Here is a 137,880-nt window from a genome sequence, read left to right on the forward strand (position 1 = left end):
GATAACCATATGATTTTTATCCTTCATCTTGTTAATGTGGTGCATCAAGTTGATTGATTTGCAGGTTTTAAACCATCCTTGCATCCCCAGGATAAATCCTACTTGATCATGGTTTATGATCCCTTTAATGTATTGTTGAATTTGGTTTGCTAATATTTTGTTGAGGATTTTTTGCATTTTTGTTCATCAGGGATATTGGCCTGTAATTTTCTTTCCTTGTGGTGTCATTATCTGGTTTTGGTGTCAGGGTGATGCTGGCCTTGAAAAATGAGTTTGAAAGTACTCCCTTCTCTTCTACTTTTTGGATGAATGTGAGAAGGATTGGTATGTATTCTTCTTTAAACGTTTGGTAGAATTCACCAGAGAAGCCATCTGGTCCTGGACTTTTGTTTATTGGGAGGTTTTTGATGACTGATTCAATCTCCTTACTAATAATCAGTCTGTTCAGATTTCCTATTTCTTCATAATTCAGTCTTGTTAAGTTATGTGTTTCTAGGAAGTTATCCATTTCTTCTAAGTTTTCCAATTTGTCGGCATATAATTGTTAATAGTAGTCTCTTATGATTCTTTATATTTCTGTGGTATCAGTTGTAACATCTCCTCTTTCATTTCTGATTTTATTTATTCGAGTCCTCTCTTTTTTTCTTGGTGAGTCCAGCTAAAGGTTTGCAGGTTTTGTTTATCTTTTCAAAAAAACCAGCTGTTAATTTCATTGATCTTTTCTATTGTCTTCTTAGTCTTCCTTTTTTTTTTTTTTGAGGGAGATTAGCCCTGAGCTAACTGCTGCCAATCCTCCTCTTTTTGCTGAGGAAGACTGGCCCTGAGCTAACATCCATGCCCATCTTCCTTACTTTATATGTGGGATGCCTACCACAGCATGGCGTGCCAAGCGGTGCTGTGTCTGCACCCGGGATCCAAACTGTCAAACCCGAGGCCACTGAAGCCAAATGTGTAAACTTAACTGCTGTGCCACTGGGCTGGCCCCTTTAGTCTTCATTTTATTTATTTCCACTCCATCTTTGTTATTCCCCCCTACTAACTTTGGACTTCGTTTGTTCTTCCTATCCCAGTTTCTTGAGATGTAAGGTTGTAAGTTGAGATGTAAATCTGTAAGTTGTTTGAGATCTTTCTTGGTTTCTTGATGTAGGCATTCATTGCTATGAATTTCCCTCTTAGAACTGCTTTGCTGCATGCCATAAGTTTTGGTATACTGTAGTTCCATTTTCATTTGTCTCAAGGTGTTTTTTTGTTTTTGGGGGGGTTTTTTGGTGAGGAAGATTGGCCCTGAGGTAACATCTGTTGCCAATCTTCTTCTTTTTGCTTGAAGAAGACTGTCACTGAGCTAACATCTGTGCCAATCTTCCTCTATTTTTTGTAGGTGGGATGCCACCCCTGCATGGCTTGATGAGCAGTGTGTAGGTCTGCGCCGAGGATTTGACCCCGCAAAACCCAGGCTGCCAAAGCGGAGTGCACAAACTTAACCACTACGCCACTGGGCTGGCCCCTGTTTCAAGGTATTTTTTTTATTTCTCTCTTGATTTCTTCTTTGACTCATCAGCTGTTCAGGAGCATGTTGTTTAATCTCCACATATTTGTGAATTTTCCAGTTTTCTTCTTGTATTGATTTCTAGTTTCATACCATTGTGGTCAGAGAAGATGCTCAATATGATTTCCATCTTCTTAAATTTATTAAGACTTGTTTTGTGGCCTAACATATGACCTATCCTGGAGAATGTTCCATGTGCCCTTGAGAAGAATGTGTATTCTGTTGCTTTTGGCTGGAATGTTCTGTATATATCTAATAAGTCCATCTGGTCTAATGCATCATTTAAGGACAATGTTTCCTTATTGATTATCCATATGGATGATTTATCCATTTATGAAAGTGGGGTACTAAAGTCCCCTACTATCTTTGTATTGCTGTCTATTTCTCCCTTTAGTTCTGTTAATATTTGCTTTATATATTTAGGTGCTTCTATGTTGGGTGCATAAATATTTGCAAATGTTATATCCTCTTGTTGAATTGACCCCTTTATCATTATATAATGACCTTCTTTGTCTCTTATCACAATCTTTGTCTTAAAGTCTATTTTGTCTGATGTAACTATAGCTACCCCAACTTTCTTTTGGTTTTAATTTGCATGGAATATCTTATTTCATCCCTTCACTTTCAAAGTCTTCACAACAGCCTACAAAGCCCTATGTTTCCTCTCTGAGCTCCTCACCTACAATGCTCCTAGCTCAGTCTTCTCCAGCCACACCAAACTTCTTGCTGTTCCTCACACTCCTACCATAGAACCTGTTTATTATGTTAAGCCCTTGAGAATTGGAGATTGTTTGTTGCTGCAGCTAGTGTTAGTTACCCTAATCTAGTGACATGACAGAGAGGAATTTTAAAAGAGCAAGGGGATGTGACTGACTGTTGTGGGCTGAGAAACTAAAGGAGGGGCAAGGAAGTGGAGACAATCTGGACAATCACCAGAGTGGACCTCAGCTATAAAGTGTCAGCTGCCAACATTTCCAGCAGCTGAGGGGATGAGTGCTTCAGTTTTGGGGGTAAAGCGGAGGTTCTGGCTTAGAGTTCTTATGTATCAAAATATAAAGAGCTTCCTCGTTCTTTTTCACAGATGCGTAGCATCCCATTGTATCAATGTACATTAGTTTATTAACTTATCAATCAACATTTAGATTGTTTTAGGGGCTGGCCCCATGGCCGAGTAGTTAAGTTCGTGTGCCCCACTTTGGTGGCTCAGGGTTTCACCAGTTCGGATCCTGGGTGCGGACATGGTGCCACTCATCAAGTCATGCTGAGGCGGCATCCCACATAGCACAACCAGAAGGATCTGCAACTAGAATATACAACTATGTACTGGGGGGCTTTGGGGAGAAGAATAAAAAGTTTTTAAAAAAAGAAGATTGTGGGGCTGGCCCCGTGGCTGAGTGGTTAAGTCTGTGCGCTCCGCTGCAGGCGGCCCAGTGTTTCGTTGGTTCGAATCCTGGGCGCGGACATGGGACTGCTCATCAAACCACGCTGAGGCAGCGTCCCACATGCTACAACTAGAAGGACTCACAACGAAGAATATACGACTATGTACTGGGGGGCTTTGGGGAGAAAAAGGAAAAAATAAAATTAAAAAAAAAAGAGTTGGTGTTTGAACACTTTAAAAAAAAAAAGAAGATTGACAACAGATGTTAGCTCAGGTGCCAATCTTTAAAAAAAAAAATTAGATTGTTTTAAATATTTTGCTATTCTAAATATGTATTAAATATTCTATATATTCTAATATTCTATAATACATAACTTAAAATTTACCAATTTCACACGAATTTATTAATTTCATGGACTTCAGATTTTACTATATGTGCAATGAGAAAATATTGATGGATTTTAAGTGAAAGAAAGAAATGATCCCACTTATTTTTTCCAGTGAGGTTACCTAGGTTGAAAGCAAAGAAACAAAATAACCTGAAAACAAGCCAGTGAGAAAGATGGAGATGGCAACAAAAAGGACCAAAAAAGGACCAAAAAAAGATAAAAGTTACTTTCATTAAGGAGTTTGGCTATGCATCAAAACAGAGAAACAGACTTCCTACTGCAGTCCTCAGTAACTGAGTTTGTTCTGAAACAAAGCAATCTCCCTGAGACTGGCTGAGCTTCTAGCATTTGGAGCACATGCTACCTACCACAAATTGCCTGGGTGGGTCCTGACAAGAGGGAGAAGCTGGATGTGTTCTTTCCATACCACAGGTGGTCTATTACTTAGCACACGTAAGGGCCAATCAACATCAAGAATGTCCACTTATCAAAACCCCAGTTCTGAGAGTCTGAAGATACACAATCCTGATTTTTCCAAGTTCTAAAAGCAGTGCCCCCAGTGGAGGGCCGGCATACGTCTTATGAGAACGGTTTCCTTAAGTTACCAGAAGAATGTTTAAATTCTTGCCAATGTCTAAATTTGTTTCATGCAGGGCTTGCTTGATGTTTAGTTTAGGCCTGGAGAGAATTGCTTGGAGAACGCCTTGCTGGGGGTGGGAGTTGGAATACTGCAGTAGGGTGTAGTTCTTGATTTCTTTTTATCATTCCACTGCTTTATTTTAGAAAATGTATGTTGTACCCCACTGACACATCTGTTGGCCACATGAAGGTCAAATCCAGATCAGTATGAATTAGAATAATTTTGCATCTATCTCAGGAAATTAGATAATTAAAATAAAAGCGAACTTCAGACAAATTTTCTCTTTGTCCTTAGAGATATATATTAATAGCAGTGTTTGACTAATGGTAATAACGAGCCTCAGATCTGAGTCGGGGGCCCTTGTGTGCTCTCAGCTCTTACCAGCATGCTGCTTCCTGTGGGAAGTGCAGAGAGTTCAAATCCCTCATGGTTCAAAATAATCTCACATGTGTTAAGGAAACAAAGCTTTGATTGTTAACTGCTCTAGTGGAGGCCACCAAGCATGTGAGGACTGCTGGGGTCCAGCTTTTCAGATGTGGGATTATAATTATTCAGAGGATATTTGCATTCATTTTTTCTTAGTTTTATGAAGTTAACTTGATATGTGCTCTGATCATTGTTTCTCTGAGCTGTCAAGAGCAGCCACTGTCCTGGCCTGGTTCAGGTGATGCCATCCTTGGGACATGCAACCAGTGTCCCCTTTTCCAGTCAAGAGTGTGTGTGGGGAGATGGGCTGATTGAGTACGACTCAGTTACTCCTCACTCTTATCAGCCCTTATAACACAAAGTGTTGATTCCACTCACTGTCTCCAAGAATAGAACTTGATGTTCGATCAGAGGATGCTCCAGATGTTGGGTGGGGGGGATCCTGGGAAGGGACCTTTTCTTCTTCACCAATGGCTCACCTCCCAGGGAGGAGCAGGGACACTCTCTGGCACATCCCCAGCTAAACTAAAACACCCGTTAACCTATTAAACTAGGTTACATCTCCAGCTAGTCATCCTGCTACAGGATTCTCTATGAATTCCTACGTGCCTAGAACGATGAGCAGATAGGATTGGGGGGTGGAGGGGATGAACCATGAGTCAGAAGTTTTGACTGCTTACTGGGGCCAAACACTGGCTAAGCCTTTTACTCATATCAGCTTATTAATTCCCACAAAAACCCCTATGAGGTAGGAACTAATATCCCCCATTTTGCAGAGGAAGAATCTGAGGCACAAAGAGGCTAAGTACCTTGCCCTGGCTCATAGACTAGGAGTGAAAGAGCCAAGTAGGGCCAGAGGCAGGCTAGCTCTGAAGGCCACACTCTGGCCCATGGCTGCCTCTCACAATTGCTATCATTGCACGTCAGTGTGAACAAGACTTTTCCAAAGCTCTTTAAAAGCAATAGGATACATCATTAAGTTTGAAGATCACAAATACCTACACAATGAATGAAAAAAGCCATGGCTCAGGATAAAATATTCAGTGACCCCAAGATACGAGTGGCTGTGTCTCAAAACAACTTAGATAGAAGGGAAGATAGTGGGAATCAGGAAGATGCCTTTAGGTGACTCAAGAAATGCCTCCCGGAATGATGAAGACATCATTGTTGGAAGATGCATGTGGAGAAACTGAATAAAATATCTTTCATGAAATGTGAACACGGCAAAATGCTAAAGTAATGTTTTACTTTACACCATGTACTTAAATATGTTTAGTGGTTCTCAACTGGGGGCAGTTTTTCTCCCCAGAGGACATTTGGCAATGCCTGGAAACATTTTTTGTTGTCAGAACTTGGGAGTGGGGGTGCTACTGGCATCTAGTGGGTAGAGGCCAGGGATGCTGCGAAATGAGCTTCTGTTCTGACTCTGCGTCCCCAGACCCAATAAGACTCAGCCTTGAGAACAAACAGTTCACAGGGCTGTGATGTCACTCATGATTGGAAGTAATCCGTGACTGATGTAGGAAAACGTTTCTCAGAGCATGTCCTCTAGAACACTAGCTGTGTGAAACATCCCTAAAGAATGGCTTGTGAGGTCTTATGACTTGGGAAAATGCTAGATACCAAATTCTCCCTTGGAACTTGGCAAAGGATAGTACACATAAGTCTCTGAGAAGTCCTGCAAAATGCTGAACTCTGTTTAATCCAAAATCTTCCAAATTTATTTGATCATAGAGGCTTTCAAAAAAAATTCTTTTTTTTTTTAGGAAGATTAGCCCTGAGCTAACTGCTGCCAATCCTTCTCTTTTTGCTGAGGAAGACTGGCCCTGAGCTAACATCCATGCCCATCTTCCTCTACTTTATACGTGGGACGCCTACCACAGCATGGCTTTTGCCAAGTGGTGCCATATTTGCACCCAGGATCCGAACCGGTGAACCCTGGGCTGCTGAGAAGCAGAACGTGCGCACTTAACCGCTGCACCACCAGGCCAGCCCTCAAGAAAAATTCTAATGGGTAGAAGGCAGGTTTGCTTCTAGTGTTGTCACACTTGACTGTTTACTGTTTGAGATATATTTTATTGTGAATTATTTTCATTTTATTCCTTTTTATACTATTATTAGAGCAGGATACCAATTTGGGGGGGGAAAGGATATGTGAAGGTAGCTTATATTGTCTGTGAATTTCATGTAAGGATAGGAAAGTGGGCACTGTAAACTCTGTGTCATAAAAGAGGGAATGGGCCCAATCAAGTGGAGCAGCACTGTTGAGCAGTGTACCTCAGCATAAAGGGAGAGTGGTGGCCTAGGCTACCCCCTCTGTCAGAGATGAGGCCAGAGGAAAGGAGAGGACATTGGCTGAGGTCGCGCTATTGCAGAGCAGAGCTGGAAGCCGCCTTGGATTCCTGTAGCCCCACCTCCCACTTTACAGACAAGGAAACTGAGATTCAGCAAGGTAACATGCCTTGCCCAAGGGCCCTCACAGTCATCACAGAACACAAAGGGCCTTCTAGCAGGGTCATAATACACTCCTTGAGTGGGTGAACAGAAAGTTCCAGAAGCAAATGTTGTACCATTGTATTGTTTCCATAGAATTGACTGTGTTGGCTCGTCCTCACCAGTCTCTTAAGAGCCATAGAGTGATACTATGTTAAACATTTCCCCGTGAGACCTCCGTTCCCTTGAACTACATTTACACAACCCCATAGCACAAAGTGTAAATTGTCCCCCTGGAGACCGTGTGATGTTTTGGAAAGAGAATTGGCCAAGGAGGCAGAAAGCATAATACCAAAAACACCAGCCTTATTCTTAAGGATAACACCTTTTACATTTCTTTAAACATAAAAAGTATGTATTACTCACCTCATTTGCCAAACTTTGCTGAAATGAACCGCGACTCTTGAACAATCAAATCAACCCTAAAAAGATCAAGTTTTGCCACAACTGAGCATTTTCAAAACTGAGAAGTTAAGGGATTCAGAGGCCTGGCTTTGGCCCTGGCTAGTTATGTGTGCTCAAGATTGTCACCTCACTTTTCTGTTTTCTCCATCTGTAAAAGAGGGATGAAAATGTATTTTCAGTTTTTCTCAGGGTTGTTTTGAAGGTAAAATAACACAAGGTATATGAAAGCTCTTTCTTTGTTTTTTTTTCCTTGAGGAAGATTAGCCCTGAGCTAACATCTGTGCCAATCTTCCTCTACTTTATATGTGGGATGCCTCCACAGCAGAGCTGCTGAGTGAAGTAGGTCCACACTCAAGATCCAAACCTGCGAACCCAGGCTGCTGAGGCAGAGTGCGCACAAATTTAACCACTCGGCCACAAGGCTGACCCCTGAAAGCTCTTTTAAGATTTATAAAGCTTCACCAAAAAAAAAAAAGCGGTTGTGGTTATGACATGTGCAGGTAGCTTTTCCAACCTGAAATGAATGCGAGCGTTTCAGGAGATTTCTATGCTGGGTCTCGGACTAATTCAGATTCCTAACTTTGATCATTGCCAAGTAGTCTCAGAGTGACTTGCTGATTAGTCCAAAGCAGTCTGCCTTCCTCCCTCTGGATTAAACCAGCAGAGAAGCCAGTTAGTTCTGGAACTTACATCCAGATGTTTTCATCATGCTTTCCAATGTACGCTCAACTGCAATGGTATTTCTCCATTTCCCAAAAGAATTAGGAAGTAGAAACGTTTCCACATTCAGCACTGTACACTCTCAGCACAGCAAACACGAACCATGACTTGAAGAGACTCTTGGATACTTGGAACATTCTTTCCCAGACAGACAGCGACTGTTAGCCTCTGAGCATTTTCTTCCCTTTATTTTTTTTATCTTGTCCAAAGACCTCTCGCCAAGGACCACGAGGAACACCTACAGCTAACGTGAACTGTTAGTTCAATACCTGTTGTTGAACGTGTTGGGTTTATTGTTCTTTGCCAGAAGGAGAACTGTACACCATGGGGAGCCACTGGGCATCTCAGGAAGAGGTTTTCAGAAAGGACTTATTTTAGGATTTGGGCGTGTGTTAGGTGAATTGGAGGGGAGTTTAAGGAGGTGGGGTTTTGCCTTAGAGTGGATGCTGTAAAGAACTGGGGATAATTCTATGATTGGGTATCTTAAATTTTGTTTCTAAGGCAGAAGGACTAAATCGAGACCAAAGCTAGGAGAAGCAGCAGTCACTCATATTTGCCAGGAGAGGGACTTGTGTGGTCGTTTTTGTGACCTTACAATGCTCACATTTTGTCTTCTGTATTCACGCATGATTACAGGGTGGTCTTTTCATCTTGATCCATCCTGGTCACAGAGTGGCCTCGTCTGACATTGGCGCTCTGTAAAATATTTACGTGCAACAGGAGAACACCAAGACCCAGCTGTGGGTACCTTGCCAGCTTCTAAGAACATCAAAACCTCGCTGATAGTGCCAGGCTGTCAGGGGCTTCCTTTCTCTTTTTCAATCTTCACCATGAAATAAAATACAGATACAAATCCCTACACACAAGAAAAGCAGAACTTAGTGAATTTTTATAAGATAGACATCCTTGTAACCAGCACGCACGTCAGGAAGTCAAGCTTTGCCAGCCATCCCAGAAGCCCTGCAGTCACACCCCATCTCAGTGACAGCCCCGAAAGGAACCACTATGCTTTCACAGTAATCACTTCCCTGTGTTTCTTTATCATTTTGTCACAGTGTCTCTCCCTAGACATTGTAGTTTGGTCTTGCTCATTTTTCAAAACTTGATTTGTCTTTTGAGTCTCTCTGAATCCGTAGGTTTCCTCTCCCTTTCTTTTGTTATAATTTGTCTGTCGAAAAATTAAGGCCATTTGACCCATAAAATTTTTCAATGTCTGGATTTTGCTGTGTCCTATTCTCGGACGGTTCAACCCTGACCTCTGTCCTCTTTATTCCCTTCCACTGCCATCTGGATCCAGAGGCCTGAATGGACTCAATTTCAATGTCTTTGGCAAGTCGGTAGGTGGTGTCGTGTTCTTTCCTCAGGAGGCGTATTCTGTCTCATTGTCCCTTAAGTTCATTTTATAAGAAAAATGTATGCTGTCTGTTTTCAGGTGTGAAACACTGACTTAAACAGCATATCTCCAAGCCCCAAGGAGGCCGGCTGTGCTTGGGTAACCCTGCCCAGAGGAAACCCGGACACGCTGCTGAGGAGGGCTTCTGGAGCCCAAAGGCTCAGCACAGAGCCTGGGATTCTGCTAAAAGTCTCCTCTCCCTACATTTCTGTGAAGAATTTCCTTTTCCCACTAGTTTCATATGTAATGTGGAATTGCCTGTCATTCAGAAAAACTTAAAAAATAGAGCGTGGTGACATCTGGCACAGATCACACTTCTTTGTGATTTGATGAAAAATTCATGGTCTATTATAATGTAAGACTTATGCATTGGAACTATTATATCTCTAACATAGGATTCTGTGCTTTCAGCCCACAATGCCGAAAGTACTCAATTGTCACTTCTTCACAGATTCAATGGAATAAGTAGAGAAAATACAGCTCAGGGTAATGAGGGGACGCTGCCACCACAGATGATGGTGTCAATCCCTCTATAATCAACAGATCTTCATGTCACTTATTCTAAACGTTAAAGAGGCCAACTAACAAAGAGTTCATTAACATTGTGCTCAAGTGAACAAATACTCTGACCCATTCACTGATCTTCAATGTCATACCCCTTGTTTCAGTCATGGTCCCATCAGGAAAACAGAACTCATAACAGTTGCTTTAACAGAGTGAATTTAATACAAGGAATTGGTTAAACTGGTGTTGGAGGATGAAAAACAGGTAAAGACAACACGGAGGTATCTCAGAGACAGCAACTGCTGGAAGCAGCCACTACCCCTAGGGCTTGGTGGGAAGAGGTTGGGGTTATCTGAACCTAGAAGATGGAAGGAAGGTCCCTGTGGGGCTGCAACCCAGATCTGTGACTGGGATTCTGATCTGATGTGATGCTTCTGACATGGCTGAGCAAGTGCAATAAGGCTGGTCTGATGTAGGACAAGAGCAGGAACTGGAACCAACTGCTAGGGCCAGAGGGAAGAGCCATTGCTGGCGAGACGCTAACAGGAGCCACAATAACCAAGAGGGAGCTCAGCTTGCTCCCTCCTCCAGGCTTGCTGTGTCCTTCTAGTGTTCCCTCATGGCAGAGCCTAACAGGGAGCAGCTGGCACAGCAGAAATGGAGAAGAGTGAGTTTGGGGCTGAGAGACAATAGCTTAATAATTGGCACACTTCCCCTTGTTCTTCTGAGCAGATATCTCTGGTGTCCCTTGTTTTCCATGAAAAGTAGGGGCTGTGATGGATGTCTGGATATGCTCAGCTCTGAAAGGCAGCCCCTAATTTGGACGTGTTAAGGAACGAGGCTGGCATGGCATTTCCCAGTTCCTGGCTAGTGAGAATTCTCATCTTCCTTTGCAATAAAGTTCTTAGAAATGCCAGTGTCTTGTTTTAAATTCTTGAGCCTGTGGTCTGTTTTCCATACCATCATGAATTAGTTCCCATGGCCTTTTGTGTCCAGCCTCAGATTTCTGATGGCTTAGGAGCAGTGGACATGTGGTTATTGTGGCCTGGAGCTTTCTCCAGAGAGACAAGTCCTAGGATCTGCCCCTTCCCTTTCCGTGTCATTGCGCCCAAGAGGCTGAAATGAGGCTTCTGCTCTAAACCATGACCTTGGATCCCAAACTTGGCAGGATCTTTCAGAATGTGGGGTTTTTAAGGAATCCTGGGCACTTTGGGGGGCTCCTCAGTTTTGAGCAGAGTGTCTGGGGAAATTCTTTTGGGAAAAATTAACAAGTACAGATACATGTGATACTCTCAATCAACATAGACTGCCTGGGACAAAAGAGATACTCAATGACAGACTTTTCATTCATTCATTTTCTAATTTAGTCAATATTTATTGGGTGTCTATTCTGTGCCAAGCACTATTTTAAATGCTGGTGATACATCAGTGATGAAACAGATGATATCCTGCCTTCATGGGGTTTGCACACTAGTGGAGGAGACATACATTAAAAAAACTACCTATGTAATATACTATCAGGACAGGACGGGTGCTATGCTGAAACAAAGCACAGGCAGGGGCAGCAAGTGACATAGGGAGGGAAGTAGCTATTTTAGAGAGGTGACATCTGAGCAGACACCTGAATTGAGATGGTGGTGTTGGGAGGCAATTCTCTGTAGGTCTCTCGCATTTCTGCCCATCTTTTGAGCAAAGATATTGACAGCTTTGTTCTGGATTATCTCTCCAAGGGTGTGCGTATAGCAATCAGCCTTCAAATGCAGCAATAGTGTCTCCCTCGGAGGCACAGGGCAGATTTATTTCCCGACCGGGATAATAAAGAGATTGTGTCCCTCTAGGGCAAAGTTTGGGCAGGTTTGCTTGCATCCCACTTGTGTGATTAGGGGTTTCCTAAGCTTGGGCTTCCTCAGCATTGACACAGAGCCTCACATGGCTCACTTCCATATCACCCTGTGGGACTTCAAGGATAAGAGAAACAATGCAAACCAGTAGCTCCTGCGGCCTTCTGTGCCTGCCTCCGACCCAGGAGTCTCTGCGTTTCCCACCACCTCTAGGAAACTGTGGCAGCCAAAGTGTGGCTTGTAAGTGGGAATATCTCATACCGTTCAGTTTTGACAGTTGGCGTGGGCTCAAAGACACTGATGGAGGCCTTTGGTTATCACGAGTGCCTACAAAACCACTATTTCAGCGAGTGCTCAAGACTGCCATCTTGACGAGATTAATATCATTTGAAACAAGGACAACTAAGCAAGAGAAAAATTCTTCCAGCTATTGCTAAACATTTCAGATCACTAAGAAAAGACAAGAAGCATCATCTAAACATCTGCTGGATTAAATTAAGGACATGCCTAGAGGTTCCACAAAAGGCTTAAATCTGCTTATCTTATCTAGCACTTTCACTTGCTATTCGCTACAGGGTTCTGGCATATACTCTGGAGTATTAGTGAGCCGTTCTAACGTTGTAAGAAGTCTCTTATTTTTATGTGCTGTACAATTATGCACAAGAATAGGAAACCGTTTGGCAGCCAAGCCCCTTGACAAATCACATCAAGGTAAGGGAGAACAAAATAGCTTCTACAGATAGTATTTAGTCTTCAAGCAACACACAGTTTTTAACAACAGTAGGACAATATAGCAGGATTTGGCCCTCAGAATTTCCCCCAAGTCTTTCCAAATTCATAATAGGTCCAGCTGTATCTCCTCGGCAAGCCTCCAAAGGGAACAGCAGGATTAAGACAACTGTGCATCTCAGACTTGTTAGGACTGTCTGTAGATATTGTGCTGTCTTTCCAGGAATGTCCGGCATTTTCCAGTAGTTTTAAACTCAAAGTCCATCCCCAATAATGATGGACACATGTCACTATACATTTGTTCAAACCCATAGAAGGTACAACACGAAGAGTGAACCCTAATGTAAACTACGGCCTCTGGGTGATAATGATGTGTTAATGCAGGTTCATTGATTGTAACAAATGTCTCGCTCTGGTGAGAGATGTTCAGAAGGGGGAGGCTGTGCACACGTGGGGGCAGGGTTTATACGGGAAATCTCAGTATGTTCCTCTCAATTTTGTTGGGAACCTAAAACTTCTCTAAAAATATTGTCTTTAAAAAAAATCCAGCCCCACGTGGAGAAGGGCTAGAGTAATTGGACAGTTATCTGGCCAACTCTGAATTGAAGACTCAGAGAACCCAAATCAGCTTGCAACGGCCAGAACAAATTTTATTTTTCAGTCCTCATTTTAGGGGTCCAATAAGCTGATAACGACAATAATGGTAGTACATGGGGACTGGAAATCCACAATACACTACCTTAACTGGCAGAACAGGCGTGCCTCCAATCTCCACTCCTCCCGAAAATATCCCAAATCACCCTGCATTCACTGTGTCCACGTTACAAATTCAAGGTGCTGATCCAAAGGCAAAAGGCATGTAGCTAAAAGGGCTGGAGTGAGCCGCAGTAATGTCGCTGAGCCCCAAAAGAAAGTCACCGTAATGCTACGGATGGTGGAGTGTGGCAATGTGAATTTTTAACAGCTTTATTGAGGTGTAATTTCATACCATAAAATTCTCCCATTTGAAATGAACAGCGCAATGATTTTTAGTAAATGTACTGAGCTGTGCCACCATCCCAACAATCCAGTTTAAGAACGTTTCCGTCACCCCCAAAAGATCCCTACTACCCATTTGCAGTCACCTCCCCCGCATTCCCACCCCAGCCCCAGGCAACCACTGATCTACTTTCCGTCTCTATAGATTTGCCTTTTCTGGACATTTCACATAAAGGGATGATACAATTTGTGGTCTTTCTGTCTGTCTTCTTTCACTGAGCGTAATGATTTTAAGGTTTATTGTGGCAATGTCACATTTTACCACAAGGAATTTTGTATCCAATCCATAGGGTTTTTAACAAAACCAACAAACCACAGGCCACACAGCTGATAAGAAGCAGAGTTTGGGTTAGTTCCCTAACCTTTGGATTTATGTTTATCAGAATCACATGCCACAACAGCTCAAAAGTCCTGGAGACATCATTGTGCCCTGAAGTTCAAGGATTATACTACAGACTTGGTGCCATCACATAGAGGGCCAATGAGGGTATGTCAAAGCTGATGGTGTCTCTATTCCTGGTACAATAATGCATTCATCCCAGAGGAGAGTGCAGTGAGAATGGTTTTCGATTGATATTTCCGAGGTACCACTATCCTCTGATTTCTTTTCAGTTGGGTGATTGAATTCTTTCTTCAGGATAAATAGTAGTGCCAATCCTACTGGATTTCAGAATCATTTACATGGACATAATAATACTTTCCTCTTACACACACAACATACACACACATACCCCTTGCCCCTGTGATTGTCTCACTTTTCTCTTCTGTAGATGCAGCCATCCCACTTCCACCTCACCAACCCCACACGCCCCCATCCCCACACTGCATTCTTCATTTGTCAATTTGGTTAAGCTGGGAGCTACATTTCCCAGTGTCTTACTTAGGATAGGCTAACTGGTTATTAAAATATACATTTTATTTTACCTTTTTAAAGAAAGTTCCTTTTAAAATTGAAATCCATCTTGTACATCTATACATTTTATAAACCAGCAAAGTGGCAGATATGGGTAATTCTTAGCATATCCAGATCCATTTTTTGCATCCTCTTACTACTTGGATAAACAGCACACTGCGAAAGTGTGCATGATCCTGGCCTCATTGAAGCCCTTGATTCTCTGAGAGGGAAGCTACCAAAGAACCGACAATAGTCAGCTGAGGGCTAAGTAGTACCGTGACAAATAATTAGTTATCCTTGTGTTAGCCTGTGGGTAGGGCCAACAGCCAGCCAGTCCATGTAAATCTCAATCAGGAAAACATTAAATCCATTTACTATCTCTGGAATGGTTCTCCATATGTCATAGTGGCCTGGGTCAGCCTTAGAGATGGTAGAGACAGCCAGCTTGGAACAATGACATGAAATGTGATTTAGACACCAGTGTGGACGTGTGTCTGTGCAAACGAATTCAGGAGCCAACAAGAGGCACAGAGAGGTAATGTAACTTGCCTAAGGTCACACAACTGACTGGGATTCAAACCCACGGCAGGCAAGCACCGTAGGTCATACCTCGAAGACTGTACTGTCCCGTCTCTGTGTTAGCTAAAGGACTGAGGCAGAGGCCAGAGGGACAGAAGCCACCAAGATGGACGAGCAGAGGATCAAGGTTCAGAATGGTGATTCCAAGGAGAACTGCGGGTGCAGGGAGGGTCAGGAAGAGAATGAAGGGCTCCTAGCTAAAGCAAGAAGAAAATGCCACAAAGAACCCTCCGGAAATTGACTGCTCTCTCTTTAGGGAGATTTCAAAAGCCAGGGCTAGTGAGGCAGAGGGGGAATGGCAGGCTGAATTGAGGTCAAGGACCAGCACTTGGGTTTCCCTCAGGGACAGCGATTGTGTTGCCTGGGCCAGAGCTTCTCAAATTGTAATGTGCACCTGAATCACCTGGGCATCTTTGGTGCGGATTCTGATTTGGTGGAGCCTGAGATCCTGCATTTCTAACAAGCTTTCAGGTGGCGCCAATGCTGCTGGTCCAGGGACCACCCTTTGAGTGTGGAAGACTAGGCCAGTAGGAACACCCTAGACCTAAAATGGCAGTTTAAGGCTCCCGAGGCAGCCCTCTTAGAGTGCCTCCAGGGTTCAAATGGGGTACAGCCTTCAGTGGGATGAGATTCTTGGGCGAGATGTTCTAAAACCAACCTCCCGACAAAAACGTGACACCCGGGGGCCCCAAAGCTCTATGCCCAAGACTGTGCACCAACAACAAAGGCCTCAAACCAGGTGTCAAAGCTTGCTCTGATGATTTCCAGGCGTGGGAATGGAAGGTGACATCCAGGAGAACATGGAGACATAGGCGTTTGGAGGAGAATGGGGGAGCCTGCATCTGGACCTTGTGGCTGATCCATACAAATGTGCTCACACATGCGCAGAGAGTCAGCATTTATTGAACTAACTTTATTGAGCAGGTATTATGTGTAAAGCACTGTTTTTCAAAGCTATACACGCAGTCTATAAGGATACCTCGAACAGTGACCAGTGGTTGTCTTTGGGTAGTGGAATTTGGAGCAAAAGGGTTCGTTTGACTTTCTGCTGTAGACAGTTCTGGGTGGTCTGAGTCATTACCATAAGCATACTTTACACACTGAGGGTCAGAACACACCATCTGGACTGCTCCAAAGCACCAAACTTCTCCTGCTTCCATGCCTTTGGACAAACGCCTCTGTCCAGAACGTCCTCACCCACTTGGCAAATTCCTACTCTGCTTTCAGGTCCAGCTCCCATGCTTCCTCCTCCAGGAAGCCCCCTTGGTGAAGTCCCAGGCTGAATCCGGGCTCTTCATGGGCTGTCATGGTCATCCATCCACTCTTTTATGAGAGTCCTTACCACAGTCTACTCCAATATTTGGGTCTTTTCTGCTATTTCTTCCACTGGACGGTGAACAACTTGAAGACAAAGATTTGGTTTTTTATTTTCAGCTCCCAGCTTAGGTCCTGGCATATAGTAACCACTCAGCTATGTTCTTTAAATTCATCGTTGTATTGATAGATACACACGCTATTGTTTTTCACGCACTTTGGGTCTAGTTTTTAGTTGCTACCATCAGATTTGGTGACCGGGGGCCATTCTGTGATCCAGTTCAGGACCGTAAAATGTGGTCGCAGTGGTTTACCACAGCTTGTGTTCTGGGCCAAGTTCCTCATTGCGCTTAAGACCACTGGAGTTACCATGTGTGGGACATTGAAGTGACTTTGTGAACAAACCCAAATTTAGGGTCCTGTGTTGATTTTCAATCGTCACATAGCCCTGGTTCAAGTTAAACCAGAAGTAGCTGCTGTTAAGCTCACAATTGGTTCAAGCTCTCACCTTGCCAGTGCCCTACATTCCTCATCGGTAAGTAATTTAAATTCACCTGGCGTTTTGTTTGGAGAAGGTAACGGAGTCTCATCAAGGCAGACGGCCCAGCCCTCTGCTGCTGAGATCTGTCTCAGCAAATCCACCCCGAGGGACTAGCTCTCATCCTCCTGAGTTAAGCCATGGAGCAATGCTCTGGGCGGCTGCCCTGTTCTCTGGCTCTCTGTGCGAGAAGTCGGCTAGGAAGAGAGAAAACAAGTTGATTTGCAATGGAGGAACCTATAGCAAGAATGACGGAGATGGACAAGCTGGAGTGCAGACATACTTATTTTGAGTGATACAAATCCTCAGGGACCACAGCCTTAGAAACAGAGAGTAGCTAAGAAATACTGACGGAGCAGGCCTAGCATTTTGCATGTCTGCGAGCCAAATCAACCTCCGTTATCCTCATGAAATTGTCTACGGCCGCGCTGTCCAATACAGTAGCCACTACCCACATGTGGTGATTTACATTTAAATTAATTTAAATGAAATAAAATTAAATATTCAGTTCCTGTGTTACACTAGCCACCTTTCAAGTGTTCAACAGCCACTCGTGGCCAGTGGCCACCGTATTAGACAGCACCGATAAGGAACATTTCCATCATTGCATCTCCTTACAGCGTGCATCTAAGACTGCAGGAAAGTGCTATTTGTGCTCTTTTAACTCCATATGCCCCAAGAGCCTTCTTCCTGGTCATTTTCCAAACCCTCTGAGGGCACCTTGCCTATCACGGCCAGTTCTCTGAATGAAATGGAAGAGGACTAGGAACAATGAAGCAGACGACCCTGTCAAGTGCAAGCTCATCACTTTCAAGTTCCGTTATTTCCAGCCGGCCCCACTCCCACCCCCGCCGCCCTTGCTGCCTGCTCCCAGGGTCTCAGCAACCCCCCACCAGCCTTGCACGTGCTTTTCCCACCAGGACACATTTCACACAAATGAGAGCAGGATTGCCCGAGTGAAGGAAAACCGAACATCTCTGGGATGAGGTTTTAATGGCTTCCCCATATGTGAGGCCTGGACCGTTCCTCTGGGACTGGTCTCAGATGGTGTGGTTTGCGGCATTTTGAAGGCAGCTTTGAACACCTCGGGATATTTTATAGGCTGAGGAAATTGGGGCCCCATTTTATAGTATATTTAAAGGATCTCACCAGGATGGAGAAGAAAATAAGTCCAGATTCAAAGCAGATATTCATAGAATGGCCATTCTCTTATTATTTTGTTTTGCTTTGGTTGGTTTGTTTGCTTGTTTTTTGAGGAAGATTAGCCCTGAGCTAACTGCCACCAATCCTCCTCTTTTTGCTGAGGAAGACTGGCCCTGAGCTGACATCCGTGCCCATCTTCCTCTGCTTTATATGTGGGATGTCTACCACAGCATAGCATGCCAAGCGGTGCCATGTCCGCACCCGGGATCCGAACCAGCGAACCCCAGGCCACTGAAGCAGAACGTGTGCACTTAACCGCTGCGCCACCGGGCTGGCCCCCATTCTCTTAGTTTTAAAGAAAATGCATGTCCGATGTAAAATATATATCATCATAGTCAGGAAATAGGTGTAAGAAGAAGGAATAGAGGATTGATAAAGAGGGATGGCTCCCTTGAAAATGTTATCTTTCTTAAAATACAGTTTATATAACATATATATGTGCATTTATATGCATGTATGCGTGTTTGTGTGTGTAAACAAAAATTGAAAGTTCTTTGTTTGTTTCTGGGCTCCTCATTAATACCAAGAAGACCACTAGAGACAATGATGAATCAGACATTGGTGAGAACCCTGGAAATCTAGAAAGGATCATCAGTTTGGATGTGGCTGAGCAGACAGACCTGAGTTACTCTGTACTTAAAAGGTATTAAGATGCCTCAGTTTCCCCACATGATCCCCTTTTGGGAAGCCCTAGACTTGGAAAAGCCATTTGGAAAAGCCACTGACTAAAGTGAACACATATTGGACTTCACTTCCCCCAACAGTCAGCCATATTGTTTGTAAATTACAGAGTATTTCATCAGTACAGCTGGAAAGCAATAGGATCTATCTGGTTTTTGTTTGTTTTTTTATACCAGGTTATCTTTCAAGAACAGATTTAAGACAAATATAAAGCATTACATACTTTTTAAACTTATCAATTGCTACCAATTTATCAATCATTGTAAATATATCGATTCTTATATGTATACTTCCTATATATTGTGTCAAATGTATGGATTGTTACAAGTGTACTTTAAATGTATCAATTGGAACAATGTTTAAACATAACAGATAAGGTTAAATTAAAAAGTAAGCGAAGGGGCCGGCCACATGGCTGAGTGGTTGAGTTCGCCCGCTCTGCTTCGGCGGTCCAGGGTTTCGCCGGTTCGAGTCCTGGGCACGGACATGGCACCGCTCATCGGGCCATGCTGGGGCAGCGTCCCACATGCCACAACTAACAGGACCCACAACTGAAAATACACAACTATGTACCGGGGTACTTTAGGGGAAAAAAGGAAAAAAAATCTTTAAAAAATAAAAATAATTTAAAAAAGGAAGTAAGCGAAGAAATTGGGCAAAAGAAAATAAAGTGAGCTGCTCAACATCCATGCTGTGGCCACATATTTGGTTGTGAGCTTTCAAGCAGCCAAGACAAAGAGAGAAACATAGGCCACTACATGATCCAGCGTCAATAAAGTATAAACTAATTCTTAGGGAGAAGTTCTGTTCTCCCCCAGTCCTAGCAAAGAAGACTGCACAAAAGTGACCAAGGACCTCATCAGTGACCCCGTAACAAATAGATGAGTTTTATATATTTGTTCTAGTAAGGCCAATGGAAAGCAACTCCGAGTTTCAAAAGTCAATTCATAGACAAAGGGCTTGGGGATCAAAATATTTTTGTGTGGTTAAATAGCTTTCTGATGGATTGTTTAATCCAAGGATAAATTGTAGAGCTGTGATTCTTGGCATAAGTAGGGAAATGAGGAAGCCTGTTGGGATCAACTGAGGAACTTTGTCCTCCTCCCTCAAGATTTGATAGGACTCTAGGATGTTTGTCCCCAGTTTATTAACAATGAGCCTGCAGTAAATCCCTCCCATGCGTTAAGGAAGGAACATCATAGAGAATGGAGGCCGTGGTGAGAGGGTAACCAGACGTGGGCATGAGAACCTCCTAGGGTGCTCACTCTATGAACTGCCGAGACCTGACCCTAGACCTGAGAATCAGTGTCTCTCAGATGGAGCCATTTGTGTGTATTCTTTTTTTTTTAAAGATTTTATTATTTCCTTTTTCTCCCCAAAGCCCCCCGGTACACAGTTGTATATTCTTCGTTGTGGGTTCTTCTAGTTGTGGTATGTGGGACGCTGCCTCAGCGTGGTCTGATGAGCAGTGCCATGTCCGCGCCCAGGATTCGAACCAACGAAACACTGAGACGCCTGCAGCGGAGCGCGCGAACTTAACCACTCGGCCACGGGGCCAGCCCCCATTTGTGTGTATTCTTAACTCCCTTACCAGACGCTTCCAATGCAACACTCCTTTGAGGAGTGCTAATCTAGAGCAATGGATGGACCATGTACTGTTGGCGTGAGCTTCCCTAAATACTTGTTTCAAGGAAATTTTTCGAAAATAGTGAATTTCAAATATTATTCCCAGTGAATACATCTGGAGTGCCACTCCTTGGTCATTCCAGTCCCATGATGGATTTAACACTTAGCTCAGCCCAACATGGCAGAGGTGGCCACTGATTACAGTAGAAGAAACCAACAAAGAGGCATTCCTAACAGGCTGCCCTCTCCTCTGCCTCCCCATGTAGCTCTGGACACAGGTAGAATATTCTATTGGTCAGAATCCAGATTCCATCTGTTTCTTCAGATCCTTGACCTTTCAGGTGCCTTGTGACTTGAGAATCTGCTTCTATACATCTAAGCCCTGCTCAAAATGCCACTGATGGATGGAAAGATATATTGATGTTGTATATTTGAAGCCTAAAAATCTGACACATAAAATATTCTGTTTTCTGAATTGATTTGAATTGAATTCATACACAATAATAATGATAATATGAATGACATTCACTCTTATCAGACAATACAGATAGAGAAACTACCCACCTGGTCTGGGTAATTTGACAGGCCCCGAGATTCCTGAACTGATCAAAATAACAAAATTTTATTTCTAAAATATAGAAGGAGGATGATGAGGAGGAGAAGAAGAAAAGGAAAGAAAAAAGAGAGCAAAGCCCTCAGGTTGTCATGGAGGCAATACAAGCTTGGATCTCTCCTAACAGATACGTGAAAAAGCTCCAGAAATTTCTTCTACCTTAAACTCTGGCCCAGCCCCTAAGTGTCCCAGAGATACTTTCATTAGGGCTCTTTTTCCCTGCTTGCTCCCTAGGTTTTAAACCGTTGTTCCTGGAAACAAGAGTGGCGCGTAACCAGGAGATAAGCGCACCAGGGGATTCAGCCAGCTGGGGGATTGGTTGAAGGCAAGATGACCAGGCACTGGTTTCTCTCCACCAAAAATGAGTGACAGCCAACTTATAACAGCTTGTGGGAAACTCAAAGCCCCATGGGGACAATTCACTCAGCCACTCACCAGTAAAAATAACCCTGATTTCCATTGTAAAACAGTTTTCACTGAAGAAAATCGATGAGTGTTTATTTGATTTGATTTGATGTTCTGTTTTAGCTGCACAGCTGAGAAATCACTTGGGATTAGGATGGTGTGTTTTCTTTTTTCTTACTCTAGGCCTTTATAAGGAAATATGAGCGCCTACATCTTTTACTGGGAGATTCTCCGTTAAGATTTGGGATAGTTAAAGCTTACTGACAGAGGAGGAAAAGACAGATTTCATTCTTTCATTCAAAAGGCAGGCCTGGGATGCTGGTGCTACGTGCAGTAAAAATTCCTTTCATGAAAGGTGAGTGGAAGGACATTCCATCACATTCAATTTCCTATTCCCATTTCAAAGACAATAACCTGGTTTTGAGGAAAGAGAGAGTATTTTGATTATATGGTTCATAAGAAGTCATTTGAAATTCCTTATTTTTACTACCTTGAAGAGTAGTGGGAGAAAAGACAGTAGAAGTGTTGTAAATATTTTGGCATGCTTATATTTCATTTCATTTCGTACTTTTGAAAAATATCATAAAAAAGATCTACATTCTGGCCTCCTAATTTATAGTCTTCAAAGGACTGGAATTTCTACACAAAATCCAATAAATATTCTTAGGAGCATTTAACACTGTACCTCAGGGTCAGGATTTCTAGCTTTTTAAAAAGTATTTTTCCGATATCACTGATGAACATAAAAAGTATTTTCATTATAAAATAAAACATAGATACAAGGAATCACATAAAGTAAATACATGCCTTAGTGAAATATTCTAAGTCAAGCACCCTTGTGACCATCACCAGGTCAAGATGCCTAAAAATCTAGCCACCCCAAAAGCCCGTTTCATGTCTCCAGTCTCAAACCCAGTCCCTTCCCTTGCTCTCCCCATAAGTAACTATCATTTTGGCTTTTCTAGTAACCACTTCTTTGCCATTTTTATTAGTTTTATTACCCAGATACAAGTACCTAGATACGGTATATAGTCTTGCCCATACTTTTAAATTTGATATCTTTTTTAAGTCTCTTTCTATCTATAGTTTCCCTGCCCATTCCTTTCTTTTGCTTACAATTTATCTGATGAAGAAGCTAGACTATTTGAACAGCGGTGTTCTCACAGTGTGGAGTCTGCTGACAGCATACTTGTGGTTTTCAGCTTTCAAGATGGCTGCCAATGATCCTCACCTCCTGCTGTTCATACACTGGTGTAATCCCCTCCAACATGGTATCAGGGTTAGTCCATGTGACCAACAGAAAACAGCCAAAATGATAGTGTGGCTTCTGAGGCTTTATCATCAAAGACATTGTGTTGTTTCTGTTTTTCTCTCTTGGATTGCTCAGCAGGAAAAGTCAGCCACCACATCATGAGGACACTCCAGCAGCCCAGGAGAGGCCTGTGTGAGGAGGAGCTCAGGCCTCGCACCAACAGCCAGCATGAACTTGCCAGCTACAAGAGTGAACCACCTTGGAAACAGCTGCTCCAGCCCCAGTCCAGCCTTCAGATGACTCCAGCCCCAGCTAACATCTTGACTGTGACCTCATGTGAGACTCTGATCCAGAACCACCCTACTAAGCCACTCCTGAATTCCTGACCCACAGAAACTGTGAGGATGTAAGTGTGAATTGCTGTTTTAAGCCACAAAGTTTTGGAGTCATTTGTTATGCAGCAGTAGATAACTAACACAATACTCTTGGTGCAGTTCAATGTGTTCCTCTGTCCTCTGTGTTTCCTGCAATTCAGCATCTGGATCCTGAGACTTGTCAGACTCAGGTCAGATCCCTTTGGTAAGACCACAGGGTGGTGATGTGTTTTCCTATCTGGAGGCTCATAATGTCTGGTTGTCTCTTGTTTGATGATGTTACCAGTCATTGACACTTAATACCTCTATAAATGGATTCACTGGGGGTTGCAAAATGGTGATTTTCTAACTTTATCCTTTCTTTTTCATTTATTACTTTTAAAATCTCCTTTATAGAAAGAGAGTTCCACTCATTTACTATTTGTTACCAGGTGGTATAGTTCATAGAGAAAAGGCAGGATAAATCTTTGATTCATTTCTTTTATTTATCAATTTTAAAGATAACAAATCAGTTCCTGTAAAGGTGACCAATTATCAGCAGCAGCAGCTGTGTTCTAAATATTATTATGAACTCATAGATTTCAACATATTTGATGGATTTCAATCCATTGCAATTATTAGCATTATTAAAGCTCAAATTGTACCATATTTGATCAGTGGAGCTTCATCACGTTGGTTCTTGAGTCTTTTGACATGATCTTAGTTGCCTCTGAGAGTGTCCTTGCTATCTCGTATTATAAAATGTTTCGGGCTCTGTTGTTGGTCTCAGCCTATTAACCGTGATGCTATTTGCTAAGAATTCCTGAGGCACTCACTGGGCCCGGACTACTTGTGGCAGCCCCCACAGACATTTCCCTGATGGGAGTCAGTGTTGTGGCTGGACTGGCCCTTGCAGTCCTTATTATGACCTCAGAATGCACCTTAGCAAAAACCTCCAGGGCACTTTGAGTAACAAGATTTATTACTCACAGGTCCTGGAGGGTACACAGCACACCTGATGGCCACACAGCAAGCTTGCAGGTAGGAAGAGAGGGAGGAAGAGCGGACCTGGTGTTCTGCCTCTATTAGGGGCCAAGGGAGGGGGATCCAGGGTTTACTCCTTATTGGTGAATTTAAAGCACAAGAGAGGGAATGAGGGAGTGGAAGGGAGAGATGGGGTCACTCAAGTGGTCAGTTATCTAGGTTACCCAAGGCTTTCTAAAAGGGGAACTTCATGGGTGGGGGTGGCCTGGTTCCCTATCTGCTTGGTTTGCTAGTAGCTGTGCCATACGGCTGGCAATATGCTTATTCAAGATGGATGTCTTCAAAATGGATGCCTCAGCAATCAAAAGCTTAGTGCCAGGCACTTACACCACAGGCTCATCTAGTAGGTTTCCTGGCCTGGACTTGGAATCAGTCATTTCTCCAAGAAGCCCTGGGGTTTCTTTTAGTGAGAAATTACATTTCAAGACCAGTCTGGCCACTGGGCATGCTTACCACTACTGAGTCAGTCATTGTTTCTAGACCATTTCAGTGGTCCAAGGCTGGGGGTCAGAAGGGGAGTACACACACATGCACACACACATGAAATCTCAGGAGCTCGTAATGACACTGCTGTAGGGGAGGAAGACAATTCCTCTACCCTCTGGGTCCTTCTGGCTGGCTTAAGAATTAAATTGACATGAGACAGAATCACAGGAGAAAATCAAACAAAGTTTAATAACATGTATACAGGGAGAAACTCAGGAAAGCTGAGTAACTCACCAGCATGGCCATAACTGCCACCTTAAATACCATCTTCAGCTAAAGACAAAGGAGGATGTTGGGGTAGTGGTTGGGGGCTTTGAAGAGGAGGCAGGGAATTTACATGGGGATGGAAATGTTAAAGTGTTAGCTGGGCTGGCTATCGACAATGTTATCTTATGGTATTAGCTCCTTCCTGCAACAGGCCTTCTATCTTAAATTCTTTTAGGCAGTTAGGGGGAAGGTCAAAGTCTCTTTCAGAGTCTTGTGTTCTTAAAAATAATCAAGCCAAAGAGACACGTTTTGAGGTGGCCAATTCTGGCTCCCTACACTTCCAATTCACATGTAAGAATACAGAGCATTTGCTTAAGTACTTCTCTGTTACATTTATAACTCCTTTCTTCCACACCAAACGCCCTGGTTCTGAAAGACATAGGAGATAATTAGGCTATCTCAAACTTAATCATTTGTTTTATCTCATATCCCACATCAAATGGTCTCACAATAACAGTCCTAATACTACCACCAATATGATTGTTGAAACATTAAAAAAATGATAAATGCTCTCCCCATTCTCCTCCATTGTAAAAAATAGTTGTACTCTACCTTGTCAGACTATACAGTCATTACATGCTATACACGCTCCCTCCAGCCCATTGACGTGGGCTTGGTGACCCGAGGCATCGAAAGAAAGGTTTCTTGGACTCTCAAGGCCTGGAAGTAGTGCTCTTTTATTCAGAGAACAGCATGGAGTAGCATGGGGACAGGACCCATGGGCAGTAAAGAGCTGCAAACATGGGTTAAGGGTAGGGCTAAAGTTAAGGCATAGGTATGTGAGTTATCTCTTTACAAGACAAAGGGAAGGTTACGTAAAAAAGTCGTTAAAATGGTATCAGTGTAGGTGGGGTCTGGTTATTGGGTGGTCCTATAACTTTAGATAAGAATCAGATCGGATCAGGTCAGGACCTCCTGTGTTTCCCAGAGGGTGATAAAGATCGGCGTGTATCGCAGGACACCCTGGGCTTCTCTCCCTGGGGCAGCCTGGATCCTCATCACCATTAGCCCTCATTTGGTCCGTTTTGTCTAATATGGTAATTGCTATCTACATGTGATTATTAAACACTAAAAGTGTGAGACTAAGGAATGGAATTTTATTTTATTTTAATTAATTTCATTTTTTTTGAAGGTTCTTTATTGCAGGATGGACCACTGATTTTTCAAGTAAAGAAACCTAAGCTTGGAAAGACCTGCATTTATTTTTTTCTGAGGAAGATTAGCCCTGAGCTAACTGCTGCCAATCCTCCTCTTTTTGCTGAGGGAGACTGAACCTGAGCTAACATCCGTGCCCACTTTATATGTGGGATGCCTACCACAGCATGGCTTGTCAAGTGGTGCCATATGCACACCCAGAATCCGAACCGGCGACCCCCAGGCTACCAAAGCAGAATGTGTGAACTTAACCACTGCGCAACCTGGCCGGCGCAACAGTTAACTTCATTTTAATGTAAATAGCCATTTGCGTTTGAGCATTTGAAGCATAGCTGGTGCAACTGATGAACTAAATTTTTTGTTTTATTTTAAATTTTAATTGCCGTGTGTGGCCAGTAGCTACCATATTGGACAGCACAGATCTAGAGGGAGAAAGGGAGGTGAACAAATCTACAAGAGTAGCAAAATTAAATGAAAGTGAAAGACAAATCAGTTCATACCAAAGAAGGGTGTGGAAACGCAGCTCACAGGTGAGTTTGCGCTGGCGGATAAGGTAGGATAAAATGGTACTCAGCTCTGTTAAAGAATTGATCACCAGAGATGGCCAGCCCCCACCCCCAGGTATTCTGATTTAATTGGTCCAGTGGGAACCTTGAGCGCCAGTATTGTTTAAAAAATCACCACAAGGTGATTCCAATAGCAGCCCAGCTAAATCATATAAATGTGTGATCCATCCATTCATTCATTCAACAAATATATGTAGAGGCCTTAGAATATGTCAGGCACTCTGCTGGCCGCTCATGACTTCACCCCAGAGGTTCTTCTGTAGCCCAAGGCATTGGGTCCAGGAATCTGACGATTTATAAAGAACTCAACCTTGCAGAAGAGGATGGGGAACCATTTAAAGTTTCTAGGATAGTAGCAATAGGATTTAGGCTGTCTTTTAAAAAAGCTTCTGCCTGAGTGTGATATTGTAATTTATAATAAGAAATATATATTTAATAGTCTTTGGTGCCATTCCTGGCATACAGCTCCTAAAACTCTTGGAGTTTCTTAAGGGCTGAGAGCAATAACAAAGGTGTCTTTGTTATGTTAATGAGGTGACTTTTGGAAAGCACCTAAGAATGGGGGTGGTTGCCAGGGGAACCAATCATGTGATTGGAGGGTTGGAACTTTTAATCCCACCCCCCTGACCTCTGGCCAATGGCCGATGATTTAATGAATCATGCCTATGCAATGAAGGCTCCATAAAGATCCAACAGGACTGGTTGGAGAGCTTCCGGGTTGGTGAACACGTGGAGAGTCGGGAACGGTGGCACCTGGAGAAGGCAGGGAAGCTCCAAACCCTTCCCACATACCTTGCCCTGTGCATCTTGTCCACCTGGCTGTTCCTGAATTATAAAGGTGAAAGTTAGCAGTGGAATTCAGAGACGGATCTCACTCCTGAGGAGTTGGTTCACTGGATGCATAAGGAAATACAAACTACAGTGATAAGACAAAGGTAAAATTTTCAATCCCTTGGTTATTGCTATCTGTAATAGCTAACATGAAATTAAAAGAGCATGCTGGTTCAGATCTTGATGCCAGACCAAGCTCAAATTTCAGTGAGATTGAGCTTTGGCCACTAGCCTCAAAAGCCACCCCCCAAGGGAAAAATTATGCAGGGACTACAGAAAATACCTCTAAGACCTCTAGTCACCAAGAAGGTAGTGAATGTAGGGGGAAGGCAAAACCAAGAAACTATTGAGAGCCTGGGTATAGTGTGAAGGAATGCTTGCTTTTGTGCGTCGGTATCACCAGCATCTTGAAGCTGTGCTAAGATGGATTGTGGCAGTGACTGGTTTAGGAGGAGTGTCTGGTTCTGAATGCTGCAGAGTGGAAGAGCATGTTTGGGTTGATACCGGACACACAGCTCACTGTGGAACAATCACAGATGGCTATATGTGATCCAGACACACGGGAGGTTAGTCCTGAGGGACAAGCCAGCCTGGTGGACTGGATAAAAGCCTCTGTAAGGCCTGTTTACCCTGAGAAGGGAGACTGTCTTCCCCTATGAATGCCGGGTGAAACACCGCAGATAAAGCAGCTAATCTGCTTCCTATGCAAGCCACGTGGGACTGGCTTTATGCTGACCAGGATATTCGCCCACTGAGCATGCCTGTTACCCAGGTCATGGGAAATGCTGTGGTTAAGGGGGCCCCTTTCACAGGAGCACGTCATATAACCTTATTGCTGCAAAACCGAAAAACAGTTCAGGAAGCTTTCTTGAATTTGCTGTCTCAGCTTCCCCTCGGGGGTCCTACAGATGCTAATAAAAACATTAGGTGAATTAACAAGAGAATGGGAAGGGGCCCAGGGGAGAGTCAGGGACTCTTCCCAAGGTGGAAAATTTTTAAAGGTTATTAAGAAATAAAATGAATAAAAGACTATTGATCGGAGTGAGACAAAGGAAACAAAGTGGAGAAGCACAGGACTCGTCCCCGCAGGGGGAAATCTTTGGATGGTTAAGAAATGGGATGAATAAGACAAACGTAGGTAGGGTTAAACGCAAGTTTTCATACAGACTGCCAAAGGGTGGGTGGGCCAAAGCGACCCCGTTTGTCCCCCCAACATTAAATGGTACCAAACAAGTCTACTCTATTTACCCCAACTTAGAGAAATTTTAAAAGGCAGAAGGTTCATTGTGTCGACGAAAATAATCCATAACCAATCTATAAATGAAAATTTGGGTGAGTTTATTCTGAGCTTAAATCTGAGGATTATAACCCGGGGCCTTTCTTCCCTAAGGAAGAAAGGGCACCGAAGAAGTGGGGTGCACAGAGTGGTTATGTACCCCCAGAGAGGATGTTTCACATAGGATTGAAATGTCCCTTTTACAATAGTCGCAAGACTGCTCTGTCGGCACAGCGATTGATGGAAACAGCAGGCAGGTCTGCTGTCTCGGTGAACACAGCAGGGTGGCAGTCTGTTGTCTCCAGCTGAGTGGTCACAGGTGAGCTGGGTGGTCAAAGGTGAGTGCAGCAATCAGTTCCTAGCCTAAGGAAAGATGCTTATCCCTAAGGAAATGCCAATGTTGGGGGAAGTTGCACCTTTATCTCAAGGGCCTTTGTTCTAGCCATAGGAAATGTCTAAGCAGATATGCAGTGCGTGCACAACAGCCACAGTCAGGCCCTTTTGGAAAAAACAAAGTCAGGCCGAATTAGGTTTATACCAAATGGCTTCCTCGTATACTCCAATATATCCTATTGCTTGCCATTTTTATTTGTCAGTTGGAACTCTTAAATAATCATTTTCCCCCTATATTTTCACTTTTAAAAAGAGGTAGATAATAATAGAACAGATCATGTATAACTGCCAATTTCTAAGGTAATTGCCTTGTCTGCACATTGTAATCACCTGGGCAGCTTTGAAAAATCCTGAAATGACTTGGTTTCCCCCCTGCCCCAGAGATTGTGATTTCATTGGTCTGTGGTGTGGCCTGGCTTCTTAGGTCAACAACCCAGCACTATCTACCAAACTTCAAAATACCCATGTGCCTGAGCCAGAATTCCCCAGCTAGGTGTTTCTCTTGTGAACGTACTCACACAAGTGCAAAATGACAAAAGATGCAAAATTCATTGCATTAAGTTTGTGCAACAACCTAAGTGCCACCATTAGGGGACTGTTTGAGTAAATGATGGTGCATCCGTAAAATGCCATCGAAGACTCCACAGACTTTAAACACAGTAAGGTCATCCATGTATGCTAACAGGGAATAATCTGGAAACTACACTGCTCCATGGAAATAAAGAAGGTAGACATGATGAAAATATTTACAAACATGTTTTTATAAATACAGACTGTCTAGTAAAGATGTGTAAGAAACTGGGAACAGTGGCTGCCTCCAGGGAGGAGAATTGGGAGACTAGTGTCGAATGAAAAGCAAATCCAGACCTAGTAATTAGACTTTATTTGAAAGGATTATTGCATGGGGGTGCGAGAGACCATTGGGATAGGGAGAACTCGCCCAGCTTCCATCTGCAAGCTCTCCACCGTTAGGCAAAACAGGTTTTCTTTCATAGGGAGGAGTAAGCAAGGAGAGAAAGAACTGGGGTGAGGAAGTGGGATGAACGCAGTGGCACCATGGGACAGTCGCTCAGAGAATGGTGTCCCCTGAGGCCAGCCTGTCCTTAGGAGGACTGTCTGCTGGCTTGGGCTGGGGGGGCCAAAGTTCCAACATCGAGGGGAAGGAGAGGAGCTTCAACCAACTTTGGTTAACAAGCATTCTGCTCCGACTGATCAGTGGGGACAAAACAGTTTCAACGAATCATTTTTAAGGCAAAGAAAAATGGGGATTTGGACAGTTTGTGTCTAGCCTTGTGTTAGGTAAACAAGAGGGTTAGTCACAAGTTTAATCAAAGTCCCATGGGGACAGCTGGTTCTTGGAGGTAAGCATAGGGGCATTTCTCAACTTCTGCTGTTCTCCAGGAGCACATGGCTCAGGTAGAGTTCAGTATTGTCATTGGAGAGACAAGGAATGGCATATTTTTCATGGCATGTCCTTTTATAGTTTTGAATTTTATCTATCCCAAAATAAGTTAAAAATGTAAACAAATACAAAAATTTAGATAAATTTTAAATGGATAAGTAGACCACAAATTCCAGAAACTTCTTCTCTTGCTACAGTTTAGAATTCTTCCAAAATGGCTCTGGGTGTAGAAAGACATCTTGGGCAGTGTTTATTGACACTTGGATGGAAGCACTGAGAGATTAGAAGTGTTCCCAGGGGCTTCGCTAACTGGGTTCTGAGTTTCACCCCCACAGATACGAGGGGAGCCGAGTGGGTTAAGCCGGCACACCACGCTGCAGAAACCGCCCATATCTCTCTGGGTTGAATTTCACGGGCAGGCATTGTGTTCCATTCCCACGGATGTGCTGAGTTTCCCAATCTCAGCTTCTCATATAAACTATAACAAATCATGAAACAGGAGAGAAACTCAAGCCCCGGTATGTGCAGACAGATTCCTAATCCTCTGCTCAAAGGGGTTTTACTGAAGCCCTGTGGTTCGATCACACCAGCCCTTGTTAAGGGCAGACGGAGAACAAGTTGGCACAGTTGGGGAATTTTCTCTCGCCACTGGGGTCTGCTCCTTTTCCTAATACACGTTTTCAGCCCCAGCCAGGAGTCTGCTTTTACTACCCCCTCATCAGCGTGCTACTGCTCCGTCATATTCCGGCCATGGCCTTCTGCCCTGCAGGGGCTTAGGCAATGCTTACACACCCCAAAATTCAGGCCTTCTCAGGACCCAGGTTGTACAGAGCATTTGTTAACTTCATCTGCCTCTTCTGAATACCAGAAACTTGATTCCAACTGCCAAAGTTCACCAGTCCAATTCTCTTTAACAATAATTGAAAGGGTTGTTTTACTGAAGATGTCTTAATGACAACAGAAAAGTTAGTCAAAATAATTAAACCCACAGAAGCGAACTATATACAGCTTTCTAAATTGTTAGCTTTAGTCAGTAGAGATTGATCAGGACGAGGCTGGAGATGGACTGCTGAGGACATCAGCTGCCAAGTCAGCCTCAGATGGAAATGGTTGATTCATAAACAGGAAGGCCTGAGAGAAATATCTATGACGGCCATAAGAGTATATCTCCTTGCAGACCTTTAACTGTAGGAGCGTAGGTGACCGAGGGCCCCAGCAGTTGTGCTGGGAAATCCATCACAGTGTTTGTGCTGAGGCCCCCCAGCCCATGCCGCGCTCCCTGCCAATGACAGGGTGCAGTCGGACACTGAGGCAGCCTGTTGCTGGGAGCCACGATTTGTCTTTAATAGTGGACTTAGGCTCCAAGACTTCCCAGCAGCTTTCGAACCCTCCTTAGTCTGCGCCGCAGTCTAGGATGCTTCCACCAACCTGCCTTCCCGCTCTCCTTCGCTCAGGGTCAGACTTGCGGTGGGGTCTGATGACACTCCAGCCCTCCCCAGTGTCCTCCACATTTTCTCCCAGGGGATTTCCCCTAGTAAAATCCTGGAACATTTAACATCATGGAGAATGTTCACAAGGACCAGTACTAACCCATGACCCTATCAAGATTCTTGCCTCTGTTTGTGGGCCTGATTGTGGACCTTGGGCCTTCCCTCCTGTCTCATGCCCCCACAGTGTTGGACATTTCATGCCAGCCTCATCAGGATGGTTACTTTCTTATATCCAGGTGCTCTGTCTGCCCCAATTACAATAAGTCTTAGTCTCTTCTTCTGTGATTTCTGTTCATGGAGTGTATAGCGTTTGTTGACTGTGTTTTTAAGATTTAGTCCCTAGTTGTTAGAGCACAGTTAAGAAGTTCCAGGAAATGACATCTCTCCTTTAATATAGCCTGGAAAATGCTGGTCCGTCTCTGTTGGCTCAGCACATCTTTTGTCTCTCTCTGTACTGTAGAATTTCAGGACATCTGGGCTTTGCCTAAGTTGCACTGAAGTTGTTGCAAAAGGTTAAAGTTGCAGGAGAGCAACTTATAGATTGAAACTGACCCAAAAAGTTTTCCCTGGCGTAGAAGTCGCCAACTCGGTGGTCTCACATTGAAAGGTGCCCACTGACTTACTACTTTGTGCTCATTGTGGGGCGACACAAATCCAGGTCATGTCTCAGTTCAGTTCATTGCAAATGATTTGGTTGGAATCGAATTTTACTACATCAAATACTGAATAATATCAGTGAAAAACAGTTTGAGCTCAAGACTCATGTTTATTTTGAAAACGAATCATCTCTATGTAGGAAGTGGTGACAATCTTATCTCCAGGAGAGGATACTGAATGACTAGAGGACTGGCAAGGGGGAGGCCAACTTTTTCCTTACATGCTTTTGCATCTTTTGAATTCCTTTGTACTGAGGAAGTATTACCATTTTCCCTAAAAGTTTTTAAACAACATCGAAAAGTGGATTGACTCATAATAAGCAGCCAAACAATGAAAATGTGATTCTCCTTGGTTGATTTGGACATTGAGCTTTACAGTGTTGATTGAGTCCTGTGCTTGGCTTGTTGCCATCAAAGCTGGACGGTGACTCACTCACCTCTAACTTGACTGACAACCATTTCTCTCCTCCAGCGCCCGGCTTTTTACGATAATGTGGAATCGAATTCTCACTTTGCCTTTACTCATTTGCCCCTGGGAAGAGGAATTAATTTAACCACTCTTGTTTCCGATGATGGTCAGCATTCAGTTAAAGATAACAAAGTCTTTAAAAAGTCCATATATGTGTGTGTGTGTGTGTGTGTGTAGACACAAAAGTACCTCAAAGAGAGAGTAACCATCTGTAACATTACAGTGTTCTTCGAACTTAAAAAAGTAAAATATCCCTAATATTTTTTAAAGGTGATGGCTTTTTAAGGGAAAAAAGGCTGCTGACAGAAGTACAACATTTCTACACCAACATATGGAAAGTATTATAGCCCAAGAAGTGGAAAAGTCCTGAGTTACATCCAGGAGCTCTCCCTGGTTAGAATTATAAACACTTAGGAAACCACCGATGTCTAAAAGCAGCAAGACGAAGCCCTTGGCCAGAGGCAAGCAAAGATTTTTTTTTCATTCCAAAGCCAATGATTTATATTTATAACACTTCTATACTGAAACGATCATTCTCCTTACATTTATTCGTGAAAGTGATAAATGGGTCATTTCCTGATGAATGAGCAGACTTTCTAGCATTTAATGGAAACTACATACGAAAGAGGGAAAATGTCACTCTCTGTTCCTTTTCTTTCTGGACTGACAACAGAAAATGACTTGAAAAATGAGTGTCTTGCAGGGGTCTAAGTCAGACCTCATTTCGGGCTCTGAAGGGTAAGTCTCAGGTCTAGCAAAGCTGAGAGCACTAACCCACTGTGTCTGGCTTTCTGACTGAGGCAGCGCAAGCCCTGGGAGGAGAGGAGGTTGGAGAGGGTCTGGAATAATAATCCTAGACCTTGGAATGGACGAGGCAGTGCCTAGGAGGTTGCCAATCCATGGTAATGTAATAGGAACTGCTGCTGTCAGACCCGAGAGTTTAGCAGAGTTAAAATCAGCAGCTCTCTCAGAGTTGCAAACTGAATTCACGATTGGTCATGGTAAAATAAGTTCCTCATCTTTATCAATGCTGCTTTTGTATTTCTCCCAACTGCCACAATTCCTTGTCTCTCTCACAGTTCTTCATTCTCTCCCACAATTCCCTCTCTCTCCCTCAATTCCTTGCCTTTCCCACAATTCCCAATCTCTCCCGTATTCTCTCTCTCCCACAATTCTTCACATTATTTTAAAATTCCTGTCTTTCCCACAATTCCCCATTCTCTTTCACAATTCTGATACTTCCCACAATCCCCCATTTCTTCCACCATTCCATTCTCTCTCACAACTCAATTCTCTCCCACAATTCAATTTTCCCCACAATTCTCTATTTCTTCCACAACTCCTTGCTTTTACACAATTCCCAGTCTCCCCCATATTGTCTACCTCTTCCACAATTCTTCATATTCTTTTACAATTCCTGTCTCCCTCACAATTCCCCATTTTAGGGGATCAGAATTGGCCACCCCAAAAATGTGTCTCTTTGCCTTGATTATTTTTAAGAACAAAAGATTCTGAAAGAAACTTTAACCTTCCCCCCAACTGCCTGAAAGAATTGAAGATAAAAGTCCTGTCCCCAGGACAGGCCATCACCAGATAACTCTGGGTATTGGTAGACCGTGAAGGTCCTTGCTGAGACCATTCTCACCACAGTTCTGTCTACCAAACATTTGCTTTTCTATTTCCATGTGAATTGCCATTCTCCCCTTTGAAGCCCCAAACTACCACCCCCTCATCCTCCTTTGTCTTTAGCTGAAGATAGTATTTAAGGTGGCAGCTTTGGCCATTCTGGTGAGTTGCTCAGCTTTCCTGGGTTTCTCCCATGTCTACGTGTTATGAAGCTTTGTTTGGTTTTCTCCTGTTATTCTGTCTCATGTCAGTTTAATTCATAGACCAGCCAGAAAGACCTAGAGTGGGTAGAGGAAGTGTCTTCCTCCCCCACACCATTCTCTCTCACAATTCCCTGTCTCTCCCACAGTTCCATTTTTCCCCACGGTTCTCTATTTCTCCCACAATTCCTTGGCTTTCCCACAATTCCCTTTCTCCCACAATTCCATTTTCTCCCACAATTCTTTTTTTCTTTTTTAAAGATTTTATTTTTTTCCTTTTTCTCCCCAAAGCCCCCCGGTACATAGTTGTATATTCTTCTCTGTGGGTCCTTCTAGTTGTGGCATGTGGGACGCTGCCTCAGCATGGTTTGATGAGCAGTGCCATGTCAGCATCCAGGATTCAAACCAACGAAACACTATGCTGCCTGCAGCGGAGCGCACGAACTTAACCATTCGGCCATGGGGCCAGCACCCTCCCACAATTCTTATTTCTCTCACAATTCCTTACTTTTCCACAATGCCCAGTCTCTCCCATATTGTCTACCTCTTCTACAATTCTTCATATTCTTTTACAATTCATGTCTCCCTCACTATTCTATTCTCTCCCACAATTCCCTATCTCTCCCACAATTCCATTTTTCCTGTGGTTCTCTATTTCTCCCGCAATTCCTGGCCTTTCCCACAGTTCCCTGCTTTACCCACAATTCCGTTTCTCCCACAATTCCCCATTCTGTCCCATAATTCCTATACTTCCCATAATGCTCTGGTGTCCCACAATTCCCTGTTTCTCCCACAATTCCCTGTTTCTCCCACAATTCTTTTTGTCCCGCAACTACCCATTTCTCCCAGAATGTCATTCTCTCCCACAGTTCTCTATCTCCCACAATTCCTTGCTTTTCCATAATCCCTAATCTCTTCTGTATTATCTCTTCCATAATTCTTCATATTCTTCTACAATTCCAGCTCTCTCACAGTTCTATTCTCTCTATAATTCCCCATTCTCTCCTGCAATTCCTATACATCCCATAGTTCCTATGCTTCCCACAATTCTTTGCATCTCCCACAATTCCCCTTTTCTCCCACAATTCTCACAATCGTCTGCTTCTCCCAAAATCCTCTGCTTCTCCCAAAATTCCATTCTCTCCGACAATTCTATTTTCCCACAATTCTCTATTTCTCCCACAGTGCCTTGCTTTACCACAATGCCCAGTCTCCCATATTGTCTACCTCTTCCACATTCTTTATATTCTTTTACAATTCCTGTCCCCCTCAAATTCGATTCTCTCTGCAATTTCCCGTACATTCCCACAATTCCTATACTTCCCATACTACTCTGGATCTCCACATTCTCTGGTTCTCCTGCAATTCTCTGTTTTCCCACAATTCTCTGTTTCTTCCACAATTCCACATTTCTCCCATAATTCCCTCTATCCCACAATTCCTTTCTCTCCCACAATTCCTTTCTCTCCCACAATTCCGTTGTCCCACAATTCTCTATTTCTCCCACAATTCCTTGATTTTCCATAAATCCGTCTCTCCTATACGGTCCATTTTTTCCATAATTATTCATATTCTTTACAATTCCTGTCTCCTTAACAATTCTATTCTCTCCCACAATTCCTGATCTCTCCCACAATTCCCTATTTTTACTGCACTTCTCTATTGCTCCCATGATTCCCTGCTTCTCCCACAATTCCCTGCTTCTCCCACAGTTCTGTTTTTCCCACAATTCCCCTTTCTCTCCCAGAATTCTCTGCTTCTCCTACAATTCCCCATTCTCTCCCACAATTCCTATACTTCCCGTAATGCTCTGGTGTCCCACAATTCTCTTTTTCTCCCACAATTCCCCATTTCTCCCAGAATGCCATTCTCTCCCACAATTCCTTGCTTTTTCGCAATTCTCAAAATCCCCAATCTCTTCCATATTGTATATCTCTTTCATTCTCTTTTACAATTCTTGGCTCTCCTACAGTTCTATTGTCTCCATAATTCCCCATTCTCTCCTGCAATTTCTATACATCCCACAATTCTCCGCATCTCCCACAATAGCTCATTTCTCCCACAATTCTTCTCACAATCCTCTGCTTCTCCCACAATTCCATTGTCTCCCACAATTCCCTATCCCTCCCACAATTCTCCATCTCCCTCACTATTCCTTGCCTTTCCCACAATTCACAGTCTTTCCAACAACTCCTTGTATTCTTTTACAATTCCCATTCTCCCTCACAATTCTACATTCTCTCTTGCAATTTGTTTTCTCTCCGGTAGGTCTCAATTCTCTTTCACAATTCTCTTGTTTTCTTCCAGAACTCTATTCTCTCACAATTCTCCATTCTCTCTCATAATTCTTATTCTTTCCCACAATTCCCTATTCTTCCCACAATTACATGTGGCTCCCACAATTCTTTGCCTCCCATAATTCCTAGTCTCTCTCATAATTTTCTCTCTTCACAATTCTCTGTACAGTAGTATCCCCTTATCTGCAGGGGATACGATACATTTCAACACCCCCAGTGGATGCCTGAAACTGCAGATCACATCAAAGCCCATATACACTGTTTATTCCTATACATACCTAAGATGAAGTTTAATTTACAAATTAGGCACAGTAGGAGGTTAACAACATAACTAATAATAAAATAGAACAATTATAACAATATAGTTTAATAAAAGTTACCATAGATTTTAGCAACCTCAGCATATGACCTTTTTTCCTTCCTTATTAAGTTGAGAACTTTCACCTTTTCACTTAAAGGAAGCACTTTGTGGCTTCTCTTTGGCATACCTGAATTGCCAGCACCACTGCTCTTGTACTTAGGGACCATTATTAAGAAAAATAAGGGTGACTTGAGCATAAGAACTGCAATATCATGACAATCAATCTGATAATCCAGACAGCTACTAGATGACTAATGTGCTGGTAGCATATACAGTGTGGATACGCTGGACAAAAGCATGATTTACATCCCAAGAGAGATGGCATGAGATTTCATCATGCTACTCAGAACGGCATGCAATTTAAAACTTATGAATTGTTTATTTCTTGAATTTTCCATTTAATATTTTTGGGCCATTCTTGACCACAGGTAACTGAAACTGCAGAAAGTGAAACAGTGGATAAAGGGGGACTACTGTATTCTTTTACAGTTCCCCATTCTTCCTCACAATTCTAGATATTTTCGGACAATTCTCTTTTCTCGCTGACAATTCTCTATTCTTTTTCATAATTCTCTCCTCTCTAACAACTCTCCATTCTTTCCTACAATTCCCATTCTTTTGCAGTTCTCTGATTTATTTTTCAACTCCCCCACTCTCCCTCACAATTCTACATTTTCTCTCACAATTCTCTTTTCTCTGATAGTTCTCCATTCTCTTTCCCAATTCTCTGTTCTCTCCCACAATTTCCATTCTTTCCCACAATTCCCAGCTCTCCCAGAATTCTGTGTTTCTCATGATTCCCTATCCTTTCCACAGTTCTATGCAGCTCTCACAATTCCCCATTCTCTCTCACAATTCCCAGTCTCTTCCAAATTCCCTGTACCTCCCACCATCCTCCAATTCTCTTAGAATTCCCCATTCTCCCACACACTTCTCCATTTTCTCTTACACTTCTCCATTTTCTCTCAAAATTCTACATTCACTCTTACAATTCTCTTGTGTGTCTGATAGTTCTCCATTCTCTTTCACCATTCTGTTTTCTCCCACAACTCTTGTTTCTCTCACAATTTTCAATTCTCTCCCACAATTCTCCATTATAGCACTTGACACAATATTTTGTAGTTATGTCTTAAAGCGTATATTTCCCTTACCAATGTGTTTTATGAAGTTGGAAAGTATATCTTATTAAGCTATCTATTCTCTATATCAGTGCTAGTCATAATGCAGCCTGCCCACAGGTGCAAGTTCATACTGTTCTATGATGAGATAAGGAACTGTGCCAGAAGTGAAAGCAATTTCCTTCATCAAGAAAGTCTTGCTATGAAAAAAAAAGTCATCCTAACTAAACACTGTGCTGAGTGACATATCAGATTTACATTCTAGTACAAGCTTCTTATCTCAGCCTGGACCAGTAACTAGCTGTTCCTGTATTGGCTCTTGAGCGGCACTGCCCTATCACTTACAGTCTAGATCCCGCTGTACAAAGGAGCAGTTGCCAACACAGTCAGTAAGCAGGTACTGAAGGGATAAAGCAATTAATGAATCTTGAAAAACATCATTCATTCAGCAGTACTTAAGGAGCATCTGTGCCCTGCCAGGTCCTGTGTTTACTGCTGAGAATACAAAAGTGAACCTGCTGGACAAAGTCCCTACTTGAGGGCCCATCCCCTTAACCAGGGCACAAGACATCTGCTTGCTCAGAACTGTTTCTGCACCAACCACAGCCACCTTTGTGGAGCTCAGTACCAAAGCCAAGATGTCCACTGTGAACCTGGGCACCTGGCAGTCTCCCCCAGGCAAAGTCAAGGAGCCTGTGAAGGTGGCCATTGATCCAGGAAATCACCACATCAGCTGTGCCTGTATCTATCAAAATAAGAATGAGGAGGAGGGAGGCATCCAAGAGAAGGCTGTGAAGCAGGGAGACCTCTTCAGCAGCAGCAAGTTATGGCCCACCTTCTTTGAGAGAAGCCTAATGAGCAAAGCTTGTCAGAAGACACTCAAGGATCTCAAACTGGACTATCTAGACATCTGTCTTATTGGTCACAGGGATTACAGCCTGGGAAGGACTGTTTCCCCAAAGACAATAAAGGCAATGTCCTCAGCAGTAAAGTAACATTCTTGGATGCCTGGAAGACCACGGAGGAGCTGGTGGATGAGGAGCTGATGAAAGCCACTGGAATCTCCAACTTCAACCACTTCCAGATCGGAAAGGCTCTTGACCAAACCTAGACTGAAATGCAAACTGGTGGCTAATCAGATTGAGTGTCACCCATGCCTCACACAGGAAAAACAGATCCAGTGCTGCCACTCAAGGGCGTCATTGTTAGAGCTTGAAACCCCCTGGGGACTCTGGAGAGACCTTGGGCCAAGCTAGAGGACCTTTCCCTACTGGAAGATTCCGCGATTAAGGAGATTGCTGCAGAGCAAAAAATTCATAGCCCAAGTTCTGATCCAGTTCCATATCCAGAGGAATGTGGTTATAATCCCCAAGTCTGTGACACTGACATGCATTATTGAGAAATTTCAGGCCTTTGACTTTAAATTGAATGATGAGGAGACCGTGACCATCCTCAGCTTCAACAGAAACTGGAGGACCTGCGCTGTGGACCATATGTCTCATTTGGAGGATTATCCCTTCAATGCAGAATATTGAAGCTGAATCTCCTGATAAGAGGACCTGGCAGATTTTCTCTCTTCACTTTACTGAAGTGTAACTCTCTCCACCAGAGTCCTATTTTAGCCGAGCGAATCTGAAATCATATTGAGCCTGGCCCTGCTGTAGGCCAGAATCTAGGCAGTGTTGTAGCTAGATCAGTATGTTCAACCAGGAGCGGATTATCACAGGGAGATATGACTCAGATAGGCAAACTGTAATTGTTTTTGACTTATTTGATCAGATCACCAGAGAACTCTAACACTGAGGATACAAAGACAAAAAGAATAAAGAAGAAGAATAGTGCAAAAAACAAGTCCTTACTCTTATGGAATTTACCCTCTAGTAAACGAATAGATCAACCTACCAATGAACAATCCAATACATATACAGATAATTTCAAAGTGTAAGAAACATAAAATGAAACAAGGTAGTGTAATAGAGATTGAGTGGTGGTGCTGCCCGGGAGCTTGTTAGAAATGCAGAATTTTGGCTCTACCCCCTAAAACCACTGAGTCTAAGCCTGCATTGTGACAGGAGATCGCTGTGCACAGTACAGATCGAGAGCTCAGGATCCAACCTCAGATGTGATCGTCAGGAAAGACCTCTCTAAGGAGGTGACATTTTAGCTGAGACCTGTATGATGAGAAAGACGCAGCACGTAAAGGTCAGGACAAGGAGTTGTCCAGATGATGGGAAGAGCAAAGTAAGCTGCGATTGGAATGAACAGAGGAAGACCAGTGTGAGGAGCACAGACGTGTGAGTGAGGGGCAGAAGGGTAGGACTGGATGTGGGGGCTGGATTGCACTGCCTCTTAGGCCGGAGGAGTTGGCATTTTCTTCTAAGTGAAATGTGAAGCCCTAGAAGGGTTTTTGAATAGAAGAGTTATTTGACCTGGCAACTGGGAGAATTTGTTTTTCTCAACTTTGCTCTTCACCACTCTCCAGCTGTGCCTGGAGACTTTCACTTGGCTCCCCGCCAGCACTGCACATGAGCTTCACAGTCTTTGCTAAGGCCCAAATGCATGAAGGCAAGTTCCTAAGACACAGTCAGGGGACTCCCTATACCTCAGTGTTCCACAGGGTCTGCACGGATTCACCAAGACTCACTACATCTGTTCTCAGAGGGACTGTGTCTATATCATGTCTGTATCAAGGGCCCGGGCTACATCTCGCTCTTGGAAATAAATGCCACTGTTCTTCAAAGGGATTTGCTGCCAGTGAAATTACATACTGCCAGAAGTTATTCTGTTTAATATTTTCAACACCATTACTAACAACTTTAGGGGATATACTGCTGCTAGTCAATAAATCCCAATCTTTTTTTGTTTTTAAATCATGGTTCAGTCTCTTCTCAAACTCCTAAAAAGAAAATCAATTTTGATTCACTTTACCTTTCAAAGAATGCTCTAAGATTGTGGATAACTATTTTTAATGCAGATCAGTCCCAACTTCTTATCTGAAGCCTAGTTGCATGCTTCCAGATATACACAGGACGTCACTCTTAAGTTTCTCTTATTTCTAGCTGAACCTATTTAAGACTAGACTCCATCTTTCTCCTACAAATGTGATGCCTTTTCTAACTACTTGCGTTCTATCAGCGGGAGGTTCCCAAATGAAAACTGTAGGATCATCTTCGACTTTTGTTCTTGCTCTTTTATCATTTATATCCATTTTGTTATTAAATGTTGTTCTTTTACTCCTTTGACCCTTTCCTCTCAATTCCTACTGCCAGAACCTGAAAGCCTTCATTTTTGCGACAAAGTCCAGGCTCTCCATACCTACGGATTACAGTCCCTGGACTCCAATTCTAGGAGTGAACAGGACACCTTGGTGTGGTCTTCTTTAGAACCACTATTGCGGCTTAGACTTTAGGGTGAATGCTCTGTCCTGTGCTTCTCCGGAATTAAATGCAAAAAAAGACCCTCAACTCTACAGCTCTAAACTCAAAACAGCATCTTTGTAACATATAGTGTGGGCTGCTGTCAAAATGCATATTTTATTTAAAACACCAGTCCTGTCTCAGCAAACTCCAAACTCCCCCCAAAAAAATCCTTTAAACTCCCTAAAGTCTGGAACTATAACCTGCCTGCTACTAGGTTTCTCACCAAGTATATGTTCTTTCTGGCAATTTAAACCCCACGGCATCCTATGAGCTGCTTTCAGCTGCTTAGGTGATTGATTTTGAATGTCAACATTTATAATACCCTGATGCTGACATTTGCAAAAACTTTATATTTTTTGTGTCATATACAACTCACTGTAACTTTTAAGAGTCATTTTAATCTGACTTTCCTTTTTCTCAGACACTAAGGACAGAGCATTTACTGAAATGACAGTCATCTCTTCTGGGTGTACAGTGGGAAAGGCATTTTGATGGGAAATCAAACATTGCCTCTGATCCCTGATGAGGCCCTCACACTCAAAATGTTTAACGCCCAGTTAAATGTTTGACACTTTCACTTTAGATCAACTACTGTTCTGTCTTTGAGGAGCTTCCGCAGATAAGTGTTAATGGTTTTGTTGTTTTCTGTATCTTCTTTCTCCAAAGACTCAGACCAACTGACATGCTTATTCAGTTAAGGTTCAGTTTCCAGGATATTTTTGTGTTCTGGTTCAAGTTAAAAAAAAGAATATATTTGGAATGGCTTCATTAAGTTTTTGGAAATACCTTCCTTCAGTTTGCAATTTAATGTTTTTAAATTTAAAATTCCACCAAACAGTGACCGATTTGGTCCCACAATTTAACTTCCAAGAGGAGTTAGGTGTCTACCAGCTCTTAATCCAAAAAGAGAAACTGACCATAGCCGAGGACAAATGGTCTTTTCACATCACACCTCAAGGCTGGTCTGCTAAGATGTGGAAATGTGCGATGGCAGAAACAGAGAACGTACAGCTAGAACTGGATGGGGTAGTTGCTTTTCTTTCTACAGCAGCAATCAGCATACTACAGTCCGTGGGCCACAGCCTGCCCACAGCCTGTTTTTGTACATTCTAGGAGCTGAGAATGGGTTTTCCATTTTTAAATGGTTGAAAAACATCAAAAGAAGAACATTTCTTGACACATAAAAGTTATACGAAAGTGAAATTTCAAAGTCCATAAATAAAGTTTTATTGGAACACAGCCACACTCATTCGTGCAGGTATCTATAACTGGTTTTGCACTACAACAGCAGAGTTGAGTAGTTGTGACAGAGACCATACAGCCTCCAAAGCCTAAATTATTTACTATCTTGCCCTTTACAGAACAAGTTTGCCAACCCCGACTCCATAGGATCTTCTTTTCTGTCGCTTTCCTTTCTGTCTTTGAACCCCTGTGGCCAGAGCCCTGGGTTGTCTCCGTCTCAGAAGATACAAATATGTTCCTCTTGGAGGTTAAATTCTGTAGGTCTGCATTAGCCTAGGTCTTAAGGAAAATGAGCTCTTGAGGATTATGTAGATCCTAGACCAGAGCCCTAGCCAGTAGTGGAGAGAAAGAGCATGGATACTTGCCTCAGATGCTTTGAGCACCCCATTTCTCTCAGGAGACTTGCCAGGGTGAGGGGTTGGGGTGGGAGTGGGGCAGTCATGGAAGATAGAGCTTTGGCGATTTGTGATCTTGCTCATCTTTGTTTAGGCACAACAGCAGCCTAGCTGAGCCCATGCGTGATAAACAGAACCTCTCTGGAAGAATCTACATCATCAGGGCGGGGTCTCACCACCCCCCGTGGAAAGCCCGTGTGGGCAGCAGGCTGTGCCACAGCCTTCTCCAGCGTTGTGGCGGTGGGGGATATTTGTTGTGGAGTATGGGGCGGGCATGGTGAGACTAGAGGGTACTGCGGTTGGTCTGTTGGAGGATACAGACACGGGTTTCTGTAGTCCAGATGTCTCCAGATTCTTCAGCTTTCAGAGATAACTCTTCCCTTTCCAAATGACCAATTCCCTCAGCCCCTTTGAATGGTGCAGTCCAGTCTTACCAGATCCCCTTCCCAGTGCATTAGAGTTTGGCGTTGTAAAGAGGTCTGTGCGTTCCCTCAGTCTGTCCTGGTCACTGCTTGTCTCTTTCCCTTGAGGAGCACAGCTTCTGGCTTCCTACTCATCTGTCACCTCTTGCCTTCTGACTTTCAGATCCTGCAGGAAACTACTGCCCTTCTCATACCTTTCTGTCCGTGTCATGGACAAGTCATTGTCCCCTTCCCACTTGGTAGCAGACACTGACAGTGCTCCACTCACATGTCATTGGTACCCTTTACATTTGGGGGCACAGTGCCTCCAGAGTGGTTTCCTCTCAAAAGCCAGCACCTGCATTTCTATGTATGCAGATCAGCCTCCAGCTGCCTGAACCCACTGTAGCTGCATGTGGGAATTTATGTATTCCTCAAGGATAGCCCTGTACCCAGGACTGAGGAATGAGAAGGTAAAAATACCCCAGCTCCCTTCCACTCTGACTGGGACAACTCTGAGAAGTGACCCTTACTGTCTCCGGAACTCTCCTGTGGAAATTTGCCCAATATTGCATCCTTGCCTGGGCGCCTTCCTTTCCTGGTTCTTCTTCCCACCTCCCTACTGACTCCGTGGTAACACTTCCCAGTAAATCCTCTGTCTTAGGGGCTGCTTGTGGGGACCCAATCTTAGTTGTACCCTTCAAAAGTACAGTTGCCCTCAGGACAGATGAGATGAGATGAAATGAAATGAGTGGAGGGAGGAGCTATTTCAGATCTCCAAAGATATCTTTTTGCAAAATGTTCACATCTCCAAGGTGCATCCCGACACTGGCAGGGAATCCTGGAAATCCCTTCACACTGCTTCAGCGGGTTCCAGTTCTGCCAGCACTAGCATTGAGTTTCCAGAAGAGTGCTTTTCCATTTGAGGACCATCACACTTGTTTGCAGATGCTGTCTATTCTTTGGTAGATGGGAGGAAGAAGGTACAGAGGAAAATACGGAAGTAAGACACGGAAACTTAATCCACTTGGATAAAAAAAATAAATCTGTAAAGAGGAAATTAACAACACAGGTCACACTGGATGACAAATTGGTGGTGGGAAAGTCTCCCTCCTGGCCATCCATAATCATGCTCTTCTCTCTGATAAAAAAACTTAATTTGTATTTACCAGGGTTTGATCCTGATTACTCTGCTTATCCACGAGGTGACCTGGGCAAGTTTCTGGATCTCACTAGATCTCAGTTTTCTGATGGAGAAAATGGGGTTGATAATAGTCCTTATGTCATAGGCTGTTCTGAAGGTCAAATGCGAAAGTGTATGCTAAGGGCTTAGAGTTTAGCGCATGGTGAGTGTGCTACCGAACAAAATTGGGGTTCTCTGATGCACATAAACAAGACAATTACAGCATCAGCCTTTGAGGGAGAAATCAGCATTCTGCGAAATCAATTGCAGGAAGGACGGGGGCATGTGCCTTCACATCTGTCTCCCTAGTTCAGGATTTGGGGTGACATGTAAGAGGTTAGGGAGAACAGGCTGGCACGCAGAAACGCTGGTGGGACAGGTGTTGATTGGCGGGCTCAAACATTTATGGTAAGATTTTAAACACTTATATGAGGTTCTAAACTTTTATGATGGGGTTCTAAACATTTTTCATGAGATGGTGAAGAAATTTTAACACCAGATCTTCCTGAATAAGGGACCTCTTGCTTCTGGTAAGAGTCCGACTTTTAAGTTCCAGTTGTGTTCCGGTCCTTGGGTTCCGTGGGAAAGAGGATCTTTGGTTCCATGGTCATTTCAGGCCAAGATTTCTCCTTTTGTGCATGCTCTACCTACGTGACTTTGGAGATTTTCTGAAAGGCGATTCTTAATCACTCTGTTGATAAGAGATGGAGTCAGTTGAACTGGTCCTGGAGGGCCCGCGGTTACAAGGGGTGGCTCTTGCCATCTCTCAAGTTGTCTTTCTCTTTGCTTTAAACTTATTCACAGAGTTACTTGCAACTTTACCGTCACTTCTTCCCAACCCCCTGCCCTTATTTCACGCAGTGGTACATTAGTACATTAGCATCACCTCGGAGGCTTTTAGGAAAACACTGACACGAGGAAGCCAGGGATCCACCCCCAACCAATTTCATCAGAATCTCTGGAGCTACGTCCTAGTGTTTAACTCATAGTTGCAGTAAAGTTTTCCAGATGGCTCTAAGGAATGGGCAGGATGGAGACCTCCTGTAACCTGCCCATAAGCTGGATTCCACTCCCCAAGAACTGTGCTAGAAAGCCCACGCCCAGTGGCCTGTTTCTGTGTGAGAGTGATTTTCACAGAACAGCCATGCCTAGGAGGCAGGAGAGGAAGAGGAGTAGCGAAGGAGCCTTGGTAGGACAGATCAGGGAAGGAAAGAACAGAAAAATGACAGGGAAACTTTCAAGAAAGTAGTCAACCATGTCAACAAATTCCATGAGATCAGGGATGATGGGAAACTCACATCATGAGCCCTAGCTCTCAGCTCTCTTGTGAGCCTGTAACTTGCCTTAGCTGTCTGTTTGACACCCCAGAGGCCCCTCCAATTTAACCTGGCCCCCGGCTCATGATAAGAACTCTGGCTCTGCCATTTATTGTCGGTGAGACCTTGGGCAAGTCACTTAACCTCTCTGTGCCTCAGATTCCTCATCTGTAAAATGGGGTTAACAACAGTATCTATTTCTTAGGGTTTCTGTGAGGAATGAGAATTAAATTAGTTAATTCAGGTAAAGGCTTTAGACTAGTACCCGGCCCACCGTACCCCACAAACGGGAGCTGCTGCTGTTTTTGGCGGTTGTGTTGTCACTGTTATCTTCATTGTTGTTGTTAGCCATCTCACAGCGCCCTGCATTTCCCACCCCAGCCCCACCAGCATTGTGAGCCATGGCGACAGCAAGCTTGCTGAGGCATGAACCTCTTTGGAGTCCGCGTGTTAATTCTCACGACCATTTTAGGAGTCATGTAGTGTTATCCTCATTAACCTGGGCACTGGGAGAGGTTAAGTAATTAAGTAATTTGCCCAAGGCTACACAGCTGGTAAGTCCCAGGGCCAGAATTTGAGCCTGAGTTGGATTCCAAAGCCCATGCTTTTTCTACTATAATACGAAGATAATTGAAAACTTAATATGATTAATATAGTTAGCCTTTTTCAGCAGTTCAGACCTAAGATGACTAAGCATACTAGTTTGCCCTGAACTGAAAACCAAAAAGTCCCAGGCAAACTCAGATGAGTTGGCCACCCGGTGTGATCGAACCCAAGCCTCCCCACCCACCTCTAAAGACAGTGATCCCGGTCAAATGACCTACAAAATTGCCTTGACTTTGTCCACAACGATAAAATGGAAGTGTGACATTGTGATGTATAATAAGAACTATATATTTGGTCTTCATCCCCCTCCTGGCACAGAGCTCCTAAAATCCTTGGAATTTCCTAAGCGAGGAGGGCAGAAACGTGTCTTTTGTTATGTTAATGAAGAGACTTGGAAAGCACCTGAGGATGGGGACTGGTTGCCAGGGGAACCAACTCTGTGATCAGAAGGTTGGAATTTTCACTTCCATTCCTCCCCGCCTCTGGGAGGGGGAAGGGGCTGGAGATTGAATTTAATCACCACTGGTCAATCAGTTGATCCATCATGCCTGTGTACTGAAGTCTCCATAAAAACCCAGAAGGACAGGGTTCTGAGAGCTTCCACGTTGGTGAATACGCAGAGATTTGGGGAGGGTGGTGTGCCTGGAGAGCGCATGGAAGCTCCGTGCCCCTTCCCACGTACCTTGCCCTGTGCATCTCTTCCATCTGGCTGTTCCTGAGTTGTAGCGTTTTATAATAAATCAGTAATCTGGTAAGTAAACTGTTTTCCTAAGTTCTGTGAGCTGCTTCAGCAAATTAATTGAACCCAAGGAGGCAGTTGCATAGCCAGTTGCTCAGAAGCACGTTTAACAACCTGGGCGTGATCAGCATCTGAAGTGGGTGGGCGCGGGGGCAGTCTTGTGGACTGAGCCCTTAACCTGTGGGATCTGACACTGCCTCCAGGTGGTGTCAGAAGTGAGTTCAATTTGTGGCACACTCAGTCAGTGTCCACCCAGAACTGAGTTAATTGCTTGGTGGTGTTGGGAAGAAAAACACACATTGGAGGCAGTAAGAATAACTGCTAGCTGTGTTATGTCCGTCATTTTTAGCTTCTCTGATGAGAAGTCAGTCTACTCCCATCATTGCCATTTAATTTTTTAATAATGCTTCCCTGTCACCATAGGTGATCCTGATATATTCATTTTGAAATTAAATTTCATGATTTCTATTTGGATAAACTTGGATGGGAGAGACGTTTTGTTCAAATTTAAGAACCTCTATTGGAAATAAGTGGAAAGAAGTCGTGACCAAAAAAGCTGGTTCAGAAATCCAAGTTGATGGAAGTAATAAAGACCAAGGCAACAGCAACTAATTATTAAACCAGTGCCCCACAGAGAAAGAAAAACAATATGTTAAAAATATATTTTTGAGGCCGGCCCTGTGGCTGAATGGTTAAAGTTCCATGTGCTCTGCTTTGGTGGCTCAGGTTCGCAGGTTCGGATCCTGGGCACGGACCTACTCCACTCATCAGAACATGCTGGGGAGGCATCTCACATACAAAGTAGAGGAAGGCTGGCACGAATGTTAGCTCAGGGCTAATCTTCCTCAAGCAAAATATATATATATCACATATTTTGTGCCATATATATTTGTGATATATTTCAAAAATTTAAACTATCAGCTCTGATTTTTTTCACTGTTAGATAATTTTCAAAAAACGCAAAATCATGACTCGTAAAGAAATAAGAAGAACACATGTTAGAGATTTTATTTAACCTATTACTGTGGGAACTAGTAAGATATTACAACTACTAGTTCAAAGGAGAAACCTAAGAACAGGCACATTTGTAGATCAGGAATATTCAAATGAATGCACAAATGGAGGCAAATCTGGCCTCTTCTACTGTGAGGGGGGGGAGGTCACTTGAACCTCCTGGGGACAGGATGTACATGTCTAGATATAAATGATTTTGCATTGTTACCAGTCATCTACAACTTGCAGTAAAATAGCTCAGAGACAATGAAAGGCTAGGATCAGAAAACCAGGAAGGGTGCAATCTCAACAGTGCATTGCTTTTCACTGAAGCACAATTGTTTCTCCACGCCACCATTCGATAAAACATTTTTTGACGGCAATTTCCTATTGGCATGGTTGTGACTGTTGGGGATCTTACACAGCTGAAGAATAAAATCTTAGTGAGTTTGTTATAGAAAACAGGAGATTAAATAGGCCATCTTTATAACAAGCTTTTTGTCTGGGTGTGTGAGGAAGATTCGCCCTGAGCTAACATCCCTTGACAATCTTCCTCTTTTTTTTTTTTGCTTGAGGAAGATTAGCCCTGAGCTAATATGCCAATCTTCCTCTATTTTGGATGTGAGATGCTTCCACATCATGGCTGATGAGTGGAGTAGGTCCGTGCCCGGGATCCAAACCCAGGCTGCCGAAGCAGAGCGTGTGGAACTTCAACCACTCAGCCATGGAGCCCCCCTATAATAAGCTTTTTATGTTAGAAAGCGTTAGCAGAATTCTTGCAATAAATACTGGCTTCCTATTTGTCATTATGCAGAAAATTAGACGTACCAAAATGCGTACCTCTTTGGTATGCTAATCAAAAATACAACTGAGAGATTAACTTCTATTTGAACCCCAAACTCCAAAATTAATGTTAGTTTTGAAGGTGGGTCATAGTGTGGTGTTATGGGAAGAGCATTGGGCTGCGGGCCCAAAGCCCTGGTTGCCACTCTCTAGTCGTGAGCCTTGGACACATCTCACAAAAAACAATTCCAATCCCAATGACATCTAACACTTAGTGGGTGCTTACCTTGTACCAGGCACCATTCTAAGGGCAGGGTCTATGTTAATTCATTTGACTTCACAATGACCCTGGGAGGTAGCTTCTTCCTATTTGACAGCTGAGGAAACTAATAAACAGAAATTTAACTCATCCCATGTGACACAGCTCGTAAGCGGTGGGGCTTTAACCCACATTCCGTATTTTTGAAAATGACCCAAGTCATTCACAAGGTCCCACCTAGCTCTGAAATGTTCTGTTACAAATCAGTCAAACAGAATAAAGATGTGAGATACCAGATAAAATGGGATCTATTTCTTTAGAAGTTTGTTTTCCAAAACTTGTCTTAAAAGTTGCCATTTCCCATGCCCATACCTTTATGAATAAGAATGGAAACCAGAGTTCTCAGTTGGCCACAAATCAATTTGAGTTGGACAGAAAGGGAAAGGTACCAGAAGAGAATAAACCATGGGTGGCACGGTTTGACCCACCCCCTTCAAAGGTGATGTCTCATATCTATTTGTACTTACACTTAAATCAGAATACAAACTTTACAAATGTCTCATATCCTACAAGTATTCTCACGGACCCTTTAAGACTAGTAAAGAAATACATCATCGAATGATTCACCTTTTCCAAGAATTAGTAGCAGTTTTATTTTATTTATTTATTTATTTTGAGGAAGATTAGCCCTGAGCTAACTACTGCCAGTCCTCCTCTTTTTGCTGAGGAAGACTGGCCCTGAGCTAACATCCGTGCCCATCTTCCTCTACTTTATATGTGGGACGCCTACCACAGCATGGCTTGCCAAGCGGTGCCATGTCCGCACCCAGGATCTGAACTGGTGAACCCCCGGCCGCCGAGAAGCGGAATGTGCGAACTTACCCGCTGCGCCACCTGGCCGGCCCCAGCAGCAGTTTTAGATCACTTGATTTCTGAGTCTTAGAAGTCCAGCTATATTTGGTCTCAAATACAGGCCTGGGACTCTCCTTACAGGAAAATAGATGACGCAAAATTCAGGGTGATGAGGTTGGAACTAGCCTGTATTTCAACAGTATTGTTGACATGCTGGTGACACCCACCGGCAGGTTTGGGTCAGGTCTCTGGCTCGGTTCTTTAAGAACAATAGAGAATAGGAGATTCTTAACTGAGCTCCCCGAACTGGAAGCTAAACTGGAACAACACACCTCAACTACTGTAAAGGCATTTTGCTTCCTTTGAGGAGGAGGAGGAGATCTCATGCTGCTTTATTGCTGAAGTTTATACTTGTATTATTTTTCTGCGTTTCCTGATGTTGAATGATCCCTTGATCATTCAGGACTTAGTCATATTAAGCTTTGGACAGCTGTTTTGAATGAGCTCCGATGTCACATTTGAAAGGCACACATGCTGTCATTAATACTCCTTCATTTATCCGAAAGAGAGCAAATGAATGTTTTGCTATTATAAAAAGTTTTTTTTAATGTTGCTTTAAAAGATATGTTTTAGAAACCAGCTGTGGTTTAAATAAATGATGTGTAAAGCCAAACATGGACCACTGGCCACTAAAATCACCAATTTTGTTTTTCTGTGATTATAATGCCAAATTAAGAAAACTCATCCGAACGAGTTCAAGTTCAAAGGAAGGATCCAGGGATCCTCACAGAGATCAAGGGCAGCACGTGGATCCAGGCCTTAAAGGAACAGAAGAATCATAAACTTAACTTGAGACAGAGATAACAATAGTGATAGACACAGATGTAGTAATAGAGAAACAGATATAGGTATATAGATGTAGTTATAGAAATAGAGATATACAGATATAGGGATAGAGATAATTATACATATAGTGATAGAGATATAGTGATAGATATAGCATTATAGACATGTAGATAGATACAGGTATTGTGATAGAGATAGTTATGGATCTACAGATAATTAGAATTGTACATATACAGATATAGATAAATTGACAGTGACAGATATATAGTTACATATGTGGAGGCATAGGCAGATACGCCCATATAGTCACAGAGATAGAAATACAGTGACAGAGACAGGGTTCTATAAGTGTACCTAGATATATAGATATCTGTGTGTATAGATATGGAAAGATACATACAGATGTTGAGATGGATGTAGGTATAGATATAGATATATGTCCGGGGCCACACCTGAGCACTTGTTCCCTTCTGACTCATTGGCCTTGCTCCTGCTACCCCACCAGTCCCCTGCCCTACCTTCAGCTGGACGTGCCTTTGACAGTTCCCACCACAACTCTCTGGCCCCGACCGCTGACTGACTCTAGACATTAGTGTCCCAATTCCACATTCCTGGAGAGGAACATGGCTTGTATATCCACCCTGATCCTATCAGCTATGGCCAAGGACAGGTGAGTCACAGGGAACAAACCTCACCACCTAAGCTCACCACTTTAGTAGGATTGTAGGAACTAGTTTTTAAAAGAGGAGGAATCATAAGATGGCCAGGCACCCAAAAATATGTCTACGTATTACTCCTAAGGAGTGGTAGAGGCAGAGTTATATACTTAAAGAGGACGGGGATGCTTGTATTTAAAAGCAACAGAAAAGTAATACCAAAAGGCGTATATACCCCTAATAAAAGCACAGGAGAAAGAGCCAACCCATACTGGACAAGAGGCTCTGAGGTCCAGAGAATTTCTAGGATAGGGCTCAGGATGCCATATACCCCCTCCTGCCCTAAGAAGGTAGCTGCCTTCAAGAAGTAGTCCCTGAGACGTGAATGTGAGTGAAAAGAATTTACTTGCAGGTGATTCTAGGAAACAGTGGTAAACAGGAGGGTAGGTGAGACAAAGAAGGGAAGGCAGCCACGAAAAGAGCGTATTCAGTGAGTTCTCACTGTGGTGGATGGCTAGAATTTAATCCCCGGGGAGCCCAGCAGCTGGTGTTATCCCACCCCAGGCAGGAGGAGGCTGGCCTGTTCATTTTCCGGGTCTCGTCAGTCATTGGCTGCTCCAGGCGGAGTTAATTCCTGGGCACTTCTGGTCTGCTCTACATGGGCCATCACAGGCTCAAGCCGCCAAAGAGGCCATCGTGTCCAAGGTGGAAGTTGGGCTGGCATGCACGGACGTGGAAATGCCGAGGGAGTAGGGATGGCCACTGGCGGCGCCTGCTACAAGGCCAATTCCGAAACTCATGGTGCCTCCAGGGAGATGCCCAGCTGCCTCCTCTTAGGAATCTACCACGTGTGCAGCTTGATGTGTGCAGCACGTGTGAAGCTTTCCTCTATGGCAGTAGTTCTCAACTGGGGGCATTTTTGACACCCCTCGCGGGGGAAATTGGGCAATGTGGAGACATTCTTGGTGTCACACCTGGAGGTGGTTGCTACTGGCGTCTAGTGAGTAGTGGCCAGGGCTGCTGCTAAACATCTCACACTGCAAAGGACAGCCCCCTCAGCAAAGAATCATATAGCCCTAAATATCAATAGTGCTGAGGCTGAGAAAGCTGGTCTAGGAAACCCAATGGCCAGAAACTTGCTCTCCCTGTTACCTGGCAGCCAGAGCTTGGACTCCTACCTTCCAAGCTTGGCCAGTCGGAGGCATCCTCCAGGCAGGACTTGAAATTGGAAGGTTAGAATTTTCGTCCCTCCCAGGAGCCAGTGTTGAGTCAGTGGCTCCAGTGGAGAAATGTAGGATCCATCAGGGGCCGCGGCAACAATCGATGAGTCTCCCATGGCGTGCCTTGAGGTGCTTCTTGCTTCCTACACTCCTTTAGTTTCTGTCCATTTTCCAAGCTGGCACTTCAGCCTTCCTGTAATTTCTGTTAGCAACCCAATATCCTTCCTATAAATTTCTTTTCTGCTTAAGATAACCAGAGGCAGATTCTCGTGTGTAACAGTGTGGCTCACTGAATAACAAACAACCCTACAATTACAGTGGCTTAACAGAATAAAAGCTGCTGCTTCACTCACACAGCCGTCCAAGGAATTCATGTGGCTTTCCTTCAAGCACTGACGTGGGGATCCCGGCTCCTTCCATCTGTTTGTGGCTCTGCTATCCCTGAAGTTCTCAGAGTCCTCTCCAGGATCATCTTCATCTAGGTGACCTATGAAAAAAGAGCCTGAGCAGAGGGTCACATGGGGTGTTGGGGGACCAGGCCTGGAAATAGTGTTCTTCAGTTCTGCCTCATTCCCTTGCTCCAAACCCCACCTAGATGCCAGGAGCCTGGAAGATAGAGTCTAGCTCTACACTAGGAAGAAAAAACTCTTTGGTGTACATCTAGCCAGTCTCCGCCACGTCTTGTTTGCAAGCTGGGTCCTGACCAGTAGAGCAGATAGGGACAGAAATGCCACCTGAGAGACAGAAGCCTGGAGAACTAAAGTGCAAGGACTGGGCACCCTAAAGATTGGTAGCCTGGGGTTACGAGACACTTAGGAAGGCGCAAGTCTTGGGAAATACAGAAATTTGAGTAGGAGATGAGAACTACTATTATTGCGAGACCTTAGCATTTGCTTGGCAAATTGCATTGATCCATGTGAGGGTCACAGGAGACAGAGAAACGATTTCCTTGTAGAATTCTTCCTCATCTTCATGCCCCTCCCCATCCCACCTCCTCACACACACACACGTGTGCGCACACACACACACACACACACAAATCTCATCAGTAATAAATGCTATATATAATAATGGCCACATTTTGCTACATGGTTTACATTTTTGTAATGTAATTTTGAGACACTTTTGCCTCATTCATTCAATGTATACTCATTTACTCATCCATCCATTCATTCGTTTATCGAGCACTTACTATATACAGCAGCCACTGTGCCAGGCATTAGGGATACAAGGGCGAGCAAAGAGACACAGTCCCAGCTTTCTTGGAGCTTTTATTTAAATAGTTAAAATATGTCTATGAAGTAGATATTACTACTCCCTATTTTAAAGATGAGAAAACTGAGGCTCAGAGGCTACACAGTCACACAGTCCAAGATCACAAAGCTGTCTGGCTCTAACGTCCATGCTCCTAATTATTCCCTCAACTCCCCCCTTACTATCTCCATTCTCTTCCTCACCATCATTGCTGTATCTACCTTAGTACAGATCCCTGTTGTCTATTGCCTGGACCGTGCCAGTAGCCTCCTAACTCTGCCCCTGATTCTGGTCTTGAATCCATTTTCTACTCAGACGTCTCAATGCTCTCAAACACACACATCACTGCCCTGCTTCAAGTTCCCCATCAGTGCCTGGGATGAAGTCCAAACCCTTTGGCCATGCATGTGCAGCTCCTCGCTATTGCTGAGCCAGCGGTTATCCAAAGGACAATACCATCCTTTGGATCAAGATTCCTCCCATGCTGAAATTAACCCAACTTGGCAATTTCAAATACAGTCTTTTGGGTTATAGTTGATTTTTTCCCACCTTCCTGCCAAAGAAAATGTTAGAACCATGGAACTTTGGAGAAAGACCCTTAAGGATCCAGAATCCTTTGCAAGCACGATATAGATGTAGAAAGTGAGGCCCAAAGAAGTGACGTGCCTTGCCCAAGTTGAGGAAATTAGCTGTAGAACCCTGAACTAAATCCGGATTCTCCTAACTTCCAGTCCTGGGCTCTTTTTCCCAGACAGTGCTGCCTCATTAAGGGGAGCAGAACTCCCGGGGGTTAGGACAATGGTCTGGGGCAAGTTACTGAGACAATATAATTTTCAAGATTTTCTATTTTCTAAAAATCTTGCCATCTAAAAATCGTTTCATAAAACCATGAAAGTAGGGGATAAAACAGGGACAAACATTTATATAAACAGAACACAAAGAATTTCTCTTCTTCCTTCCTTGTTTCTACAGCACCCTGAAGTACTTCTACTAACACTTAGGCCATTCATTCTAACACTGTTTACATTTCTGTCACTCAGGGCAAGGCGTTACGTCTTCATTCATCTTTATATCCCAACCAAACACAGTGTCCAGCACATGATCAGCAAGGGGACAATAAATTTTTGTTAAAGGAATGACTAAGCCTGTAAACCATATAGGAGGACTTTTTGAAAATAGGTTTATATGTAAAAAAACCACTTTGAACAAATTTTATTTTTTTCTTAAAGGGATCACAAATGTAGTTTCAATTTTACAGTCTACAGAACATTTCTCAACCGAACTTCCCCAAATCAAGTTGGAGTGACTTCGAGTAAGAGTCTTTCCTTTTAAGGCCTATCTAAACTGACTTGTCTGGGTTTAGTTCTCACAAATCATAAAGAATTTATGTAGGAAAAAATAAATAGACAAGCCTTGCAGGGGTATGCCAAGTTATTACTACATTCAATTGTGAACAGGAAAATAGCAAAGGATATTTACACACGGAACAGGAAGGAAGTATACAGGATGGACCCAAGCTGTACCTCCCCCCAGTAAAGACAAAAAGAAAAGCCCCTGACAATTGAGTGCCTTATGTTGAAAACTCATGAATTTGGTAAAAGTCAAGGAAACTAGCATTCCGATAATGAGATTTCATTCACGGGCAAGGGGATTTTTCTATCTAGTAGTGACATTTAAAGGGTCATAGGGGCAGGCCTAGTGGCACAGTGGTTACATGGCACCGCTTGGCAAGCAATGCTGTGGTAGGCATCCCACATATAAAGTAGAGGAAGATGGGCATGGATGTTAGCTCAGGGCCAGTCTTCCTCAGCAAAAAGAGGATTGGCAGATGTTAGCTCAGGGCTAATCATCCTCAAAAAATATAAAATAAAAAATAAAGGGTCATAGACTCCCTTAAAAATCAGATGAAAGCCATGTCGCTTGTCACTGGAACATATTCCTCTACATGTAAATATTACTCACTGTTTCTGGTGGTGAACTGGCCCTGTTCCAGGTTATGAATCCCTGCCATGAAGCATGAAATCGGGAGGCAAAATTAATCTCCAGTGAGATCTGACTTCAAAATCCACATTCTTTCCACTACGTTGATAGGTGACCTTAGACACGTCATTTAACTGCTCACACCTCCCATTCCTCATCTGTAAAATGGTGTAGTAATACCTACCTTACAGGTGTTGTCAGGAGTACAGAATTACTCTACAAAATGTTTAGCATGTAATAATCACTCCACAAATATCAATTTCTTTCTCTTTCTGAATTTTCAGGTGGAGAATTCTAAGAGCTGGCAAAATTTGAGGGGAAAATAAATCAAGGTGTCATTTTTTTCTTTTAATCTCACCCTAGTGACCCTCCCCCAAGAGGTGAGACTCGCGTGGAAGACGACCGGATATGCTGAGAAGCACGTGTTGTCCCGCCCAGGTCACCAGGGAGGGAAACCCAGGACCTGTCTGGTGGACACATTTCCACCAAGCAGTCCCCACGGCATAGCACAGGGCCTAGCACTTTGTAGGGTCCAGATAAATGTTTGAGCAAGGAAAGGGGGGAAGGACGGAGAAAGGGGGGGAAAAAAGGAAGGGAAGGCAGATTGGAAGTGGTTGGGGTTTTTCTCCCAGAGAGCTCCAAGAACAGGGTCCTTGCCAGGCACAGAATGAAGAAAACCAGTTTATATCTCAAGACATACCTTCCCGTACAGAATTTAGCAGTATCTGCACTGAGTCTTACACTTCTTCATTGACTTCTTTCCTGGAACAAAAAGAAATGGAAAGAAACAGACTGGGAAAACACATCAATTTCTAGAACATGTCACTGGGCTACAATTAACATAGGAGATTAAGAAGAGGTGCCATTTTCTTCTTTGGTAGGAATGGTTATCGTGAAGTTTGAAGTGGAGGACCATGTGATGGAAACACAGATATGAACTCATCCTGTGTGTGACCTCAGGCAAGGTGCTGGGTGTGCCGAAGCTGAGTTTTTCCATCTATAAAATGTCAGAGTTGGTCCAGATCAATGGTTGTCAATCTTGGTTCTCCATTAGAACCACCTGGGGAGTTTCTAAATGTCCCCATGACCAAGCCATGGCCCAGACTTTAGAATCTCTTGAGGTGGGACCCAGGCATCCATAGTTTCAAAGCTTCCCAGATGATGCCAGTGTGCAGCTGAACTTAGGAACTACTGGTCCAGGTGATCTCCAGACCCTCGCGACCCTAAGTGGTTCTCAGACAAGTAGCATGGACATCACTTGGGATCTTTTTAGTAATCAGGACTCGGGCCTCACTACAGAGCTACACAATCGGAATCTGCATTTGAACAAGACCCCCAGGTAATCTGTATTGGCATTAAGGTTTGAAAACTCTGGCCTAGACGCTCTTCCACTGAGCTCTTGCATCAGACAATGCTTTGCTTCTGGTACTGATATTTCAATATAATTTTTGGATCTCAGTGCCAGAATCATCGTCTGTTAAAAGTTTTATATGTGTGTTACGTGTATATATTGAGAAGGCACAAAAATATCCTATCACACCTGTTCCATGCAGGGGGCTAAGCGGAAATAGATAGGAAAAAAATGTAGCCTGTAAAAGGTGCAGACGATTTTATGAGATTCTGCTCAAAGATTGTTTCTCCTTTGTAGAGTGGAGTAGGTTCCTCTAAAGAGCAGTTCTCTTCAAAGTCAGGACTGCCAGTGGGGTTATTAAAAACACCTGCCTCTGTGGCAATTTGTATCCACCTTCTCACCTGGCAACGGGCAACGCATCATTTCCGGATTCTTTCTCTGTTCCTTCTCTGTTCTTACTACCTGACAGGCGCCTTTGCAGCCTGGCCGGCCCCGCCCTGCCCTGTCCCAGGAAATAGGAGCACACTTCAACAGTCAGCGTCCACGAGATTTTCTCTGCCCTCAGCACAGCAGGTGGAAATCCTAAGATCAGCACCCTGGTAGAAGTCTTCAGGTGATGACTGATGGAGACGGTGTCTAAATACCCCAGCCCCCTCGCCTTTAGGCGCGATCACATGGAGATGCCTGTTCTAGGCTGGCTCCCGGAGACGCCCAGCAGCCAGGAGCGCCAGTTGCCCCCAACGATGACTTGATACACACCTACTACAGTTTTCCTCCCAGATTGACTCCCTCACTCCCCTGCCAGTGCTCTCTACCTCCAGGATAAACTACTTCCACGCGAATCCTTGCCTTAGTTCTGCTTGTGGGGAAACCCACACCCAGCCAAATTTCATATTCCACCTGCTTTAAGGTATTTGCAGGTATATAGTTCATACCTTATATTCTTTCCTTTCAATTTTAATATTTTCGGTAAATACAACCAGTTACAGTATGAAGAGTTGAAAGGGTCTTGGTAATAACCTTGAAGAGATCATCTTATTACCCTATTCATGAGACTCATTTGACACCTGAAGCCATAAAAGAGTAAGAAGATGAGAAAAGGGATTTATATCACAGTAGCAGAGCCCTGGTTTCCAATCCTGGTTCTATACTTGATAGCTGTAAGATCTTGGGCAAGCTGCTTAACCTCTCTGACTCTGTTTCTTGTCACTTCAAACATGGGGCAACTAATGATCCTTACTTATAGAGGTGTGGGTGTTCACTAAGATGATGCATGTAAAGTGTTGAGGACCACGCCGTCATTATGAGCTATGGACAGTTCAAAGGCCTGACTGGTTACCAACGAGGGATACTGAATTCATTAGGATGCCTTCAACCATAAAACAAGATTCAACTAAACATGGCTTACACCAATAAGGACATCTACGGTGTAAATCAAGAATATTCCCCATTCCCACTTCTCACATTTCATCGGCTAGAATTAAGGCATATATTCATTATCTAACCATGAATTAGGTTTATAATCAAGACACCTCTTTCTCCATAGTCTGCATTTTATTTCCAACACCAGGGCACAAGTGTGTCAGAGAGCCATTGCTGTGTAATAAATTGTCACCATAAGCCTCCGTAGCCTGGCTGGCCCTGCTGCCCTTGGCTGAGCTCATTCGTGTATCTGTGAGTTGGCTGATAAACAACAGGCTTGACTGAGTAGTTCTGCTTCAAGCTATAGGTCTGCAAATTGACCAGGTACCTCTGTTCCACCTGTTCTCATTCTCCTTGGGCCACGAGGCTAGCTTGTGGGCACAGTCTTCTCATGTCCATGATAGAGGTTTGGTGTGTCACCGACGGCCTAGGCTTAGAACCGTTATGCCGTTGGTCAATGCAAGTCACACAGCCAAGTCCAAAGCCAAAGTGTGAGGCCATAGGCTCCGCCCACCATGAAGGCAAAGGGTATGGATGCAGGCAGGGGTGAAGGAGGGACCAATCACTCATTCCGTAACAAGTCGTCAGAACAAAGAACATGTAAGTACCCAAATGCATTCTCTGAAATCATATAGCGTTCGTGTTTCGCCTTAATTTCTGCGCTGGTTAGTACATTACAATGTTATCTAGTGGTCCCATGGAAGTAAGCTGTTGGCAAATGAACACGAGCGATCATTTGTCAAAGGAAGGCGTCGCATAGCACTCGCTGACCTTCCAGCTCTAGCAGCCCACGATTTGCAGTTTGTGGAAGAAAGTCCGGCAGAGTATGAAACCTAAACAGAAGTAAGATAGAAGTGTCATTCTGAACCAGCATCCTTGGTTCCCGCTTTGACTTTTCAACTAAATTCTTAAATCCTCGGGCGCAGGTATCACCAAAACCTGTCCCATGCCTGAAACAGATGGCGATACGTGGGGACTGCACCACGAGCGAAGTGAACTGAGTCTGGGGGAAGTTTTTTGGTGAACTGAGAGCGCGGAGGATGCGCGGGTCGTGCTGGAGGCGGGTCCCAGCCAGATGTGCAGGGCCCGCCCCGCCCTCCTCGCGCACCGGCCCCGCTCCGCCCGCGGAGGAGCCGCAGGGCGCTCCCCCTCCTCTCCCGGGGCCGCGAGCGCCCCCGCCGCAGGGCCGGCCTCCCCTCCCCGCCCGCGGGGACCGCTCCCGGAGGAGCAGGAGCCCGGAGCGGCCGAGGAGTGCGCAGGAGGGGGCGGGAGGCGTTGGTGAAGGGAGGCCCCGCTCGAAGATGCCGCCGTCCTGGGCCTTTGCGCTCCCGCTGCTGCTCCCCTGGGTGGCAGGTGGATTAGGGAACGCAGCCAGGTGAGTGGCTGGCTGGCGATCGGATCCCGGCCTGAGCTCCCGCGTGAGGCCCCTTCTCTTTGTCCCCCGTCGCTCTAGGCATCCCCGCGTGGGTGTCAGTAGGTGTGTGTGTGCATGTGTCTCTGTGCGCACTGAGACGAGATTTAACAAGGATGTCAGGCCCGAGTGCCCACGGGCTTTGCTCCCCGCGCCCCTTTGGCGGGGCTTTGCACCAGTTCCCTTGGCATCAGCTGCGCCCCACCTGGCAGCGTCCGGCGGGTTCCGGGAGGAGGGAGGCCCTGCGCGCCGACCCGACCCGTGGGTGCGTCCTGGATTGGTGGCCTGCAGACATCCACTGTGGGGGCGCGCGTGTGAGTGTCTGAATATAGGTGGGTGGCTTCTGTGCCTGTGCAGTTTTGTGTTTTCCGCTCTATCCGAAGGGCGCCAACTGGTTGTCAGCCGCTATCTTTGCGGGGGAAGGAGGGAAAGAAAGTGAGCCCGACAGAGTTAGCGTGCTTGCGGAGAGCCCGCCGTGCAGGGAGCTCCTCTACCAGTGCCTTTCTGACTGGGGTTGATGAACTGGAAAGAAAGGACGTGGTTGTCAGGTGAAATGGACTCCTCCTCGCTCTGGCATTTCAGAATCTGAAGCTGTTTCTTTACTGCCCATACCTTTTCTAAGCCCTGAAACTTATTTTTCCAGAGATCAGCAAAGCCGCTTAGGAAATACATACTTAGTGCTTACTGTAGGCCTGGCACTCTTCTAAATACTTTAGGACTGTTCACCCATTTAAAGCTCATAACCGCTCTGTGTGGAAGGTACTATTATTATCATCCCCATGTTGTAGAGGAAAAAAATGAGGCACAGAGAGGGCGAGTAACTTGCCAAAGGAGGCACAGCCAGTAAGTGATGGAGCTGGCATTCAAACCCAGGCAGTCTGGCCCTGGGTCCCTCGTCTTCACCAGTGCGCCAGGGCAGCCTTTTGGGAGCAACTCACTGGGAAGTTTTCCTGCTTCTCTGGCTGTGCGGTTTTGCTTTCTGAGGTGTCCACTAGAGCAGGGTTTCTCCACTGTGGAGCTATTGACCATTGGGGCTGGGCTGGACAAGTATTCATTCCAAGGTGGAGAGAGTTGACCTGTGCATTGTAGGATTTTTAGTGGCATCTGTGGCCTCTGCCCACTAGATGCCGGTAGCAACTTCCCCAAGTTGTGACAACCAAAAAATGTCTCTGGACATTGCCCAAAGTCCCCTGAGCGTGGGGGGTGGGCAGAATCACCTCCAGCTGAGTGAGACTGCGCTATTGGGACTTTTTGGTCAAGAATTCTTGGGGAGGGCAGGCTAGGAGCCTTGGTTTGGTCCAGACTTCTTAAAGGTGAGCCTATCTTTGTTTGACTTAAAGGAAAAAAAATCTTTCATCACAGTCAGCCACAGAATTAAGGGATTTTGAAGTTCAAACAGAACAAACCTCAAACCAGGTTCTTAGAATGTATGATCGCAAGTTTCAATTTCCTTTTCGTGATAAAAATGTAAGCAGATGCAATTTGCTCATAATCACATTTTCCCTGAGTGTTAGCGATTCCTGTGTTGTTAGAAAGCCCGCTTAAGAAAGAGCAAGCACTATTTGGAGATGAGATTAAGAGCTCTTTAGCCGCCAGCAAACTGACCTCCAGGAGCTTCACTTTCAAAGTGCCACCAAATTAAATTAAAAGCCAAAAAGCCTCAAAATAAACCAAAGGATATTAAAGTGGAGAATCCATGTCAAGTTTCTGCAATTCTGCAGGTCTCAAGATGTGAACCGCGGTTTCTTTGCATAGTGTCGGGTTCACGAGCTAGTGTGTGTATTATCTGCTCGACGTTCTCGGAAATAGCAAGTGGTCAGCACTTCAGGAACTGCCAGGAACTATGGTCGTGCACTCCAGGCTCCAAGTACCGACGACACACGTGTGTGTCTACTGGTTATTTCCTGAGGTTTTACAACTTAGAGGAAAATTGGTGACTGCTATATAGAGATTTCTAATAGAAGCACCAGGTTTTTTTATTTGAAACACTACACCATAAATTTAGTGACTCGGAAAATTATATGCCTCTTAAATGGTGCTTAGTGCATAATAGACAATTAACATTCATCAAATGAGTAAATCATTAGCAGCGTGTGTTTCCCTGATCTAAAGCAGCAGAATTTGCCTTGAACCCTAGATGTGTTTATGCCCTTTGGGCATTGGGACCATTTAGATGCTCTAGACCTGCTTTGTCCAATACAGTAAATATGGTAGTCACTAGCCCCACTTGGCTATGGAGGACCTGAAACGTGGCCAGTCCAAGTTGAGATGGGCTGTAAGTGTAAAATAGACATTGGATTTGGAAGACTTTGTATGGAAAAAAGAACATAAAAGATTGCGCTAATCATTTTACATTGATTACATGTTGAAATGATGATGTTGTGGATATTAGATAAAATATATTACTAAAATTAATTTCACCTATTTCTTTTTTGCTGAGGAAGATTCGCCCTGAGCTCACATCTGTGCCAACCTTCCTCTATTTAGTATGTGGGATGCCACCACAGCATGGCCACTAACAGAGTGCTGTATGTCCACACCCGGGAACTGAACCTGGGCCACCAAAGGGGAGCATGCTGAACTTAACCACTAGGCCACCAGGGCTGGCCTGTTTCATATATTTTTTTTATTATAAAGATTTTATTTTTCCTTTTTCTCCCCAAAGCCCCCCGGTACATAGGTGTGCATTTTTAGTTGTGGGTCCTTCCAGTTGTGGCATGTGGGATGCCGCCTCAGCATGGCTTGATGGGCAGTGCCATGTCCACGCCCAGGATTCGAACTGGGGAAACCCTGGGTCACTGAAGCAGAGCACGTGAACTTAACCACTCGGCCATGGGGCTGGCCCCTCATATTTTTAAAAATGTGGCTACTAGGAATTTTTTTTTTTTTTGAGGAAGATTAGCCCTGAGCTAACTGCTGCCAATCCTCCTCTTTTTGCTGAGGAAGACTGGCCCTGAGCTAACATCTGTACCCATCTTCCTCTACTTTATATGTGGGACGCCTACCACAGCATGGTGCGCCAAGCAGTGCCATGTCCGCACCCGGGGTCCAAACTGGCTAACCCCAGGCCGCCGAAGCAGAAGGTGCGCACTTAACTGCTGCGCCACTGGGCCAGCCCCAGCTACTAGGAAATTTTAAATGCCACATGTGGCTATTATATTTCTTTTTTTTTTTCCCCTTTTTCTCCCCAAAGCCCCCCAATACATAGTTGTATATTCTTAGTTGTGGGTCCTTCTAGTTGTGACACGTGGGACGCTGCCTCAGCGTGGTTTGATGAGCAGTGCCATGTCCGCGCCCAGGATTCGAACTGACGAAACACTGGGCCGCCTGCAGCAGAGCGTGCGAACTTAACCACTCGGCCACAGGGCCAGCCGCCAGCTATTATATTTCTATTGGACAGTGCCAGTCTAAAACATTTATTGATCTGAACTCCATCTCCAGTGTTCCAGGTTCTAACTCTGGCATCTTTTTGACTTGGGCACCTAAGATAAATATGTTATTAACTTTGCTATGCTTGAGATTCAAATTTGGAGCAACTCCCTACTTATATTTCTTTTATAAATTTTTTATCTATTGAATTCAAGTAAAAATAATGTGAGAGATGAAGGAATAACTGGGTTCGTGCTGAGGGTCCACACTCATGGAAAGAGGCCTGCGTTCTGCCAACCACACCCTACTTCGAGAATTGGTTCTTCTCAGAGCCCTGTTAAGGAAGTGCCATTGTAACAATTTACCACAAACTTAGTGGTTTAAAGTAATAGATTTATTCTCTTACAGTTCTGGAGGTCAGAAGTCCAAAGTGAGTCGTCTGGTGCTAAAATCAAGGTGTGGGCAGGGCTCATTCCTTCTGGAGGTTCTGGGGACAAATCTGTTTCTTGTCTCTTGGAAGAAGCTTCTAGAGGCTTCCAACAATCCTTGGTTTGTGGCCACATCACTTTAATCTCTTCTTGCTTTGTCACCTGACCTGCTCTTTGACTCTTAGTCGTCCCCCTCCTTCTAAGAAGAACCCTTGTTGTTACACCAGGCCCACCCAGGTAATCCAGGATGATCTTCCCATCTCAAGATCCTTAATTTGATCACATCTGCACAGTCCCTTTTGCCATAGAAGGTCAGATTCACAGGTTCCAGGGGTCAGGACATGGACATCTTTGTGGGGCCATTGTTCAACCTTCCACAGGAAGCCTGAGCTATGAGTCTCTTGTTCTTGGATTTATGGGATCTTATTTTTAAACATGATTTTAGTGATTTGTGAATGGTTGGCATATCATTCATTTCTTTATTCTTAAAATCAGATTTTTGGAAATATACCCAAAACTAAAGAGCTGAATGTTTCTAGGAAATAGTGATCATGAAATGTCCAATTACAATATAGAAATCATTTCTGAACAACCTTATTTCAATAGTTTCATTGACCTGGAAGGAATTAAAGTTCTATTTATATGTAATTTTATGTGCATAAACCAAAGTTAAGTAGACATTAAAATAAGAATCAGTCTATTATCTAGTCTTCAGAAAGCAGATTGGCATTCAACAAATACTGTTGATACCCTACTAAGTGTCAACACTTTTCATTGTGATTTCACTCAATTCTCTCATCAACAATGAGAAATAGGTATTGTGTCTATTTGACAGACAATGGGATGGAGGAACTTGAAGAAATCAAATGATTTCCAAAGAACTGCATTTGGTTAGGTCTTCTGCTCTAAGAGCAATGACATTCCGATATTCCAAATCAATTCTCCCCCCAAAATTGAATACATCAAAGCGCACATTTTTACAAAGTGCCTTCTCACACATTATCAGCGGTGATCCTGTTTAACTTGACTCTTGCCCAGCACCGTCAAGGGACATATGTAGAAGAAGTGGGGAATTCCTGAGGCTCCACCCTCCCAATACCACTACCTTCCTCTCTAAATGTACATTCTCTCAGAAGCAGACTCTGACACCAGGATTCCAGTGTGCATGGTTTATTTGGGAGATGACCCCAGGAAGTTCTAATAGGGAAGCTGGGAAGTGGGACAGAGAAGGGAAACAAGTTTATAAAAATAAGTTACCGCTGTGATTTAATCCTGCTAGGGAATTCTAGGAGACAGTAGGACACGAGCTCAGAGTTATCCCCCACTGAAGGCAAGGGAGCTGGGGTATTTATACTCCCATCAGTCATTGGTTGAGGGCTTCTGGGGAGAGGGGTTTCTGCACTTTCAGCTCATGCACACAGGCAAAGCCAGCTCCTGCCAACAGAGAAAGCTCTCTGGCATCAAGAAATGAGGCTGGCCATTCACCACAATGCACCACCATTTGTTACTGACCTGGTGAGACGAAGAAATACTACTGAGGAACTTGTGCTCCTGGTGACAAGTTTCAGGACAAACTCCTCTGGGAACAGTAAGGGCAGGACATGTAGGTGTCCTAAGGCATTATGGGCTGAATTGTGTCCCCTCAAAATTCATATTTGAAGTCTTAATCTCTAGTACCTCAGAATGTGACTGTATTTGGAGAATAGGGTCTCCGAGAAGTAATTAAGTTAAAATGAGTTCATTAGGGTGGCCCTCATCCAGTACGACTGACGTCCTCACTCATAAGAAGTGGAGATTAGGACACACACACAGCCACAGAGAAAAGACCAGAAAGACCATGTGAATACAAAGGGAGAAGATGGCCATCAGTAGGCTAAAGAGAGAGGCCTCAGAAGAAGACAATCCTGCCTTGATCTCAGACTTCCAGCCTCCAGAATCACGAGAAAATAACTATCTGTTGTTGACGCCCCCCAGCCTGTGGTACTTTGTTATGGCAGTCCTAGCAATCTAGTACATGAGATAAGCTCAGAAAAGGTAGAAACCTCATGGAACCAAAGAACAAAAGTTCACCTGATCTTGATTTTCAGTTGAAAGCAGACTGAAAACTGGGCCTCACAAGCAATTTGACTTTGGGGGTTTTAAGCAGGAAATGTCAGAATGGGGTAACTGGCTTGTAGCAACTAGTGAGCATAGCAGCGTTGCCTTTTGATCCTTCAATATTGGCTGCAAGTGATAGAAAACCCAAATAATCTTGGCTTAAACACATAGATATGTTTCTCTCTCACATAGGAGTAGGTAGTTGGACCAGTATGGGCTCTCTGGAGTCAGGGACCCAGGCTCTGCCATCTAACGTCTCCACCAGAAGGCTCTCCCCTCGTGGCCAAAGATGGCTTCTTGAGCTCTAGCAAACGTGTCTAAATTCCAGCCATACGAGACAATAAATGTGAAGAAGAACATCCCTTCTTCCTTTACAGCCATGTCCTAGAAGTTGCACATGGCACTTCTCCTTACATCCCAACTGCCATAACTCCATTACATGGCCATGTCCTACTGAAGTGAAGGCCTGGAAATGTAATCTTTATTCTTAGTGGCTATGAAATAGTGGTCTTATTTCTAAGAAAGAAGGGGAGAATAGATATTGGGGTACCACTTGCAATATTGGCTATGCATAAATTGCAGATCAAATGTCAAAGTTTACAGATAAATAAACTGAGTTTCAAAAGAATAAGTGATTTGCTCCAAGTCTCACGGTGAACAAGAGGCAGATTTAAAAGCCATGGTGTCTCCCAAAGATAATTAGATCACTTTCCATCAAGTATTTTGTCCAGAGGAATCAGTAGTACTTCCAGTTTCGTCAGCTAACTTGCTGGGTCCCAGTGTATTGGTTTCAATAACTAACCTGTATTAAATCTAAAGGTCTTGTTTATGGGAAAAAAAAAAAAAAACACCAATATTCTAACAGTAATTAAAATTAATTCAATTCAATTTAACGACATTAATTGAACAACTGACATGCCCAAACATTCTCCCAAATGCCAAGATACATATCTATCTGCCCCCTACTAGACAACTTTATAGGGCAAGCAAAATGTCTTCATTTTGGGGCAAAGGGGGCGCCAGGGGAGGGTTATAACTCTTGTCCCTAGCCCAGTGCCTGGGATATAATAGGCAGGGCCAGGCTGCAGGAAGCCTTGTATGTCAAACCAAGGAGTTTGGACTTTGTTCTGAGAGCAATAGAGAGCAAAGCAGGGTATTGCAGGCTCTGCGTTCTTTAAAGATAACCCAGTTGTGACCTAGTCATGCTCAGAATTATCACCCAGTTGCACAGAATGCTATAGTCATCTGAACTCTGACCTCCGGCTAGAGGATCCGCTTCCAAGATGGCACACTCACATGGCTATGGGCAGGAGACGTTGGCTGCTCACTGGCTGTTAGCAAGAGGCCTCAGCTCCTCGCCGTGTGGACCTCTCCATAGGGCTGTTTGAGTGTCCTCACTGCATTTCAGCTGACTTCCCACATAGCACGAAATCCAAGAGAGAGAGAACAAGGATGAAGTTGCATGCCTTGTATGTCCTAATCTCAGAAGTTACCCTCCATGGCTCCCACTGTATTCTCTTCATCAGAAGCCAGTCACTAAGTACAGCCCCACATAAGGGGATGGGGACTAAGCCTCACCTTTTGAAAGTAAGAATATCAAAGAATCTGTGGACATATTTTAAAACCAACACACCACACATTCTGGTTTTCCTTCTCCCACACTGTTACTCCTTCTCAGCCTTTTCTACTAGCCTCCATTTCCACAGAGATCAGTCTCACCCTATTTTCTTTCTTATATATCCTCTCTCCAGGTCATCTTTCCAGTCCTAGCACCTTCAATGCCATCTATGTATAGATGACTTCAAATGTGCATCTCAAGTCCCAGGCTCTCTCTGCTGCATTCTTGACCTATCCATTGGGATGTCTCACTGAACTTAGGACATCCAAACTGAACTCTTGATCAGTTCCCTAGAACTCACTTCACCCCACCCACCTCACCCATTCTCCCTACTCTAGAACAAACAGTATCCAAACTGGTTCAAGCCAGGAGCCTGGGCATCATTCCTGGCAACTCACTCTTCCTCCCTGACTTGTGGTCAGTCTGGCACTAAATCCTATTACAGACCCTGTCTCAAGCCCATCTCCCTCTCGCCTTCCTCCCTGCCACCACCCAGCCACAGCAAGATCATCTCTCGCCTGATCCCCCATAATAGCCTCTCCTTGCTTCTTTTGCCCCTTCCAGTCCACATCGCAAAGTGTTCCTCTTAAAATTTAAATCACATCATGTCAGTCCTCTCCTTAAAACCTTTCAGTGACTTTTTTCCATTGGATTAAGAATAAAATCCATTCTATTTAAAATGGCATAAAAGGCCCTGCTCGATCTAGCCTTTGGCTGTTTCTGAACCAATTTACATCATTCTCCCTCATGCTCACTATGAACGAATGAATGAGTGAAGCTATCTTGATAACACTTGCTTTTCTAACTGCCTTCCCTTCCTCGTCTCACTTCCCCACTCCCCTGTCGACGTTCCCTTCACCTCATAAATAAACCACTTGCACGCAAATCCTTGTCTCATGGTCAGCTTCTGGGCGAGCCCAAACTAAGACACTCCCCATCCCCAATTTCCACCTAACTCTTGAGCTTGGAAGATAACTGAGAGAAATAGAGGAAGCAGTGGAAAATTCCAAGTTTTTCCTAACCAGTGGAAAGTTTCAAATTTTGCCTTACCACTCCTGGCATGGGAAATTTGAAGATGCATTAACACACACTGGTACTAGAGAGCTTGATAGCCTGGGTGTTTTTGACTGGGCTGTTAAACACCTACACTTGCAGGAAGGTGAGATGCTTTGGGGTATGTCTGGGCCTGTTGGACTTGGACTCTGTATCTTGAAGATGGATGGGAACCCAGAATTAATCTTAACTGGTTAGGTACAAAGGACTTGCCATACTGGGAGCTATGATGAAAACAAAACGAAAATCAAAACCAAAAAACCCTCATGGACTTTGTTATCCCTATTTAGAAAAAATTTTATTTCATTTGTTTGGCAATATTTAAACATCAGCAAAAGAACTTTTAACTTCTCAATTTGTGTTGGAGAATATTGTGAAGTTTCCTGGAACCTCACCATAAACAAGCATACTAAAAATTCTGGCACAGTATATTTTTGCAGAAAAATAAGGAAGCCCATGAAGAAATACTACACTACTTACACAATCCCTGGAATGTTTTTAAATTAACTTCAGCTGTGGAGACGGCCATTTTCTGATTAATTTGATCAATGTAGACGGCGAGCTATAATAATGTATTAAAGGCACTCTGGGCAATTCAGCATTTTGCTCAGACTCCCACAGCTCAGGGCCTCCTCTCCACAAAGACTTGCTCACCTACATTGACACTTCCCTGCCTCAGGACCAGTTTCCCTGGGCCTACTATATGCCAAGCATTGTTTAGGAAGAGAGATCTGAGAGAGAAAGAGAACGTGTGCGTGTGCATGTGCGAGCCAGCAGCAGGCCCGCCCAGCCAGACCTCCCATGGTGGCAGAGGATGTTGGTGGGATCATTTCAGTCCAAGATCAGGAATTCTCTTGCTAGGTTCATAAGTTTCTTGTTATTGATTACCCTAGGTTTATCAGGTCCCTTGGGGCTGGGTCAATCCAGCCAAATGCATAAAAGCTGGTTATATTCAACACATACTAAATTCCACTGGTTTGATGGTGTGCTTTAACCATGCATCCTTGATATCTTAGAATGCACTGGTCCAATTTTATATGTTTAAAAACATGCTTCACTAAATATGGAACTAAATGCAATTCATATTGATAGCTTTGTAAGATTTTTTTAATGAATGGATTCACATATAAGGAAAAAGTCATGTGTGCTAGACTTTAGGAAAAGAAATGGTTCTCAAAATACTACTGTGTGATCAGCATAGGCTAACTTCTGCATCAAACCATCACAATCTCAGTAGCAGAACACAAGAAAGTTTTTTCTTTGCCTGCCTCAAAGTCCAAGGCATGTTTGAGAGACTCTGCTACATACTTTCACATGGGTCCAGGGTCCATCCATCTTGGGGAGCCATCTTCCTCCAGGTCCTCAGACTCCTTCTTATTCAGTGGGCTGATAGAAAAGGAGTGCATCAAGGATCCCGTGGGAGGGTTGTGAGCCAGGCCCAGAGGTGGTCTACCCACATTCCATTGGCCAAAACCAGTCATGTGGCTCCACCTAACTGGCAGGCTGGCTGGGAAGTATAGTGTAGGTTTGTGCCCAGGAGACGCAGAAAGGGATTTGATGAGCACTTAACCTTCTCTGCCATGATCATTCATTTGCAACATATGAAATTATAGATATTTGGCCTTTTTTTTTTTTTTGCTGAGGAAGATTCACCCTGAGCTAACATCTGTTGTCAATCTTTCTTTTTGTATGAGGCACTGTGACAGCATGGCCACTGACAGATGAGTGGTGTAGGTCTGTGCCCAGGAGCCGAACCCGGGCTACCAAAGCAGAGCATGCCAAACTTAACCACTGGGCCACCAGGGCTGGCCCTAGATATTTGGCCATTTTTAACTTATAAAAAGGACAGTTTCATACTAGTTTCTGAAACTAGTAAAATTAGTTTAACCTAATAGTTTGTGTTCCTTATCCCAAATACTCACAACCAGATATTAAAGTAAAAGAATTATTGAATTAGTGATGAGAAAGCTAGTAAGTGGGCATGAAATTAGAGCAAAGGACAAGTGGAAGGAGAGGATGCTGGGAAAATAATCAGAATCATTTGCTAACTTTAACTTGCAATGTCATGTGAGAACTACTTAGAAACTAAAAGTTAAGGCTTTTTCAGCAGTTTTTAAAGATTTGATAAGATAGTGTGCCTTGCTATTATTATCACTATCATTCTTGCCTGTGCTGGATTCCTTTCTTCCCCTCAGTAATATTGCTTCAAGTTAAACAGAAATATTTTAATAATTTTTTATCCATAATTTTAAATAGCTGCACATGTGCATTAAGAAAAACTGGCAAGCATAAACTGCAGAGCTGGATTCTTGATGTAATAAATGACTTTCCTCCAGCATCTACAAATCAGCAAGTAATTATTAGCAATTCTATCCACTAGTGATTTCTCCCCTTTAAACCTATGTTTTCATTTTCGTGACCAGATGTAGAATTTGATGATTAAACCAGTGAAATCCCATTTGTGGCTGTCCCTTTGAAGGTATCTCTCAAAACTGGGTGACTACATGGACAGCACACCCATTTATTAAAAGGCATGTTGCTCATTTATGGACTCGCATGGTTCTCTGATGGTTTTTCCTACAATGTTGTTTCAAGCTGCTTGGTTTCCTTTAGGAAATATGCACAGAACATGTCGCTGCATCCACAGAGCAGCTGGAGGCTGAACTGGTGTTTTCTGATTTGTGGAGTTGCCTGAACGGCAGAATCCATTTTATAGTTCTCAGTCATGAGTTGATTCTTAACTGTTTCCATTTTTAAACAAATGAGTGTAAGGCTAGATTTAATGACATATTTCTGACCTCTTCCAACAGAGCTATAATACTAAGATGCATTCGTGACTGGGAAGGATTTCTTTAAAGTGGATGAGAAATCTTACTTTGTTATCAAGTTTTTGATAGCCCACGTGTTAGTCATTAACATTTTGGCAAGTTTTACAAGTGATACTTTGTACAACATCAAAAATGATGACTTGGGAGAAATTAATATACCTCAGATTTCTCAGGTTCACCTTTTCACCTAAAGGCAAGCATGTGAAAGCAATAAAGCTCGAGAAAGAGGATTTCTCTGGAGAGTTGTGGTAATGTGCAAACAGTATATGAATTTCATCTTCTGGTAACTTTCTCCTGTTAGTTAACCCCAGGCAGTATTCTTTACAATCAAAACTAATTGACTTTGACCAATACATATGAAATGGGTTTGGCCACCTGTACAAGGGACTCTGGGCTCTTTCACCAAAGTTTCTAATTAGGCTTTTTTTGAGAAATATCATATTTCAACAAATTTCAATTTGTTTTTATGTGATTTCACATCTAACAATTTCAGTAATCTTGTTGGAGCTTATTAAGTTCACTCTACTTCTATGGAGGCTGTTTTGTGTTTTGCAAAATCCTTGATATTTCCAATTGCTTGAAATCCTTCTATAATTCTCCAGAACTTTTAGGATGGACAAAATGTTTGACATGGACACAGGCCTTTTCTTTCTGGCCCCTGCTTATCTCCCTGCTTCTCCATGCCACTGTTCTTTCTGCTTCCCTTCTCACTCCCCTGCTCCAAACACACGCTACTTTCTTTGTTGTTGTTAGTGCCGTCAGGTCGATTCTGACTCCTAGTGATCCTGTGGACAGCAGAGCGGAACCCTGGCTGATCTTGCTGCGCCATCCTCTCACCTTCTGGCAGCACTCTATCAGACAATGCTCCGCTGCTATTCACAGGGTTTTCATGGCCAGTGTTTTAGGAAGTGGGTGGCCAGGTCCTTCTTCCTTGTCTGTCTAGTCTGAAATCTCCACTGAAACCTGTCCACTTGGGCCACAGTGGTGCGAGTGCCAAATCTTAACCCTTAGACCACCAGGGGTAGCTATACCACTTTCTACTCTTCAGTTTGTAGGTCACCAACTCCACATATTCTTAGTAGCCCCATCCTTGGCAAGGCTATTTTCTCTGCCTGGAACACTTTTTCCACCCAACAGACTCTTCCCACTTCACCCAGGAAAGTTCTTCCAGTCACCAGAATTTATTTCAGGCCCTATTTCCTCCAGAAAACCCCTCATCCACCCACCTCAACCTCATGACTCCTATATCTTCCCCTAGCTCTTGAGAACTTCCTCCTTTGGTAGGTTCCATCATGTTGGAGTCTAATTATCTGTTTACTTGCCCATCTTCATCCATAGACTAGAAGTTCTTTGTGGCCAAGGGTTGTCCTCATATACTTCTAGAGTTTCAATGCCTAGTACAGTGCCTGACATGTGTAGTTTCCTAATAAATTTTGAGGGAACAAATGGATGGATGAATGCATGAATAACGTAGAGGAGGAAGAATCATTTTCTCTCTACCTCTCTAGGTTCTTGGCTGAGACCTCCCTGTAATAAAAGACCAATTAACAGGAGAAAAACAAACAGAAGTTTATTAACATGTATCCCTCCTTTATATATGGGAGAGACCCAGGGAAACTCATTCCCCAAAATGGCCCAAGCTACCAGCTTAAATACCGTCTTTAGCTGAAGACTAAAGAAAGATGTCAGTTGGGGGGCATTATGGGAGGTGACCAGACAAAGCACAGTAAACAAGGGTAAGGTTGTTATGCAGATTTAAGTCCTGCCTTCAAGAGATTCTAGAGATTTCTTCATCCTCCTCTTCCTGGTACAGAGACAGAGACATCCTTATAAATGGAGATTTCCCTTATACATGTAAATGTCTCTTACAAAAGGGGAACTTCTACTCAGTTTTCAGAGCTTCTTCTGTGTCTGCTGTTTTCTTAAAAATTATCAGCCCAAAATAATCCTATGCCAAAGAGGCACATTTTGGGGTGGCAAATTCTTCTCCCCTTCAATAGTTTGGTGAATTGTGTTCCCCTCTGACTTCTAATAGCAAGGAAAAGTCACCCAGTCTTTCTTGGTCCTAGTTTCTTTATGTGTAAAATGGTACCTTAGAACTGGATGATATCTAAGGTTCTTACCATGCCAGGTTCGTTTTTGCCCGTCGCCTGGAAAGCCAAACACCAAGACAATGAGATTGCAGCAGAGAGAGAGTTTACTCACAAGGCAGCCATGCCAGGAAGTGAGAGCATGAGTCTCAAATCTGCTTCCCTGAAAATAGGGACTCAGGGATATTTATGGAATAGGTGGCAAGGTGGTCTGAAATGTGGAGAGAGGTGATTGGAGGTGAGAGAGATGAGGTAACTGATGATCTGTGCAAGCGTAGTCAGGCTCCATGCCTCTTCATAGGACCCATGTTCACAAAATGGTGGCATTAGCATGATCTGAGGGTGGAGTTTTTAGCTTCCTGAGGTCAAAATGTTGCTTATTGGACATCTGCGTGGGCCCAGTTGATGAGTTGGTGGCTGGGAGTGGACAAAGGGGTTCTAATTCCTGAAAAACAGCCCAAACACCCATTACTATGGTGACCTAGGCTCCAGGGAGATGTTATCTATAGGAACCTAGTGGGAGTCAGGTAGCATATTGCCTAAACAGCACAGTTAACAATGGGTGAGTTAAATAGCTAAAAGCTATAATCAGTAATTGCAAACAGGAAAAAAAACCTTTAGTTCTGAACTACTTAATCATCGATGGCTAACTCTTTGCTGGTTTCAATCCTTCCTATTCTTTGGTCATTCCTCATTCTTGAGGGATTCAGGGAGATGACCAGTCTAGCTACTTCCTGCTGAATTGGGGCCTAGATCTGGGTTAGAGGAATGAAACTGTTTAACATTCATTTGGAAATATTCACTTGTTCTTGGCTTCATGTTGACATTTTTGCATTATTAGAATTTTGTATCTTGCTCAACAGTTTTCGAACTTCTAAAAGCACATTTTATAATCAAGTGTCTGGCCAGAAGGTTAAGAAGTATAGACTACCCAAATTTTAACAGTCCCTGAAAAATAGACCTAATCCCAGTGAGGCCTCCATAAGTTATCAATTTATAGTAGCTGGGAGGGTCCATGAAATCTACAGAGCATGTCTGGGTTAGTTAATCAGAGGTCATTCAAAGTTACAATATAGTTTCTTTTCTACAATATGGCTTCCCTTATGTCAACCTTGTGTTGACCAGTATCAAGGTCACTTTCCTTAAGGTGAAATTCTACAATAGTCTCTGCTTACAGTGAAATTGATTCCTACATACATTAAAAAGTAAAGTCATGTGAAAACTGTGGCAGCAATGAGAATGTGCTTTGCAGATCTCCAACTGCTGGGGGCATAATTGACCGAGGGCCCCAAGTACTCTACTCTTGGAAATCCATCCCAACATTTGAGCAAGGCCACGCCTCCCACAGGCTGCCCCTGCCATGCCTCCTTCCAGGCTGAGGGATACTAAGGCAGGACCTTTTATGGGAAACACAACTCTCCTCTGAAGGTCAACTTTGGCTTCAGGACTCCCCCTCAGCTTTGCTAAACCTTCCTTAAACTGCCCAGCAGCCTTGGGTGCTTCCACCCAACCTTCTTTCCCTCTCTCCTTCACCCAGGGTCAGACTTCCGTGGTGGTCCGATGGCTCTCCCAGCCTTCCTCAGCTCCGTTACCATTTTCTCTCACAGGTGTTTCTCCTAATACGATCCTTGCACATTTAATTCCATCCTGGCTTCTGCTTCTTTGAGGACTCAGACTAAAGCAGAAACCTAGTTCAAACTCAGATATATTTAAGTGATTGAGTCAATGGCAGTTTTAAACTTTATACCTTATTCAACACATCTAATAATAATATTAATCCTACTAGTACTAGTAAGAGAAATCAATCAGGGAGCATTTACTGTGTTAGTCACTGTTTCAACCCCTTAACATATATTAAATCATTTCATTATCACAGAAACCCTTAAGGTAAATACTTTTGTTATCTGCATTTTAGACGTGAGATAGCTGAGGCATAGAAAGGTGGAGTAACTTGCTGAAAGTCACAGGTTAATATATAGTAGAGCCAGGATTCAAACTCAGGAAGGACACCATAGTCCTAACCACCATATTATGTACCCTCTCAACAGCAGAGCTGATCCTGCTCTCTTTCTAGTAACATTCTCCTCAGTTGGCTTTCCTGACACCATACTAACCTGATGCCCTTATACCTTTCTGAGCATTGTCTGAGTCTCTTTCTGGGTCTTCCTTCTCCGTGGCCCACCTCTCACATGCTGGTTTCCTTGGAGCTCTACCCTAAGTGTCCTTGTCTTCTGACACTACATCCATTCCCATAGATCCAGTAAACCAACTACCTGCAGATAACTTCCAAATCCAGTCCTGCTTCCTGGATTTATGGCCCAAATATCCAGCTTCTACTCAACACCTTCCCTTGCTTGTCTGTCTAGTAAGCCCTCAAAATCAGCACATCCCAAAGAGGACTCATCATTTACCCTATTCCCTAACATGTTCCTCCACCCATATTCCCCATTCCAGAAATACAACACTGCTGTCTGCCTGATAATGCATCCCTCCCACACTCCACATCCGATTGATCAGAATATGATCTCCGTGAGGACAGAGATCTTACGTCCCTCTTGGTTGCTGCTGAACCTCTGGATACTGACCCAGTACCTGATACATTGTATGTGCCCAATAAATACTTGCTGAATGAATGACTAATCTATTACCAAGTCTTTTGGTTCCACCTTGATTCCATTTCTCCCCACCTCCACTGCTACTGTTCCAGTCCAAGTAACCAGACTCTTTCTTCAAAGCCAACCGGTATCCCTGCTTCTATTCTGTCCATTTTCCAGTCTGCTGCCGTGATTATATTTTTCTAAAAGAAAATCTTATCAAATAACCTCCCTATTTAGAACACTTCAGTGTTGTCCCATTGCCATTAGACTATAAGACCCTGTAGCCCTAACTTGACTCACAAGACGCTGCATGTTGTAGCCCCTGCCCGACTCTTAAGGCTCATTTCCCACCAGCCATGTTCTTCTTCCCTTTGCTCCAATCCTCTGGTCTTCTATTGGTTCCTCAAGCACAGGTGTGGTGTCTCTTACCTCTGAGCCTGCACTCATTCTGTTACCTCAGCCTGTAATATTCTTTTCCTCACTCCATGTGGTTGACCCCTGTTCATCTTCAGTCTCACTTAAAGGTTGTACCCTCAGAGGGAACATCTTGGATCCTTTTGACCAGATTATGTTTATTTGCTTTAAGCTTCTATAGCTGACTGAATACATTTAGTGCCTCTATTACCCTCACCCTCTTGTATAAAAGTTCATTATCAGGGGCCCCGTCTGCCGTATTCATTTCTTTATCCCCACTACCTAGCACAAGACTCAGTACATATTACTGCCCTATTGAGAATTAAGCTGGCTTTTTTGGCATCAGGAAATAGGTAAGACCCCTCCTATTGGAGCTGGGGAGCATATTGCTTGCAAACTTGTAATCAAGAAGTTAGCAGGTCATCTCTGGTTTTGTGGATAGATTGGAATCTAATTAAATGAATTCCACATTCCTTATAAAAATATGGAATTAAAATACCATGGGAAGAATTTTCCCCCATGAAGCTTTCCTGTTTATCATGTTTTCTTTTTAAAGCCAACTCAAATGTCACCTCTCCTGTGACACCCTTCTCTCTTTCCCAGGCAAAGTTAGTTCCTCCCTCCACGCTGCCTCCCAAACATCAGCTCCATGTTGTTAAAGGAAGAGAAAACAGATGTGGACACTCAAGGTTTATTACAGGCACGCGTGGTCAAGAAACTGACCCGCCGAGGATCTAGGTGGGAGAGTTTTTTGTAGGGTGAGGCAATGTTACCTTATTCACCAAGGTATGGGGATAGCTGTTTTTACCAATAAATTTCAATGTTTATGTTCAAATCTTAAGACAACAAGACAGATAACACATTTAAAAAATGGGCAAAGGACCTGAATAGACCTTTCCCCAAAGAAGATACACAAATGGCCAATAACACGTGAAGGATATTCAGCATCATTAGCTATCAAGGAAATGCAAATCAGAACCACAATGAGATACCACTTCTCACCCACTAGACTGGCTGTAATTAAAAAATGGACAATAACAAGTGCTGATGAGAATGTGGAGAAACTGGAACCCTCATACATTGCTCCTGGGAATGTAAAATGATGCAGCCATCTTGGAAAACAGTCTGGCATTTCCTCAAAAAGTTAAACGTAGAGTTACCATATGACCCAGCTATTCCACTCCTAGGTGTATACCCAAGAGAAATGAAAACATGTGTCCATACAAAAACTTGTACACAATTGTTCATAGCAGCATTATTCATAACAGCCAAAAAGTGGAAAGAACCTAAATGTCCACCAATGGATAACAAAATGTGGTCTATCCATACAATGGATATATTCTTCAGCAATAGAAAGGAATGAAGTACTGTTATGTGCCACAGCATGGATGAACCTTGAAAACATGCTAAGTGAAAGAGGCCAGATACAAAAGGATCACATAGCATGTGATTACCTTTATGCGAAATGTCCAGAACAGGCAAAGCCAGAGACGAAAAGTAGATTTGTGGTTGCCAGGGGATGGAGGGAGGGGAGAGTTGGGAGTAACTGCTATTAGATATGGGGTTTCTTTTTGGAGTGATGGAAGTGTTCTGGAATTAGATAGTGGTGATGGTTGTATAACACAGGGAATATACTAAAAACCATTGAAGTATACACTTCAAAATAATGTTATGTGAATTATATCTCAATTTTTTAAATGCTAAAAAAAGATTCTCAAGTATATCACTGTATTTGGACCAGCATTTACTCAACACACTTTATGTTCAGTAGGCCATGGTTTCTTGTTTGAGAATTGTTTGTTACATGCAGTCTGGGTCAAGATTATGGTATCCTTTGCAGAATCGTTAGGAACAGATTAGATTATGACAGATGGCTGTCTTATTTCTCCGTGAAGACATTGTAACGATACTTACCATGCCGTCCTATACTGTAATGTATCTGTTTTCAACAGACTGAACTTAGAGAGCAAAGATCAGGTCTTTTTCATCACACATTGTGACTAAGACAGTGCTTGGGGGGCCGGCCCCATGGCCGAGTGGTTAAGTTCATGCGCTCCACTTCCCGCGGCCCAGGGTTTCGCTGGTTCGAATCCTGGGTGCGGACATGGTACCACTCATCAGGCCACATTAAGGCGGCATCCCATGTGCCACAACTAGAAGGACCTACAACTAAAAATACACAACTGTATGCTGGGGGGATTTGGGGAGAAAAAAGCAGGGAAAGAAAAAAAAGTGCGTGGAATACCGCAAGTGCTCAATAAATGTTTCACTTTAATACAGTGGTCCTTAACAGGGGACAATTTTGCTCCCCAGGGTACATTTGGCGATGTCTAGAGACATTTTTGGCTGACACAGTTGGAGTGGTGAGTTCTACCGACATCTCTAGGCAGAGACCAGGGATGCTGCTAAATGTCCTGCAATGCACAGGACAGCCCCTAAGAACAAAGATTTATCTGGCCCAAAGTATCACTCATGTAAAGGTTGAAAAACCCCATTCTGCATGATTGGGTGAATGACTTAATAAATCCTCCAAATTAATTTCATTAGAGCATGAAAAAAAAAAGTCCCCCTCACGGAAAAGTAAATAATAAAATCGTCCTTGCATTTGGTGTTCTCAGTTAATGAAATGTCCCAGACCGGATCTTTGTGGCTCTTAACTGAATAACCAAGTTGGTGGGAGAGGCAGACCACGAGGGAAAACTACAAGATTAGTTAACTTCCTGACCTTGACTAAGATATTATTAACGAGCGTAAAAGTCAGTCCTGCCAGAGAAAGCGCATGGTGAAATGTGCATTCCTTGTCCGTTAAAGAGCCCAGGAAACATTTTACAGTGTCTTTAATATGCATAAGGAAACAACCCCAGCCCGCCGCAAAATGTACAGCTCAAGTCTTTTCTTCCAGAATCTGGTAGCACCCCTGTCCCATACTAGGCCAGGAAGTAGGTCGATATGCTGTAAGCTTCATCCATGGCTCCGCATACTTAGGGGCACTTGGTGGCAGGGCTCACACTTTCAGGCCTCCAGAGCAAGCCACGGCTGGGTGGCCCTCGGTTTTTACGTGAGCTAAGAATAGTTTAACGTTTTTAAGTAGTTAAAGCTAAATCAAAAGAATATTGTTACATGACAGGTGAAAAGTATATTAAGTTCAAATTTCAATGTCTATAAATAAGTTTTATCGAACCCAGCCACACCCATCTGTTTACTATTGCCTATGGCTGCTTTTCCCTTGGGCAGAGACAGAATGGACTGCAAAGCCTAAAATATTTACCCTCTGATGGACATCTTTGTGGAAAACATTGGCCGATCCCTGCTCTATAGTTAAAGAATTTGGCAAATTGTGTTTCCAGGAGGCGGTGAGGAATAAGAACGTGCCCTGGGCTGGAATCCCTGACACCTGCCTCTGCTGGGGATGACCCCACTCTACTGGGCTGGCGTTTCCTCATCTGTAACACGAGAGGGCTTCGCTGAAGGCTCTCTAGAACCCTTCCAGCTCTTAACCGTCTATCGTGTGTGGAGATTCCAGTTTGTTCGGTGGTTCCCAGGTGGCCACTGCAGTATAAACACAGCACTCTTGTCTGGGACAAAGCCATAAGGCCAGGGAGTCACATTACCACACTCAGCACTGAAACAGACACAGACCTGGATAGCCACTGTTTCTATACAGAGCAGATTTGAAAATTGATGCTCTATGAGGTTCGGAAACATAAACTTTTGGCCATTTTCATGTACCCTAGTTTTATAGATTATGTAACCCAATTCTTTCAGCCCTGAGGAAGAAGGAAATGGATGACAGTAATTATTGGGGAGGGCTGGCATGGGATGGTACCAAAGGCTGGCCACCCAAAATTCAGGTTTTCAAAATCTAATTTAGCGCTCACAGCAGGGTCATTGAAATTAACCAGGTAATTGTCATCTCTCCTGTTCATTTAGTGGCAGCAAAGAGTCTCTGTTGCCCTTTGTGTTTTCTCAGTACTAACATGTGGCTCTTTATCTGCAGTCCAAGGGATCACGGGTTGTCGGCACCCGCGTTCCAGCCTGGGGTCTGTCGCTATGGAAGTAAACTGGCCTGCTGCTACGGCTGGAGAAGGAGCAGCAAGGGAGTCTGTGAAGGTAATTTTGTAAAAGCTCAGACCACCCTGTGCTCGAGTGGTAGTCCTTATGTCTTTATCTGTAACACCATAAGCTGTCAGCAAATTGCCAGGGGGTTGCCCAGAGGAGGGACATGGATGGCTATCAGCATCCGAGCTCTGGGTTCCTGTGAGATCCCTTCCCATCCAAAATGTGGCTGACACCATCACCCTCGACATGATTTGTTTTAGGAGACCTGTCTTGTCAATTATTTCTGTTGCTATCTTGGTGAGTATGACTGGGTTGTTACTTTTTTTTTTTTAATATTTTATTTTTCCTTTTTCTCCCCAAAGTCCCTAGGTACATAGTTGTATATTTTTAGTTGTGGGTCCTTCTAGTTGTGGCATGTGGGACGCCGCCTCAGCATGACCTGATAAGCAGTGCCACGTCCACGCCCAGGATCTGAACCTGTGAAACCCTGGGCCGCCAAAGCAGAGTGCACGAACTTAACCACTCAGCCACAGGGCCAGCTCCTGGGTTGTTTGTTATTGTTTTTGTTTTAATCTGGAGAAATTGAGTTGGGCAAAAATAAGCCAATAAATACTTCGTTCTAATTATAATTTTTTCCAACTGATTTCTAGTGAAATACACTTTTTAATATGAATCACCCAAGCAGTAGACTTTAGATACAAACAAGAAAGTAAGCCATTTCCTTTGTAGTTTTGTTACTCACATTTTGAAAGTCCCTTGTGTTAGTTTTCAGATGGTTTCAAGGGATACAGGCATATGGGCAAAGATTTTAAGTATTTTTCTGATTCTTTTGTACAAATTTCAAACTAAGGGACCATAATTTGCCTTAGACATTGTTTCTCAGACCGTGTGTTAGGAACTCCGAGAGAGGCCTCTGATCATTTCAAGAGGGCTGGGGAGGACGGAGATTTGCATAGAGTTCTGTGGTATTTTGTGTTTCTTTTTGAGGAAGATTAGCCCGGAGCTAACATCCCCTGCCAATCCTCCTCTACTTTATGTGTGGGATGCCTACCACAGCATGGCTTGCCAAGCCGTGCCATGTCCGCACCTGGGATCCAAACCTGTGAACCCTGGGCCACAAAAGGGGAACATGCGAACTTAACTCCTGCGCCGCCGGGCCGGTCCCGGTGTTTTGTTTTTTATATGACTTTCTATAATAACCAACACTTGCAGCATAGAGGAGTCAAATCCACGTTCCTCCTAGCTGCCTGTCTGACCCGGGGTGCATTCTTTCAGGGCAGAAATCTGGTCTTACTGTCCCTGTGTCCCTTGTAGGTGACATATGCCTGAACCCGAACACCTTATCTGTTAAACGGGATAAGCACACAACTGCATGTCCCATACACTTTAGGCGCTGGTGTGGATCATGTTGGCTTGTAAACTGTAAAGCACAAAAATGTTAGCTATTTTTAGGAATAACAATGCTACCTTCTTTTTGCTGGTCTGTCCCTGCCCCAACCTCCTCCTCTCTAGCTGGTTCAAAAATGTCTGGACAGACCGTGGGTGAGGGCCGAAATTGATACTATCCAAAATCCACAAAACATTGGAAGACATTGATATTGCTCCTACATGCTCAATATTATGCAAAACCTTCCACCGTCGCAGTTTCCTTATGACGAGATAAGAGTGTGAAGATACTAGAAAAAATATTTGAAGATCCTCATTGCCCACCTAGATAAAGAAAGTTAGAACATCCACTGGGACTTTGTCAATTAGAAGGGTGGGTCCTCACACTGATTGGATTTATAGTGTCATGATCAAGGGCATTGTCTTGAGCACCAGAATGATGTGGGTGACCTTGGGCAGGATAGGTAAGCTCCTTGAGGCTCCTTTTCCTCCTCTGCAACATGGAGAGAGTAATCCCTGCTTCAGAGGGAAAGGAGTGTGAGCATTAAAGGGTGTGCATAGTACTTGGCACACACTGAAAATACCTCATAAATTACCCTGGCTTCAGAAAGGACCAATAACTCTCATTGCAGACTTCTGTCTGTTAAAGCACCAGGTGATGGGGAAATTAAATGTTACTGTATTCTTTTTCTAGACACAACATGACACATTTTTATTTGAAGTCAGTCAGGTGGAAAGGGGCAAAAACCACGTGGCACACGTGATTTGGAATCTCTCTTACAGTTGCACGAATCTCAGCACCTGCTGCCATAAAACTTGCACGTCTCTGGTGAATAAATGAGGGTGAGCTTTGGCTTTCTGGAAGGCTGTTCTGTAACTAGATCAGAGCGGTTTGGCCACGGGACACACAGCCAGTCACATTCTCAATGCTTTGGTGGATGATATAATACCATAGGCATGAAAGCATTTAAAGCAAGATGTTTAAAGAGCAAGTGCAAGAGGGTTCAAGCAACATGCTCACTATGCACGTTTGGCAAGCTGAAGAGATTGTCCGCACCCCCACCGCCCCAGTCAAATGTTCAGGTTAATACCATTGCATTGATTTTTATATCTAAAATCTGTATCGTATTATATCCAGTTTGCATGGTCCTTGTTGACAGTAAAGTCACATGCTCTTTGAAGCACAAAATAACAGGGTGGTTAGTCCCTGCTTGCCAGGTCTCTGATTTCTAAATCAGAGTGTGGGCTGCATGGTAATGAGACAAGAACGCATGTCAACCTGCCTGAACAAGCAGAGTCAGACCCCGGCCTCTCAGGTCCCAGGCCTCCCAGGCCTTCACCTCCATCCGTCTATCCACCTTTCATTCTTTGAGAGGCCCTGCCTCGATGCCGGCACTTTCTAGATCTTAGCCTCTGCCCTGCCTAAATCTGCTCCCTAGGAAGGGTCTGCTCACCTCGATATCATTAACCCTCCAATGTATGTCACTTAGCGAGATGGGATGGAGTTGTACATGAACAAATGCCCAGTGAAAAGCTGCAGATGGAAGCGTTTCAGGCAGAATTGAATGAAAGAGCTTTACTTTATCTAAAGCACACTTAAACCTCAGACCGTTTTGGACATAAACTGTAGTTCCCTGTGCTGTGGATTGCCTGTTCAAATCACAGATCCAAAGTGACTGTAAATTGAAAACATCTTTCTGGAGCTTTGACCTTATAGCAGCAAGGGTATTATTCACCATTTCTCTTATGTTCTATTTGGCATTTGTCCTGGGCTTTCCTATCTGGACTGCATTGAAAATAACTTTCCAGGGAACAATCAGAGGTCTTCAGACTTAAAAAGTAAACGATTTATTTTTCTAACATCTGAACTTAAAGCATCTCCAAGTACATATTCATAAGAAAATAAATGCTGGAAATCAAATTCTGTGTCTTTTGTCTCCAGAAGTGGAAGACTTTTGCTGGGAAGTGTTTCCCCAACCTCCTCACTTATAATTTATTCAGAGCCATAAAATGTTTCCTTCTTAAAAGTTCTCCACCTATTACTTTATTTACTGTTCAAAACTATTTGAGTGTCTAACATGCTCACGACACTATTAAACACCGCAGGAGAAACAAAGATGAATGTTTAAGTCCCTGTTCTGAAGGCACTTAGAATCAGGTGGTAAATAGAAGTCGAGGATAGAAGCCAAATATATGTCTAATTATTTAATAAGATGGAAACTGATCAATTTCAAGGGAAAAGCCCGCCAAAGTGCTGTGGATTTCTCAAAGTTGAACGGAAGTTCACATGTGGCTGGAGAAATCTGTGAGGAGGTCTGGCAGGAGGGCCCGTGCAAGGTAGTCCCTGAAGGATGGAGAGGATATTAACCATTGTGGGGGGTGGGGGGGTAACAATAGATAGGAAGGAGCAGAAGGGGCAGGGTAGGTCTAGAGAACGGCAATCTAGTTTGACCACAGCGTTGCCTATGTCTAGGGAAAACAGAGTAAGCTAAGGCTGCAGAAGAAGATGGAGGCCAAATCATGGCTACGATAACTGTACTGTATTCAAGAGGTAGTAAAGATTATTTGGTGACTTCTGTGCAAGGCGTGGCATGATCAGAGCTTTCCTTTTGGAATATCGGTTAATGTCGTGTCTGACATCAGATTTCCTAGGAACAGAGCTGTAAAGGGGATTCTTGTGTAAATAAAGATTCTATTCAGGGGTGCTCTCAGGAGGAATCTGTGAGGAAGTGAGGGAGCAGAGCAAGAAGCTAGGCAAAGATGTGGTTTCGAGAGAAGTCTAGCTTCAACCTGATCCCGCAAGGAGCTCTGGGGTGTTAATTGCACCACAGAGTTTGTCCTGCCCAGAAACCAGGGGCTAGGCTGTTGAACCCCTACATCAGTCAAGCACTGGTCACAGGCTGTGATGGGGAAAGCGAGGAGAGAGAGGGGTTCGTGTAATCTCCCGGATATCTGTGGGCAAAGTGGTTCCCATTAGCTAGATAAATATTTGTTCAGTGAGTGAATTGATGGTAGAAGCAGGATGTTGTAACTGATTAGGGATAAGAAAAAAATAGACATGTCTGAAATTTGGGTCCAGGTAACTGGGAAATGAATGGTGACATTAACAAAAAATAGGGTTGAGGTTGAAGTGGAAGATGCTGAGGCCTTTCGGAACAGGCTTGCTTAGAGGTAGACCTACTATGAGCCAGGGAGTCAATGGGGAGAGAAGTAGGCAGCATTCCTGGGTAATTGCTGAGTCATCCTTTCATACTGGGGCCATTTCCTGAGCTCCTGCTAGCTCCCGAACATGCTGAGGGCCCTTGATTGCCTACAGACCTCCTTTCTCTCTCATTCATTATTTTTTTTCTCTCTCCCTTTCTTCTCTTTGGGTTTTCCCATTTTCCTTTTTTCCTATCTACTGCTTTTTCCCCCTACCTCCTCCCTATGAGCTGGACTCAAACTTTCCATCATCTTTGACTATTTTTTCTTGCCCCCAACTCAATCCGTTGAACGTCCTATCCTTGTTGTTTTTCCTGCCCCTTCCTTCATCAAACAAATATTTATTGAGTGTCTAATTTGTGTCAGGTGTCTGGATACAGAAGTGAATACAACAGCAAAATAAATCTTACCTTTGTTGTGCTGCCATCATCATCATCATCATCATCATCATCATCATCATCATCATCTTGCTTTTAGTCCCCATCCTTAAGGCTGGAGGTAGTGCCTCCCTGCCTCCAATCTGTGGGTTGTTCATTTTGACTGATAACGCTCGGCATTAAAAAGGTTTTCATCATTCAAAAGAAAAATAGGAGAGAAAATATGGAAGAGAAAAAAGAGGCAAGCAACAGAAAGAAGGAGAGGGACCTTGGAGTCTCTTCCGGCTTACACATTCTACTTCTTTCATTAAAGCTTTTGTGTCTGTGCAAAACTGGCTGAATGTGGTCTGGAAGACCTTATTTTTCTTTGAATGCCACTGGAGGCATGGCCGTGCTAAGCAGAGTTACAGTAAACTGGCACTGGTTGGGGTGGAGGGATGGTGGAGGGTAATCTAGTTCACAAGCAAAACACTTTCTGCTGTCTTAAAGGTGAAAACAGACTAGAGAGGAAGTAGGTGGTCCTCTGCATGTCCCCAAGGACTTCTCTGCCATAGAGATGGCGCTGAGTTTGACAGGTATGCATTTCACTGTGTTAACTACTCCTATTCTTTTATCTTCAAAACATCTTTTCTTTCCGCAGCTATGTGTGAACCTGGATGCAAATTCGGTGAGTGTGTGGGACCAAACAAATGTAGGTGCTTTCCAGGCTACACCGGGAAAAGCTGCAGTCAAGGTCAGTACCACAGAGCAGGCTCGTAATACAAGCGACGCCGGAGCTCTCAGGAGCTATTCAATCGTTACAGTGGGGTTTGTGGCACAGTGCAGTGCCCAGGATTTCATAGATTTTAGCTCGCTTCTTCAAACGAAAGTGGTTTCAGAGCTAGATTTTTCAATCTCTTCTAGAAAAATGTCAAAGGCATTCTGTTTTTTTAAGATGCCAGATGAAAGGGCTGTTTTCCTCTAAACAAATACTTTTTATGGTGTTTTTAAGCTACCAAAGTAATGCATAATTTTTAACTAAAAAAATCCAACAATGTAAAGGATTATAAATTAAAAAGTGAGCGTGTCCATCTCCACTGTAACCACTACTGTAAGCAGAGGTAATGGTTTGTCCTCGATCCCCACCGTCCCTTTCTATCATAGCACAGACAGCAGTATTTCTCGTGGGCGTCTGTGCATGTCAGCATGTACAGAGCTGTCTCATACTTTTTATGGCTGTATCCTAGTCCCCAGTACAAATGTTTTTATCATTTATGTAAAAAATACTTTATTTAACCACTATCATTTAACTTGTCCCCACTTTTTCGCCATTACAAACAATGCTAAATCAGACATCATTCTATGTATGTCCTCGGAACCCTGAGTATTTTCATGGGATAAATATCTAAAAATGGAATTGTTGGGTTGAACAACAGGCATATTTTTTATTGTCATTGACATATTTTAAAAGGCCATTTATGACTCTTGTCATAGGCTGTTTATCTGAAGATATTAAAGAGATTGTTTATAATATCAAGAATGGAAGTTCTCACCCTGGACAATTTTGTCCCCCAGGAAGAGTTGCCAGATAAAATACAGATCCCCAGTTAGAGTTAAATTTCAGGTAAAAAGTAAGCAATTTTATAGTGTTTGTATGTTCCAAATATTGTATGAGACATATGTATACTAAAAAAGTATTAGTCATTTATCCGCAGTTCATGTTTAACTGGGCGTCCTGTATTTGTATTTGCTATATCTGGAAACCTTACCCCAGGGGACATCTGATAATGTCTGAAGACATTTGGAGGGGTGACTACTGGCATCTAGTGGGCAGAGACCAGGGATGCTGCTAAACTACAATGCACAGGGCCACCCCCACAGCAAAGAATGACCTGGCCCCAAATGTCATCAGTACTGAGGCTAAGAAACCTTGGCATGAAGAAACCTGCAATAATTAAGAAAGTGTCCCCAGGGGCTGGCCCCGTGGCTGAGTGGTTAAGTTCGCGTGCTCTGCTGCACGCGGCCTGGGATTTCGTCGGTTCAGATCCTGGGCGTGGACATGGCACCGCACATCGAGCCACGTTGAGGCAGCATCCCACATGCCACAGCTAGAAGGATCCACAACTAAGAATATACAACTGTGTACCTGGTGGCTTTGGGGAGAAAAAGGGAAAAAAAAAAATCTTTAAAAAAAAAAAAAAAAGAAAGTGTCCCCAGTCCTATAATGCAGTTGAGCAAAGAGCAGCAAATCAAGTTCAACTGCCCTTAAGAAAGGCTGCCAGGGTTCTAGAAGTTTCAGGGAAGGGCGGGCACCCATTCCACGCCATCATCCCTAGCCCTAGCTGCCAAGCCCAGAGGTTAGCTGCAGACTGAAGCTGCCAGCCTTGCAGCCTCAGAGAGGAATCTCTGAATCCCTTCTGTCCTACCACCAGCGCCAGAACCGCGTCCAACTGCTTGAGAGAGGCATGTCAAGAATCGTGCTCTTATAGGGGCTGGCCCCGTGGCCGAGTGGTTAAGTTCGCGCGCTCCGCTGCAGGCAGCCCAGTGTTTCGTTGGTTCGAATCCTGGGCGCGGACATGGCACTGCTCATCAAACCACGCTGAGGCAGCGTCCCACATGCCACAACTAGAAGGACCCACAACGAAGAATATACAACTATGTACCAGGGGGCTTTGGGGAGAAAAAGGAAAAAAAAAAAAAAAAAAAGAATCGTGCTCTTATAAATAATAATTCAGCTGTATCCCTTAGCAGGGGTTTCACACCAGAAAACCTGTTTTTCCATATGTCTTGGATTCTGTACCGAGATTTGGAATAGAGAAGACATTTTTCATGCTGGTTTTCAAGTCCCAATAAAATATTAACGTTGAGGGAGCGGTCCAGTTGGCTCAGGTTTGGGACTGTCTGTCTTCGCCCCGCAGCCGCCCTGCCCCGGGACAACCCAATGAAAGTCCATATATATGCATTAGTGGCCACAGGCCTCAACCCTCAACTGATGTCTTTCCCAAAAATGCTTCTTCCAAGAGACAAGTGAGTCACCTCTGAGTTAGGGCCAACTGATGGGGTATTCCTGGCTTTCCCATTACGTCCAATCAGCATCTTTCAATTCTCCCTTTTGAAGCAGTTAGGATCCATGGGGAAGGTGGTCGAGTGGAGGGGATAAGCAATGGAGAAGGGGGTTTCAAGCATCCAGCTAGGGCGTCGGAAAATCCCCACATAGGGATCTTTTCAGAGGTGAAAGCAGCCACTTCTTTATTTTCAAGGATACGCTTTGCCTGTCGCCATGCTGAATTTTTGTCTTACGTGGAATTGGTTCTTTTCTCCTTTCTGTATCTTCCTTGAGGAAGTTAAGGCATGAGGCCCCTTCATGACAACATTTCCAAGGACAAGATCCTCTACCCATGGTTGCTTTTGAAGTTTTATTTTCCTTCTGTACCATTTTTTATTTTAATAAAAAAGTTATTCATTCTTAATGTTTACACTTTTTTTTAGAAAACGGTGAAAAGCACAGAGGAGAAAAGTCACCCTCTATCTCACCACCTGGAGATAACTATAATGAGCATTTAGAGCATTTCCTCCCTGGCTTTTTTTCTATGCGTTGTTTTTAACAAATTTGGTATCGATCTGTATAGATAGTTTTGCAAGCTTCTTATTTAACAACATCCTCCGAACATCTTTACATAGGATTAAACATCGTCCTACGACCTCGCCACCAATAGCTGCCTGGCAGGATTCCCTCTAGAAGGGCAGGAACCAAGACAATTTGGCCAGTTCGGGGCCACCCAAAATAATAATAACTGAAAGGAAGCTGCGCTGTCGCCATCTGTCATTGGCTGCCTGGGACAGCATTAAAGGCAGAAGTATCTAAATTGTATATTTCCAACTTTTTATTCAAGTAGTATATACACAGAACTGTGCACATATCAAAAGTGTACAGCTCAATGAATTTGCAAAAACACCCATGTAACTGGTATCCAGATCAAGAAACAAACTTAACAGCCTACCTGAAGACCCCTCATGCTCCCCTGTAGTCACTTGCCGTGGCACCCCCGACGAGGAACCATATCTTGACCACTTACACCACAGAGTACTTGTGCCTGGTTTGTTTCTTTGTTTTCTCATTGTGCCTGTTTTTTAATGTACTTGTTTGCATCCAGCTTCTTCCACTCGGTATCCGATTTGTGAGCTTCACCATTGTTGCTTGTGGTTGTACTTCGTTCAATCTCATTGCTGTAGAGTATTCCATTGCATGAGTATACAAGTCATTTATCCTTCCTTCTCTTGGGAGATATTTTGATTCTTTCCACTTTGGGGCTGTTAAGAATAGTGCTACTATGATCATTTTTGTACGTGTTTTTTGGTGAGCACATATCCATGTTTCTGTTGGATATATACCTAGGAGTGGAATTGTTAGGTCACGAGTATGTCTGTATCTAACTTTCGTAGATTCTGCCGGTTTTCCAAAGTGGTTGGACCCATTTACATTCCCTCCAATGGGATACGATCATTCTGTTTGCTCCACGTCCTCACCCACCCTTTAATGATGGTCAGAGAAGAGGCAAGTCATTGCCCCGTGTACCCACCCCGTGAGTGGAGTCCAGGGAAGCCAGCCCAGTTGCCCATCTGGATGTTTCCTGGTTCTGCTAACCTTTCTTCGTTTTCTAACTGTCCCCTGCAGATGTGAACGAATGTGGAGTAAAACCCCGGCCGTGCCAACACAGATGTGTGAATACACACGGTAGCTACAAGTGCTTTTGCCTCAACGGCTACATGCTCATGCCAGATGCCACATGTGCGAGTAAGTTTCACCAGCTAGGCTGCTCTCAGTCAACCTTGGAGGCTTAGCTTTTGCTGTTTGATGCTTGGCAAAAAGTTGACTTGAGTGATTTAAAAAACACAAACTCTAACATCACCCCAGGCTAAAACATCTTTGAGCACTTTTTTTTTTAAATTGTGGTAAAATACATGTAATGTGAAAATTGCCATTTTAACCATTTTAAACTGTACAATTCAGTGGCATTTAGTACACTCACTATATTGTACAACTATCACCACTATCTAGTTCCAGAACATCTTCATCACCCCAAAAGGAAACCCTGATGCCTCAGCAGTCACTCCCCATGCCTCCCCGTTGCCCCTGGCAACGATTAATCTGCTTGCTGTCTCTATAGGTTTGCCTATTCTGGACACTTACTCTTCAAATAAAAAGACTAGCTGGGGAGAAAAGGAAATCATCTCTATATATGCAAGGATGTATTGGGTTTCTTCACGAAAATAAGCATATTGTTTTTCGGGAGGCGATACATTTGAATTCCATCTTGGGACATCAATTCTTCCCACCAAGTACCTTTCTCACGCCCCTTGCCCCGTGCTCAAAGATTAGTGACTCTTGTTGGAAGTACATTCCGATTCACATTCCTGAAAAGAAAAGCCCTCTGTGATAAAGAGGAACCCGTGTCCTGTGGGAGGGTCAGAGTCTACATCCATTCATTATTGAGAAGGAAGGCTTTTCAGGTTTTATGTTGCAGCTGAAAGGCAAACCCATCCTCCCTGCCTGCCTCCCCTCCCGCCCCCTTCCCCTCCTCCCTCCTCATCTCTCTTTCCTCTGCCCTGCAGCCCCCAGCAAACCTAGAGCCCGTGCCTTCTGCTAGCTTCCTGTGGTTAAGGCGTCTCTCGGACTCCCCTGCCCATCCTGGGCTTTCCCGCGGTTATGAAATCCTGGCCAGTACACAGCTCAGCTCCCTGCTCCCCTGGCTCGTCCTTGTGCTGTCCCTCCTTGACAAAGTGCCCAACACCACCAGTCAGCCAGACCCTCTGTTAGCAAGCAAGTTTAAGAGATAAAGCAGGCATTCAGAGTCTTTTTAAAAAAATCCTTATTATTATAAATTAAACAGAAGCCCACAAGAGACAAATACATAGCTTAATGAATTCTTATAAAGTGAGCAGCCATGTAACCACTACCAAATAGAACTTTGCCAGAAACTCTCCCCCAACACGGGAACCGCTATCCAGGCTTTTATAGTAATCACTTAACATTTTTAAAAAGATATATGCTAATAGATGTTTCTGAAACATTCCATGAAAGCCGACTCAGTGCCAAAAAAGATATCTTTCCCCAAATGGAAAGATAGAATTTGGTAAATTTTGAAGATTAGTTTTAAAAGAAGACAACTAAAGAGAAGAAAGAAATATGGAAATGTAACTATCAGTAGGTGTTTCTTACATGACCTTGGCCTGTGTATCTAGTCCTGTACCCTCTCTGTCTCTTTCTGGAGATGGGAGAGGTGTCTCTGCTTACAGCCCAGAGTGTCCAGGTAGCCCTGGGCCTCTCTCCTGGGTGCCAATTTTATTTCTCCTGGCTCCTTGCAGTCTCTTTTGTCCAGCTGGGTGATTGGCATGTTCTGGATGGGGGTAGATGAGGGGAGTATATTCACCATGCTCCCCTGTTGTGGACACTAATGATCCACATATACTGGACCGCTGCTGAGGAAATGCATTTTCGTGAGATAAGTTATGTTTAGCAACAAGTAACAGAAAAATCCAACTAAATTATCTCACTTAACTAAAAAAGCTGGAGGCAGGCAGTTCCAGAACAGCTTAGCAAGGACTCAGTCTCTGCCATCCTCAGGGTATTGATTCATTCTCATGCCTGTGGCCTCATAGTCACAATATGGCTGCCCCAGCTCCAGATATCACACATACATTTGAGATAGGCAAGACAAAGGGGAAAGGAGTGATGCCAGTGAATGGACACCTCTTTCATGCCTGTCCCTTTTATCATGTAGCACATCTTTTCCAGAAGTTCCACTCCCTTCAATAGACTTATCTTTATATCTCTTTGACCACAACTAAGTCACATGGCCACTCCTTGTTGCTGTAGGAAAAGCTGGGAAAGAGACAAACATCAGGTTTTCCAGCCTCAGTGATGGGAATGGCAAGAGCAAAGGGGGTTCAGAATGGCTTTCAGGCAGCTGATTAGTTGTATCTGCCACGTGTTTTAATATAGGCCCCTAAAAGACCAAGTCCCATGACTCGAGTGACTCTCATTAAGGCTAGATATGCATGGAAAGATCTTTAGAATGGATTCTTTCACTCTACTCAGATTGATCATCTGCAGTCATGCGTCACTTAACAACGGGGATATGTTCTCAGAAATGCACCCTTAGGCAGTTTCGTCATTGTGCGAACATCATAGCGTGTACTTATACAAATCTAGATGGTATGGCCTACTATACACCTAGGCTGTATGGGACTAATCTTATGGGACCACCATCATATATGATGACCATCGTTGACCAAAATGACGTTATGTGGCGCATGACTGTACACCTGAGGTTGCATTTGAGCCTGTGGAGAACAGTCGAGTGCCATAAAGGAGTGATTAGAGAACATACAAGAGAATAAAGAGATGCAGTCTTTGGTAAGTGAGGAATGCATGCCCTACCTAAATACCTAAAGAAGTCAAATTTAATACACTGGCCAGCAAAGCAGACCATGGGGCCACCAAGGCACCACCCCTGCGCAGATTCCATTTGACTCTTCCATTTGGGACTCAGACCATGAAGCTTATCCTATAATACCTTTCTACGTTTTACAGTTAATGTCTCAGAGTTCAGAGATGGTTTCTCAGGAAGAGTTTTTATCATCTCGGAGGAAAAGGCTAATCCTTGCCTACTTTTTCAGACTCTAGGACGTGTGCCATGACAAACTGCCAGTACCGCTGTGAAGACACGGAGGAAGGGCCGCGGTGTGTGTGTCCGTCCTCGGGCCTCCGCCTGGCCCCGGATGGAAGAGCTTGCATAGGTAGAGCAGCAGAAACCGCCTCCACTCCTCCTCCTCCCTTTCCTGAATTCCTCCTCCTCCAGTCATCATGATCTGCTTGTTGACCACACACTGAAAGCTCCTAAAAGTACAGATTTACGTCCATTTCTGAGATGACGTTTTTAGCCACATGTGCTCAAGACACACTTTGGGATGCTGGAAAAAACACTTCTCTCTTATTTTTGGATTGCCTAATGCCATAGTGTAAAAAGAGAAAATTAATTTTATCTTAGTATATTTACCCTGCACGTTTTCCTTCAACTACCAAATTGCATATACTCATAGTACTGTGCTTAACAATATTGCACTAAATATATGTAATATTTAGAGCAAGTGAGCATTAATATGGGATGTCAAACCAAATCAGAATGTTGAAAGAGTTCTTAATCTTTTTTGATTTAAATAAAAATATTCTTACTTCTTTACTGCAATAGAAATATTTTTCAGTCAAGGTACTAGGTGTTTATTTATCCTAAATGTACATAACTCAATAAACTACATTTAGAAAGCTCAGCCAGATAAGTCCTAAATCAGTTAAACACTTAAAAGAATCCATGTAAATTAAAACTTTGGCTCTGCTCTTTGAAAGTAATCAAAGATTCAGTGAGATTCACAGGGCTTAGTACTCTTCAGTAAAATGAGATTTATATAACAAGGTTAATTCCTGACCAAACAAAATCCAAATTTTCACCCACCTCTTTAAGCTGTTGGGTGCCATTTTTATTAGAAGGGGAACTGATCACTTAACAATAATTTTGGTCAATCCAACACTGATTTATTAGTTATTTTAAGAACGCAGAGGGAACAATAAGCCAGCACGAACCTTCATGTCTAACTACAGATCCAAAATAACAACATAATATCTATTTGATTTGACATCTGAAAGTGAAGGCAAAGCCTGAGTCTTGATGGTTTGGTGAGCATAGCTGTCAGCCCCTCTGTGATGAGACTCGCAATGGCGGAAGGGGAAGGAGGCCTCTTGTGTGCTGAAGTCGTATTGTCACATCATTCTGCTTGATCCACAATGTATGTTTAAGTGCATCCTTAGGAAACCCCATGTCTGCGATTTGGGTCAATATTGCAGGACTTGGAGGAGCTTGCTAATGAAATAATTCTTTCATAGAATGCAAGATTTAAATGTGTATTTGGTTTGCTTAAAATGTAGCTATCTGACTCTATTTTCAAAAATTGTATATGCTATACAATATACATAGCTGGAAAAATATTAATTCGCTCACCATTCGCTCACCAAACGTGTAATGTATATATCCCAAGTACCAGACATATGCTCCCTGCCCCAGAAGAGCCAGGGCCTAACAGGAAAGATATGAATGTAAGTAGTGACATTACAGTAAGATAACGTCTCTAAAACAAGATGGACAAAGTGACATAAATACATAAAGAGAAGAGCTGTGAGTGTGCCTGGGGAATCTAGAACACTTCTCAGAGGGTGAGATGTTGGCATCAGAATCATCAGTTTTCCAACAAAGAAACTGCATGTGTACACATGTGTTGTGTGCATGCTTGCATCATGGATGTGTACTCGAGTATGTGTGCACGTGTGTTTCTGAGGGAGGGTGCTTGTTTTGCTATCACTGACACCTGGTTCTAAATCCTAGATATTGATGAATGTGCCTCTGGTAAAGCTGTCTGCCCCTACAATCGAAGATGTGTGAACACATTTGGAAGCTACTACTGCAAATGTCATGTTGGTTTCAAACTGAAATATATCAGTGGCCGATATGACTGTGTAGGTAAGATTTGGTGGCACTTTTTCCTTTTTTCCTCTCCCTACCAAACTTGTAGGCTTTCTCTACAGGTATTTTGATGTCAATTCAGTCTGTTTCAACAATCTACTGTACTGATCAGCTTAACAACACAGAAAAAGGTAGATTTTTTAAAGTTTCCGGCATTTAGGGAACTCCAGTGACATGAATTACGTGAAATCATCTCTAGATGATCTTTTGTGGGTTTTTTACAAATTTGACTGGTTTTGTTTTGTTTATATTTTTCGTTCTATCTCCAGGTACATATGTGAAAATGGGAGCAATAAAGCAGTTTTTATGTTTGATAAATGGAAGAATAACAAGGCCTGTTTCATCCTGATCTCAGTGATCTGTCCAGGACAGTTTCCATCAGGGGTGGCTATAGAGAAATGTATGAAGGAGATGAAGGCACATGCTCTCTCCTCTCTCGTCTTTCAGCCCTTTCATGGTTCAAGGTCCACATCCCCTAAAATGTTGCCTGTCCAGGGTCACCAAAACCACTCTCTGATAAAATTCTGGCATCACTCAGCATTGGCCTGATCTGTGTGAAATAAAATGACTTATCCCTCAGTGAAGGCATTCCAAGTCTCAATGAGCAAGTGCAGTGGGGTATTTGGGGAGCCCTTGGACGCATTCCCATTGCCCTTGATGTAACATGGGATGGGGCCTGTCCTACGGTGAAGGGAAATTTGGGCTCCCTGTAGATTCTTATTCATATAACATGTGTCACAAACGTGTGTGCCTGACGTGGAAAGCTAACAGTTGGGAAAAAAAGTAGGATTTCTTTCAACCCTACACTCAGAGCTTTCCAGGACACGTCCTGTGTAATTGTCTTGGGGCAACACTTGGTTTTGAACCGTCTTGTAAAGTGTCCACAGCTCTTCCCTCAAATCTTCACAAACACAAATTGCGTCCTAAACAAGCTTGTAAAATCCCCATTTCTCCTGGGCTTGGACCCAATGCCCTGCTGCAGACCTATCCAGCTCTGTAATCCAGTGATGCCGTGTCACAGAGTAGTTCCCTGATACCCAGAGGGAGGTCCCACAGGACAGGGTGCGAATGCACATGGAGAGCTGCCAAAGGAAACAAGTCTTTGTGATTTTTAAAGTGATTTAGACTAGCATCCAAGTTCCCTTTGTAGCTAAGTTGAAAACAATAGGCTCTTTTGTGTGCATATGTCTACCAAAGCGAAGCTAGAAAGTGAGGTGAAGAAGAGGGCTCATAAACCTCTCACTTGGGTGGAATTGGGCGAAGTTTCCTAGTCGAAAGCCAGCAGACACGCTCAGACCAGCCTGACCTCGCTCCTGGCAGTCTGAGCAAAATGCCTGTAAATTCAGATGACATCAATGGTTCCTAGCCCACCTCGATCTTTGTTGATTAGGGGCTCCAAGTCCTTCCATGTATAGAATTTATTTTCTGATACTGTTGTTGAGTTCTAAATTAGATGCCAAAGTTAAGGAAAAAACCAGAACACCCTCCAGATTTCACTGGTGTTGATAAGCAGATGGATTGCTGTAGGGGAGGCGAGCTGCAGACTCACTCCCTTCATACTGGGCGGGCGGGCATCTCCAGGGCTCTGGGCCAAGGAGCTGGGAGCTTGAAACACCGCTCAACTCTCAGGCCACACTTGGTTTGTTGGCAGGGTTGGGTGCTTGGCCCTGGGGTTGCTCAGGTTTAAGGGATAGTCTTTCAGCAAGCCCTGTTACCACAAGGTTGTTCACGGGATTGTTCACATTTTCAGATGTAAATGAATGTGCTGTGAATACCCATACGTGCAGCCTCTACGCCAATTGCCTCAATACCCAAGGGTCTTTCAAGTGTAGGTGCAAGCAGGGATATAAAGGCAATGGGCTTCAGTGTTCTGGTAAGTAGCATTTAGTCATGGCGTCTCAGCTATTCCCAATAAAGCATGCTGTCCACGTCTCCTTCCTCCCCTCATCTCTCTCTCTGAGTGTGTGTGCATGTTTGAAAACTTAACTCTGCCTCAGCCTTGCCTTCTCTGCTAATCGGACCACATCTCCAATATTCTCTGAAGTTGTAGGCACTAAGCTTAAAGAACAGCAAGGGTTCTGGATATTTTTCTGGTCACAACATATTTTCAAATACTGAAAATAAGCTTTAAGGTAAAATGACACTGAGCAGATGTACCTGTCGGGGTTGGCTAGGTTATGGTGCAATAACAAGCATCCCTAAGATGTCACTGGCTTAGAACCATTAAAGTTTTTTAACCGTGTGAATCAGGACTTTTTACAGAAGCACAGTCGAAACAAAGTATGATGAAGCTGACGTCATTTTATCCGTCATCCTCAAACCTGGATTCACATTTTTAATGTATAGCAAAGAGACCCATTGTTCTTGCTGGTGAATTTCTGAATGCTTAGGTGGTAAAATCTTAAATTTATAGACCAGATGTATAACAATAAAATGTCACTGCCGTTAACAGCAACAACAACAATAATGGTTTCTTTCTGGCTTGACCTATGTCCGAAGAGAGTTGTCAGGGGAGTTCTCCATGTAGTCACTTAGGGACCAGGCTGACGGAGGCCCCGCATCTTGCCGTAGCACGGTATCAATCAGAGGCTTTAGGGTTTGTCACAGCAGAGAGAGAAGCATGGACGATCACGCACCAGCTCTTAATTAATTCAGCTTAGAAGTACAGGCAAAAAATATAATCCTGCTGTGTGTCCCCAAAGAGAAGAAAACTGGAAATCCTGATGAGCACCCAGAATGTCTACCAAGGCCTGCCAGCAATGGTTATGGTACAGTCACTCCCCTGGCAAACAACATGTCACCGTGTTTCAGGTCATCCAGGTTGATCCCTCTGGTCACGTCCCTGTGTGCACTGGCTCCTTGTCTGTCTAGATTCATTTACTGCCCTGACTCTACTCTCTTATATACCCCTTAGCAGAGTTCCCACAAGTTCCAATAAATATGGCTGCCAATTGTACCTTGACCTGCAGCACATCCCATGCCCCCATCTGGCCAATGCTCCTGATGACACAATAGAGCAGCCACTCAGTGATGGCAAAAGTCAACTCTGGATGGACATTGAGCAGCACCCCGTATAAGGTTCACAGTACCACAGTGGGCTGTGGGTGAGCACCACTGGACAGGAGTGTGTGCAAAAGAATAGAATCAAAGAGGGGCCGGCCCTGCAGCCAAGTGGTTGAGTTGGGGCGCTCTGCTTCGGCAGCCCAGGGTTTCGCTGGTTCGGATCCTGGGCGCGGACATGGCACCGCTCGTCAGGCCATGCTGAGGTGGCGTCCCACATGCCACAACTAGAAGGACCCATAACTAAAATATACAACTATGTACTGGGGGGGATTTGGGGAGAAAAAGCTGAAGAAAAAAAAAAAGATCGGCAACAGTTGTTAGCTCAGGTGCCAATCTTTAAGAAAAAAAAAAAAGAGAACCAAAGAAAATGAGTCTGGAAATCCAATTCTATGAAGAACCGCCAAAAGAACCAGGCTACATTAAGTCTGGAAGAAAATATAGTGTGGAAAAGCATAAATTATGACCGTAAATTTTTTTTTTGACAAGGACTGCATTTTATTTCCCAAAGACTAAATATCATTTACTTTGAAAAAGACTTAATCCACAATGTGATTGCTTTCATAGCAATGTTGTTTTCACTCACTGTGGTACCACGTAAATATTTTAAGGCGTGTGAAATAAAAGTGGCTTCCGTGAGTCACTAAATACATAATATTGTATGTCAACTATACTTCAATTAAAAAAAAAGTGGGCTGGAAATGAGATTAAATGGCCATGCGGTCTCCAGCAACTCCTTGCTGTAGTTTCTCCCTCTGTATGGATGTGCCCTTGATGTGCTTCTAGAACTTTATTCAAAGAGAGAGAGAGAGATGGCTGCCTGTGTAGGGCTGTGCATGGGTGGGTTGGGCGGAGAGATGCTATAAACTTGAGAGGCCCCCAGAGAGGAGACTGAATAAAGTGGTTTCCATATTGGATGAGTGGTCGAGGGCTCCTTCACCCCACCAAATCTGACATGTGCATCCCAGCCTCACTGCTCTCGGGCCGTGTGGTGTAATGGTCGACAGTCGCTCAGGCTCAGGAGCTAGGAAGACCTGAATCAAAATCTGACTTCTGCTCCATACTGGCTGCGACCCAGCAAGTTTCTTAACCTCTCTAACTCAGTTTCCTCCTGTCCAAAATGGTGCTTATGGTCGTCCTGTGGTGGGTGCTCGTAATGGGCCAGGCCACAGTCCCTGGAGCTCACTAATTTCAAGAGGCGGGTGGGCAGTTCCGTGCATATCTCTAGCCCCAGTGCAGTGGACTGTCTGCATTGTGGCCTTGCAGCTTTCTCTAGAAGGCTCCTCTCACCCCTGTAGGTACAACCCAGGGATGGGGGGAGTTAACCCCCGAGGACTGCCCTCATCTAGTGGGGGACAGGACTCTGGAGAAATACCCCAGCTTCCGCTTCGCAGGTTGGGACAAAGCTGAGGTATGTTCTCCATTGGTTCCCAGATGTCCCCAGCAGGACTGAGCCCCAGTTTCCCACACTGATTACCTGCCACTGAGGCACCATTTTCCAGCTTTTCTCCCTTCTTGTCTCACTGTCCCCTCTGCCCCACTTCTGCCTCCTGGAATCACCTCCCGTATAAACCACCTGCACCCAGATGCTTGTCTCAGGTTCTGTTGGGGGAACCCTCACTGGGACAAGTACCTCCCTCCTCTGTTCAGTGTGAGATTGGAACAAGGTAAATATAGGTAGAGAGCTTAGTTCCGCTGGGCACGCTAGATGCTCAGTAGAGTTAGCTGTGGTCGTTACTGTTACTAGCACCATTTTAAACAGCTATTTATTAAGGGCCAGCTACTCTTTACTCCAAAATTCTGTACAAGTAGATAGAAAAATGTCGTGCATACAAAAAAAGATGCCTCAGGAAAACACTTGTGGGCAACTCACCTCCACAGACCCACCCCTGCCCCCAGGCCTAAGAATTGAAGAGATTAGGAAGAACTGCCCAGAGAAAACCCGGAGGCATCTTCCTTCCTGGTCGTGGAATCCCCTTGAAACTACAATGTGTTATTAATGTCCAATGAAGGCAGCATCCTGAAGCATGCATTTGGGCAGCTGTTTGCGGCCTGTGTTTTCTATATATTGTAACCCAGTGCTTTGAAATTATAAACCCCACGTCAACACAAACATTTCTTATGTCAAGAAAACTTCTGTTTCTCTTTCACCATCTAACTTTTAAGTGTATTTTGGAGTAAAACAAATTTTTCTTTTTCTTGTTTTTTCAAGATTAGCACCTCAGCTAACAACTGCTGCCATTCTTTTTTTTTTTCCTGCTTTTTTTCTCCCCAAATCCCCCCAGCACATAGTTGTGTACTTTTAGTTGTAGGTCCTTCTAGTTGCGGCACATGGGATGCTGCCTCAACGTGGCCTGACGAGTGGTGCCATGTCTGTGCCCAGGATACGAAGCAGCGAAACCCTGGGCTGCGGGAAGCGGAGCGCACGATCTTACCCACTTGGTCATGGGGCCGGCCCCCACAAATTTTTCTTTATACTTTGAAACTTTGAACTCATCACAATGTTCTGTTTAATATCTAAAAATAATTCATTTTATTACCATCCATTCTGCAGCTGAATTCTTTAGTCTTTCACCAGAATGTTTTATTTATTTATTTATTTATTTATTTATTTATTTATTTATTTATTTTGAGGAAGATAAGCCCTGAGCTAACTGCTGCCAGTCCTCCTCTTTTCACTGGGGAAGACTGGCCCTGAGCTAACGTCCATGCCCATCTTCCTCTACTTTATATGTGGAATGCCTACCACAGCATGACTTGCCAAGTGGTGCCATGTCCACACCCGGGATCCGAACTGGTGAACCCCGGGCCACAGAAGCGGAACGTACAAACTTAGCCGCTGGGCCACTGGACCGGCCCCAGAATGTTTGTTTAAAAGAGAGAACTGTCTTTGGGTCATTCGCTCTATTACTTGCCTAGTGCTACCATTTTGCCTTGATTCTCTATAAAATAAACAGCCATGGCTCTGTTGAAAATTGATCTCAACAAAGTCTTGACATGCATTGCTTAAAGGATGGCCAGAAATCTACCCGTTTGTGCATAGAAAAGTTATACAAACAAAAATGAGAGAATCACATGCAATTAGCATCCTGCATTGTAAAATGTTAAACAGTCATGTGTCACATAATAAGGGATTGCATAAGACTGGTACCACATAGCCTAGGTGTGTACTAGACTATACCATCTAGATTTGTGTAAGTACACTCTGTGATGCTCTCACAATGACGAAATCACCTAACAATGCATTCTCAGAACGTGTCCCTGTCGTTGAGCAATGCATGACTGTGTTGTAAAATAACATTTGTATGCACATGAATTGCTATTATAGAATATAGAGCATTGATATAGCAACTTTTATTATGGGTTCCTTGTTTTTGCAAAAATCCAGACTCTACGTTGCAGTGCAGAAGAGGAGTTAGCAAATTATCCTTACACACCATCTGTACCCAGAGAAAAAAACACCCTAAATGGAGATGTGTGTGGTTAACTTTTACTGTTCTGATGTATATGAGTATTAATAATACACTGTTAGATAATTTAGTCTTCATATGACAATAGCCTTACCTCATTCTAAGAAAATCAAAACTTTGACATTACTTGACTTGGGTAGTAACGGTCAATTTAGGAAAGGACGCTATGTCATTTAGTTACCAGGAGCAAAGCTTCCCGAATCAAATTACCTTGGCTTGATTCCTGGCTCCCCAGCCTACTACCTGTGGACTGAGAACAAGTTATTTAGCCATTCAGTGCCTCAGTTTCCATATCTGCAAAATAGAGATAATAGTATCTGGCCCTTAATATTGTTTTGACAATTATATGAAATAATCCTTACTCAATAAATGTCCATATAAAAGGCTTAGTTCCAGCCCAGAATATATTACATGCTCAATAATCTTGCACTAATAGTAGGAGTAATAGTGGCAGTGGGTCAAAATTCAACAATTATTCCCATTGAAAAGCAGCTTTCTTAGTCCTTGGAGATATGCTTCTGATTTGATTCAGTTTATATAAAGCATATTCAAGAATGCAGGTGTTGCTACAACCAGGCCATTCCAAATTTTTCTTTCTTTCAATTATCACAAACATTAGAAGTGTGGAGCTGTGGTCTGGACATTTATTTTATTTATTTATTTTGCAGGGAAAGGTTCCCCCTGAGCTACAGCTGTTGCCAATCTTTCCTTTTTTTTTTTTCTTCTCTCCAAAGCCCCAAGCATGGTTGTATATCCTAGTTGTCAGTCCTTCTAGTTCTTCTGTGTGAGCCGCTGCCACAGCACAGCAACTGACAGGTGGGTGGTGTGGTTCCACAACCAGAAAATGAACCTGGACCACTGAAGTGGAAAGTGTGGAAATTTAACCACTAGGCCATCAGAGCTGGCTCTGGAAAAAATTTTTTTAACACAGTAAAAGATTTTAAATGTTCTGGTGATGAATTCTAAAAATAATAGCAAACAGAGGCTGAATATATGTCAGGCACTAATCTTAGTAATTGACATGTATTTGCTCATTTAAACCTCACAAAAACCCTATTCTTATCCCAACTTTATATATGGGGAGACTGAGGCAAACGGAAGTTAAGTATTGGTTTGAGGACATATGACCAGAAGACATGGGAGCTAAAAGTCAAATCTAGGCAACTGGGGTCCAGGGCTGTGTGCTTAAACACAGGATAGGTGTGTCCATGACTGATGGCTACTCCCCCTGGGATAGAGATCTCTCCTGGGCCCTTTCCAGCAAACTCTCCTGGCTCAGCTTTTCTGCCATCCTCGCTCCTTCCCATTTCCTGGGTCCCATGGAGCAGTACATTCCTCACCCACGATTAAGCCTCTCCTCCCAGGACTGTCCAAAGCTCAGGTAAGAGGAGTGTTTCTCCTGCCAAATGGTAAGAGATCATCTGGTGAACTAAGCACAGGTGAATGGATGTCAACGTCATATTTCTCCTGGGGAAAATGTTCACACATAGTGATCTTCTCTAAGTAAAGTTGGGATTTTCAGGTAGGTAGAATCTTTTGACGAAGTGGATATTTAGAGAAATCTCAAATCTCTCCCAAGAGAAATTGTCAACTTCATTTACAAAAGACTGGCCTGTGAATCTGAAAACTCTGAAATTCCCTGTTTTTATGTCTGAGATCCCCAAACATGCCAAAGACCCTCCTACAGCCACTTCCTCCCACATTTTTATATTCTCAAAATGATGTTGGAATAATCAAGAAATGTTTAAGAGAAACAATCATCAGTTATGTCAGATTTGCAACAGCAATACCTACTAGATAAAGCCAAATCTATCCATTTGTAGTCATGCATATGCATAGCTTTTTTTATCCTTGCCCCAGGTCTCTCTTTACGTACTAAGGGAGTGAACTTGTTGACACCACAAAGGTTGTGATGCTTTGATTTTTTTTTTTCTTTTAATAGGAAAAATCGAAACTTCAAGGCAGAAACTGAAAGCAGATGTTTAGGTTTACCTGGTGTGGGTTGAAACCCACTCCTCATTATCTATTAAAGGTCCTTAGTTTTATGTTACTGATTGCATAAAGGAAATTTCCAGGGAATGGTGGTTTCCTGTTCACTTTTTTTTTCATGCTGGATCCTGGGAAAAGATTCAGGGAGCTGTGGACAGGATTACGCAGTGGGGCCCCCAGAGGAAGATCTTTATATGATCAGCATGTTACAATCAAAACTTAACGTGCAACCTCTGGCAAAGAAGCTGAAACAGCCCATCTGAAGGTCGGGAAAATGAGGAATGATGCATTACTCGTATTAGTAGTGGTTGGTTTTGAACCTATAACTACAGGCTGTCACATTGATAAATAGCTAGAACATTTCGTTGAAAAGGGACATGTAGCTCTTGTCATAACAGCCTTAGATTGATTTCAAAGTAAAAGCAATGTATTGATTAAGAGCATATATATTTTCAAAGCATTTTTCTATCTCCTTTTGATTACAAAATATCATGGACTTGTTTATTTTTCTACCACTTTGGTACAGATTGAATCAGCCAAATGATGGAGAAGGAACTGAGCAGGAGAAAAGATGGAAACATTGCCAAGGAAAATATTCTAATAAAAATCCCAATCCAATTTCTTTTTATAGTATTCTTTTTAGGCACTGAAATTGATGTCTCCTCCCTTATTTCATTTCCCTCTAAAGTATATCCAAGTAGTAGAATTGAGTGAATTGGTTCAGATGTTATTAGACCCTTTCTTGCTTAGTCTTAGACTAGCACATGCCTACATATTTTATTAAAAATATATATATATTTGATTTTAAAGATCAGTGTTTTTAATTTTTTTAATTACTTTTTTGCATCAATTTGATATTCTTAATTATCGTGAGTAGATCTCTAGAAAGGGCGCATGCATCTTTGGATTCTAGTGCTCAAGGAATTTGAACCAGTCTCTAGAAAAGTAACCCTTAACCCTAAAGCAGAAATAAACCTGTCATGGAAATAGGACTGGAAAAAGAGTCATTCATCTGCTTTACCCTGAAATCCTAGCTCTGCCCCTGCCAAGCTGAGTGACTTTGGGCACCTCACTTAACATCACGCAGTTCCCTCATCTACAAAACACAGATGTTGGGCTAAATAACATTTTTTCCATCTCTTGAATTCTTCTACACTAACATTTTCCCCCAAGGGTCACTGATCCATTGTGGGGTATGAGGAATCAACCCAGAGGTACATTTTTAAAAGCGATTTAATCCAGTAGTGAGAAATAGGACATGAATAAAACAGTAAATATAGAAGCCTCTCTATAAATATTGAATAAATACAATCATTTAGCTTTAGGTAGTTGATTGAGGTGAAGAAATTCAAAGGGGAGAGAGAACAGGGAAGAAAAATTAGATAGGTATACATTGAACCATAAATCATCATTTTTGTAGGTCACAATGGCCCATTATTGGCAATTTATATGGTTCAGGCTAATGCTATAGCTGTAGTCTTTGAACATCAAATTTGGACAAATCTATAGGAGTACCTGGACAATATTAGCTTTGGAGAATACCAGCATGGAAGCAGAAATGTTAGAGGACTCTGGAAAATCCAGCACTTTGGGATCTGTAGCCCAACTTGGTAGGAGCAGGTACTGCATTATAGTAGTCCCTGAAGCAAAACAAAAGTGTGTCCTCTCGCACTAGGTAATTAAGATACTACCGGAACCTTGGAACTGCTTAAAACAGATGCAAAAATAGTTCTTCCTAAAATATCAAGTGGGAGAGCTTCATCTGAGTTGGTTCTGAAAGCATTCGTTTACTGCACTTTAACACTCTACATGCTCCATTTTTTGTGAGTGATCTAATCATCAGCCAATGTGGAACTTCTCGCCCGTTATTGTTTGTTTCAGTTATCCCTGAAAATTCTGTGAAGGAAGTCCTCAGAGCACCTGGTACCATCAAAGACAGAATCAAGAAGTTGCTTGCTCACAAAAACAGCATGAAAAAGAAGGTAAAAATTAAAAATGGCATCACAGAACCTTCTGGGACTCCCACCCCTAAGGTTAACTTGCAGCCCTTCAACTCTGAAGAGAGTGTTTCCAGAGATGGGAACCCTGATGGAGATAAAGAAAAGAATGAAGAGAGAAAGAAAGAAGAGCTGGAGGAAGAGAAAAGAGATGAGAAAGCCCTGAAGAACCATGTGGAGCAGGAGCAAAGCCTTCGAGGAGATGTGTTTTGTGAGTATCACTTTTGTTTTTTAATACATTTTATGAAAAATGAATTGTGGTTTCTCCTGGCAAATGAAAGAATAAGAAAAGAGGTTTTGTGCCTTAAGTAGATGGGTTCGGCTCTAAGTCATAAGAAGCAGGGTTCTCCATAAGGTCTAGAAACTTACATCTTCTGCAGATACGAAATCAAATTTGCTGCTGTGGGAAACAAGGAGGGCAAGTCCTTTCCCCTTACCTGGGAGGTTTCCTGTTTGATGCAGACAGACACTCTTTCCACTCCCAGCCAAGTAAGCCTGCCTGTCCTGCAAGCACAGTTGTCTGGCTTGCCAGCTTTCCATGAAGTGCGCCCCCAAACCAGAGAGACCCTCCCCAGGTGGATCTGCCAAGGTCTACCTTTTGACTTCTTGAAGGCACTTTTTACAGTCCCACTCAATGAAAAGAGGATTTCACAGTTGTGTGGTTATGATTAAAAACGCCAAAATGGACAATTGTAGGGAGGAAAATTCTATAGTAGCGCTTAAGCTTAAGTTTTCTACATGAACCAGAGAACTGCCCTTTTCAGTGGTTGCTGTGCAGAAGCCACCGTAAGTCTCAGCCTCTCCAGGACAGTTTCCCTATTAACCCACCCTGGATCCCCCCACTCTGAGACTTTCCATTTCATTCTCTCCAGAACCAGACCAAAATCATCTGCTGCTCCTTCTGTATTTTGCCTTGTCTGTTCTTGGCTCCATGCTTGTTGGATTTAGCCAAATGAGAATAGACACAGGCCCACCTATCCAAGAACTAGCATACCAATGACATCTCCCTTAATAGAGGATGAAAAATCTTAAGAAAGTATGTTTCCAAAACCTGCTTAGAAGGGACGTGTTCCTAGTGTAGCTGCTTAGGTCAGCTGGGGGAACCTTTGGACAAACATGCTCTAGATGAGGAAACTGGAACCAACATGAATGCTTCGCAAAAGGTAGGGAAACTGCTCTAACGTTCTGTAAGTAGAATACATGCTCAAACCCTCTTTGCTCAGTCTGTCACTCATTCCTTCTTTTTTTTTTTTTTTTTTTTTCTTTTAAAGATTTTATTTTTTCCTTTTTCTCCCCAACGCCCCCCGGTACATAGTTGTGTATTCTTCGTTGTGGGTTCTTCTAGTTGTGGCATGTGGGACGCTGCCTCAGCGTGGTCTGATGAGCAGTGCCATGTCCGCGCCCAGGATTCGAACTAACGAAACACTGGGCCGCCAGCAGCGGAGTGCGCGAACTTAACCACTCGGCCACAGGGCCAGCCCCCACTCATTCCTTCTTAGCATGTGAGATTTTTGGGTTTTTCTTAACTGACCAAGTGTTCTTTATTAGCCCCTAAGGTGAATGAAGCTGGTGAATTTGGTCTGGTTCTGACCCAAGGAAAAGCTGTAACATCCAGATTGGAACATAAAGGTAAACAACGCTTTCTGCTAAGTTTATGCTCTCTCACAGAGTCCCATGTTGTTTTCATTTCTTCATAGGATGAGATGATTGTTTATGAGTCATTGCTTCATTCCTAAAGACCAAGGGAACAATCATTACATCATGACACACAGTGCCAGTATGAAAATAGTAGGTCTTTATGTGATTAGTACCAATGGATTACAATATAGTAAGGCTATTGTCTTCTCTCCACAACTCTCACCTGACACCTAGAGTAAAGAGTTGAGGCTGCTTGTATGTATGGAGATGGGAGAAAATGGCTTGTTTGCTTCAACTCCAATACCCGAGAGCCTACAACCTGAAAATCACCATGTACTAAAATCTGGCCCAAAGTGCCTGTGTCAGTTACTTATTGCTGCAATAATGCTGTGTAATAAATAATCATAGACCCTCAATGACCTACAGCAATAAATATTTATCTTTGCTTATGAGTCTATGGGTTGGCTGGCCAGGTCTGCTGATCTGAGCTGGTCTGGGTGGGGCTCACTCATGTGTCTGCAGTCAGCTGTGGGCCTGTTTGGTGACTTTGCTGATCTTTGCTGTGCTCTCTCACAGGCCTGGGGCCTCCGTTGGGACAAGTGGGCTGACTCATGTGGTCTTTCATCCTCCAACAGGCTAGCCAAGCTTATTCTCATGATGCGGTGGCAGGGTTCCAAAAAAGAGAGCATAGACACATGGGCCTTTTGAGGTCTAGGCCCAGAACTGGCACATTACTTCTGCCATATTCTATTGGCCAAGGCAAGTCACAAGGCCTGCCCAGATTTAAGAGTTAGGGAAGGCGCTGCAAAGTTATGTTGTGAAGAACATGAATACAGGGAGGGGTAAAAATTGGGACCATTTTTGTGATCAATCTATCAAAGTCTCATAACCTGGAACGTCTTAGGCATGATCCCTAGTTCCTCTGAGTTCATTTAGCACTTTCACTACCCATGACAAATTGTATGTGGCAGCTCTACACAGGCATCAGGGAAAAGCCCACTTAAATATTTATCCCTTTCACTTGGTGTACATATGAATGGCTTGATCTTCTCTTTCCTTTTCAAACTCTCTTTCACTTACCACTATACATGTTCTAAGCTTGTGCTAATTTAATTCCCTTTTGTGTTTACACCATGAGTACATTCTCCAATTCTATCCCTTTGGTTTATAGGACAATCTCCACCATCAAGAAAATACCTCTCTAGTTCAGTTCTCCAAATTTAATCTGAGAAGCTTGTACTAAAAACTCTCCAAAGGCTAGTGACCTATGACCCAGCTCCTACAGGCATCTTGTTTTCCTCCATATTTCTCCTAAGTGGTCTATTTTTATTTCTCTGCATCAAACATCTTATTGCCCATTTTCCTGGTTAGGAAGAAGATGTTTCATAGCTCAGGGGATAAGCTACATTCTCCAAGTGCTCAGAACTTCTGCCCCAGCTCTGCTTTACACTTGCTAAGTGACATTAATAAATTATTTGACTCCTCTTTGGATCCCCAAACTGACCAGGTCTCTTACTTTATTTTCTTCCATGATCCTTAGTGAAACACAGAAAGTTGACAATTTTGCCTAAGAACATATGACTCTGTGATTTCAAAGGTCCTTGAATAAGTTGTCCTGGAGCACTCAGTCTCAATTAGAAGACTCAGGTGGGCACCCCGACTCTGCCACTTGCTGTTTGCCTTGGGCAAGTCAATAGACTCGTGATGCCTCATTGCTTTCATGTGTAAAGTTGGAATAAGACCAACACTCCTCTCTAAGGTGCTGTCTTAGGCTGGGTTCCTCAGAACCAGACCCTGAGACAAGAATTTGAGTGCAAGTGATTTATGTGGTTTATCCCAGGAAACAGTGGTTGGGGAGTCGGGAAGTGAGACGACGAAGAGAAGGAGGCCATAACGGGTGTGGTATCAAGCAAGTTTCCACTGTGGGCAACTGGAGCTCGATCCCATTGGGGAACTCTGGGAGCCAGTGGTGAACACGCGGCTCAGGATTGCCCTCATGGAGGGGCAAGGGAGTTAAGGTATTTCTACGCTAACTCCCATCTGACATTGGTTGAAGGCTGCTCCCAGGAGGGTGCTAATTCCCTGGCGCTCCTGGCCTGCCGTAAAAGCAGGGAGGGGCACCACTGTGGCAGCTGGACTTCCATCCCAGTTGGACACCCTGCAAGACTGAAGAGAACCTGGATTCCAATCTGACTTCAGGTCCGTGTCCAATTCCAGTACTTAGTGTTCCTACCCATAGGCAAAGAAAAGGAGGTCTCCATCCACCAACTCCTGTCCGTCACTGGTGGAGGGCTCTCCCAGGGACAGAGCTCCCTGGTATTCTGCTCTGCCTGGCTTAGGCCAAGCATGCTCCAGCCAGAGAATACCCTCATGCAGAGAGTGGTGGGTGTTTGCAGTGGAAAGCCATGTGTCTGCTAGGGAATATAAGTGCTGACAGATATTGGTGCAGCCCCAACAGCATCTGTTTCAGGGGTTGTATGCATTCAATCAGAGGATGTATTTGAAAACACTTTGCAAACCATAAAGTTCTATACAAATGAAGTATGGTGCTCATGAGCCCAAAGCCTTGAGTTTTATCTCCTTAAGGAGTCATTAGCTGTATGCTATTCCATTGTCCCAGTTGACATTCCCAGTATCCTGCATGTTGAGGAAAGGGGGGCAGGGGTTGGGACAAATGTGCCACCACAGTTAAAACCAACTGAAAAGTTTATGTTGCACTGTTTGTGGGCTGGTAACCTCAACTTCTCCAACTAGCAATAGCACTCATTGAAGAATACTGAAGACTGGAAGCAAGTATTACTTGGCATCTTTTAATTTTAAAACTGAGACTAGAAATAAAATATCTTCACTGCAATAGGGAAGAATAGGGGTTAAGATGGAAGGAAAGTGAGGAAAGAGGCAGGGTGTCAGTGCTGGCTTAGGAACTGGGCAGCATGGACAGCCCCGGATGTCAGTCTGATTTAGGATTCAGGTCCAGTTCCAGCACTCAGTGTCTGCAGGACTTGGACAAATCACTTATGACCCTCAGTTTTACTTTCCTGAAAATGGGTCTGACTGTAGAATTTTTGTGATAATCAAATCAAGTGATGTAATGTATGTGAAAATATTTTGCAAATTGTAACAAGTCAACAACCAGCTGCTCCTGCTTCTCTCTTGAGCTTTTTTTCCCCTTTTTTGCCGTTCCTTTATTCCTCAGCATGAACTGCCAAAGCTCCAAAATCAGAGCCAGAAGCTGGCATTGGTTATAAACAGGAGTATCTCAAACTTCCCCCTCTTTCCCAGTGGTAGTTTCTGTTATCTACATCAGGGGTCAAAAGACTTTTTTCTGGGGGCCGGCCCTGTGCTGAGTGGTTGAGTTCACACGCTCCGCTTCGACAGCCCAGGGTTTCACCAGTTTGGATCCTGGGCACGGACCTAGCACTGCTCATCAAGCCATGATGAGGCAGCGTCCCACATAGTACAACCGGAAGTACCTACAGCTAGAATATACAACTATGTACTGGGGTGCTTTGGGGAGAAGAAGAAAAAACAGAACAAAAAAGAAGCTTGGCAACAGATGTTAGCTCAGGTGCCAATCTTTAAAAAAGAAAACTTTTTTCTGTGAAAGACCAGATCATAAATATTTTAAGCTTTGCAAACCCATACAGTGTCTGTTGTAACTCCTCAACTCTGTCATTGTAGCTTAAAAGCAGCCGTAGGCAATATGTAAATGAATGGGTGTGAAGTGTTTCAATAAAACTTTATTTACAAAAACAGCGGCCAGGATGTTAGTTTGCTGACCCCTGATCTCCATAAAAGTAACCAGAGGCACTGGTTCAAAACTCGTACTAGCTGGCCCTTACTCCATACGATTGTGAGGATTTTATTAAATTAACGTTTGTTAAGTAGAGCCAGCCGAGTACTGGGTGGTTCAACAAAAGACCACAGAAGGAATTGAAATAGAGAAGTTTATTACTCAGAGTCCTGGAGGAAGTACATGGCGTGCCTTGAGGGGCCACATGGAGAGGGCATGGCAGGGTGCTTACACAGAAAGAGGCAGGACCTGGGGCCCACACTTTTATTAGGGTCTGTTTGTGGAGCACTTTGGGGTTCCCTGGCTAGGCTGGATTGTTAATTCAAACCAAAAAGGATCGGGGTTTGGGGAAGCCTAGAGGCGGGTCTTATATCTAAGGAGCACACAAGGGAAGGCCCTCGGAAGCAGGGGAGACTGTTTATTACAAGGGCTGTTGGAGAAGTCATAGCAGGAACTTACATTTACTTGTGACTCTGCAGGCGCTACTATGAGGTCTCTCAGCTGCTCGGCTGAACACAATGGATGCACCAATACCATGGAGTAGCTTAGCTAAACTCTCAACAGCTACTGAAAACATGGCATTGCCTTCCAAAGCTCCAAAGGTTAGACGTTTTTCTAATGCTCTTAACGATTATGAAATGCACTCTTTTTCTTAGCAGATTTAAATGTCTCAGTTGACTGCAGCTTTGACCATGGGGTCTGTGACTGGAAACAGGATGTAGAAGATGATTTTGACTGGAATCCTGCTGATCGAGATAATGGTATTTAGATTTCACTATCTCATGTTCCGTGATACGGCACAGGTAAAGAAAGCTCTCCAACGGTGGGAGGGTTGTTATTCCTATCGCTTGTTAGGTCAGGGTTGTTTGTCATGGTTGGAAACTTTTAGACCTTCCGAAGTCTCCCCTGATGAATGACTAATTTGGTTCAGCATATATTCTCCTCCTTAATCCCACTCCCACCCACCTACCCCCACAAGGATGCTCCAGCAGACCTCATCTATATTCACTCTCCTGCTGCTGAGAGAGAGATGTTGGAAATCATATAAGGTTTAAGAGTATTGGGGAGAAGGTAGAAAGAAGTTGATCCTTTTCCCCTATTTCCTAGCAATGGTGCTCTGTAGTTTTTGTTTTGTTTGGGGGGGGATAAATCTTGAAAGGAAATATGACTTCTATCTAAACCTGGAGTTTTAGTGGAGTCACCCCTCAAAGCATCAAAACCATAATGAGTTGGGGCTGGCCCAGTGGCGCATCAGTTAAGTTTGCACGTTCCGCTTCTCAGCAGCCCCGGGGTTTGCCGGTTCGGATCCCGGGTGCGGACATGGCACCGCTTGGCAAAAGCCATGCTGTGGTAGGCGTCTCATGTATAAAGTAGAGGAAGATGGGCGTGGATGTTAGCTCAGGGCCAGTCTTCCTCAGCAAAAAGAGGAGGATTGGCAATAGTTAGTTCAAGGCTAATCTTCTTCAAAAAAAAACCATAATGAGCATCAAATCAGCAACCTGGACTCCTGGACTGGACTTTCCCTTCTGTTGCTTGAGGATTTCTTTCCACTTAACTTTGGATTTTTCTCACCCTCAGCTCTGAGCTGCCTACTTAAACACTATTGATGGACCCTAGCTTTCCTTTTGGGCAGAGCGTTTAGCTGGCAGATCCCATTTGGAGCATAAATTGAATCCCTGTCTCCCAAGGCTGACTATATAATTAGAGACAACTGTTACACCTTCAGGGACTCCAGTTCCTTACCAATCAAATTATTTATTTGGGGATATATAGGCTCAGCCCTCAGTTAAAAGATCCTTCTTCTAGATCCTTCCTCTAGACTAATTCCTCCCTGAGATCTTTTCTTTTACCTTTTTTTGAGGAAGATTAGCCCTGAGCTAACATCTGCTGCCAATCCTCCCCTTTTTGCTGAGGAAGACTGGCCCTGAGCTAACATCCGTGCCCATCTTCCTCTACTTTATATGTGGGACGCCTACCACAGCATAGCTTGCCAAGCAGTGCCATGTCCGCACCTGGGATCCGAACTGTTGAACCCCGGACCGCTGAAGCACAATGTGCGAACTTAACCACTGTGCCACCAGGCTGGCCCAAGATCTTTTCTTTCAAACCCTCACCTGCAATCAGGAAACCTGGATATCCCCTAATAAAAATTCCTTTTAGAACTTGGGATTAGGGTGGAGGGGTACATCCCACACAGCAAAGTTGTATGAATGGGACTCTTGCTAAAGATTCAGAGCAAGCACGTGGCAAGTTTAACCAGACCAGAGACAGTACATCTTTGGAGAAGCTATCTTGTTGATAACTAACCTGAGTTTCTCCTTTCTTCCATCATAGCATCTCCAGATGTATGTCTACCAGAGCTATCTCACACTGGGAGCCCATAGGTTATCCCAGGATCTCGACCTCTCCCACAGTCAGCAATGTCTTTAGTTGAGTTTTCCACCAATGGGAAGTCCCCTATTTACAAACGCCCACTTCACAAATGACTCTGGGGTTCTCAGCTTTTGCATCACTCAAATCATACTCCCTCCCCTCCTGCACCTCCATGAGATTTCTTGGTGGGCTTATCTTTCCCTACAGCATTAAATATAAAAAAGAAACATGGGATGAATCAGCATTATTAGAAGGATCAAATCCCAAGGACAGATTACAGTGGGCTTTAGCTGAGAGAGAAGGGGAACCTGCCACAGTGGGTCACAGAAGAGAGATTGTAGCTGGTAGAGTTGCCAGATAAAGTCTAGGCTGTCTAAATTTCAGATGAGCAATGAATGGTTTTTAGTATATCTCAAACACACTGCTTATGTGAAATTCAAACTCCACTGGGCATCCTGGATTTTTATTTGCTGAATCTGACAACATTATCAGCTGACTAATAATGTTAAAAGACTGGGGGAAGAAGACTGGGAAGTCTCTGGGTCCAGTAGAAAATTAAGGCATTGTCAACCTGCGTCCTGCAAGCATGTCCAGGAATTACACCAGCAGAAGATGCCACCTCACCCCCGGTGTCTTCCTCCCAGCTTCTACAGGAGTTCCTCCTTCTCATCAACTTCTTCAGACCCCACTGCACGAGAGTTTTTGCCCAAGTTAATCAAAGGCACAACCAGAAGATTGGAGATGAGCAAATGTTGTCTCCAATGGTTAAAAGATACTTAGAAGATGGGTACTTAGAAATAGAAGGAGATGTGTTCCTGCGTCCTAAATCAGAACTGGGAGTGATATGTTACACATGGTGGTTGAACTCCATGAAACCATTAGTACAAATTCATGCATGTTGTGAATTAAATACCACACTGTAGACATACCTAAGGAGCTGGCTGTCATACACATCATTAACTCATTCCAAAGTTCAAACAACCAAGGTGGAAAATTCTGGAGCACCAGTTCTCCATCAGCTGCAAATTACCTGCAGTGCTAAAAGACCATTTAATAGATTCTTACCCCATATCTGCTGCTACCAAGCTTTGTGAATGTGGACAAATTCCTCAGCATCTCTGACCCTCAGTTTCCTTCTCTATACAACAAAGGATTTCAGCTTTGTGATCCCTAAAATACATTTTAGCATGAAAATTTTGTTCCTATGTTCAAAATGAAAAGGACATCAGCTTTCCCTGTATGAGACTATCATTCATTTTTTATAGTTATTTTATACACTATAGCCAAACCCTTTACAGTGGCCTCATTGACTGTGCGTTTTTCTTCTCTTAAAGCTGTTGGCTACTATATGGCAGTTCCAGCCCTGGCAGGCCATAAGAAGGACGTTGGCCGGTTGAAACTTCTCCTCCCCGACCTGCAGCCCCAAAGCAACTTCTGTTTGCTTTTTCATTACCGGCTGGCTGGAGACAAAGTAGGGAAACTTCGAGTGTTTGTGAAAAACAGTAACAATGCCCTGGCATGGGAGGAGACCAGGAGTGAGGATGAAAAGTGGAAGATGGGGAAAATTCAGTTGTATCAAGGGATCGATGCTACCAAAACTGTAAGTGGAAAAACAGTGTTAAACTAGATACTTGCATTTTCAGTGATTTAACAAACAAAACAAAACACTTACTGAAGTACCTAGGCACTGGAGCTACAAAGATGAATAAGACTATTCCCCCATACTTAAAACACTTACATTCTGGAGCAAAATAGGTGAGGCAATTAATCAGCACAATTAATGATAATATTTGTCAGGTGTAAGCATATCACATTCTATGGAAATGGTCTGTGGTGTGGCAGGCTCCTCTCACCAACTTCCTTCTGAACCAGGAGATAAATTCCATAACGTGTAAAAGAACATCTTGCTCATTTGTTCTATGCCCAGCACTTACCACAATGAAAGGAAGCTAGAAGGTCATTTTTTAAATGCTTTTTGAACTGAACTGAGAGTGGCTGTTGTCTGGGATCCTCAAGACCACCCTCAGGTTCCATGATTCCCTAGAAGGATTCAAAGAATTCAGAAAAGCTGTTATATTCATGATTACAGTTTGTTACAGTGAAAGGATAGAGATTAAGATCAGCCGAGGGAAAAGGCACATAGGGCAGAGTCCAGGAGAGCCTGGGCACAAGCTTATAGTTTCCTCTCCCTGTAGAGTCATATAAACAGCTCTTAATTCTCTCAGCAATTATGAGTGACAACACGCACAGAGGATTGCCCACCAGGGAAGCTCACCCAAGCCTTGGTGTTCAGGGTTTTTATTGGGGGTCAGTCTGCCTGCATGATTGCCCACATGGATGACCTTAGTTACTCAATCTCTTGCTTCTCCAGAGGTCAGGCTGATACTGTGTGACCTAAAGCCCCCACCATAAGTCACATGGTTAGCATAAATGATCTGACATGGCCAAAGACACTCTTTTTTTTTTTTTTCCTGTGCCCTGGCTGAGCTTCCTTTCTCCCAGGCGCCCGTCTTCTTTAACCTTTCCCCTCCTCCATTTCAGGTGTGTCAAATCCTACACTGGTCACCTCTCACTCTCTAGAGTATTCTCTCTCCCTCAATTTCACGTGTTACAATTTGTACTTTCCATTTTTCTTATCTTACATCATAGCTATTTGTATACAAGCTTTATTTTCCTTATAAGATCACAGATGCCTTGTGGATGGGACATGACTAAATGGAAAAATATATACCAAGTTAAAGACACTCTTTAGAGGTAGGATAATCCAAGGACTTAGCAGGTATCTTCCAGGGACCAGTAAGGGCCAAACGTTTCTTTGGAATGTGCAGGGTTTGGACAACTCAGACCTGCTGACTTCATCCTTTACTGCACAGTGGGTTTAATAAAGGAAGAGGGAAAAGAGTTTTAAGAGGAAGTTGATCTATGGGATGAAATGCTCAGAAAGAACAAATAGGATAAAAATAGCAAAGAGTCTATCAAGTTTGACCATCAGGAGGTGGCTAGTGACTTCTGCAGGAGTTGTTTCTTTGGAGGAGAGGGGAAAGGCCACACTATGGAGCAATGAGGAGGGAAGGGAGCAGAGCCCTGGAGGCAGCTACTATGGGCCCTTGTGAAAAGTTTGTTCAAGGTGGGAAGGGAAAAGATAGAGTGAAAGCTAGAAGGAGGTACATGAAGAGCTGAATACCAACCACTGGTGACAAGAGGACGAACAATTAGTAGAGCCATGAATTGAGATTCCATTTATACTTTGTTTGTGAAAGATAATATATTACTTAACATAAGTAAAATCCTCTTTCTTGGTAATAGGCGTCAGACCAAAAACCCTGATCCCTAGTCAGATGTTAAATTCAACATCTTTCTATTCACTTATCACACTTGAATCAAAGCAGAACATCTTATTTAAAATACATCCTAAGACATGACTATAGATAAAAGTGTATGTTGGGCCGTAGTTAATGAACTTCCTAACCGTTTTTCCTTCTTCCAGGGCTTGTTTAGTGCTGACAAGCACATTAATTCTAGTTTATCCTCATTGCAATTTATTTGAATCAATACAAATCCAATCCACATATTTACATTGTTGTATTTGTAGCATGGTTTAGGGATTGTGATGTTGAGTTGTGCTATATATGGTTGACATTCCTGTTGGAGAGTTGAAATATGCCTCTACACAGCATTTATAATTACCTCCATATTTACTGAATTTATATACGGAGAAATATTTTATTTAACATGGTGGCTTGAGGGGGGTGTATGCCATCAAAACAGTGATTTTTTTTAAATGCTCATTTTTGAAAACATGCCCCCAAAGAACCTGCCCAGCAATGACACTGTACCACATCACTGCTCTGTTAGAGGGATGCTCGGGCCCAGCAGGGGCCTAAGGCACGTGCCTGTGCCCTGGACTTTTTCAATACTAGGGCAAACCTTGGTGGGGCATATTGGAGGGTAGGGAAGCTGAATAATCCAGGCTGAGGCATGCATTCCAGTTTATCAATGTCATATTGACCGTGGATATTTGTAGTAGGTGTGACTCTTAACTCCATAAACTCAGGTATATAAAATAAGTCACATTGCTTTCTCTAAATCAAATTATATCTGAATCCAAAGCCTCATGCCATTAGGCTGGGTGGAAAGTTCAGTCTCAGCTATTTGCTCATGCAGGGTTGAGGGAGAGCCCCCCTCCCTAGGGTGCCTGAGCTTCTGAAAGGCTAAAAGTAGCACAGATATTAAGAGAGGGTGGAACATCTTCACTTCATCCATGGATGCGCACATTTTCTGCACCCTTGTGGCTCTTCAAGTCACTCATCTCTTCAACTTCCGTGCCAGGCCAGGACACAGAAACCTTCACTGAGGCTGGAGTCTTGTTGCTGAGAATCCATCCTCCAGAGGAAGTTAAGGCAACCATTTTCCATCTAGAGTTCTGCCAGGGAGAGACAGTGGGGTCGCTTCCTAGGCTGGAGAATCTCGCTTTTCCCCCCTCACTGCTTCTGCTTGTATCCCTCACAGGCACTTCCTCCACCTTCTACTGGCATAGTCTCCTCATGGAGGTTAAGCTTGTGGGGACGAAACATCAGGAAGGGGATTGTCTCGTAGAAAAGTCTGCTTTCGATTGTTATATGCCAAAATATCCTTGAGAAAAGAGAGGATAAGAAGCCTGCCTAATTTTTTGGTACCACGGTAGGCAAAAATGCAGTGAAAAACAAATGCAAGTTAGAATGTCAATTAATTACCCTGACTTTTAGCTATCTGAGAGTATCAGTCAGGGATTTTGGTGATGGAGGAGCCACCATAGCCCAAGATCTAGACATGCCCACCTGCATTATCCCACCCATTGCAGCTGCTGTGAGGGGTCTGCTCTTTGGCTCACTACTGTTTAAAGTTACCTAAAAGGAACATCTTCCTGAAAGCAGTTGCTTCCTGAGAAGAGACTAGGGGAGGAAGAAATTTCTATACCCAGTTGTGCTATCACTTGTTGCTCAGTGGTGGCTTGTCTCCAGTGCTTCTCAAGAAAATGAAGCCAGGGAGCTTAAAAGCAACAGAGAACAGCCCAGGCAGTGGACAGTCACTGTCTCTCTTTGCCCCCATTTGTCCCTCTGAGGCTTCCCCTCGTCTCTTTGAAGAGCCGGGGAAAGTGGGACACAGTGGTGATAGCAAGTCTAAAATCGCTTCATTTCTGCCACATTGAAAACTCCTCTGTGATTATTTATGAAGCAGAAAAGAAGTGCTTTGTGGGGCCAGCCTGGTAGCGCAGCAGTTAAGTTTGCACGTTCAGCTTCTGTGGCCCAGGGTTCGCCAGTTCAGATCCCGGGTGCAGACATACGCACCGTTTGTCAAGCCATGCTGTGGCAGACGTCCCACGTATAAAAAATAGAGGAAGATGGGCATGGATGTTAGCTCAGGGCCAGTCTTCCTCAGCAAAAAGAGGAGGATTGGCAGCGGATGTTAGCTCAGGGCTAATCTTTCTCAAAAAAAAAAAAAGATGCTTTGGGGGATGGTGAATAGTTGTGTGATGGCATTGTTGTACACATGATTCTTAAGGATCTTTCTTTAAAAGACCAATTTGTTGTAAGTTTGAATTTACTTTAAAAAAAAGTTTAGAAAAGACAAAGGGAAATCACTTTATTGAAAAGAAGTACAGATTGATAATCATTGCCCCCCATAACATGAGTGCTTCCATATTTTGCATTTTACTTGCCACATGAATATATATTTTAATCTATTTATGACCACAGTATGCAGATGATACTGTTGAATTCATTTTGATAGAATATGTGTGTGTGTGTCATGTTATTCTTTTCTCTCTAAACTTTTTGTTCCAGGGTAACCTCAGTCCTCTTTGAATCAGAATCCTTTTGCTGTGCTTTCAATCTGCTTCTCTCTGATATTGAGAATTAAAGAGCCCACTAGGCGTATTCCCCTCTTTATTACTTCTCCTTATGGTGAATGGTATTTAATAGGTGCTCCATAAATTGTAGCTATAATTTTTTCTCATAATTATTGAATTTAAAGTATGTTGGTGTTTTTTCCTGATAAAAAAATAGTTCATGTTAGTTTTATTAAAACATTACAATATTGAAGAAACTTAGAAACATTCATTCAGCAAATATTTATTTTAATAATGTTTCTTCGGAAATATTTTTGGATGAATGGACGCATATAAAAGAGTCATTGTATGTCCTTAATTTTGTTAAATGAGTCACCCCTGTTTTGCGTCCAATTTGAAGATCAATTTTTTTAGTATTCATCCTCTCTTCTCTCTATATTAGAAATTTCTAAAATATAAAGAAGTTTGCTTCTCTTTTGATTATTACTAAATGTCTTAGATAAAAATAATTATAGCCTAGTATAAAACAGAAGACAATGACATTCCAGATAATTTCTGAATATATAAACCAATATTTTAAGAAAAGTAACTATACTACTACAAACTACTAAAATCTGAATATATCAAAATAATTCCCTTTCAATTATATAGTTTTGCGTTAGATGTTCACGAGGAATATTAAATTTCTTCTAGCCTAGTTTTTGAAAAGAAAACCATATCCTTTTATTTTTGCTTTTTTTTTTTTCTTTAAATGGGAATTCCAAAATTTCCTCTTAAACCTTACCCTTCTTGGCTTTATGGGGCTTTCCAGATTCTTTTAGATGTTGCAGTGACTCTATTTTCTCTGAACACAGTTCACTCAGTGTGGATACCTGGCATTGGGAAAATACAATGTATTACTATAAATTCAATGTCAAAGCCTGTTTCTATACAATAGGGACACAAGTTTAGTCCTCTTGAATAGCTATTAAATAGTTTGATTCTATCATTGTTTTGAATATTTTGAAGTCATTTTTTATTCCCTCTCCATTATTAGATCATTTTTGAAGCAGAACGTGGCAAGGGCAAAACCGGAGAGATTGCGGTGGACGGCGTCTTGCTGGTTTCAGGTTCCTGTCCAGATGGCCTTGTATCTGTGGACTGTTGAATGTTACTGTTGTCTTTTATATCTTTATATTTGGCTTTTTATGTCAGTTCTCTGTTTTTTGATATTACATCATAGACCCCCCCATTTTAGAAATACAAACTGAAAAATTATAATGTACCAATGGAAACATTATTGTAAGACACCTTTCTTGTATAAGATGCGCTGATATTTGCTTTAAATATAGTACCACTATGATTTCTCATTCATTTCTGAATTTATAAAATGTGGAAATGCCAGTTCAGTTTTTGCCCCCTGGTGTGATTTGTCTACATGAGTTGATGAACTTCTCTATACAACATTTCTAGAATTACAAGGAAAAAAAAGGCACAGAGCAATGTTTAACTCTTTGACTTCTATGGCACTTCTTGGAAACGATGACATCACAGATAGATTTTTACCTAAGTGGCTTAGCCTGATCTTTTACAGCCAAGCTTGCATATTTAACTTCTTTGTAATAATAATATCCAGATAATCACCTTGTGTCATGGTTTAAATTTTTCTACCAAAACGTGTTGTTGATTCTATGTTTAATTATGTGTATGGTTATTGGCTTTTCTGGAAAATGTGGGTTTTAAAATTCTTTTCTCTATGGAAATACTTTATATTCTTAGAAGTTCTTAAAATGACTTCATGTGGAAACACATGACTGCTTTATTACGCCTCATAACTGCAATGCAAATTAGCTTAAGTTGTTGAATTCAAGGCCTTAGAGCACTACCTAAAACTAAATAGCAGGTAGCAGGACTCAAAAAAATACCAATGCCTTCTTTTCTTCCAAATTCAAGAAGAGCTTTGAGTGATCCTGAATCCTGAATGTATTCCATGAGGATGAAAGCATATTCTGTTTAAAGATCCTGAGGCAGAAACAGAGGTCCAAGACAGCTCCCAAACAGAAGGTCCCCAGATACTTGCCTGCCGTCCCCTAAAGCGAAGAAGGCATTGAGCCGTCGGAGGGAGGAAAGAGAGCAGGTGGTTCACTTCCTAATCTTTAAAATTTGGAGCCTCGCTCTTAACGGGTTTTTATACTGAAACTCTTAGCGATCCTTCTTCAACAGTGTTTTCTCTAATACAACCAGCACATACAGCCTTTGAAGATGGTGGGAAAAAACACATTGTTCTCCTTTAGTGTGAACTACTTTTGACATACAAAGTCTACGCACAACTGTAGTTGTATCTGTTAGAATAATTACTAGTTACAGAAACCTCAAAAATAGTGTTTCTAGTGAGCCCAGATGAAGAACTGCCCAGCTAAGTCAAATCAGCCCATGGAATTGTAAGAGATAATAAAATGGGGGGTTTTTTTTGAGCACAAAAACTTAACCACTCAGCCATGGGGCCAGCCCCAAAATGGTTGTTTTAAGACTCTAAAATCTGGGGTGGTTTGTTACACAGCAAAAGCTAACTGATACAGGTAGTTTCTAATACTGTGGTGGAACCTGAAAAAGACCCCCTGTTTCTTCAGTGACCAAGGACATTTGAGAGCATAGTTGTGGCTTAGAATAAAGGAAGAGAGAGGGGAGAACTTACAATGAAGGACAGGGATCCAGGTTAAAGGAAGAGATGTTGAACCAGAAGTGAAATAGGGAGGCCTGGGAATCATGTTATGTATGGATAGAAAAATCCATGCAGGAAGCTGAGTTAAGTTGAATAATCATATTTCATGTTTCTCTAATATCTGTAGCAGAGACTTCTAGTTGCCTACCTAATATCTATTTTCACCTTTTTCCTTACTAGTATAACCATATATAAATATTTTTTTTTGTCAGGGGAGGCAATGGGCTCAACTGAAAAACAGGATTACTCAACCTTTCAGATGGGGGAGCCCACTGAAGTCATTGGTGGGGCTTCCAGGAAGGATCATTAAAGAGGGCTCTCAGCTGGCAGCCCCCTTTTGCCAGTTCTCTTCCTCTTTCATGCCTGCAATGTGGTTGTAAAGGCAGGAACTCCATGAGCTACCTTGTGATTATGAGGGCAAGGACCACACCCTATGGAGGAGTGCCTAGCTAGAGGAAGCCTGAGTCCCTGATGACATTGTGGCATCTCTACTTCTGTCCCAACTGGTCACTGCTTGACATTTTATTAAGTGAGAGAAAAATAAATCCTCTCTTGGCCTATCTAGGATTTCAAATGAAGCACAATCCAGACTCAGGTGACCCCTCTCCCTGAGCCCAGGGGCTGCTCCTGCCATTTCCATCACAAGACCATAGTCTTGGGAATTAACTTCTTAGACCCTTAAATACCAACATATTGTTTTGAATTCCAGTCAACCTCCTATAGTGTTAAGGAGCGGCCTGCACCAGCACTGAATCATACTTGGGTTTCCTAGGGAAGCTAAGGTCAGCTAATTCAGATATGACTTCCATATCTGTTGTCCCTGGCCACCACCCAACATGCAAACACCTCTTGTCATCCGTCCTCTCCCATTCTTATCCCCACACTGTTATGGGCTCCCTCCTCTGGACACTAACTCTCACTGTTTCTGCCCCCTCCCCCATCACACATACTCCATTGTCTGGTAGACAAACTTCCCTCCATCTTAATTCATGCCAAAGATGTCTTCTTCCATCTCTCACCCTTAGCTGAACGGAGCTGTCTCCCAGGGACGCCTCTCCCCCTGCAGCCTTACCGAATGGAAACTGCTCATCCTCCCTCACTGCATACATGTCAGGGGCTGGAGTTGAGAGTGGCAGCCTCCTTGCTCCACCCTTGTCCACAATCTCTATTTCTTGACTTCCATGTAAAAGTCACTGTTCCTTAGAGATAACAGTTAAATTACAGCCCTCTGTCCTTCCTAGCCATTGTCATCCCAACCAACAGGTGACATCTATGCAAATGACTCACCCAATATCCTGGCCTCCCAGTTCTTTGATCTCTATTCCTTTTACCATCACCTCATCCTCAGTCACTGCACCGTGGCCACCCCTTGGACTTGATCATCACCTCTAAACTCTTGAACTGCAACATCAAAGTCATTTATCTGGCTTTCTCTTCTTAATCTCCCTACACTTACCCTTTGAACTTTTTGAAACCCCCGTTCCCTTGACATCATTTTCTTGCCATCTTGGGCTTCCTCCTGGCTTGGCCCTCCTCTAATAAAACATAACCTAGATTCCAAGGCCCACCATCCCTTCAAAGACACTCTTGCCAATGCCCCTCAAGGCCCATGCTCTTATGTCCTTCCACCACAGCCACCAGGCAGAGCCCCAGTCTGGATCAACCCAACTGCCTTCTCTATGCTGTCTCCAGGCTGCAGAGCACTAGTTAGAGAAAATGACACACCATACAAACTTGTCCTTCAACCTTCCACAGACCCTGAATGCTGCCCAAATTACTTACCACCAAATAGTGCTTGCCTGTTTGCTTGTATAGACTAGATAACTTTCACCAGGATGTCCCGCATCCTCCAGCCTCATAGGTTTATATTAACATGTTGAAATAACATGGTGTGAACCCCCATTTTTGCCTCCCTCTGAGGCTGAATGTCAGCAGCTGACTAAAGTGCTGAGTTGAAGATTTTGAGACCACCTCTAGGCCTTTGTCATAAGCAAGGAGGGGTACTGAATGACACTGTTTGGAGTTCTCTGCTTCATGGGTTGAGAAAAGCCTCCTTGCCATGAAGGCCTCTCTTGTCCCTCCCTTATAGACCTCAGGAGCCCTCAGATCCTGAGTGGAGGATGTGTTTCTTTCTTCATCTCTATGATGACAGGTGGGACTTGGGCAACACCTTGACCCCTTCTGCTCTGGCGCTCGATCCCTCCCTAAGACTGCACTGATCTCCAGCCTGGCCGGAAGGAGCCTGCACTTTTTGTACTCTACTTTTTTTCTTGGAGGCACAGAATACTTGTTGAATAACTAAGGAATATTTTTACCTGAAGATGTTTTCAAATATCAAGAATCCTTACCCTACTTGCAAGCTAACAAGTTGGCCTGTCACAGTTTCACAGAAATTGGTAGAAAACACGAGACTTCTGGATCAGAGACAGACTTTATTACTTAGGGACAACAGGCAGCATGTGCCTTGTGTTCACATCACTGCCCCGTGCTCCAGCCCCCCAAGTCTCACAGGGGATGAGGCAATGCAGAGGCGGGTCCAGGTGGAGGCCAGCACACAGTGAGTTTGTGCCATAGTTAAGGAACCCTGAGCTTAGGAGACCTCCAGTCTTATAAGGAAAATAGCAAACTGCCCAGCCTTGCCCCAGAAAGAGACAACATTTTTATCTTTGTGAGGATACAAATCTGCCCTCAGGAAGGAAGACACTATTTCTTTTTTTTTTTTTTTTGAGGAAGATTAGCCCTGAGCTAACTACTGCCAATCCTCTTTTTGCTGAGGAAGGCTGGCCCTGAGCTAACATCCATGCCCATCTTCCTCTACTTTCTATGTGGGATGCCTACCACAGCATGGTTTGCCAAGCGGTACCATCTCTGCACCCGGGATCCGAACCGGCAAACCCCGGGCCTCTGAAGTAGAATGTGTGCACTTAACCGCTGCGCCACCAGGCCAGCCCGCAAGACACTATTTCTATTCTCCCAGGTTGTGTGCTCTATAAACATCCTCGATAAGATGGTGCAGAACAAAAGCTGCCACTGCCTTTGTGCAGAAGATGGGCGGAAACACAAAACCCATGGAAAATATCCTCCCAACATCAGACTCTTACCTCTCGGGTCAGTGAGACGAGGGGATGACGGTGAGAAGACTGGATAGGAATCGGCTTCCTTATAAGTCCAAAACACTGCAGATAACATTCTCACGCAGATGCTACTGCTTTCTGGAACTTACTTTTCCAGGACTGCTATTTAAATCTTGTTCCAATCTGACCACAAGGTATCAGTTAGGTGATTTAATTTCTGTAAAATAAACAAATATGGAGTAAAATCATTCCACATTTTAAGGGAGAACCATAAACGTTTTAGAAAATGGTATAATTTGATACTCTCCTCCGATAGCGGTTATTTGTTTTTGACTCAAATATTCTTGCCTTTTAGAACATTTAAAGTGTTTTGCAAATCTGACAGAGCGAATTGGATAATGACTATTTAGCATCATTTCAAGTAAATGCAGTTCTTTTGGAAGGTGAAAAGCTATCAGACTGACAGTCCAAAGCACTGACAGTTTCTCCCCAAGCGGGAATAAGGGCAGGGGGAGTGGTTAGACATATGTTTGTATTTTAAAAACTGACTTTTATTGAATGTTGGTACATTGATTTTAAGGGAGATTTTTTTTAACTCCTTTGACAAGTCTGAGGCCTTCAAGAAGGCCTAGACTGGGTCAACATGTAAAAAGCCAATGTAAATGAATTCAACTTGTTTTCTCTTTAATTCAGTGAGACAGTGACTACAAATGCCAAATGGCTGTGTTCTGTCTCCATTCAAAGACTGTCCGGGCATTGTGTGGACGCGGCTTCCTTCTGTTTGGTCAGGGAGTGGGAGGATAACATGTACTGGGGGGGGGGTTGTAAATGTGTACAAATAAGGGTTCTTTTTTTATGTGGAGAATGGGTTGTGGGTCGGAGTAGTTATTTACGACCTTTTTGGAATTCTTACGTCTTTAAACATCATATCTCTGCTTCACAAAAATTCTATCATCAACATGCACGTGAAAAAGTTCTGTAAGACGATTTATAAGTAGACTTATGTCTTTTTTAAAGATTTTATTTTTTTCCTTTTTCTCCCCAAAGCCCCCTGGTACATAGTTGTATATTCTTCGTTGTAGGTCCTTCCAGTTGTGGCATGTGGGACGCTGCCTCAGCGTGGTTTGAGGAGCAGTGCCATGTCCACACCCAGGATTCGAACCAACGAAACACTGGGCCACCTGCAGCGGAGCGCGCAAACTTAACCACTCGGCCATGGGGCCAGCCCCTAGACTTATGTCTTAGGGGCAGTAGTGCAGGGTGATGGTGAGAATCTGGCCTGCAGCTGTGAAGGGCTGCCCCGAAGTGGGCTTATAAGAGAAAGGTTACATATGTATACTTTTGAGTAAAAAATTATCCCATGTATATCTCTAATCAATTTGGGAGTGTAATATAAATTTTTTCCATTTTTATGTTGTCATTTTAGTTGTTTGTTGTGGTTTCCCTCACTCTGTGGCTGCTTTCTGCAGCATGAAGAGTGCTGGATTAAGTGAAATTAGGTACAAACTAGTTACCCTTTCCTTCTCAGAAATTTCTTTGAGAGCCTATGTATTCTTGTCACTGAGTCATGTTGCTCAAAACACATTTGGTATTGCCTTTTTCAGGTATAAAACTCATACAAGAGAGTCGGTGTTTATCAACTTATGGTCATGTGTCATTTATAACCAAAACCACAATTACTAACCCAGAATTCCACTCCTAGGTATATACTCAATAGAAATTCATAGTAGCACTATTTGTAATAGTCTCAAGGGAACAACTCAAATATCCATAATGTTCGTTGTGAGTAGAATGGATAAATAAACTGTGGTCTATTCATTCAGTGAAATACTACCAAGAAATGACAATGAACAAATGAATGCTACTCACAGCAACACAGATGAATTTTAATTATGTGGTGTTGATCAAAACAAGCCAGAAAGTACATACTGTCTTGTTCTACTTATAAAAGTTTCAAAATCAGGCACACAATCTATGATGGAGAAGTTGGGATGGTGTTTACCCTTGGAGGGGGTGCTAGAAGGGAACCGAAGGACGGACTTCTAGAGGGAAGCTCATTCTGTTTCTTGATGCTTTTTGAATGGGCATGTTGACTTGTGAAAATCATTGGGCAGCACACTTATGATTTATGCACTGGCTTTTCTACCTGTGTTATATTTCCTTTTTTTTTAATTTTTCCTTTTTCTCCCAAAGCCCCCAGGTACATAGTTGTGTATTTTTAGTTGTAGGCCCTTCTAGTTGTGGCATGTGGGATGCCGCCTCAGCATGGCTTGACGAGCGGTGCCATGTCCACGCCCAGGATTCAAACTGACGAAACCCTGGGCCTCCAAAGCCGAGCACGCGAACTTAACCACTCAGCCATGGGGCCGGCCCCCTACCTGTGTTCTATTTCAATAGAAATTTACTTTAAAAAGTAAAAGTACTACCCCCCTTTAAGATGAACCTCATCTATCTGACTTTGTGCCAATTGACTTGGGACACCTAGAGTGAATTCACCTCTCAATACCAGGCAGATGGTGAGTGAAGTTACACAGACTCATGTATAATCCAGCCACCAATTACTCTTACATTAGGGATGTCCTCTAGCCTACCATCCAGGATACCAATGGCCCCTGGACATCAGCTGGCTGCTGGAGGTGAATAGCATTGGAATCTTGAGGGGGGGGTTCAACAGGCCCAGAGGCTGAGGCCTGAGGAAATATTCCTGCTGCTCAGGAGCCTGGAACCCTCACCTTCTCCACATCTATTGGTCTTTCTGGACAGTGATAGAAGTTTCCACAGCCCCATTCCCTATCCCTGTCACTGCCCTGTTAAAAATGTTTTTCACTCATGAGTCCAAGCTGCAGTCACACAGCTCTCCTGCTGAATGTGCGATGCTTTCCACGGGTGTCCTTCATGTCTCAGATTCTTTCTCAGAGTTCTAGGAGTGCCCCCTGGTGGCAGCCTAAATGAGTGTGTGTGTGTTGCTGCCACCAGGCAAACAGCAGAGGGCCGTCTTCCACATCTCCTGCCCTCTCTTTGCTACCTTTCTCCCCTCCCCAGTGTCTTGTGAACTCATGTTTCTTTCTAGGTACCCTGAACCTCCCAATTCGGTCACCCCTGAGATCTTGAAGAATCCAGTCTTGTAGACTTTTCATTCTTTCCCAGTTCACCCCTATCAACCTTTACTGGTCCTATGTCCCATTCCGCTGGTCTCTGACAAGTGAAGGGAGACTACCCTTATAAGATAACTCAGGCATGGGGAATAAAGAATGCAAGTGTAACCTTCCCCAAGTAATATTCGCTCTTTTATAATAGCAGCTTCCAATGCCTTAATACAAAGGAACAAGTAGGAAGGCAATTTCAGCACCGTGGTAAGATAAGGGCTTCTCTTCTGACGGCCCTCAAGTCATACAGTTACATCAAGATGGGGGCTGTGTTAGTTAGTGTTTGACAGTAGCAAGCAACAGAAACAGACCTCAGCTAACTGACAGCAAAGGGAAGTTACAGTAAAGAAGCAGGAGTGGGCAGGCAGATGGAAAGACCGGTGATCCAGCCTTGGAAAGGAGCTGCAGGGCTAGAAGCAGAACTATGGGAAAAAGCCATTGCTGATCAGGACACCACCACTGCCAGAATGACCTCTCACCATGTTAGTCTCCACATTACTCTGCTCAAAATTCACATTTCAGGAGGGGTGTGCATTTGGCTCAGCTTCGGTCATGTGGCTGCCCCTTGGCCGGGGCAGATCTGGGCACCTGACTGGCTGTTCAGAAGGTGGGCTGAAAGCTGGGTGGCCCAAACCTACCAAAGTCCACCACGTGGACCCCATCATGTAAAAGCTGGGATTGAGTATATGTAATTGTCCCAGCTAACAAACCAATCTAAATGACTTACTCTTGTCATGACAAAGGAGTTGACATCTTCATTCTCCTCAGCAACTAGAAAACTAGGTGATGTTTGGGTCAGGTTTGAAATGAAGAACAACCAATAAAAACTATTATATGAGCCAAATGATGCAGCACACACAATGTGTTAGATTGTTATGGAAAAAAAATGAGGCCAAAATGGAAAAATGCTTCTCCTGGGTACCATAAATCAGAACAGTACACTTCTGGCCAAATGTGTCTCCCCATGAAGACTTAGAAAACCTGGAATGAACATGGTTATCCTTTATATTGTGGTTTTTGATGAACGGCCCCTTCTGGCAGCTTGCGCAGGTCATATGATGAAAGGAGGCCTGTGGATGGTGCATACAGTGTCACTCCATGAGAACGAGCCTGGAAACCTAAAACAAAGGAAGCACACAGACCGATGATTTTTACAAAAATGACCTTACAAATGCTCTTACAAAATGACCTCCCTTTAAAAGAAAAACCTGAGAACCAAAACGAAGTGAAGCATTTCATGGAGCAGTCCACACCTCAAGATCACTGGCAGGCTATATTCCTCCTGCTAACAAGCCACTCTGACAAAATGAAATCCCAGATGGTGGGCTTCGGCTCAGATTTCTTAACAGCAATGCAAAAGGCAATTGAGTAGGCAGGCAGAGGTCTTTGAATAGAGTTGGCATCCTTTCATCCATTTTTGGGGTACTTTTTCTATATTTTTCTGATTAAATGGAATTTTGAGGCATTCTCAGTAACCAAGTAATATAAATGTTGTTTCATTGCCTCTGAATTTCCATCCTGTGATATGCACAAAAAACGTAATTGAAGCCAGACTTGCTGGTCCTTCATTTCCCTGCTAATCTGTTGCCATAATCTATTGTAGAATAATTTATATTCTAGAGAAATGACAAAATGGACTAATCGTGTGGGAAAGGAGAACAAGAGGTATGGAAATGATCTAAAGATTACTACAGGTACAAAAGGATGTCAAATGGGACTTCTCCTGACTCAGTTTCACCCAGGGCCCCAAAGCTGAGCACAGTGTTAGGTGCCCACTGGTTCTAAAGAGACATGCTAGACCATCTACACAGGGCTATGTGGAGAACCCCACACTACTTCTGCCACCCAGGGCCCCTCACCCCTCTTCAGCTTATGTACAGGAGAAGGCAAGAGTGGAAGAGAGCTATTAGAATTCTGGAAGCTTCCTTCTGCCTTCCAGGCAAGTGGAGGGGGACTTTGAGAGAATCATTCAGAGAGACTGACAGGTGCTCCTGTCATGAAAGGGCACAAGAAATGGTGCTTGACTCACCAAAAAAACTCAACGGGTGGAAGCCAGCTCCGGCTGCCTAAGATTACCCATGACGGCAAAGAAAGCGGCTGCAGCGGGAGCAGTCTCTGCTTCTAGGACTTGGTGGGGGGCAGAGCCGCTGGGGTTTTCCCATGCGCTAAGTGCACATCAAGCAAGTGGCTGGGCTTATGTTGTTCTGGAAGGACCTCGCCCAAGAGGCCTGTCTGCAGGTGAAGTGACCCAACAGAAAAAGGCTCAGTGACACATGCCACCAAAAGCAGGAGCTGGTGGTCAACCAGACAGTGTATCATCTGAACCAGAGGATGGATGAGTAGGGGCCCCCAGCAAGGGGCGGTCTCCAAAAAAATCCCAAAAGTGAGCCCACAAAAAGAATTAAACAGGCAGCATTTGGACATGAGCACGCAGAGAGCAGCAATACGAGGTAATATCATTAATTGTATTAGTGTCCTGTGGTTGCCATAACAACCTGGGTGGCTTAAAACCACAGAAATTGATTCTCTCACAGTTTTGGAGCATGAAGTCCAACCTCGAGGGGTTGGCAGGACTATACTCCCTCCACAAGCTCTAGGGGAGAATCTTGCCTTACTTCCAGCTTCTCGTGACTCCAGGAGTTCCTTGGCTTGTGGCTGCATAATTTCAATGTCCACCTTTGTCTTCACATGGCCTTCACCTCTGTCTCTGTGTCTTCTCTTCTGCCTCTCATAAGGACACTTGTCATCAGATTTAGGGCCCACTGGGGTAATCCAGGATGCTCTCATCTCCAAATCCTTCATTATATCTACAAAGACCCTTTTTTCCTGAATAAGGTCACATTCACAGGTTCTAGAAGTTAGGAAGTGAACATATCCATCTTTTGAGGGGGCCACCATTCAACCCACAACACTAATCAAAAAAGGCCTTTTCATCACTTCTTCCTCCCCCTGCCCTCACCCTGGAGAGACCAGAAAATAGTGGAGGAAACGGAGAAAGGATGCAATAAGGCGAGTGAAGAAACTGATCCACATGTCTTTGCCTTTGCTGTTCCGGAGTTACAGATCACACCTGAGCTGAGGGAGGGTCAGAGCTTTGAATTGGCTGAGTAGTTGAAGTTTTCTTATTAGATTAGATGGGCTTTTTAACGACCTAAAATTGTTTATTTATACCTGAAAGTGACTGGAAAAGCTGTGGGATTTGCTCAAGCCTCAAGTACCAGACCCAGAGCAGCCAAAGGGCAGGGAAGAGAGCCAACAGGGCTTGTTTCAAGGGAATGGTGAGGGAAAAAACCTTTCTTCTTACTTATCACACAGAGCCCAGCCTTTTTCAATAAATTTGATTCACAGACGTCCTACTTTGTTCTTGTGATAGAAACAATCCTTTAGCCACAGGCTTTTGAAACTAAAGTCTCTTAGATTATATTCAGCATAGACCTGCAGTATTTCAAATTTTTAACACTGAGTTGCTGCTGCTTCTTTACTAATTACAGCTTTAGTCTTGGTCTTGTCTTCCTTCCTTCTAGGTAAGGTTTATTACATTGTTGAGTCACAGAATCACCCTGCTTCCTAGCAGCATCCAATCCAGAGCAAAGCTCTGCTTTCTTGAACCTTCTTCCAAGTTACCTTATAGCAGGGGATCAGCACAGAAGGCTGCCACATTCTCTTAGTTCTACCATCGTTTCGTTTTTATTGGCCCCAGCAGGGAGAGAATGTGTACAGGTCAGAAGTGCAGGATGCACGTGGCTACTTAATGAATGTCTATTACTTTCATATCAACTGATACATGTTAGCCGTGAAATAAACACTTGTTGGATTAACTACTGCGTTTAATAAATAGATAATTCACTTTTTTTTGGTCTATATTTAGCTGAGCGCTGCTTGACTGGAAGCAGAAAGGGTACGTTGTAGAGTAGTTCAACTACCTTTGCTGCTCAAAAACATAAGGGAGTTCGTTTCTTTGAATTCAGGCCCTTGCGCCGGACTGTCGGCCCCACGCCCTACGCCCTCCCCCTGGGAACTGCAGCGAGGCGTCCCCACGGCCGCTGATCGCTCTGCGCAGGCGCCATTTCCCTCACACGCATGCGCTGGTTCCCAGGCCCGTGTTCTCTAGTCTGCGAGCTTGGATTGGTTGAGCTTTCGTGGTCCCGCCCGGAGGCCCGGAAGTCCTCTCTTGGCACGGGGGCTGCCGAGGGCTACCGGGTTTCGCCTGCCTTTGTTGGTGAGCCTCGCTCCGGGTTCGCCGGAGTCTCTGCCTCGGCTGAACGGCGGGCCCTTGTCTCCAGTGAAAGCCCACCCCTGCTCGGGGAGGCTCTCGGGGCGCCCTGGGCCGGGTAGGCCGAAACGTGCCCTCCCCTCGCCCCTCCTCCAGCCAAGGTCGCCGGGGTGGGCAGATCCCTCGGAGCCGCCGCTGCTTCTGTGCTTGGTGCTAGGCTGTCACCCCGGGCCGGCTTGCAGCACGCGTTTCTTGTCACTCCGCCCCACCCACTGGAACCCGAACCCGGGCCAGAGTGGGCCCTTGGGCTGGTCCCTTCCCCTCGCTGCACCTTTGCTAGGGATCATTATAACGTGAACGGGCCCCAGCGCAGTTTCGAGTGGCTGTTCAGAAACTGCGACGCCCCTCCCAACATTTGGTATCATTTCTCTCCATAGAGGAAGGGGCTTTCTGTGTAACCGGAGAGGTGTATGTGGGTTAAGGCTAGACACTTAACATTTCTCTTTAGATCTTAGATCTGAAGATCTAAACAGATCTAGGTTAGCGCTGATTTGTTACCACCTTTTGGAAATTTCTTTCCTTCTCAGGGTTTAAGTTAGATCTGTGCAACTTGCCTATACTGTAGTATTGGTTAATATTTACAAGCTTTTATGTGCATTCAGTCAACAGATATTTAGGGCCTACTCTTGCTGGCCCTGCATAAACTGTTTTTGCTATGTGTTCAGAAGCTAGGGATATAGATGTGTATCTTAGCATTACCTAGATTAGCATATGCTCTAGTGCTGTGGTGTTCAATATGGTAGCCACTGGCTACATAGGTGTGGCTAGTCCGAATTGAAATGTGCAGTAAGTGTAAAACACAGTGACTTTTGGAGAATTAGCATGAAAAAGAATGTGAAATATCAATAATTTGTTTATATCAAGTACATGTTGAAATGGCTGTATTTTGGATACACTAGGTTAAATAAAATGTAATGAATTTTGCCTGTTTATTTTTTAATGTGGCGACTAGAAAATTTTTAATTATATCTGTGGCTTGCGTTATATTTTCACTGGACAGCATTGCTCTAGAAAGGGGTCAGCAAACTATGGCCTGCAACCAAATCCAGCCTGCCAGTCTTTGGAGAAAAGATTCACTGGAGCAAAGCCATACCCACTCATTTATGTAGTATCTGTGGCTGGTTTTCCTGCTACAAGAGCAGCAAAGTTGAGTCGTCCATACAGAGATTGGATGGCCTGCAAAGCCTAAAATATTTACTGTCTGGCCTTTTACAGAAAAAGTTTGCCAACTCCCGCTGTAGAACAATTCCTGGTATTGTAGATATATGTCATTGTAGGCCTGTGTAATTGTCAGGCAGTCTTACTGTGTGACAGGTATAGTTCTAAGGACATTGTAAGGACTCTCATTTAATGCTCATGTTAATTATAGGATGTTGGATTTCTCCTGTTTTGTAGATAAGGAAATTTGAGGCACAGAATGGTCAAGAAACTTACCCAACGTGCTCAATACCCCTTATTTTTAAGAATTGTACCTTCTTTTATTTATTTTTGTGTATATGTGAGGAAGATTGCCCCTGAGCTAACATCTGTGCCAATCTTCCTCTATTTTATGTGGGATGCCGGCCACAGTGTGGCTTGATGAGCGGTGCTAGGTCCGCACCTGGGATCCAAACCTGCAAACCTCGGGCCACTGAAGTGGAGCACATCAACTTAACCACTATGCCACCAGGCCAGCCCCAGAACTGTACCTTCTTTTTTTTTTTTAAGATTTTTTTTCCTTTTTCTCCCCAAAACCCCCCCCGACCCCAGTACATAGTTGTATATTCTTCGTTGTGGGTCCTTCTAGTTGCGGCATGTGGGACGCTGCCTCAGCATGGCTTAGATGAGCAGTTCCATGTCCGCGCCCAGGATTCAAACCCACAAAACACTGGGCCGCCTGAGGCGGAGCGCGCTAACTTAACCACTCGGCCACGGGGCCAGCCCCCATGTACCTTCTTGACCCTCCTTATCCCCAAATTGCTTGACTCCTGGAGCCCACTGGATTAGCCCACAGTAGGCACCATGCTTTTTTTTTTTTTTTGAACTACAATTTTTTAAATGATGTTTTTTAAAGATTTTTAAAATTATTTTTCCTTTTTCTCCCCAAAGCCCCCTGGTACATAGTTGTATATTCTTCGTTGTGGGTCCTTCTAGTTGTGGCATGTGGGATGCTGCCTCAGCGTGGCTTGATGAGCAGTGCCATGTCTACGCCCAGGATTTGAACCAACGAAACACTGGGCTGCCTGCAGCAGAGCACGCGAACTTAACCACTTGGCCACGGGCCCAGCCCCTTAAATGATTTTCTGAACTGGGATTGAGATGAGTTTGGTCTCCTGTGCAAGAAGCTGAGGGGCACTGGGCATAGGTGCAGTGGGTACAAGCAAGCTGGTCTGTAGTGAAAAGAAAGGAAGCTCACAAGCAGAGAGGGGAGAGAGCATCCTGGATGCTCTTCCCTCATTTAACAAAAACTCGTTGTTGAGCAACAGTAGGCCCTGGCCAGGTGTGCGTCAGGGAATGAAACATTCTTACGGTCTTGTGGGGAAGGTGGACAATAAAAAAATTTTTAAATATAAGCACCATGAAAAAACACTGCAAATATTTGATGTTTTTAACAGGTTTCCTCGCCTGTCAGATGGAGATAAGCCGTATACTTGTCTCAGGGTTACTGTGAGGATTGAGATGACGTGAGTATGTCTGGCATGTAGAGTTGCTCAATAAATGTACGCCGCCTTCTGCTGTTCAGAGGTAAGTGAGGGAATGAGGGAATGGGGAATTGGGTGCGTCATGACACTTAAAACATTGCAATTACCAGTTGCCGTTTGTAGAGAAGGGTCTCAGGTGAGTTGTGCAAGCAGGTGTTTTTAATATTTCCTGATTTAATGGGCCTCATCTGGCAAAATCTGAAGTCGGAGAGATTCGGTGTGTTCAGTCTAGGAGCTGGATGGGAGCTGTCTGTGGGCTGCCGGCAGCATAACTGGGACGGGCCTGCTGCGGGAGGGGAGTTAGGCCTGTGTGCACAGAGCAGTGGTGGCAGCTCCAGTTGAAATCCGAATCATCTGGAGAGCTGAAAAAATACCCAGGCTCACCCTCAGAGATTCGAATTCATTCTATCTGGGATGAGCCCCGGCATTGTTTGTTTTTGTATTTGCTGTGTAGTTCCTCCAGCTGATTCGGATTTGCACCAGGATTGACCCTCATGTTGAGAGATGGGCCAGGCTCAGGGAGCTGCTGGAGCAAAGGCACAGAGCTGTGAAATGAGCAGTGCCTGTCTGTGGTTCAGAGGGGCCACGGAGGAGGCTGCAAGGGTGCTTGTCATCACCTGGCCGAGGACCTTGGGCTCCATCCTGAGAGCAGAGGGGAGCCTCTGAAGGGCTTTACGTGGGAAAATGAGGGAATATCTTGCTGAGATCTGTGCTAGAGGATGTTCTAACAGAGTGGTGTGAATTGGATTGAGGGCAGTGAAGAAGCAATTAGAGCTGGCCAGATGCTGGAAAGCCTAGATTCAGTTTCAGTATTCCTCCCATCTGTGTGCCCTAGCAGGCCAGTGTCTACCCTTGTAGAGACACCATGAGTGTTGTAATTGGCCAGTTTCTTGTCTATATTCCTTCCACTGGGCTGTCGACCACTTCAAGAGAGAGACTTTCGTGTACCAGATCTGTAATATTTATCAAATGAACTATGTGGAATGCTAAACTGGACACACAGCTTACTTTGTCTTTTTATGGCAGTTCTCAAAATTTTGTATCCCAGTTGCTTCCACATTATACCCTCCTAGGGGCATAAATGCTGTGTATCCACATGATTGTCCCACAGGGGGAATAGAAAGTTGGACAGGATTTAAATGCTGTTTAAAATATGGAGAATGGAAGACAGCATGGCACTTCCTCAAAAAATTAAAAATAGAATTACCACATGATCCAGCAATCCCGCTTCTGGGTATATACCCAAAAGAATTGGAAGCAGGATCTCGAAGAGGTGTTTGTACCCCCAAATTCATAGCAGCGTTATTCACAATAGCCAAAAGGCAGAAGCAACCCAAGCGTCCATCGACAGATGAGTGGAAAAAGAAAATGTGGTCTATCCATATAATGGAATATTATTCAGCCTTAAAAAGGAAGGAAATTCTGACACATGCTACAACGTGGATGAACATTGAGGACATTCTGCTAAGTGAAATCAGCCAGTTGCAGAAGGGCTTGGACTGTGTTTAGGGTAGTCAGACCATAGAGATAGAAAGTAGAATGGTGGTTGCGGGGGGGCTGGGAGAGAGGAGAGAGGAATGGGGAGTTGTTTAATGAGTACAAAGTTTGTTTTGCAAGATGAAAAGAGTTCTGGAGGTTGGTTGCACAACAATGTGCACGTGCCTAACACCACTGAACCATACACTTAAAAACGGCTCAGGTGGTAAATTTTATGGTATGTGTATTTTACCACACTTAAAAATTAACAATAAATATGGAGGAGAGGTAAATAAAAGGAGCTAGGAAATGAAGTGCAAAGTGCTTACACATGAATACATCGAGTTCTTTAGATTTACATGAGTAAAGAAAAAGTTTTGCT

The 137,880-nt window shown here is 43.6% G+C and overlaps 2 protein-coding genes and 1 pseudogene across 17 annotated transcripts in view; all 3 read left to right on the forward strand.

Annotated features, from left to right (window-relative positions):
* The first annotated feature begins 27,114 nt into the window (after positions 1-27,114).
* EGFL6 (EGF like domain multiple 6) lies at positions 27,115-121,535 on the forward strand. Of its 9 annotated transcripts, none has more exons than XM_070256917.1 (12): positions 27,115-27,417; positions 81,421-81,533; positions 87,087-87,179; positions 91,101-91,220; positions 94,106-94,225; positions 95,863-95,997; positions 97,751-97,873; positions 106,401-106,727; positions 108,065-108,145; positions 112,607-112,708; positions 115,655-115,920; positions 121,184-121,535. In XM_070256917.1, the coding sequence occupies exons 1-12, from the start codon at positions 27,380-27,382 to the stop codon at positions 121,292-121,294; spliced, it is 1,629 nt and encodes a 542-aa protein (XP_070113018.1). In that variant the 5' UTR covers positions 27,115-27,379; the 3' UTR covers positions 121,295-121,535. The 9 variants fall into 9 exon arrangements, with proteins under 9 accessions (XP_070113018.1, XP_023489105.2, XP_070113023.1 ...); XM_023633337.2 differs by having other exon boundaries at positions 27,161-27,417; positions 112,604-112,708; XM_001489342.7 differs by lacking the exon at positions 27,115-27,417 and adding an exon at positions 60,632-60,893 and having other exon boundaries at positions 112,604-112,708.
* LOC138921748 (aldo-keto reductase family 1 member B10 pseudogene) lies at positions 39,112-40,236 on the forward strand (annotated as a pseudogene).
* Positions 121,536-133,170: 11,635 nt separating the features above from the next.
* TCEANC (transcription elongation factor A N-terminal and central domain containing) overlaps positions 133,171-137,880 on the forward strand; it is a 19,316-nt gene continuing 14,606 nt past the window's right edge. For 2 of the 8 annotated variants that reach the window (XR_011434595.1, XM_005613986.4), the window contains exons 1-2: positions 133,171-133,287; positions 135,936-136,065. The gene's annotated coding sequence lies outside the window, so the exon portion shown is untranslated. Of the gene's footprint in view, positions 133,443-135,935; positions 136,066-137,880 lie in introns of all 8 variants that reach the window. The other 6 variants (XM_005613987.4, XM_070256925.1, XR_011434594.1 and 3 more) reach the window with 6 other exon arrangements.

This window comes from Equus caballus, chromosome X (genome assembly GCF_041296265.1).
Source record: "Equus caballus isolate H_3958 breed thoroughbred chromosome X, TB-T2T, whole genome shotgun sequence".
NCBI classification, from domain to species: domain Eukaryota; kingdom Metazoa; phylum Chordata; class Mammalia; order Perissodactyla; family Equidae; genus Equus; species Equus caballus.

What these genes read in the sequence shown, in the direction of transcription:
- EGFL6 (XM_001489342.7), top strand. Translation starts at nt 60,820, where the DNA reads ATGCCGCCGTCCTGGGCCTTTGCGCTCCCGCTGCTGCTCCCCTGGGTG. An exon ending in GGATTAGGGAACGCAGCCAG is followed by an intron (nt 60,894 to 81,420) that starts GTGAGTGGCTGG and finishes CTTTATCTGCAG; the next exon opens with TCCAAGGGATCACGGGTTGT. An exon ending in GGATGGAAGAGCTTGCATAG is followed by an intron (nt 94,226 to 95,862) that starts GTAGAGCAGCAG and finishes TCTAAATCCTAG; the next exon opens with ATATTGATGAATGTGCCTCT.